This window comes from Gymnogyps californianus, chromosome Z (genome assembly GCF_018139145.2).
Source record: "Gymnogyps californianus isolate 813 chromosome Z, ASM1813914v2, whole genome shotgun sequence".
Taxonomy (NCBI): Eukaryota; Metazoa; Chordata; class Aves; order Accipitriformes; family Cathartidae; genus Gymnogyps; species Gymnogyps californianus.
Genome location: NC_059500.1, coordinates 68,806,566 through 68,950,744, shown reverse-complemented (window position 1 = coordinate 68,950,744; position 144,179 = coordinate 68,806,566). Strand labels below are relative to the sequence as shown.

The following is a 144,179-nucleotide window of genomic DNA, read 5'->3' as shown; positions in this document are numbered from 1 at the left end:
TGTGTTAATACTTTACTGAGGCTTTGCCTTAGCTTACAAAAGTGGTACCACTGCATCTGCTGTCCCTGAGCTGGCTCAGCAGACATTCTCATGGAAAACAGAGTAATTGCGTAGCAAAAAAATATTTTCAGTAATAATTCACTGTTAAAGTAGTTGCCAAAATTTGCCAAACTTCATTTGCCATTTCAAAGCTGTTTCCTCTTTGAAGTAAAGAGACTCTCATCGATGATTGTATGGTGTTGGCAAACACTGTGTTTCTAAATAACAACTGTAAAGCTAGTGAGGCTTGCCAAATGCAATCATGACAGATAGCACTATTTTCGTGAAAGAAATTACTGTTTTAGTTAAGGTGAAGTTCACTTTGGAAGCTGAGGTTTTGTGAGCAAAAGCTGCTGCTTATACATCAGTCTCTCTGAGCTAGTGCTTTTTAAGCGCTTTTCAGGTGCAGAGCTAACACCTGTGGGTTACAAAAAGCAAGCAAGCAAGCACTCCCTCGTGTCAAAATTTCATCCCCACCCCTAGTTTATTCTCACTGGAAATCCATAAAACCTCTGAAATACCAGTGTTCATTCCACTGCTGAAAACGCAGTGGTTTGTGTAGGAAGTGCTGGATCCTGTAACACTGAAATCAAGGAAGACCTGCTGAACAACAAGTGAGGATGGAGCGTGGAAATGCTGGGATCTCTCCAAGGGTCACCACCCGCTGGTGCTGGAACCAATGCACCCGTGTTTCACATCCCTAAGCACGTGCTGCCCATGCCAGGCATGATGCGGACGCAGAGCAGGTAGAGAGCATCTCCTCTCCCTGGACCTTCCCTGCCACGTCAGCATCAGGATGAACTTCTGCCCTGTGAAGAGGGTTTTCTTTCGGTGCTTTGCGAGATGGAAAACACCCCCAGGCCAGCGCCTCCCACCCGCGTAGCTTGGGTGCAACACCAGCATCTACAGCCTGGAAATACCAGTAAGCAGAGGGGAAAGACCACTAGACCATCCCTCATTTTTAGGGATCAGCTCTGAAATTGCAGCAACGGTGTGGGTGCATGAAGGTCTCCAGAGAGCCAGGTGGCTGGGGTCAGGTTTGTATCACTACTCCTGGCAGCACCGGTCAGAGTTTATCCCAGTCCGGCTAACCACAGTTAACCACAGTTCTTGCCTTTCTCAGGCAGGAATTCATTTACCATCATCTTTTAAGCTTTCAACTTTTCACTTCTTGGAGTGCTACCTAAGCGGCTGTACTCTGAAGCCAACCTGCCTAATTTCAGCACATTAGGCAATAGCCACCTTGCCTTGTACTTGCAAAAGCTTCTAGACTGCTTGGGTTTTTTTCACTTGCATAGGTTTGTGCTAAATGGTTTCCTCCTGGTTTTGAGGGTTTTTTGGGGGGTTTTTCTTTGGGCCTCATCTTTTTGGAAAAGTAACAATAGAGTCTCACTGCAGAGCATTTCCTACTTCTTAGGCCATCCCCCTTTACCTCATATTTTTGTCCTGATTTTAAAAGTTATCATTCTGTAGAGCTTCTCTAGGAGAGCTCTCACTTAAAACTTATTACGATAATCTACCAAAATTCTCATCAGCTGGCAGCTGTTCCTTAATTTTAAAAAAGCATAAAACTGTAAGGCATAATGTTGACTTTTTTTTTTAAAACAATTTGTCCCGAAGTGGTAAATTCTTGCAGTAGTATAAGCCTGGATTTATGCTAAATGTTGGATCAAAAAAACTTTAAGATTTGTTACCTGATTGCAGATATACACTCCTGTTGACACTGCTTCCATAGATCAGGTCTCACTGCAATTTTGAATATTTAAAAAGAAAATACAATTTGTCTTTGAGATCTAGCGCAGTACCAAAATCAGGCTTGTTCTCCCATTCCCCTTTTTTAACCCAGCATAAACAAACACAGATTTTTACATCAAACAGCAATCCCTCAGAGGTTCAAGAAATGCTAGCTGGCCCTATCACTACAAAATAGTTAAACGTGTCTAATTTCTTTTATGAGTGACAGAAGAACTTTAATCATGTGAATAGTACCACCAAATCCGTGGGACTAATTGCATGCCTGGTGCTATCAACAAGCTCAAATATCTTTTTCTTTAATTTGGGATGCAAATTCTGATTCAGTTTTATGGCATGTACCTGTCTTCTGCTCTCTGCAGAGAGGCACGCTGCTTCCCCCTGCGAAGTGGCACAAGGTGCTAAAGTCAAGAAGCTGATGCTCTTTAAAACACAAGGAAGGGCTGCCTGGGTCCTTCTTATCTGGGCAGCCAAAGGGTCTTTAGGTCCTTCTAGAAAAGTGAAAAACTCGAATGTCCCCCTTGTATATGTAAATACACAGATGTGAATAAGGTTTTTCTGGTATAAAACCTCTGCAAAAGGAGAACTAGACCTGTGTAATACAAACCCATTTCAGTTGTTTTAATGCTCACCTGCTTATTATTTGTATATGTATTTTTACAAATTTGTATATACTTTTAATACGAAGTTTGAAAGGATCACAATGGAAATAAACCTCTGTATTTTATGCTTTCCCTGCCTTGCAGCTTTTTATACTTGAAAGAGTAAAAAAAATGGTTCAAGGCACCCAATTTTCTTTTTTTTTGCTTTGATACCCCTTATAGGAGTATTTAAAGGATGAGCTAGAAGTGCCAAAAGTTTTATTATTCATCAGCATCCTATCCTTTTTATTAGCCATTATGCCTCATGTGCAGTTGTTTGCTTCTGGCAAGCTCATTTGAAATGGCACAACTTTGTTTCGGTTTGTTATTTTAATTAAAAGAAGCAGCCTGCAATTGTTAGAGAGAAGTTTTTTTCTTAATCTTTTACCCTTTAGCTTGTTCATAAATACTGATTTCTTCAGCACCCTAGTGAGGCTGCTCATGCTTTTTCAGTGTATGTTTAGTGCTGCACAGAGAAACAGACAGACTATGGGATAATAAAAGACTGTTTTCGACACTGCCTTGCATCAGTCCTAGTAAAACTAATTTAATTCAGAGGCGAAACAGGCTGTCAGTGGGTCTGCATGTTGTGGTTCCCTCAGAGGAGTTGGAGGCAGTCTTTTCCATCAATACTCTGCAATACCACCCCAGTTCTAGGAGTAAGTGGATGCAAAATAGTAATGACTAAATCCATCATCTGAGAAGCCTGAGAGGAAGATGAGTTTAAAGAAACCGAGACACAGCCATGGGGTCTCTACGGAAATTGTGGCATGTGGGGCTGTACAGCAGCACCTGAGGATCCAAACACCGGCCAGCAACTGCAGGTTGGTGGATGCCTGCTCCAAAAGTGCATGTTCTCCATATCCTTCCCTCTCCCCTCCTCAAAACTCCTGAAACAAACCTGAGGTCCACCAGACACCCTTCTCTACCCTCAAATCCACAAAGCTGCAGTTTGTCACGAGGGGAGAGGCCAAGAGAAGAGCACAGTCCTATGTCCCCTCTCTTCATTGGACCAGAAAGGTCAGATGGCATGATGGCAGACAAACGCTCTCCCTCCCGGAGTGACTCACTACACCTCAGGAAAGAAACAGTAAACAGGCTGTGCTTCTGGACCCTTCAAGGCAGCTCATCATTGGACTCTTTATGTCCTGAATTCTACACTTTCTGCTTTTCCTTCCTTTCTTATTGCCATAGAATTGGAAAAGCATCTGTGAAATGGCTATGCTTGACATTTCTGAGATGAGTTTCCAGCCCTGGTACACCTCTTCCAGCAGCAGTTCAGTACATATCTGGGGTGTTGTTAATTTTATTTTTTTTTCTTTTTCTTTGGCTCCCATTGAACTGTGTTGCAGATTTGCAAATTTCTTTCAATGACATACATGTTCTTTCCTGAACATTTTTGTCCAGCCTATGTGACTTGAAAAAGTGCCTAATGAAGTAGTCTTCTGTGCCTGTACTCTGCATCATAAACACACACGTTAGCCCTAGAGGTACCAATTCCCAATCGACATGCAAAACCCATCTGCGAGAAGTTCCTGCTTCTTTACTCACTATCTAGAAGAGTCATTTCTCATTCCCTGATGAAGCTTTAACCAGTAAAGGATCACAATGTCTCCATTTAAATTTTCCCTAAACAGCAATAAAATATTATTAATCCCTGCCTCCTCTCTGGTCCCAGATCACTAACAGCCATCATAAACACAGCAAACTGGGCTATTTATCTATGCTTCAGCTCATGCAGGAATAATTTTCTGTTTGATTCTTCAATCAGATCTGCAGACTTTCCATCAGCTGCCTCTTTTATTCTCAACCCACACAAGTCAGTAAAATTGTCATCTTCTAAAAGCAAATATTGTACCTTCCCAGTTACATTTTCATTTAAAAAATAAATCAATAGAGTTTGCCACTGATAACCAGATTATGATTGCTTTTAAGATTCTGGTATCTTTCCCGTGAGATAATCTGACAGCACAATAAAATACATCTATTTATTATGAAGAACACTCACATATTCAATCGGCCTGTTTTAAAAGAGACCATAAATGAGATTTAGGACTTTAAACAGCCTGGATGACTTTCCTTCCTCTTAATTTCCAGCTGCTTGATTTTTATAAGTGCTACTTCCCTGAGAAGAGTTTTTAAGAACGATTCAAGACTTTTATATATATAAACATATATACACATACTTATATACACATACACCCCTACCCTTATAACGAAGCAAGAAGCTTCTTTTTGTGCTTCTTTCACACAAATGAAAAGGTGAGCCACTTTGTTCTCTGCAAAGCTCATCTGAAGATGTTCCTCTCTGCATTGTCCCTGTCTCCTCTCTACAACCTTCACCCCCAGCCCTAACACAAGCACTGATCCCTGCCTCAAAAAACTGTTCTGCAATCCACCTGAAAGCAGAGGCAAAGAACATCACTAAAATAATTATAGCCAATAGTGCCCTAGCACTGTTTGTCTTGCAGTGTGGGGCTGTTGTATTTTCACAAAACAGGGAAATGTTCTTTTCACTTTGGGGCTGGAACTGAAAAGTGTGAGATTTGCCTCACCCCCCTGGGAAATACTGAGTGTTATTATGCTTCATGAGGAGCATGATTACTGCCCAGGTGACTCTCGGATTACACTTTACTACTAAGAACATGCACAAAAAAAGCAAAACAAAAAAATTACTGAACTACGAGTGGCGATGGGGGAAAAGCCAGCCGGGCTGTGACTGCGGGCTCGTGGGCAGCGCTGCCCTCGTGGGGATCATGGGCACGACCCCTCACGGGTGGGGAAAGCAGTCCCAGGGGAGAGGCGCTCCCTGGGTTGGTAATTTAAAATTTTTAATCTTAATTAACAATTACTCTGTTTGGTAATTTAAAATGGTTACCTTTAATGGTTAAAATCTCAACGTGATGGAGGCAAGCGTTAGGAATCGGGGAGGTGAGATCTCTGGCATCTGTGCCCTGGAGGCCCTGTGCGGAGACAGATGGTCTCTGCAGAGTGGTGGCAGCCCCACGGCCTGTCTCAAGCAAAGGTGCAGAAACTCACGTGCTGGTGGAGAGCAGCAGTACGCAGATTTTCTAGGTGTTTATGCTGCTCAGAGGGGGAAAAAGCAGCCAAAACCGAGCTTGAGTGCCTTTACCAGCACATAAGCAAACAGGCAGCAGGTGCTTGTGTGTACCTAAATGTGATATTTATTGTATGCCAGCATAAAAACATATGAAGCAAATATTACTTGTATTGCCACATTCAAATCGGTTGAGCATCCTTATTCCAAAAGGCCCCAATATTGTGGCTGTTGCGTTGCTGTTGCATTGGAAATCTGGACACAGAATGGAGGAAGGACACCATTGCTTTTCAGCAAGCTAAGCCACATTTTATTTCATTATGTTTTTCAATTTGTGAACTTGTAAGTGCTGTGAGATGAAATAAAGTAGTTGCACACAACCTTCTACTAATGCAACTGCAATGACAGCTTAAAAAGCTTCAATTCCTGTTCCACATAAACAAAACCTGATAGTGATGTTAATTTTCAGTTTTTCAGTTGATCCTGATTTTTAAGAAAATTTTAGGGCTTCTGAGATTGCCATCTAAAGCAACTGTTGGCCTTGCAGTCAGCACCAGGTTAGCAACTGCCTAATGCAAAGGAAAATGTCAAGAAACAGCAGCACGTTACCATCTAATATCCAGGTATTGCCCAAAGTCCCAGCCTTCACCCCGGTTTGGTGCATCCCTCAAGTGAGTCCAGGGGGGCTCTCAGCTTCTTCCTGCCCACACCTGGGCATCCTTCAGAGCCCTCCGAAAGGAGACAATCTGCTTGAGCGTATCCTCTCTCCTGGGCACTAGGTTGTGTGGCCAGCAGCCACCATCCTTCATCTTCCTCGGGGGGCTCCACCTTGCTGGGGCTACCAACCTTGTGGACTCATAAGGCGTGCATGACACTGGGACACAAATGCCACAGCAGAGCTTTGAAGGCAGGCAGATATTCCAGTAGAAAACCAAACTGGGCTGTTGGAGAGCCTGCTCATGGCCATGATCCCCCGAGCAGCACAGCTGGCAGGCTGCAGCCTCCTGTGAAACCAGCCATGGTATTTCGAGCTACCAGTCTGTTGTGTGTGAAGCCTAACTGTCAACATTTTTCATGAATATTTAGATACCATAACAGCATGAAAAGCAAGATGGCAGATGCATGCAAATATATTTTAAAAGTTTTCCTGTAACACTTTAAAACACTGTTTGTTCACTGGATGTTTCTGCTTGTCTTAAATCTAAGCAGATTTGCTGCAGATTTTTGTCATTAAAAAAGAGTTAAGTCTGATAGTGCATTGTTTTTAATGCTTTAATGCTACAACATTTCATTGACGGAGAGACTCAAGTGGTGACCTTATACCTGTGATTTTCTCCTGCTATGGCCACGGAGAGGCTGAGTGGGGGCATTCAGCATCCCACCAACATGTGGCCCATGATCCCCTGGTTCCTCAAGCTCCCTAGCAGGGACAAACAAGCTGGGTCACCGCACAGCGCTGAACTACGCCCCTGCACGGCACAGCATTTAGTGTTAGCAAACAAACCGAGTGCCGAACCCCTGCTTTCACCTACTAACCTTGCTGGAAAGATGTGGTGCTTTCAATTGATAAAGATAGGAAAAAATAAACGGTAGAAACTCTGAGAAGTTTTCTATCTTTTCCTTTCCTCCCCTACATTTTATTCTGTTTTCATGACTACAGATATTACTATAGGCACCTATAGTTTTAATGTCAGAAAAGGCGAGAAAGCTGCCCTTCTGGAAGCAGGAGATTTCCCTGGAGTGAGAGACAGCTTTAATGCCAGAGACCTTGTGACCCCAGAGTTAAGCCACTTACATCCAACTCCCCAGCTAGAACAGGAGTTGTCAGAGCACACTCTCTGTTGGTAAAAATTACTAGTTGTATGTATTAAAGCAATCCCAGTGCTGTTCCCTGGCCTAAGTCAGCCCCTGTGGTGTTAAAACTCAGGGTAAGGCAAAGGCAATATTGCTGCCGGCTCGACTCTGTGTTGCTGCCTGGCACTGCATGGACACTCGCCACATTGCAAGGTTAGAGCTACTTTTATATCCATACTTTCTCAGAACTGGTTTAATCAGAGATGAAGGTTAAAACTTCTTCAGTTTTGGTACTGCTTGTTTCTAGCAATTTTGTATCATTGTAGACTTGGACCTGCAATGGTTTCTAGCACAGTCATTAACCCAACACAGCCCATGGGCTGTGCACATCGGGCTGCAGCACGTCCAACTGTTGCACTCATTGCCACAAGCCCCATGCTTGCTGTGCCATGTGCTGGGAGAGGCAGCTCTCTGATGTGGGACATGTTGGTGAAAATGGACATGCACTCAAGCTCCATTAGCACCTTTCTTCCTGCAACTTCCAACACTTGTTTTTCCTGCTGCGTTGCCTTTCCGGCTCCTTAACAGTGTTAGGTGCATTTCACTGCTACTTAGGAAAGGCAAAGACGCGCCCCATCATGCCAGCTTTAGTGTATCATTTCATAATGCTCAAATTATGCCAGACTGACTCAAAAGCCTGATCTACACAGTATTTTCAGGATGAATTGATGTAAGATACCATACCAACACCACAGAAGAGGTCTTCATTCATGTTGTCATGCATTTTAATCTTATTCTCTTTTTATTTTCCTAAAGAAAAGTTCATTCATGTTGTGAAGCTATAATTATGTGTGAATTTTCAACTGCTATAGTTCTTTCAACTACTCTAGTTCTTTCACTAGATTTCGTAATTCTTGATAACACAAGGACACATACATCTTCACAAGATTAAATAAGACTGAATAACTGTGTTAAGCTACATAACCATTTACAATTCAATAGCTGCTTACATAAATGTAAATAGCGTATGCCCTGTCTCTAAGAAACTTTGTATTTGTGATATGTCAAAGCAACATTTAGATGGAAATTAGAAGTCAGCTAAATTACATGCAGCAGAATTTAAGAGTAGTTTTATACGTTAAATTCCCTTAATTTTGCTGGACACAAAAGAAAAAATAAGCTTATCAAATCACATTCTACATTAAAAACTGTTTTATTAAGAAGTACAATGAACTGAACAGATTGTTCCTGGTGTCTATGTCCTTCAAGATTTTAGAACCAATAAATTTCACTTCCACACTTCATTTGTATTCATAAACTGGAAAACAAGCTTGCCTACTTTTTCCATTCCCAACTGGCTTTTCATTTTTGAGGGAAATCATCTTTGGTAGAACTATTTGAAGAAAATGGACTAGTGTCTGCAGAGGCAAAACATGCTATTTCAGTCAAAAGTTGGTTCATCATTTCAAATAATTTTTTTTCAGATGCATAGCCAGTGCATAATACTTCAGGATTTTGACATGCTTTAAAATGTTGACAACAAACATGCACTGCTTGGCATTATTTTTCTTGGTGCAGCAGAGATGTAAGCGTATAACATATACCGAAGTAGAAGATAGGTGACCAAGAAATTCAAGAATCAGAGATGCCAACTCCCCTTGTCTATCTCTGAGGCTGCAGGGATAGCAAAAGGGGTTAAGATGCTGATAGTCCATTTAGACCTCAACATTTCATGAGATCAGCTTCAAAGTTAAGCCACAAAAATGTTCTTTGTTTTTAAAGGTGTGTTTTTCCTTGCTGATGCTGATGTGCTGGTTTCGTAACAAAAAGGCCGCTACCTCGTACTTCAGTGAGTTTGCAAGAAGCATCTGTATTGATACGGTCCTTTCATACCAGTGCAAATGTCCATACTAGAGGAAGGTGCAAAATTAGCTTCTTGATTCCAGTTAGTACAAAACTTAACATTACTTAGCCCAAACCATGGAGCTAGATTAAATGGCTGGTGCAAGACAACATGGTTAAATCAGAAATGTAAGAGTTAGGACCATAGAAAGATGATCTTTCATGATCGTAGCCTGAGCCTGTTCTTTGCTCTCTGGGGCTGCCCACAGCTTCCTTCTGCCCAGGTGAAAGCAAGAACTCAGCTGAGCTCTCTCACACTTCTCTCTTTGACCAGAATAAACTAATTATGTCCTTACAGTGCCATAAGGCAATTTACAGTAGTATAAAAGACATTGCCAACTCAGACTATTGTCCGTAAGACATTTTGATCATTACAGCTATTAGAAATAAAAGCTTCATTCCTGTACTCTTGACTCTGTCTACAATTGGAGATGAGATACTAGACCAGTTGGTAGGAACTACGGCCAAATCTCTGAGATACCAAATACTCAATTTCCTATTGAAATTAGAGGTAGATTAGGTGCCTTGTCACTGCTGTGGATCTCATCTGATCCCTAGCTTCCTTTAAAGATGTTGGCCTTGCCAGTGCAACACTGAATTATACATTCCTCTGTGTGGCATACATACACACATGTATGTATGAGTGTGCTATCAGGTTATCTATGCGGTGCTATCAGGGGACTAGTCCCACTCTGCCATTGGGAACGAGCTATATACATTCTTTATACTGAACATGAATTCAGGAGGCCAGTGCACAAGTGACTGTTGCAATCCATTATAATTCTGTTCCTTTTTGTATGATGTTGTTTCCCAACATATTACTGTACTGTCATATAGTATTCTTAAACAAAAAATACCAAACATGCCACTTGTAAACATACTGCATGCAACCTGATGTGCTGAACAGATATGTGCTCTTTCTAACACTGCTGTCTGTGCTCCAGCTGCAGCATTGACAGGGCTTTACCTCTGTCTCTGCAAGCAGTTACTATTCTGCCTTTTCCTCCTAGTTTTATCTTAGCCCATTTCAATTCTGTGAGTTACAGCTTTTCCATCTTCAAATTAGCTCTCTTGCTATTAAGTAACTTCCATTTAAGATGGTGAAGAGCCCACTGCAGATAACTGTGCATAGCACTCTTATTAGCCTGACCCCTCTGCAGCAGGAAGGCTTAGGTCAGACATTGGCCTTTTTCAGTCCAAATGTCATTTCCAAGAATAATTTCCCCTGGTTGCTTAGCAACTTCTCTTAATCTTTCCTTTCTCTCATTCATATCAATATCCAGGCCCTCGGCCACATCGCAAAGCCAAGGCATGCTGCCTCCGGCTTCCTGTTCACAGTGTCCCAGTAAAAACAGTCAGAAACACACTGGGACCCATTTTCATTGTTTTGCTCCCCAATATAGTTGCTTTTATGGTTGGTTTGCCCAAGGAAAACATAAGGCATAAGATCTGCAGGCAACCAGGAAACAGATTTACCGTTGCCTTTATGCACTGGGGCGCAGGGATGTGAGTCAGTTTAGCTTTGCAGTCCTTGAGGGACCCCAGGCTGGGCCGAGGCTGCCTCTTGCTCCGTTCGCAAGCAGACACCTGAGGAAATCTTCATACCAGCATGTAAGGATAAGCTTCAAGCTCCTAGAGAGTTCCTGTGCCTTTTTTTTTCATTTCTGAAAACCTTTGAGAACTTTGTCTGAAGCTGGCAGAACAGCAGCACGGCTCAGGAGGAAGATGCTCAGAGTTTAGATGCGTTACATCATCAGGTGTATGTACTCCCTTTCCCTGCGTGAAAGGGGACACAGGCTATCACTCAAAATACGCAGCAGTCTTGCACAGTTGAAATGTAACTTCATTTCTGCAGAGTAATTTTGGGCCCTTGCTGTTTTATACTCATTTATGCACAATTCTTTCCCTTTCTTTTCTATGCTGCTCAAGACCATGCCTCACAGATAGCGCTGCAATGTCACTATTTGCTTACAAAATAACCATGGGTCTAAGCTTTTCTCATACACCCAGGTGGAGCTCAGAATTCAATGAAGGTGGCATCGTATTAACTAAAACAAAAATTGCCCTGTGTATATCTTAAAAGCAGTTATTGAAGTCCCTTCCTCTGAAGGAAGTATTTTCTCTGAAGGGTATTTAGCAGTCATTGTCCAAATATAGGAACTTCCAACATTTCTCATCCCTATGATTGTGCTGGTTTATCCACTGGCAAGAACAAAATAGTAAGAACAAAACATCACTATAGCCTCATATGATTTGATTTTTAACTCTGCTAGCATCTCTGTGTTTGCTTATGCATAAATAACAAAGATGTGCTCTGCAGTTTTGTGTGGGGAACCCCACTGGCACCTTATGTTTCTCAAGCTGTAGGAAAAAATTGTGACCTTCTTGTCCTCAGCCATACCACTGAGGAAACTTCAGCTGAGACTATTAGTTTTAAAGTCTCCGCCACTCTACAAGGCTAGGCAGATACCAATATTGGTCCAGATCAAATGACCCTTTCAATAAATAACTAATTGAAATGTCAAAATAAAGTCACTTTAAGTTCTTGGTGATATTTAGGACTTTCTACAAGACTGGATAAAAGCCACTCTTTTCTTACATACCCCAGTACTCGTACTCATGTACAGTCCAGACTGGAGACTACTAGTCAAAGTTGAGAAATAGAAACAGTTTTCAACACAGCTGGAGACATCAGATGGTTACCAGGTTGTTGGCAAGTCAACTGCCAAGAAACCTGTCTGTGAAGAAGCAAAACTCAGCTAAAGAGGATGTAACCTGATAGGCATCCTTGTGGTATGAAGTAAGCATCAACCAAGAGAAGTTCCTCAGCTGTATCAGGATTATAGACAATCATTATCAATACCAAGATTATACACCATTCCTCTCAGTGGCACAAGAACAACAGGATAGTGCATGCTGTCTCTTTGGAGGAGAAAACCACAAATCCTGACTTTTTTACTTGAACTGCAGGAATTTGATAGGATTATGAAGACATCCAGAAAACTGCTGCTAATGATGATACACCGTGGGACCAATATGATATCAAACAAAACTAGACATATGAGAGAAAAAAAACTTGTCTCCATTTTTTCTGTCCCCAAGAGTGAGATGGGAAGAGGATAAAAATAATGGAGACACATCATTAGTCATATTACTAGAGTGAAATGGGTTTTTTGCAGAGCCTTAAACAGAAGAGTTTTTTTAAGGACTGGGTGACCAGTATCGCCTGTGTTGCAGCAATAATTATTGGAAAAGGAGGCAAGCAGAGCAGTAAGGAAGGTAGTACTTTAAAAATCTAAGGGAGTACGCAAAGGAGACAAAAGTAACACAGACATTAACTCAGCAAATCATGAACAAATTGACCTACAATGACAGAAAAAGTGAAAAGAAAGCATTCCAACTGCTAGAACTTGCAGTAAGAAGCAAAAAGAATTGGAAATTTCTCATTTACAAGAAGACATTTAATATAATTGGCATTACAGAAATCGAGTGGGAGGATTGCATGTCTGGAATATTAACAACATTGCTTTTAACCTAGTTAAGAGGAATAAAGCAGGTATAATGTAGGTGGAAGAATTACCCCACGTGTCCCAGGCGCCATTGCTCACCTTAGGGACTTGAAACTACAGTCCAGAACACAAATAATAATAATTTAAAAGAAAAAAAAAAAAAGACAGGACAGCAGCTTGAAAGCTGGTTATACCACCTACGAGTTGATTTGCTTTCCTTTTTTTAGCTCTTTTTTTGCACGTTTGACACATATGAGTAGATTGAACATGGTAAACCAATTAGAAGAGTATGTATGTAGACGATAAGACTGTTGTCTTAGCCAGGTTGCTATTCTGAAATTTGCATCTTTGACTTGGATGCTACCTGGCATGCTGCTGGATCCTGTCCTTATCTGATCATCCCTTCAGATTGCTAACTGATGTTTCTGTGGGGTTTTTTAAAGCTTTCTGTAAACGTTCATAAATTTTAATTTAGTGTTAAAAGATCATTGGACAAAGTTGGTTTCCTTCTCCCAGAAGTTTCATTGTTTACATTCCCACTTTGAAGTCTTTCAAGAGATAAAAGTTTTACTTGTTCCAGTTCTTTCTGAATCCTGTAAGGTAAGATTCATGGATTAGCGTCAGTATTGATAAAAAGGAGAGAGTTCTTTTCTTGTATATGAGGAAAGTTTTAGGCAACTTCATCTGAAAGAAAAGACCAGACAAATGAGAAGGAATAAGAACAAACATTGTAGTTCTTTAAGAAAAGTTTTAAATGGTCAAAAAGCTTCAGTCAAGGCAGAGAACTTATTTTGAGCAAAAGTTCCTATTGGATAAATGAAGAACAGATAGAAGCTAGACATATGATAAAGAAACAAGGAGGAATAGGTAAAATGAATACAATGTCTAGCTCACAGTATAGGAAGGTGTAATAAGAGAAGTTAACGATGTTAGATAAAAATCCATAGCAGGCAGGGCAAAGAACAAAGCAACTTCCATTTAAGTGTTTTAAGAAAAAAAAAAAAGAAAGCAAGATGGGCACCCGTTTACTGAACAGCTCTTTCTACTTCATCAGTAACAGCCTTTCTATAATCACTTACTGCTTTATATCTGGAAAAAGGCAAGATGAGGTACTAGATGAAGTTTTTTCATGAAAATGATAAAATGATTCCCAGGCCAGCAGTAACCAAAGAAGCACACCAAGCTACATATAGGGGATGAGTACTTGAGTCAACAGGGCCAGATAACTTTTTCACAAGTCATGAAATAAATTTTCTGAGGAAGATTCTAGACAGTTGATTTTCTATATAAAATAAATTTTAGGAGGGGCCAGAGAAAATACCTGATGACAGGAAGAGCTGCAACATTGTCCACATTTCAGCAGGAGCAAACAGAATGACAGATGGTGGCTTAATTTGATAGCCATCTCAGGCAAAATAGTGGGATATCAAATAATCAATTGTAGGAGATTCAGCCCACAGAAAATGAGCTATCTTGGATCTGCCATGGCAACACATTTGCCACTGCTGCTCTTTATTCTGCCCAAACATTTAGTGAAGGTTTTTGCTCTGCAGGCAAGAAGAAGATACAGCGAATCTCAAAGGTTAAGGCCTTTTTGGCCTTACGCCCCAGCTTTATGTCTTTTCTGTGCTCCTTGCCCTCCTTGTTCCTTTTTCCTGAGTCAATGCTCTTTAGTTGTAGCTGGAGAAACAGCTTATTCATTCAGCCTTCATTGGCTGCTATTAGGTAGAGTCTATCTAATCTATCATAGGGGTTTAATTGAGAAATAATTAGAGGAAGACAATAATTAACTTGAGTCAATGTGATTTTATGGAAAACAAGGCTTGCCAGACAGTTGATTTAATTTATTGAGTGGCTGAAGGTAACTGGCTTAAAGTCTTGAATGGTGGTAACGTGTACTTGACTTTGTTCTTTACAAAGTCATGATTGAAAAATGAGTGCTCTAAAATATCTTCAAAGCACATGAACTGGCTAATGAGTTGGAACGTTTCGTATAAAATAATAGGGAAAAATGTTGCCTGAAATTTGAAAAACCAACATCAGCTATAGTTTCTAGAGCTGCAGTGCACAGCAGCTTGCTCATAACCTAAGCAACAAGCTAAAACATGAAACAAAGTCAATTATACAAAAAGTTTGCATGGTAGCGGCAGAAGACGTAAATAAGGTACAGTGCATTTGAGAAATCAGCAGAGAGCAGATATGCACAGCAGAATCCTTACCGAGATAATCCCCAAGCTGAGCAAATTCAATCACAGAAGAAGAAACATTCACTTGACCTAACTACAAATGCAAATACAGACTGTACCAACCTTGCATATGCAGTATATGAGCTCTGCTGCACCCGGGGATCCAGTTGACTTTTAAAGACTGCTCAAACTGATGCACCTAAAGAAGGGAGAGTATGTTGGACAGACAGAGGTGTATAAAAGAATGACTGTTCGCAGTGTTCAATAAAACATCTTAAGTTGGCTTCTTAGCTTGTGAGAGAGAACCATTACTTAAAATGGTAAGTTTTGAGATATAGAAAAGTATGGCATGAGTGTGTCACAGCATGGGTAAGACATTGAGTGGAAAAAGGGCTAGCAAGGGTTTCAAGCTATAAACTTGGTTTAAAAAACAGATTGAACAAATAGATGAAACTCTTACGTGGATAGGACTGGAAGAGACTGCATGGCTTTTCAAATTCAGCCCACCACAATTTATTCAAACAGGCGTGGCACAGAGATGTCCCTGGACTCTCTTCTAAATGGCTTGGGTAACTCAGCCTGGAAGGGATGGCAGGAGGTCCCCGTGCAACCATCTGCTCAAAACAGCAGCAGCAAGAAGGTTAGACTGTGTGGCTTGGGGCTTTCTCCAGTCTGATCTTGAAAAGCTCCAAGAACACAGACCCCACTGCCTCTCTTGGCAACCTGCTCCATTCTGGACTGTCCCCATGGGGAAAAAGGTTTCCCTTTATATATAATGTGGGCTTCTCCTGTTTCAACTTAGACTCACAGTCTCTCATCCTGCTGCCTTGCACTGCTGTGGAGAGCCTGGCTCCATCTTCTCAGTGACCTACCCCTAGGCAGGAGAAAGCTGCTCTGAGGTGCCCCCAAAGCCTTCTCTTCTCCAGGCAGAAGCAGCCCTGCCCCTCAGGCTCCCCTTGCAGGGCAGGTGCTCCAGCCCCTGAGCATCCTGGTGGCCCTCCGCTGGGCTCACTCCACCTAATCAACCTCTTCTTTGGGTTTTGTTATACAATAAAAGGCTACAAAGGTGCTCCCCTGAATTTCTCAGCAGAGATTTGTAATTGAAATAGGCTACTGCTGATCTGATGGTATTAGGAGAGAGACGTTTTTGTTCATTGCCTATACGAACCCATAACAGCTCCATTGGTCAAGCAGTATCAGTAAGGTGGTCAGCGTTCCCATTTCAGGATGCTGACAATGGTATCTATCTTGAAAAAGACCCTTTTAATAATGAAGAAGATCAGGCTGCTACTGATCAGGGATTGAGACAATTTTCGCTGGATTTGATTCTCACTATATCTTCTGGAGCAGGACCTAAACTCATAAAACTTCCACAGAGGAATGGGAAGGATCTGTTTTCTAACTTGAGAAGTTGATCAATTAACCTGGGCCAAGTACTGCTGGGGAAAAAAAAAAACCATGAACACAAAACCCCTATCTGTGAATATTCATTTAAGATTTTACAATAATTTCACCTGACTACAGTGAGGTCTTTTTGTATTTGTTTCTGTGAATATTGTGTTCAATGAATTTACCCTATGATCTGACATGCAAAGCACTAATGTTAAGTTGTTTTGAGTTCCAAAACCTTTGGCTGGGCAACTTACACTTAAATGCCACGCAACATATGCATTAAATTAAAACAGCTCAAGATAATTCTTTTTGAAGACTAGCTACTCTTCAAAGCAGTTATTTCAAAAATACATTTAATAGTAAATAGTAATTTAATAGTAGATAGTAAATCAAATATCACTCCATTTCTGGACAACAGAAAGTGAAAATATTTGTTGTTCAGATTATATGTCGTCATCTCCAAGTCACACATGCAAATATCTCTCTCTGAAATACCAGTTTCCCTCCTTCACCTCTACTTCTTATACCCAACCCAAAACACTGTTCGCAATGTAAGTTGCTTCTTAAAAATTAGCTTCAGATTAAAATAATTATTAATCATCACCATCTTTTATTTTTGCAGTGTTGGAAACAACAGGAACATTACAAAAGAGATGTTAAGTTCCCAGAATACATCCTCTTAAATGAGAATCAGATTCATCCAGAATGAATAAACCACTACAGATGCAATGCACATTGTGCTCAGAGAAAGCGGTTCTTTGAAAGAGGCTTTATTAACTAATTACACAGTAATAATTAGAACATGCTGATCCCAGGGATTAATGACCAGAAGGGTGTGATTGTTTCTGTGCACACCTTGGGCCATTAGCTCCCAGCAAGCCCCTAGTTGTTCATCCTCAGGAAATTGCATTGTTCTTGTTGGCATATTAAACTGCATATGAAAGCAGACCCTTCAGGTTTATGGACAGCTTAATTTTATTGGCTAATGCAGAAATAGCTAGTGTGTACAGCAAGGGGAATGAATATCATGTATATCAAATTAATTGGGAATAATCCCTGAACTTTCTATTCACTTGATAATCACAACAGATTTTCAGGTAGTAACATGACTGATTTCATTTCACACCACTGTACTTACTACCGGCACCAACGTTTTCACGTTGCCACAATTTGTCTTCTTTTTTTTTTAAACAGTGATATATATGTAATTTGACAACTTTGGAGCTGACTGATTTCAAAATAGTAATTGCAGTCATTCACAAAATTACAAAAACTTTGAAGAAGGGAAGGAAAGGAATGAGTTGAATTTTTCCTACTGCCAGCAGAGCTTGCTTTCACACAAAGAAGTGACTCCCATTAATTAATAGCAGTGAGAACCGTGACCCCAAAGCTCCCGGAGAGCAGTGGAACAGCAAGTCCTTGCAGCCGACAGCCCTCTTTCCTGAGGAAGACAGCTATTAGGAAAGGGCACAGCCTCTTTCCTACTGAATGTGTTCTTCCTTCAACATAATTTTCCACAACATAAAATATAGAACTGCTTTATTAAATCCCAGCTAGACTAAGTAATTTCTTACAATATGATTTTCTAAGACAAAATAAAAGGAGCTGAACATCTCCCCTGTCTTGAGACACACTGCTAGTGCTGCTACATGTAAAACTAGATCTAACAGCTTTGTTTTGTGATAAGCAGTGTGAGGGGGTGGTTTCTTCAGCTCAGCAGCTTTTTCAGCATTGGCTATTATTTGAGGTTTAACCAGGGCATGGACTGCTACTGGCAGCAATGGCTTGGTCACGTTTGTAAGCACAGTGTGGCACCATCATGGTAACTTTTCAGGCAAGCACAAGTGGGACGTGTGCTCCGGACTTGTGCCATTTTGTAGAAACAATGGTCTTCTCATTTAAGCGAGAAACAGTATCAAAGCATCGAACATGCCTTCTAAAGAAAGCAAGGTGGAGTGAAAAAAATGGGAAAGCTGCTACTCTTTAGTCCAGTGTAGAAATATGGTAATGAGCAATTTTATGGTGACTTTCACCCAAGCTGCTCCAAGGGCTTTAATTAAACATATCTTGAATTTGTAATTTTAGAAAACAATCTTCGATATTTATGCATTAAGTTTGATTTTATCCAAGTAGGACCATAGATTCAAATGCAAATGGTATTTTTCCCATCATCATATTATCCCAGTCCCTTACAATCATTCATTAACATAATCTCATTTTATCTGGATAAAAGACAAAAGCAGTATTTCAAGCCATCATTTTACAGATGAGATATAGCAAGGTCCAGAAAGATTTAAAAATTGGGCAAGAGGAGCCTAGAGGTAAAGACTGGGGGCAACACCTTAATCACAAGTCACCCCATCTTCCTCCTTGCCTGGCCCATTCCCTTGCCCTTCTGCAGGGGGTGAAGTGCATATATACTGGAGGAGGTTAGCTGTCTTGTTCTTTTTTTTTAAGCATGCATTAGAATCATATAATGATTTAGGTTGGAAGGGACCTTAAAGAACATCTAGTTCCAACCCCCCTACTATGGTATTGGCTTTAGTACCAATCCCTCATCTTAAAGAAGAATGTGCTATACACTTCACAGTCAGGCTCATGCTCATTGCACTCTCCCCTCTTTCTACAGGGATACTCAACTGAAGATGCCCTGTGCATCTCAAGCAACCAAGAACCTGTCCCAGAAGTATTATCTTCCCTGGAGCACGGAGCTTTCTGGCAGATGGAGAAATCCCTAAAGAAGAGAGTTCATCATTATTCTAGCAATGACGTTGTAGATGATGAGGAGGATTTTGAACTCTGTTCTGAAATTGAGGAGGATGAAACATGGTTAGCAAAGCACAGATGTGAATTGCTCACGTTGGCTATCATTGTTTATGAGGCATGTAGCTGCATGCTGTACAATCTCAGGCTTCCTGTAGCGTTCATATTAAGACAAAGGAAAAAGGAGTTGTGAGAGTCTATACTGGACATGACAGGAATGTGGATCAGTAGAGATGTTTCCTTGCTGGAAAAAAGAGAAAGTTTCTGGACCGCCTGAAAACTTCCTGACCAAAACACAAAACATGAGCACAATGCTATACTCTACTTTGGTAGCCTGCTTCAAGGTGCTCAAAATACTGGTGAGACTAAAAGATGAAGTTGAACCTTAAAGTGTTTCCTAATACTGGTACAAAACTATTAATGCTCGTGTATGTCTTGGCTGGGTAAAACTTCCATCAACTGCTCTCTGCCCATCAGTATAGATATTCCAAGCTCTGGGGTTTCTGCAAAGAGAGGGAAAGGAAGGAAAACCATTGCCATCTCTGCATAAGTATGGCATAAATGTCTTGTCTCACAAACTCCCTAAGGATGAACAATGGGAGGGAGGGAACAAAGGGCAAGAAATAGAGCCTGGGTGACTCACTAATGTACAGACCTACATAGCCAGAAGTATCTGCCTAACCAGGATCCAAAAAGTGATACCTCTGTGCATGGAGGTCCACAAGTCCTCATATAAGGTCTTTAACACTCCTTGATATCAAAGTCCTCCCAGAAGCCTCTCAAAGCATCTGCTCTTGGTGCCTCCAGCTTAAGGCGAGCAGCAAGCTGCCTGTGACACCAGCAAACCCTCACCCAAAGGCAAGGGCTGGGACCCTGAAGATGAGCACTCCTTCACACCGGGCTGTCACCATGGCAGGGATGGCAGCCTGCCTCTGGGCAGTGGCAGGAGGTCATTGGCACCAGCTGTATATAGTGACAATTACAGGTTTGCAGATGGTGGGTCAGTTGCAGCTTTCCATGGAGGCGTTGGTACTCTTGGTCACGCGGGCCGTGTGGCCTCCATGCTATGGACAAACTGAGAATCACTAGACCACGAACAGCCTTCTGGGTTTCTGTTTGAGAGCACAGGTCTAAATTTCAATAAGGCCATTTCTTAGGGTTTGTTACCTCTAAGCAAAAATCACTCTAATTTTGCCTTAGAAACAAGAAGAGAACCCCTGAAAGCAGAACTGACAGCCAGGACTAATTACCTGTGTATCACATGGAGCTGTTACAGTAGTTAGGATTTGTCTGATGCAGTTGTGCCTGGGAGAGAGATTATTTATGTACCTGTTGTAACGACAACACAGAAAGACATCAAGAGTTTTCAGATGTGCTTAGTTTGAGTCTGAATGAGTTTTCTGCAGGGACACTGATCTCTGGTTTGGGGTTTTTTTTCCTACTTTTAATATACTCATCACAGAACAATGAAGAAATGTGAGGCCATTGAAGAAGTGCAGCTGGGTTTGATCTGACATGGTCAGAATTTGTAGTATTTCATCAGTGTATCAACATGCTAATCTCTCTGGTAGTGAATTTTCTTCTGTGTTATTTGGAAATGCTCAGATGATGTTTTTCCAGCAATATATTCTCTCAAGGCTTTCAAAGAAATGGTCAGTTATCTGAACTGTCCTTTATTAGGTGATAGTTCTTCTGTTTCTGAGGTTTAGTCCTCAGCCAAAGATAAGGGACCAACTTCTGATTGTGGCTAGATAGTCAGCATAATATATTAATTATTTTGTTGGATAAAAAAGTGTAGAGCTTCCTAGAACTGTAGGGCTCAGGAGGTGAATAAGGGCTCCTTTTGCCGCCTGCTGAAATACAACCATCGGTAAAGACAAGCCATCTCTGTCACAGACTAAGAATAACAAGAATGGATGGCAGACATCTCCACCTTAGAGATATGAGGACACAAAGTCTGGCAGGTGAGGATGCTGACAGCTGGAACAAAGCATCAAGAGACATTGATGTTCTGCTGTCACTTGGTCTCTCCAAATCAAGACTGGGTATCGTTCTGGAAAATAAATCATAGATCAATGGGCCAGGGTGAATCTTTATAGCACATGGCATATTGGTCGACTAAATAACTAGAGCTGTCTTCCAGCCTTAAGATCCATTAGTGAGCCAATCACAGCAGCGAATGAAAGATCATGCATTCAGTAAGAACCACAGGCAGGAACCGAGGTAGGCAAATCACTGCCCACTTCCAGTGGGCAAATCACTGCTCCTTAAATAAATAAAGCCACAAGGTATTCTATAGGAAGGTGCACAGGGTCTTGATTTCACCCCTACATGGTGGGGCTTTTTTCCCTAGGGAACTTTCTGTTTCTCTCCACGCTTTTTTTGTTGTTGTTGTTTTATTATGAGACAAAGGATAGGAACAGTACATGACTTTCTTTTGCCACTCATGATTTTATATCCTACATCTGAAAATGAAATGTAGCATGAAATTGACTTTTTGTCCTAATGTGAAATTGGATCAAGTAAAAGCAATTTCTGTATTCTTAGCAAGGAGAGCTCCTTAAAAATGGCTGAAAAGGCCTCCATTCAGTTTAAAAAAAAATAACCATCAGATTTGTACCTCAGCTCACAATGATTTTATTACTATCTGTTATAAGACTGATGATATTGAATTACAGATGGATCACCATATCAAGCAACAAAATTATGAGATTTTTCTTTTGCACTAATGTATTGTTCAAATCCTGGCTCTCTCTGACTCAATAAAAAGCACCAGGCTCTACACAGCTGCAGCTAAAAGAACTTCTGCCGTAAAACATTGACTGTGTTTGTAGCAACTAGGACAATAGTTTTTATTTTAATAACAGTGTTCAGTGACTCATGTTAATAAAAAATCCTCAAGAAATATAGGCCTGGAATGCTTGGTTGTTTTTTTTTTTTAAATTAATTATTCTCCCATTTGAATGTGACAGTACAGTTCAGAAATCTCTGGAAAAAAGTCATACTATTATTCATCCTCAGGCTAGCAGGACAGATCAGCTGCTGGGGAGGTTGCAGCAAAGTAGGGAGGAAGCACGAGGGCTCATAGCCTCTTCCCCAGTGGCTTCCCTGTGTGCTTGGTCCTGCTGTGGGAGCCAGGTGACAAACACAGGAGCTGCCACAGCACTGCCCAGCTCCCCCCACACAGCCGCCCTGCAGCACCGTGCAGCAGCATATGCTCTGCCACAGCCCCCGAGGTACAAAACAGCTCCAGAGTGGCAAGTGCCACCCATTTGGTGCAACGAGAGATGCTTTTGTAAGAGCTTCTGAGAAGAGATTCTTTACAGACCCCATCAAACAAAACAGACCTCATCAAGTAAAACAGCTCTGAGACCAAACTGGTCCTTAGAAGTCCTCCAAAATATGCTCCTCACAGTGAACATTAAATAGCTTTAATACACATAAGTTGGCAGAATAAGCAAAATGTGGGTACCTCCACACATCTGTAATGCTGGCAGCCCTGTGTGGGGGGAAAACAAGCGCTCACAGAGAGCAACTCTCTTCTCTGCATTTCACATTGCCTTGCAAAGTACCTAGAAATACTGCCAAACCACCATGGTTTGAGTAAATAAACAAACAGTCCTAGTTTGTAATTAGTATAAAGCAGAATGATAAAATATAATGAAAAATGAGACCTTCCCCAGGTCATAAATAATTGTTTCTGACACAGCGTTGAAGAGTGATTTCTCTGTGTACAAGAACAATGCAGGATGAACAGCAAACTGTGAGAGATTTTATACATCAATAAATTAAAACGATCTAGGTGGACATTACACACAGACACGCACACTCATATGCATACACAGAGATTTCACTGAGAAAATCAGCCTCAAGCTGTTCCTCTGAAGCCACAATGGTTGAATGACCAAACTCTCAAACAAGTACTCAGGTGCTTGGCTTCACTTGCTTGGGCAGCCCTAGTGCAGGAGAGGGATTAGCCACAAGTAACAGTTTAAGCAGGTGCAGGATGAGCTCCCAGACAGCAAAGCTGCTATTATTTTGAGGAAGACTGTTGCCATGGTTTCTACAAAAATATTCCAGGTAACACTGAACCACTTGCTCATCCTATTTCAGAGATATTCCCCCTGCTGATGGCGATGGTGCAATAAAAATCCTTGCCCTGGCATCCATGCCTTTCAACCGGAGAGTTTCCAGCCCGTGGCGGGCAGCTCTGCTATTTTGCACAAGAGATGACGGTGCCCAGGTCCCCATGGTTGGACTAGTGCCCATGAGCCAGGGGAATGGCTCAAGGTACAGGGCATCACTGGAGCCCCAGAACTACCAACTTGCCACTCCAGGATGCAGAGTCACCAGTTTAAACCCTGTGACTCCCTCCTCACCTGCCATGTTGGTTCATCAACACCCTGTGTCCCTTCTGTCCCCTGGAAAGACCCTGTGGACCCCAAGAGCCTGCCCAGATCCCCATAGCAAGGGTTTCCAGGAGGAAACCTCATCAAGAAGGTTCTGAGCCCACAGCACCTGCCCAAGTGCCCAAACCATCAACTATGGGCTCTCCTGGAGCAAAAGGCTGTGAGCACCACTTTGCAAGGTATAATGAAATACTCCTGAGGATAGAGAGGGGGTGAATGTGACCACACACAGAAGCGTGGTCAGAGCTCGCATCCACTAGGCTATGGGCTTACCTCATCCAGTGACTAATGTTAAACGATATTATTACAAAATATAGAAAATGAATTGCTAACATAATCTGATTTTTAAATGCAATGGCATACAATGAAAAGCCATTTGTCTGCAGTACGAATGAATGCAGACTAGAGCAGGCGCACACCAAGATGGGTAAAAGCAGCTGGCCAGTCCCTGCAAGGGCATGAAACATCCTGGAGCAGTTAGCTGTGGAAACCATTGGCAAGGAGTGGTGGGATTTTTCTCTTGAAATACAGTGTGGATAAACTAAACACCATAAAGAAGAATTATTAAGGCCACGAGGTGTGTTTGGCACTACAGCAAAAGGTACAGACTGCCACTAATAGTATCAGGCTGGAAGCAAGAGGAAAGTTCCCAGGCACCAGAGGCTCTGTCTCTCAGCCTGGACAATGGGCAAGACGACATGCTGAAGTGGGGCTTGGCAGACATGTGAATGGCAAAACATGAAGTGATGAACAGGGACAGTGGGAGACTAGACTTGATGGCTCAGGAAGTCTTGGCTTCTATTTGTATATCTGCAGGCAGAAAAAAATCAGTCTGAAATTTGCAGTTTTTTCATGGCACTGATGCCGGGTAGCATCAGTGAACAGTCCTTTCATCATTGCTGTCTCTGTAAGAGGTTAATTTCCATCCTCACACATGACCCAGCCTTTGTTTCACAGATTTTTATTATTGCCACCAGAACTGTAGCCATGTAACAATAATAGGACCTGAAATTCAAAAAGGTTCAAATCTAAACAAAGATATTTCTAAAGTAAAACGCTCTTCTACAACTACTTTTTTCCCTCTGAAGACGTATTACAGAATGGCCCATGCCTGACTGAAGTACCACGGAAACCTTCCGATACTGCAGTGATGGGGATTCTGTAAAAATCTGTATAAAATCTGTACAATACTGATTAGAAATGTGTACACAGAAAGGAGAAGTAAACACTGAGCATTAGAGTCTCTGCAGAGGCACACTGTGAACTGCTTTATGTGGTGCCTTCTAAAGTTTATTCTCTGTTGTAAATCTAAATGTGATAAAGGAAATAACAATCTCTGTTCAGATCGCCTGGGAAAAGATTGTTTAATGTCATTAATGTTGTATAAGAATGAATTACAAGCCCACTGTTTCTTGTATAAACCAGTCAAACTCTGTACAATCAAGGGCTTTTTGAAATATATTTGCAGCCGTATCATTTGGAGAGCCCATAGGCCTCTCACAGCACCATCCTCACAGCCTGCTTTGGCCCGGCACTGGGCGCTGTGTGGTTTTTGCTAAGTGGATATTCACAAAGAATCAGGGTGTTCAATGGGACCAGCAAAACCCGGGTATTTATAGTGAGAAAGCTGCTGTTCAGCCACTGTTTCTAAGGCTTATAAGCATAAGCGGCAGGGAGCATGTGCCTTCGTGCATGAGAGACTAAACAGCCATGAACAGCAGGTGATTTTGAAGAATAAGCAAGTAACATTGGGCTGCATGCACTGCCTGGATAGTCTAGAGAAGCCTTCATTTTACACTAGTGACTCCAAAGTCTTTGAGTGATAGCACTGATCTTGTTCTTCACAGTGCGACTGCTGCATGTTCCAAGTAGAAAGAGGGAATTACATTTTAAGGGTTACAAGCACACGCATCTTAGCTCCTATGTAATGAAAGGCTATCCTCAAAGGACAAGAAAATTATTCTTCTTGCAGGGAGTGAATGGGTAGGATTCCTGTAAACTGGGAAGAGTGACAAAAATATTGCTAACAATTCAGACTGATTTGATTTTGTTTATGCACAATGACAAAGCTGTCCAGAAAAACCTCACCTGGCACAGCAAGTTCTGCTGTTTTAAGACACAAGAGCCCCACGCACATGTGGAAGCGACTTCATGCCCCCGCAGAGGCCGCTGACGTTACAGACCCACACGCTTCTCATTTAGACAGGTGGCAGATTGTGAAATGGGTGGCTTTTAACAATTGTTGGTCACAATTGCTATGCAGACTCTACTTGTAAAGAGTCCCTAAATGATGTGCCAGGCTCCCATGGCTAGCATTAGGGATGGTCCTATGCACATCTATGATTGTAGATAATTATTAGCCATGGTTATGAACAATTTATTGACCTGTTGGATTTTTTTATTAAGGTATCCATGATTAATTCATTAGCTTGCCCATGGTAAAGTGCTTAAAATAAAAAACGTAATGCACAGCAAGGCTAAATATTTCCAAGCTGTGTTTTCCAAACAAAAAATTCTTCCCTACTGAAAGATAAAAACATCAGTAGGAGATATTGTTCTGAAAAAAGGACAACTACTGCCATTGACATACCACATCTACCTGCATGCACATACACAGACAGCACGTCTATACAGCTTCAGGCTTTGGAATAGTGGAATTGCCCAAAGACCGTCTTCCTCAGACTTGTCTCCTTGCTGGACCAGTCGTTCTCACTTTCTCTCTGACCCTGCTGGCATTTCCAAAAGAATTCTCCCTGACAGATGAGCTAGTCTGGTCTTTCATCTTCTATTACCCAAAACTGATCACTGGAATTTAATACTCCTGCTGTATCCTGCTCCAACAGAGGAGGAAAGAGCTAGGCAGCGAGGAGCTGAAGTGCTATTGACTGACCGGGGTGCAGATATTGAATCAGTGCTTTCACAATATTTTTGCTCACAGTCAAGCTTTTTTCCATCCTTCTGCCATGCACAAAAAAAAAAAAGATTGATTGGGAGTGTTAAGGGGCTAAGCGGGGTTGCGTGCTGGTGATGCCATGTGGGAAGCTTCACAGCTTTCCTGGGTGCAGAGGAGGAGTCTTCCACGCAGAGTGGGCAAAGCATATGCAACAGCAGCACGAGTAGTAGGAAAATGGACATACTGCCTGATTTACATTTCTTCATAGTCCTAGAAGTTGTAGGTGCTGCACCCTAGGCCAGATTTGGCTCTCAGTTTATGGTGGTTTATGTATGAAATTTCCAGAAGAGAAATTCCAACAGTGAGTGCAGAAAGATACAAAAAGAAAGAACCTGCTTTTTTAGGACAGGCCACACTCTCAGATAATGTCACATCACATTCTCACAGAAAACCTCAATTCTCCAAAAACTCAGTATTCACACTCAATTTCAGTGTGCACACTGTACTGTCAAAATTACCAGAATTTTGTCAAAACTGCTAGATTTGTCCATCCAATGGCATTTGCCTCCACTTTAAGAATATAACAGAAGAAGATAGCCAAAACTTGAGTTTTTTCTGCCCCCAAGAACAGAGCTTCAACAGTTAGTGCTACAAGTGCTGCACCCAGCAGGTCCTATGACTTACTATGGGAGAAGGCTCAACTCCACAATCATGTCTCAGGCAAAGACAACACACAGCTAATGGTCAGAGGGACACTGCACAGTTAAACAAGCAGCTTTTTTGCAAACAATTCCCACTCTGTGAATGTTGTATTTTGAGCTATCGTAGGCCTAGTTGATATAATTTAGGATTTTTAAAGAGAGAGTTTATTCTAAGCAAAAAATCTTCATTTAAATAGAACTTTGTGATTTCATGTATGAACACTGGAAAAAAGTGCACAGCAGATAGATACAGGAGGGTAATTTTAGTCACAAAAATACACCATTTGTAGAAATTCACCCTGGACTAAAAACCTTACAAAGCAGCATCTCTTCCATTCCAGAGCTATTTGCAGGGCAATGGACAGTGGTACTCTGTACATAAAGGAATGCCAGGCTAGGGGGACTGTCATGATCACAAGGTGCCAGGCAGCGACCATCAAGTGTAGAGGGACCCCAGGACATCCGTCCATCTGCCAGGACATGCTGTGGGCCACAGAGCATCCCCCTCTGCAACAAACTCAAAGTCTGTGATACTAAACCTAGATCCACCTACAGGAAGAGAACAGGAGAGATCAGGGACAACACTCACACCACTGGCTCTCCAATAACTGCAAATTGATGTGGTATTGCAAAAACCTAAAAAAAAAAATCCTAGCTGGACCAACAAAGCAGACCAGGATCACGCTACCAGAGCAGACATGAGAAGACCTCAGTTGTCCCTTCTGTCTAGACCAAGTTCTGGTGACGGGTTTAAGCAGAGCAGGAAAGAGGACGTACACTGACACTCCTTTGAAGTGAACGCCCCAGCAGCAACGGTGCGTGTTGCCACCACTCTGGTTCACCAGTGCCAGGGGAGGCCAAGGAGACATGTCCTCGCCAGCACCCCAGAGAGCTGAAACACAAGGTAATAACAGTGCAAGTACAGTGTTCGCAGAGGAATCCAGTGTCTCTTCAAAAACACTTTGGATTTAATTTGTTGCACCCAAGGTCTCACAGCACAAACCTCATCCCTATTCTCCAAGGATTCCTCCCTTCATCTGTTCTGCCCCTCGCGTGGGGCCATGAAGTTCCATCTTAAAACAAGCCCAAGTCCTCCATTTCCCTGACCGAATGAGCTGTTCAGAACTTGCCTCTTCAGGTGCCCAGAAATTGTCTTCTAGTTTACAGTATAAATTTATTCATGACCAATATGTAGCCGTTTGATCCTGAGCTAATATTATCCTTCAACTCAAAGAGCTCTTTCCTCTCCTCAGCATTTATCACCCAACATATTTATTAAGAGATATTACATCCCCTCTAACCTTTGTTCGACCTGGCTAAACAAGCTAAGCTCATCAGAGGAAATGTTATAATTATTTTAAAATACAATTACCCATTCTGCTAACAAGAGAGAATAGACACTACGAAGTCAGGAGGACTTCAGTAGTAACAATTAAAACATGAAGGTACCTGCCTTAGAGGTTTTAGCTGGAGACAATAATTAATTTCCCAAATATATATTTCCCCATGAGACACAGTAATGAACAAGTCTCCTACTAAACATAAGGGTAATTCACTTTACATTCCACAATATCAAACTTGCCCAGCATTCAGCCAGCCTCCACCTGGAACAGCTCTTTGCAGGTCTTCTGGTCTTTGCCAGCATGGGGCTCCAGAGGTCCCTCCAGCCGCGGCACAGGCTGTGAGTGCATTAGCTGCGGTGGGAGGCAGAAGACTGGCTGTGCTGAGGAGCGATCATTTCACAGGTTATTACTGAATCTGTTTTCCACTGACATAGACTAACCCACTTGGCTCCATTTCCAAGCAAGTCTTTTTCCAACCTTTTTTTAAGAAAAAAAAATCGCTTCTTTTCTTTGACCAAGTCGTGATTTTAAGACATTCATGTTTTTACTTTGACATGTCAGAGATTGAATGGCAGGTTATTGAACCGGGAAATTTGGCCCCATGTTGGGGAAGAGTCCTGTCATTAAACCAGAAGCACTCAATATGCCACTCAATCTCAGAAGGAATAGCAGAAAAACAAATCTCTGATTTTAATGACAGTCTTCCCCAAGAAGTCCGTGGCTGAACGGACATGAAGCTGTGACTGGGACATGACACCACTCACCCGTGCCTGAGAAGAGAGGCCCTGGGAGGGCACCCTCAAGGCATTTGTCTCCTTGTCTGAATTAGAGCCCTGCAGGGGTGAGGGGCACTTCATTGATACAAACCTACTCCAGCAAGAAGGATTAATCAGCTGTTGAACCCTCTGCCTGCTCTGGCTCACTGTGCTTAAACCCTGATGACTCTTACAGCATCTCTAAGTGTCCAGGAATTGTATTATATGTAGATAGATATATGCATCTGTATAAAAGATGCTTTCATAAATGCTAGAGGAAACTGCTTCCATTTGCATAGAGGAAGAAAAATGTTCTTGCCCTGCAGTCTGATAAAACTTGTAAAAGCTGTAGGAGATTATTTCTCTTCCTCATCCGTGGTTCATTTTTCCCAAACCGTTACATTTTCCTCCATGAGCAAAAACATGCTACAGCTGTTTGGTAGCAAACCACATGGTTTACATCCTGCATGTGGCCTTAGGGGTATTTGGTCCAGCCCTGGTGCACATCAGGGAGGTTCGAAGAGAGGACACAACTTGCAGCACTTGGCAGAAGCTGGAGGTGAGCAAATGGCACCAGATGACACCTGGGCTGTCTGCAGGAGGTGCTGAGACACTTGAATCATGCAGGAGCCTGGGGCATCTCTGCAGAGCTGCCTCATTTATTACCTGCCCCACTGCCCGCCTAGGCTGCACACCAGGAAAGGGAGATGAGGGCAAGGAAAAAAGTCTTATGCACCCATGGACACTGCCTGCACTCATCTGCATGGCAAGTGCTTTTGCCATTGCTCAGGCTGATTTAAGCCTGGTCTTTCCTAGCTTTCCAGAAAGCTGGCTTTGCAAAATGCTGTATAAACACAATTTTTTTGTTTTATAGTAGCTGATCTACAAAAGAGTTGCAGAGGTGCTCAGGAGTAGTGCCCTTTCCAGTGCTGGGGCTGCCAGACACATCCTTGGTGCCAGCCACAGCTGAGGACACAGGTTTGCTCTGAACACATGATGGAGAGCTTTACTGCATGGCATGGCATTGAGCAGTGTTCGAGGCAGGCTGCAGGGGTGGGACGCCCGTCCTCCTGGTATCAACTGCCTCCTTTGTTACAACTTCAAAAGACTCAGAAATTAAAACAGCTTCATTGTTACTTTGCTACACGGCTGAAGCAGGTAGGGACAGCCTTAATTAGGGTAGATAATGCCACAAGAATAAAATCCTGACATAACATAATGTCTCTTGGTGGTACATAAATGTCAAGACAGTCATGGAAGACAAGTGTTGCAGCAAAACAAATGCCTGTATTTTCATTATACTGAGTGACGGATGAAGATGCAAATGTCACCATATGGCTGAAGGGTGCTGTGCAGATGAGTGGAGGTGGCTCGCTTGCAGCGCACTGCCCAAGTTGCTGCACACCACCGCTCCTGGGGAGGGGTCACCCCGGGCAATTTGTGCTAGAGCTGCCCAGGAGGGCATGCCCACACGGGGCTTTGGTCATGTGTGTTGTAGGGTACATCCCCGCAGCTCTCTCCTCACTGGATTAATCCTGGCTCCACCTGATGTGATATCTGCCTTGCCCACAAAGCGTGCATAAGCAAGAGAAAAACAACTTCTTGGAGGAGGAGATGGGGAGAGAGAGGCAGAGAGGACCCTTTTCCATAAGCCCTTCATACAGTGAAGATTTGGGCTCTGAGACACATTGATGGTACAAGCAATAAATAGTAACAGGATGTAACCTGGACACAGGACTTCAGTTTGAAGATAATATGACTGTAAATAAAATTAGCCTTTATGTTCCGTTCAAATCATACTCTAATTTCACAGACATTTGCAGAAGTCTCCCACACTACATGCAGCAGAAGTAACACATTAAAAATGCAAATGGCAGGTGAACAATGAGCTAATACATGAAGAACAGAATTCCCTTGTTTTCTAAAAAGGAATAACTCCTTTCTTCCTTTTGCCTCATTTTTACTGTTGGTTTTGAATGATACTTTGCATTTCAGGGTTTTCAAACATGGACTCAAGTTTCACCAGCACATGTAGCTCCAACCTCTGAACACTGCAAGGCCCCCAGGTCCTTGGCATGGCCCCATGCAGTCTCCTGGCACCCTGCCACAACAGGAACAGTCCAGAGCCCCAGGCCCAAGTCTGCCAGACACAGCACACGAACACGAGCATGTGTGAAGAGGTTTGCATGCACCATTTACTGTTTGGCTGAGGCTGATTTTCCTCCCCTTCCCCTCCTGCTAAACAAGAGCCCAACAGGAGTATGAAGAGCCAACCAAGATCTTGCAGTTGGAAGACCTTGCAATTTTATACAGCTGCTGAATCCCTGAGGAAATATCCTGGAGTGGGAAAAAAAGGTATCTGCCTTTTCTTCAGCCACAAAGGGATTCACCTGAGAGGTGCTACAGCAGAGGAATACCCTCCTGATGATGCCAAGAAAAATGTTGAGAAATAACTTAAAGAAAACAGACTACAACCCCACATTATTCAAAGCCAATTCCTGTGAAAAGCAGTTTTCATGAGCAGTCAGCTTAGGCAATAAATGAATAATTAAAAACATCAGTTGATGGTTTTCTTCTATGACATGACAGATTAGACTGGAAAACACTGTAATTTAGACATGTTAAAACAGGCTCTAGAACAAATCAATTAAACCTTTTTTTACTACACATTAATGACATCCATTCCTTCAGCAAAGGATTTTTCCAGCAGTGCCCCATACTGTGGGGAAACTGCAATATATGAATCTATTTTCAAAGTAGGTGATTTAAAAGTGGCACTAAAGCAAGACAGAGCCAAATAGTTAAATTTCTTTCCTTTAAAGGACTGGAGGTCAATCTTCCTTACTGTCAATATTTTAGTCTTTAATGTATTTATTTTCTTAAGGTTTTTTTCTTTTTAAATCAGATAAACCTTTAGGTAGGATAGTCTGATTATTGCAGCTAATGCTGCTCCAGAAGGCAAGTCTTTTCTACCCTTTTCCCCTGTCTCTGTAGGTCTCCTGCAGCAAGCACACTCCCGCAGCACCTGCACATGAACATGCCTGTGAGCTGTGGGTGCAAGAGAGAAAAGTGATTAATGAAATAGTTTCAGTGCAGCCTGTGTGCAAAGGCACACACCCAGCCGGACAGGAATACAACTCCAGTTTTGCCCACTTCCAAGAACCCGAGTTTATCTGCAGACAGACCCATCCCATCCGCAGCAGAAATGGGTTTGTCAAGCTGATGATGTCCCATCAAAGAGAAGGGCAGGCCACATTTTGGGGATACGGCCATTGCTCACTCAGCAGCACAGGAGGTTGTGGGAAACAGGTAAAGCCACTACAGAGTGAGCAAAGCCTGAAAGAAAGGACCAGCCTGCAGGGTGCAGTAGGGAGCAAAGGGTATTTGATGGGGGGTTTTGTTGTTTGTTTGTTTTTTTAAACTCTTATTTCTATTCTGTCTCACTTATAGGTTTTTCTTCAATTTTCAGAGTTTGTTGCTCCACCTCTGGGGTTCAAAGCCCTTTGGTGTCCTTGGCAGCCATGGCAAGGGAGAGGTGCTGCAGCTGCCCTCAGAGCTGCTGCTGGCTGGAGGCCCACCACAGCCATGCACCAGAGGGAAAGGGGGACCAATCCATAGACCATTCCATTTTCACTCAAAGGCAATATGAAGGAGATTAAGAAATAGAAAGAATGCCAAAGCTTCTAAAAGCTCATCATTTGTAATATCACAGGCGGGGTCAGGTGGGAAGGCACCTCTGGAGGTCATCTTGTCCAACCCCCCTGCTCAAGCAGGTCACCCAGAGCAGGTTGCTCAGAGCAGCATCCAGTCAGGTTTTGAACCTGTCCAAGGATGGAGACTGCACACCCTCTCTGGGCTGCCCAAGGCATCAGGCATGACCTGATAGGCATGAAATCACCATCACAAGTATTTTAGTTTCAGCTTTTCTAAAATATGGCAACGTAAAAAGTAGCTTCTCTCCCTCTCTCTATGCCCATGCTTAGCACCACTATAAAAGTCAGTTTCCACCAACATTAGATGTGTCCAATCAAATATATTTCCCCCTAAATTAAGGCAAGAATCATAGAATCATTTAGGTTGGAAAAGACCTTTAAGATCTTCAAGTCCAACTGTAAGAGACATGGATGAAAGAATACAAAGAACTAGAAAGTGTCTGCTGCTGTGTGCAATCCATAATTCCTCTTGCATGAAAATACTTCCAGCAGCAGTCGACCCCCCTGCCAGGCCCTGGGGCAAGCAGGGCAGGCTGCCCTTTGCATGCACAGGCTCTGCAGTGCCCAAGCACATCACCGTGACCCGCTGAGATCCTACATGTGGGTTTATTAGCACAAGCAGACTACACACACCACATCTTGTCTTTTGCTCAGGCTTGCCCTGATTATGGGCAGGGCATAAGCTCAGGCTTATGCCCAAATATTAATCCCTCCATTATTCAGTGAATTAGCTTACAATGAGACTTGAAGGCCAGCAAACACTCTACATGGTACGAACCAGGGAGGACCAGCTATCCCCCACCACACAGTGCCTTTCCACCCCGGGGACAAGCAGGAACACTCGAGCACTGTCCCATCCCATTGCCCTCACTGGCAGCATGCTTGGTCGCTGCAACTTGCTGGCCTCCCCAGTAAATCTGTGCCTGCAGCAGACCAAAGCCTGTTGGCTTCCCTGCAGCACCCAGCCATCCCTGGTGCCACACAGAGCAGCCCCAGGGGGAACTACCAGCTGAGATTTCAGTTTGTTGCAGCAGCAGTCCCCCAAACACTGGGAAAGGCATTTAACACTGTTCCCGGCAGGTCCCCATTCCTGTGGCGCATCCCCACCAGTTCAGCCCAGCCCTCGGGAGCAGCTGCTTGGACAGAGCGGTGTGGGAGTTCTGCAGCCTGGATGTCAGTGCAGAGCCTGGGCATGGCCCTCGCAGTGGGCTAACACCCAGTAAATGCAAGGCCCTTGGTCCATGAGTTTAGGACAGTCTTTACTTCTCTTTTCCTTTGCTTTTTCATGGGAAGGGATGCTTGGAGGAAGCACAGCAGGGGCCAACCCATCCATCTTTCTACTCCTCTCCCTAGGGCCATTCCAACCACACCAGCCCTGATGCACCCAATCAGTGTCGTCACTACCCTTATATTATCTAATGCAGCTGGTCTGCTTAGAATCCCCTTTGGTGTTCACTTAATTCACTAATAACACTGTTTAAATTCCTGGGGCTTGCCTGTGAGTGCCTCTAGGTGAATACCAGGGGTGAGTACAACCTTCTCGGTGTTTCACTGCTCACCGGCAGATCCTTGCCACACCTGATGGATGTGCAGGAGTGTGTGACTCCTGATTTAGAAAATTAAAGTTGCTGAGGTTTAGGTTTAAGTTAAAAGAAGGATCTTTCTTCTGCCTGATGTGGAGGACAGGTACCCTCTGCGAGGGACGCCTGCAAGGCCTGGGTATTAATAAACATCAGTTTCCCTGGGGCAGCTCCTGCTATTTTGGCTTGCAGAACAGCCCCTTCCAGGGACTAGGGTGCAGAAGCTGGTGGGGAGCAGTAACATTCGGGACAGTTTGCCTTCCTCTTCACAGGCCACCGAGGCTGGAGCAGGATCACAGCACACTTCAGCCTCCAGCTGGTGCCTTAACCTTTGCTGTGGTTTTATTTGCCCCCCTGATCTTTCAGGGATCTTTTAACTTAGTATTTTTACAAGGTGGGGGGTAAACAAACAAACAACAGACACAGAAGAGAGTTACGCCCTTGCCTTCAAATTTGGACAAGGCAGTACCTGAGTCTCAAGTTATTCATGTACCTGTCCTGACTCCTGCTTCCCTGAGATGCTCGATGGCATCCCTTTGAAGAGGACTATTTGGACTTACTAAAATAACAGGAGCATCTGCCCACTCCCTCCTGCTCTAACACATCCAGCAATTACAGGCTCGCATCCAGGGCTGGGTTTGAGTTCCCCTAGGATCCAAAAATCATGGGTTTAGCTTCCACATTTGCAAAACCAGTGCCACAGCATTCTCTCACTGTGCAATAAGTCACCTTGTGGATGAGGTAGCCCATATTTCTGTGAAGAAAAATCAAGGTTTTTTTCTTACTGCATACAGCTATGCAACACCACAGTCTTAGCTTGCTTCTCCTAGAAACATTTCTGAGTACATAAAGGGAGTGAAAGAACAGGTAACCCTTCTGACTACTGACTTTTATGAGCCAAAAACCAAGTAGCAGAAGTCACCAGTTACCCCAGAGGGAAATGAAGAGGCAGGGTTTAAAGAAGAGGGACTGAAAATGCATCCCCTGGTCTTGTTCTTAATTGCATAGTGCACAGCTGAATTAAATAAAGAGGAACTTGTCTTGGACCTAAATAGCAGCAAGGAGCAGCAGGTAAGTGCATTGGGGCTCTGTGGTGGAGGTGAGTCTCCCTTAGCAAATATTCAGTGGGAAGCAGCCAGTTACCTTCACTAGGTGTCTGAGAGGTTGTACACATGGGGGCAGGATTAGTGCCCAGCTCATCACGTGCCTTGGAGCATCCTTACAACACCTCAGAGTTGAGCCTGACCTCTGGTGTAATTTTCAGAAGTGCAGAGCTCCCACAGCTATTGCTTCTCTGGAGGCTGCACTGTGTTTCAAGTTCAGGTGCTCACCTACACTCCTCAGCACAATCCCCATTGCAGCCGCCCCCTTTCCCATTTTAAGTACAATCACCATTTGAAAATGGATGTGCTTTGGTTGTTTAGTTGCATAGAGTGAACAAATCCAACCCTATTAAAAGTGTGCATAATGTTTTGAACTGAATTCCTTAGAAATCAAGGAATATTAAACAATAATGTTTTATATTTTAAAACAGTTCTGTGCATTCATTACTGTTATGTTAACTTTTGTAGCACAGCCAATAACATATTGGCTATATGTTGGCAGCCAATAACATATATAACATATATCTTAAAGTTCCACTTATAATTGAGTTTCAGTGAGTTTTTTAATCCTTTTTTTATCACACCACTTTTTTCTTATTATATTGTGGCCACAGTAACACTGCTCAGGAGATTTATATTCCACAAAGCCTGTTGTGAATTTCTCTTGCAGATTTGCATGGTTTCTAGGAAGATCCTTGACACAGTCTTCTTTTTTCTTTTTTTTTAAAAAAAACTTCAGCAAATCTTAATAACTGGGCAAAATTTTTTGTCATGCTGTTTCTCACTGGTTTTTCCTATTTTCTTTTAAAATATCTAAATTTGGATCATTGCATCTTAGAAATTTAATGGGAAATGCCAGTCCCACCAGCTTTGGATACACAGAAAATACATCTTAAAATCTAACAAAGAACAACTCTCCCAATTACTCAGACTAAATAGATGTCCTTCAGAAAATGAGAAAGAGCTATTGTGGAGCCAGAGGGAAGAGCAGCTGAAATTCAACAGTGAAAACTTGAAGGGAGTGAAACCAACACAGCAAAATTAGCGCAGTATGTCAGGGGATCACTTCATGCTAGGAAGGGGGCAGTTAAGAAAGCTATGAATCTTGCATAGAAATTTAATTTGCTTCCATTGGTCATCGCTAAAGCAGATACTGTCCTACACATCACCGGCACCTATGAGTTGAGATGGCAATTTTTGTGCACTGGCCATAGTGCACATCACTGCAGGACAGTGCCTGCCACCACGAGGTGCTGATAAGCTGTGCTGAACTCTGTCTACCTTCAAATGATAAACCAGGAGAGCAGGCATTCACTGTGTTTTGCAGAGCTTTACCCCAAGCACCGCAGCCTCCTCTATGGTGCCCGTCAGCGGGCACATCCCTCCCAAATTTCAGGTTTTCCTGAGTCCTAAGTCGTGCTAACTTGATCTTCTGAAAGTGCACCAAGCTTCCCTGGGCAACTATGTCTCTGCTCAAGTTATTTCACCGTCCTGTGATAAAAAGATTTCCCTCTTCTCCAAACACCACCCACAAATGAGGTATTCACAGGCACCGGTGTCTGCTCGGCTGCGGGCATGTCCTCTCTCCACCCTGGTGTTGGTTTCCAACAAAAGAGTTCAGTCTGTTGCTGTAAGCAGAGAGGTTGGGTCATGCCAGCCTTACCACTGGTTAATATGTTAAGAGATGGACAAACATGACTTCAGTGAAGAAACAGCGTATCTAGTGGGTTGCAATGGTTTCCTCATGCCAGCGAGCAAAAGGGTTGACAGCATATTCCCAAGTCCTTTTCCATCAGTTTCAGGTGATGACACTGCTCCCAGGAAGCAAAAACTTAGAGGGAAAATCAAGTGTGGAAGAGAAAGGCAAAAAACTGCCTGTGGAGTGTTTCCTGGTGACTAGAGAGCTGACGCTCAGTGTGGTTAGGAAAAACCCTGAAAAAGGCGAACAGTGAAGTGACGATGTTTGCAGTGACGCCAGTCGGTCATGGCCGAGGAGGTCACAGGGGCTGAGACCACCAAGGGGCTGGCCAAACTCTGCTGGCCGTGGGGATGCCTGTGCCTGGGACCCGCAGCTGCACCCGCGGCAGCTGTGCAGGAGGGAGATGTTCTGGACTGCCATGAGGCGCTCAGCAAAAAACTTTGTGGTGTGTGCAAGAGAGAATATGTCTCCTTAAATAATGTTTGTGTAGAAACTGTCCTGCTTTAGGGGAGATATCAGGCAGTGATTGAGGGAGGTTTAGGGAGTCTCTGGGCAGGTTATCACATGTTTATAGCCATGGAAATTTTGTGTATGTGGGAAGTGACACTATTTTAACAAAAACGAATTTCAAAAAGCAACTTAATTTAGTGCAAATCCCCAACAGGGGTGCTCTGATAGCAAATTAATCTAGATATATCAATTTAGCTGAAATGCACTCCTTACCAAACTAAGCAAGGGGTGTTACGTGTTTGATGCAGAAGTTATGGAAGAAACTGAATTTCAGGCAATGAGATGACATCAACCCCTTTGGGTCTCCAGAAACTATCCATGGTGTTTAAACCTGATTTTGGAGTGCTCAGTTGGGACCTCAAACCTCTGAACACATCACTTTTGAAAATGTTATACTGAGTGGGATGCACATTTGCAGAGAGGCCAGGCAAAGCATCGGCGTCTCGGGAGGGTGAGGGGCCAGGGGACAGCGGGGAGCCCAAGCAGTTTGTCTGTCCCACCGCCTCAGCACACTGTCCAGCATAGGCTGTCTGTCTAGAAAGCCCCTCTGTCCAAAACTAAGCTGTGATTTTCAGCTTCAAAACCTCAGCTACCAAATCATTACTTTAAAAAAGCCAAAAGGCTGGAGTTTTGTCAATGTGGAAAGAAACTTAAAAAAAGCATTTGTTGCCCTACCTTTTGGGAGTTGATCAAAATCTCTCCAGCACTGGGGAGGGAGAACTTCAGCACTTTTTGCTCGAGTGTCCGCAACTATTTCCTACCTGCCTTTGCCCTCTGGTTTGCCTGTGGAGAAAGCCTGCAAGAAGGCTCCAGGAATTTGGCTGGGGAGAAGGCAGCTCGAAAGCTGCTGCCCGGTCAGCCTGTGAAAACAAAACTTTCTAGAGAATACCTAGAAGCTGCTTATTTCATTTTGCAAATACATTGAAAATAAATGTTGCAGTTGCACTGAGAAGGAACATCTTGATATTTTTTATTCTTAAGTGGCTTTTCATTCTGAAGAGTTTTATTTTGTATTGCACCTTACTGAAGATAGAAAAATCTATTCCATTGAAACAAAATGTTCTAAATGGTTGATTTGAAATTAATTGCTTTTTATCTCATTTTGTAAAGGAAACTTTGATGCTTTGGGCTTTCCTTTTCATTTTGCTACGAAAACAAATAGCAACATTTTGGAGCTTTCCCAGGAAAAGGAATATTGGATTTCAACCAGATCTTGTTAAAAATCTCAATTGTTATATTCACAAGCATATGAATTGCAGAGTTTTGTCTGTATCTTTGCAAACAATGATTTTTTGTTCCATTTTTCCTGGAGTTAACAAAGATTTGTGAGCTAGGGGAAGAGGCTGGGGAAGAATCTAATTTGTTGCTTCTTAATGGTACAGATGTAAAACATTATCTACATTCCTATTTACAGCTAATAGCAAGATAACATACCCGAGAGACAAATCATAGGCTCTTTGAAGTGCTTGTTAGCTCAGAAACACAGTACCCCACAGCATTCAGCAAATAACAAAGGCTTGCAAAGGCATTGTTAAGTTCATTGTTAGAGAGTAAAGATGATGCGAATGGACACGGGACTATAAATAATATAATTCCATAAAAGGCCACCAAGAGAAAAAATTGAAACCAGCACCTTTGTGGCACGACCACAGAAGCAAACAGGGGTGAAGCCCTGCAGAGGGTGATGGAGGAGGGTCCTGGACCAGCTGCTCTGAAAGCCGGTGGGAGGGTGCTCAACTGCTCCAGTGACCCTCACTAAAAGGAAAAAAACAGTCTGAAATCCCATTCGTTTGCCTTCAATACTTGTTCCCAGGCTTTTACCAGGGTTGCAGTTTCCCTGGGGAGTATTTCTTTGTTGCTGAAGTGTGTGCTGGAGAGGGACGACACTCCAGGGTCGAAGGGCTCCAGGCATGGCTGAGGCGGGTTGGTGTCCGAAATCGAGTGGCACAGCTGCGGCAGCGCTGAAGGCTTTTGGCTTTGATAAGGGAAAAAAAATCAGGAATTTTTTACATTTCCTGCTGAGAGCAGTCTCGGTTTGCCAGACTAGAGCACTTCCCTCTCATGTTATCTTGCGGCAGAGCAGGTCCCTTCTCTGCGAGAAACTGCCCTTGTTGATAATTCAGGCACACACACCTCTCCCCATGTTTCATGCAGCACTTCCCTCTGGCCCTGCAATGCTCTGCGCAGCCTAACAAGTCCCAAGAAATAGTCATGCAATATCCTCATCTTTTTCTAGGGTTACTTGCAGACTTCCATCATGAGCAGCCTGGGAAATTGTCTCGAACGCTATCCTCTAAGTTCCTTTTGCCATAAACATCAGAGAAACGAGCCCGTTGTAGGGACAAGGGCGAAGGCTGCACCGTCCCTTGCAGCTACTCTCTTGGAGCAGGTTTACTCTCATCAAAAGAATGGTTGCATTGGAATAAACTGTTACTGTGCCAGACTTACCACCCCTGGGAGAGTTACTGTATAATTTATTATGAAAAGAGCATTTAATAGGGGGAATATACTGATGGTCAAACTTACATTACACTCATTAAGAGCTAAAGCGGACATTAAGTGACAGAATGAACTCTTAATGATGCTGTCAGATGGGAGGTAAAAAAAAAAACCAAAACTTTTCTGGTTATTCTACCACCATTGGCCAAAAATGTCCTTTAAAACAAGTTTCACAAGACTTCTTCCAGCCACGGGCAATGAACAAACCATTCTCCTGGCCTTGGGAGTATGGGAACCACTCATCTCAAAAACTTCATCTGAATTTTAAAATTGGCTGGTTCTCCTGGATATTCTCACATTTTCCTTTGTTTTTTATTGTACCAAGATCCTCTGGGGACTATTCCAGAGCCTGACTAAAAGCCAAAGCCCTGACCGAGTGCACACAGAGCATCCTCGCCCCAAGCCCCAGCCCCCCAGCAGGTCCCTGCCTGCAGGCTCAGCTGCCCCAACAGCAGCAGTGGCTTCAGGCTCACCTCAGTACCCCAGCCCTGGCATCACACACATTCCCCATTTTGTAATCAGAAATAATTACTTTCACCTGTCAAAAAATAATCCATGGGAAGTAATGCACATATCCACTACTGAAACCAGATCTTGCCCTGCCAGCACTTCATGTGCTCTGTCAGCTGTAGCATTGTCCAAAATACTAACTGGCAAACTTTATGCTCTTTGGCTATCTAAAAAGCTCTGAGACTCTGAAAGTTGAACATTTGCCTGCTGCCTCACTGTTCCCTCATTTTAAGTGGCTTCAACAGCAAACCACAGGATGTTCAGGCACTATGGCTCATAATAAGATGTGCAGTCCCTTTTCCAGGACTGGTAACAAGACAGTGATCTGACCAAAGAGATTTTAAATTATCCTTAAACTGCAGCATTTCTACCCCATGCCACTTACTATCGCTGTAATGTTTGACTGCCATCTTCTCCTCCCTTATCTTACACTCATACAGATGCACACATGCAGAGGATCCTGAGACTACCCTGTTAGCATCTGTGGAAGAAAAGGCACACAAAAAAAAAATGTATCATCTCTTATTCCAAGAAAAAATTTGAATTTATTTTTTTCCCCACACAGGGCAAAGGGTGAAAAACAATATTGTGTTTGTACATGACTGAGAGGGAAGGAAAACTGTGGGGGAACAGCGTGGGAGAGCCAACTCTGCTTTCTGGAGATGGTTCTCAGCTGCAGGGATTTTTTGTTTACTGGGATTAGCAAATATCTCTGCAATCTTACTTTGAACCACTCAAATAGAAGTAAGAGCCCTCTGCTTTGAATAATATCTCTGCCACAGCTCTATTTCATGCTTAAAGACATCCACTGTTTTGTGATACCTTAAAAAATAGTAATGGCAACAAAACTGGCAGAAAGGTGCTGGTGGGAGTGGGCTGGCTCCCTGCCACCGAGACCCTCACAGCCAGGGGCAGCGACAAAACCCCGGGGCACACACCACCCCAGCAAACCATGCTTTGGAGAGAAAGTAACGCTCATTTTAGACCGCCAATTTAATTCATCTAGGAGGACATAACAGCTTTCCTCCTCTGTGGTCCTGGGCTTTTGTGGCAGAAACCAGCTAAGAATTGACCTTCTGTCATTTCAGCCCGTTTGGATATTACCCTTCTGTGGGTGAGGATGTGCTGAGTGCACCATTTCCAGCCATCTTTGCAGCCCTCCCGTCGCTCACCCGGGTGACTGCACAGTGCCTGGGCACGGGGCACCAACCTCCTCCTCCTGCCGTAGTACAGGTAAGCAGCACATTCCCCACCAGAGATAACGGTGCCGATTTATTCAGCAAACCCAGTTATCTTTTTTTCATTTTTCACTTTAAATGTTCGACATAACTAGTGAGACTCAAGCTGTATTCTTTTTTTATTGTCGAAGGCTTCACCTGCAAATAGGGGTGGTGCAATTAGAGCTTGTTTCCTCTTATCTGGCCCCCAGTAATTATGCAGATGAATGGCTGCTGCTGGGTTTGATTTGCCCAAATCCTCTTAATCTGTGAAGCACTGTGTGAATGTATGAAGTTTTGAGTGCTAAGTGGCAAGAAAGTCACAGGAAAGCCCTTCTTCTCCTCCACTCTTTCCTTACTAGATTTTTACAGAACCTCTCAAATTAAATATAGTTGTTACATTATATTATTATTAGATTTATTTCTAGATTTTAGTGCAACGCATCTCAATACTTGAAAGCCACAGGCTTAAAATATTTACTGTGACTCAATGGTGAGAGCCCACACCTGGGAGGAGTAATCCTGGGATCCTTGGGACACAATCTCACTAAGTTAATACACATTTAGTAGTTAATGCTCAACTAGCTAAAACTGCACTGGGCAACCTCCACCCCCACCCCCGACACCTGCCCCAGCCGGAGCATCGTGCTGTGCATAGGATTGCCAAAATTTGTTGTGTTAGAAGAACTGTTCTGAATATGGTAGCCTTCAGATGTGCCCCATCCAAGCCAGGATTCATCCCAGGGAAAAGATGCAAAATCTCTGCAAAACAGGCTGAAGTGCCTCCCCTTTTCACACAGCTCTGCACAGCATCGATCAGACCTTGAAATGGGGATTAACAGCATGGGGCAACTGTTGCACCAGCAGCGGCATTGCATAGCACTTCTCAGTTCTCCCATCCCACCGTCACTTGCTCTGCCCTCAGGATAGCAGTATGTCCTGCGCACAAATGCCTCGGCCTCTGGCAGGTCCTGCCTGGCCACGCTCTGCTGGAGCCAAAAAGCCCTTTCAGGTCAGGATGCCTGTCGTCTGCCTTCCTCTGGCCTTTGCCTCTAAGCACATGCTCCCAGAGGTCCCCAAGCACGTGCTTAAATCTGATCAGATCTGAAGATATGCTTAAACTAAACGTGCGCTTGTAGAGATCACCCAAACGAGGATCCCATCCAAATCAATAGCCACGAGCAGTGACCTCCAGTGGGTGGGTTTACTGCCCCAGGACCAGCGGTGCCATGATGCGATGCGTGGGGCCATTTGCCTGCGAGCTCCCTGCCTGCTGCACCCGGCTTACATTTGCTGCTTCTGCCGCACAATTAAAATCCCCATAGAAACAAGCTCTCAGCTTGATACATTCTCAGAGGGATTGTTTTGCAAGGGGTCAAACAGCTTGTTAGGTAGAGACAGCAGTGATTTGGATAATTAATTACCAGCCATGACGTCTCCCACTTTTGAAGTGAAACTATCAGTGATTCTCACCATTTCCCAGTTTCTCTGTGACAATATCGGTTACCTCTAGGTTTTTGTCCTTGTTAACATATGGAGATTTTTTTCAGATTGGACGAGTATTGCAGCTCCACACTCAAATTGGTCTGTGATGCTTTCTTTGTAACTATTGACCCGCCGACGTACTGACAATGACTTTCTGCACGACTGAGGGAAAGTACTTTGGAAATTATAAATGGGGTTTTGCAAGGCTGTTGTTTATTTTATATTGATCTGCAGCCTCTTCTCCTTACTGCAGCAGTTAACGTCCTAAAAATGCTGAATTGCTCTTAATGAGAACATGGATATGCTCTTGCAGACTAATTTCACCATCCTTCAGTTTTATAGCTAGCAGATTTATGCAGTTGGCTTTTTTTTTTCCTTTCCAGGCTGTAGGTTGCCTGAAGAAGAGAAGAATCTGAAAATGTCTGTATTAATCGATACAGCAGCAGAGAATCAGCAAATACCAGCCTGTAAGCCCAAAGAAGAAGGAGGTATCAGCAATACTACGAGAAGCATCTCTTCATGGAACTGAAAGTTTCAGCACTGGTTCTGCTGCGCAGCACATAGAAGTGGTTTTGTGCCATTTCAGTCCCAGATCTCAGCCCTGCCTTTTGCTCCAAAGAAGTCCTGAGCCATTCTCAGCCAAGGCAGACAGACGTGGTGGTACAACCCTGTCCCCCGCCGCTGTAAGCACACCCCGTGCAAGTATCTAGGATCTGAGGAGAGCTGTGTCCAAGCCTGATGTCTTCCTCCTCGCCCTGGCAGGCGTTGCAGCCAGGAGTTTGCCCAGGGCTTGGGCTAGCCAGCCCCAGGCTGTTCATGGAATCATAGAATCATTTAGGTTGGAAAAGACCCTTTAAGATCATCAAGTCCAACCATAAACCTAACACTGCCAAGTCCACCACTAAACCATGTCCCTATGTGCCACATCTATGCATCTTTTAAATACCTCCAGGGATGGTGACTCAACCACTTCCCTGGGCAGCCTGTTCCAATGCTTGATAAGAAATTTTTCCTAATATCCAATCTAAACCTCCCCTGGAGCAACTTGAGGCTGTTTCCTCTAATCCTATCAGTTGCTACTTGGGAAAAGAGACTGACACCCACCTCGCTACCAACTCCTTCGCTAAGATGCATCCACTTCACAGGAGTGCATTATTTTCATTTTTCAAACACAAGCATCCATGTGATCTCCAAGTTGAAATGAAATGAAAAAGAGAGAGAACATACCACGCATCTTTTTTTTTGTTCCAGCAGGAGGTGCACGAGTAGCAGTGCATTAGAAACAGGCCAGCAAACCAGATATGCTGAGGCTCAGCGGTAGCTCTGTAACGCCGTTCCCCAGCACCACCTCTGCCCACGCCGTCCGTCGCAGCCGCGTTTCGGCTGAGAACAGCCAGAGCGAGCAGTGCCCCCCTGCAGCCATTCAGCCGAGCACAGCGCACACCAGCTCTGCTCTTCTGGCCTTGGCTCCCCCACTGCCACGGCTCGGCGTACACATGTACACACGCGTCTACTTTCTCGCCTTCACCTGAGAACGAGCTCAGGCAAGCAGGAAGACTGCTGATATTTGAGCAGTCTTCCTTGGGCAAAGGGAGCTACTGCTTTCGGATTAGAAGAGTGCCAGAAGGAGGAAAGCACAGGTGATGGGTTTTACTGGACAAATGCAAGATGGAACCAGACAGAAATGACTGGCAAGCCAGAGTGCCTGACTATAGCTTCAAAGTTTGTATTTTCAGGGATATTTATTGGACAAGACAACTCTGCCTGCTATAGCCTCGCACAGCTTGCTTTATTCTTGGACCGATCTGAGAGAAAGTGTTAATTGCTCACACAGCCAGATTTTCCAAAGGGGTTGGAGCAGCACTATTTTGCAGGATATGGTCATCAGATCCAATTTATAGTCTTTATTCACTCACTGCCTGAAGAGATGAGACTGAATTTGTCCTAGAATTAATGTATGCTTTCTGTAGGTGGTACCAATGTGCTGCTTCTGTGGCTTGCTTTTATTTTTTGGGGGTAACATATAAGTTTGCTTTTCACGTTGCTTTTGCTCAGTTTATGCAAACTAATTCTCCTCCTGGCTGCAGTTTTTTTGCTTCTTGTAACATGTCTTCCCTGCATTTACAAAAGTTTTCAATTCCCTTTTCTACCTGTGTATTATGTAGTTTCCAGCTGACAGAAACAAAGGTAATATTTGGGAACTTACCCAAAAAATAAAAGTAATTGACATAGGCACCTACGAGAGAATTCGATTAATTTAGGCAATCTAATCTTAAAAGGGAAAATCTTGCTCTGTACCGTGCTGAGGTGCCAGGGCATCTCACTGCTTGACCTGCCAGTTCTGTAGATGCCTTCATGTTCTCTTCTGAGCTTGCCCAGAAACACCTGGCTTAATACAGGTAGGTGCCTACACGCAGGGGAGCCAGAAAGGAGGGGAAGTGAGTTGCTTACATAGGTTAAAGTCTGTTAATAAAACAAAAGCCATTCTTTAAAGCATAATTCAGGCCTTGCCACTGCTGGGCGAATGACTTACATGCTAGATGACCATCTCCTGCTCCTTCTTGACTTCTCTATTAACAGCCTTGTAGCCTTTGAAATCCTTTCTGCAAAGTAAACCAGTTTCCCCTGAAGCAGCAGTCTTTACCCAGCTCACCCCCCAGTGTGGCGCGTTAGGTGCTTTCCTGGGACAAGTAAGATGTGCTTTGAATCTTCCTGAACAGAGTTAGAAACTGAACCTTCACCAACACTCTCCTTGCCAAGTTAATACAGGGAAAGAAGCATCATCGCCATTTTTTAAAGGAGCTGTGACTGTGCCACTTCTATATTGAAAACTGCACAAACCTACATACCTGGCGAGACCCTTCAGCAGTCGGGCAGATTGACACCAGCTTGCGAATCTCATACAGGCACAGACTTGTGACAAACTGATGATTTGCACTGCACCGAGGGCAGCACTTCTCACCTTGCGCAACAGCAGCAGTGGCAGTGCCCGACAGCATTGCAGCAGCTGCAGTCTCAGCATCTATCACAGCTTTACATGAATTTAAGTTTTTCTCTGGATTGCATGCTCAGGGGACAGCTTTAAGAGCATGGAAATAGAAATTCTAGTCACAGGTTCTACTGCTCCCACAAATAAGTAATGTCTTACTTGGTTTTGCAAGCCATTACAGTAATAAAATACAATAAATAAAATGTAAGTACCACGGGAGGCAGACAGAGAACCCATTGGCCTTGAAGGCAAGAATTTCTTCCATGCTCTCACTTCGTCTAAATATGTACGTATATGTGAACCAGGCACAGCAAGTTTCTGCAATACAAACACAATAGCTACTTTTACCTTTGCTGGAAAAGAATTTCTTCCCCCCACCCCTCCAGGGTGTCCCTTGAAGTTGTTCCATTAAAAACTGCCACATATACCGCGGTGTAGGTATATTCAGAGCTAAGACCGTGGTCTATAGCAGCAGATGGATATAGGCAGAAGAGGGGCTCAGAGTACTGCAGTGCATCAGAGAAATGATGGGATATTGTAAAATAAGCAACAGAAGATATACAAGATACTGCTCAGATATGCCTGTAACCAACTGGTTTCTTTCTCCGCTTGTCAGAGGAAAACTTTACCTTCTACATTTGTACGGGTGGATTTTAGAGCTGCAAGACTGGTGTATTACCTCAGTGGTTTTGGCATTTACCTTGTACCCCCCTTCACAGGGGTGACAGACTGTTGGATTTTGACAATGCATATAAATTACTGAAGAGTTTCATTTCACAGCGAATCATCAAGGTTTTTTTCTGAGCCTAAACATTTTTCTTCACAGTTATCAACCTGCTTTCCGATGATACTGAAGATAAAATGATACTATGACATATTTACTCATGACCTTATGACATGTATGGAAGGATGACCCCACTATCCACAGACAAGCATTTTCATCACTTTGCAATCATCTACTTTATCATTCACCAGGTGGTTAATGGAATTCATCTTCATGTGTCATCTAGTACTATTTTCGGAGTGAAGCCACAACTAACATCAATGATTAACATCTCAAATGCTATCATTTCTACAGCAGTTTTAATCAAAAGGTAAAAAATCACTTCTCTAAGGAATACATACGTAGTCCATTATTTGACTTGACTAAAAACCAAGTAATTACAAAAATGAATGTGATAATTATGTTTGAGATTGACCCAACAGAGACATCAGTGAGAAGAGAGAACATGGAGAATCCAGCTATTAGCTGAGTTTCGAGCTTCATTATTTCTGTTTATCAAGTCCCTCCACCTTCAGCCAAGACCTTGAGGTTTTTGCCTGTGCTGAGGTGTGACATGCTGGTGTGAACACGAGCTAATCTTTTACTGCCCCTAATGGCAGGACAGAACACCATGAAAAATGGTAACAATAGATGAAACTTGGGATTTTTAACCTTTATTTTATTGATTGTTTTGCAAATACATAGAAGGACTTTGACATTTAGTTTAGTACAACTACATTTTCTATAATATTTCATTTTTTTGCTTTTTCAGGGACAAAAAGTCAATAAAATATAAAATGAATGTGATAATATAGTAGAATCATCATCTTCAGAACAAAGAGTATCAACTGTCCTTGTCTTGTGAAATGCTGTCAAGCAGGGGATGATCTCAGTGATGTCCCAATAAACCTTCATGCATACCATCCACCACGAAAGAGGAACAAGAAGCTCTCATCCCTGTAATACCGATCATTGCAATGACTGCTCAGAGTGTACCTTACCTATGAATCACACTTGCGTCCACAGAGAGGGAGATACTTAGGAGTGCTTTAATTTCTAATCCTACTTTACAAATCAATTAAAAAAATGGAGTCACAGCTTGTTGCAATTAGCTCGTGCAGACACATGACGTTTTCATAACAATACCAATATTCGACTACAATATAATGTCCTCAAGATAAAAAAATGCAAGTGCGACATGCAGATATTTGCACCACTGTTGTATATGGAGAGAGCCTGTTCTCCTTTCTTCCCCAGTTTTCAGCACCATATTGCTTTTGCTCTCTTGTATTAACACTGATACAAATAAGAGAAGACACAGAACTCAAATATCCAGCAAGTATGACAGTCCTCAAGTACGCTTCCACACTCTTGATCAAGTGTGATCTCCAAGCTGAAGAGAAAAAATAATCTGTTGCACAGACCTTAGCTGGTTATTCCTCACAACATCCCTGTGAGGCAGGAAGAATAAAATCTCCTTTTCCAGCTGCAGGAGACAAGGCAAAAAGCACAGATAACATTTCTCAAGGCAGTAAGTGGAGAAGTGGGAAAGCTGAAACTCAGGAGTTCTTGGCTCCTAATTCTTTGCTTCAGAAACCAAGGTGCTGAACTCCCAGACATTATCAGGTCATTAGTCTTTTTATAGCAGTATATTAATGACAACTGTGGCTTCTGTGCGTATGCCAGCAAAGCATAGTTCTATGGCAGCAGCAGCATACACCTGATGCTGCCCTCAGACACTTCTCCTGTACTTTATATATGTCAATAAATGTTCGCTGTAATTAACTAATCAGCCCTACAACTAATGTAGCATAGGTAATTGCAATAGATCAACATTTCATTTATAGATTTATTTAAGACTTCACCAGTCATTTAAATATATATTTTTTCTCTGGATAAGTTAATAGTAACTCCCTTCCCCTGTACAATAGCTTTTATACTCCTCTCCTAAAACCAGCCTCCATTCTGGGTACTCTCTCCGAGAGCTTTGAGTGACAATGAACAAGACACCTTCAGGGATCACACCCATCCGCTCAGAGCAGCTCTTCACCCATCCCTGGCCCTGAAGGCAAAGATAGGCACCTTTTGCTGTGTACAGCACCACAAGGGTCAGAATTGTCACTGAAGTGTCTTTATGTATTGGGGAAGAGGCCTCTGGGTTGCTCTATCCAAAACCAAAACTGTTTCATATTGAGCTAAAATAGAGCCACCTTTTGTTATATAAAGACTTTTAATCTGCAAAACCTCTGTGAGGAGAACTTCAGTCCACCTCTGCAGCAATAGAAATGGCCAAACTTTAAGAAAGTAACTTGTTTGGAATGAGTGAATAACATAGGAAATACACCTAAATAGAGGAAACAGGTGAAAACTAAAGCTAGGTAAAAACTTACTTGTGCTAACCTCGGGTTAAGATATTCTGGAGCACTTTGATCAATGTAGTTTCAAGTCTTGCAGGCAAATTACCTGTCAACCAAATCACTTGTGTATGTTTAATCATGAAATCAGCACTAGTCTTTGTACAACACATTTCTTTCCCATGGGCTCAGCATCAGGTCTTGCCTACACATTCAGGCTATACACGGCCTACCACCCATTAGCACCCATAGGTTCAAGTTATACAATTTAGGATTATGGGAGTACTTTTGTACTAGCATAAAGGTGCTTAAAAAGGCATTTTGTTTATTCCTTTGTGGGAAGAAGGATAACCCATTCTGGTATTGACAAGAGATTATCAAAGAATTGTTTAGAGTAAGTGCAACTAAACAAAATAATCTCTCTAATCAAAACAGTTTTACTGCTATAAAATCCCTGTGTGGATCAGGACAAATTTTATAACTGCCTCATGAAAGTGAAGCATTTCTTATTTTAGAATAGAAAAATGCAGTACAAAGGCTAGTACAGGAGCTAAATATTGCAGGATTTTGTTGTGGAAGGAATGTAACACATTTCTACCGAACCAGACAGGAAACCAGTTATTTCCACTGGTATAAACAGTTTTGTCACAGACTCATTAAAAGGTTCAGGAAAAGGGAAGTCCATATTCCTGATGTCTCTCTACAGCTGCATGCATTTGCTACAGACCACTCCAGAAAAAAACCCTACACCTTTACAGGAGAATGGACATGGTAAGTGCTGTAGTTCCAGAGCAATGGAGTGATTTGTAAGTTTAATATCAGGAAAAGCAGAGGCAATCATAAGTTTTGCATGGTTATTTTCTGAATCTGTGTAAAAAATGAAGTATTTGGCAGAGAGACTACAAGGCATTTTTTTGACAAAGTTCATTAACATTTTAGTATAACATTATTCAAAATTTAGGGAATAAATTCACTCTTCCATTAAAGTCGGTAATGTCATGAAAGTAAAATACAATTTAGGCTGATAGTCATAGCCTGAGTTTAACTATCTGGAAACTACTTAAAAGCCCTTAAAAAAAAAAAAAAAAAAAGAAGTAACATTGCAAAACAGTCATCAATTTCTCTTCACTGAGCTCCCATTTGGAAACAAGCCTTCTGGCAAGTTAAGCCCAGTCTGTATTTCACGTTTAAATCTGCCTCATTGGTATTAGTTTTGGCGAAACCTAGCAAAAAGGAGGGAAAAAAACACAACAGTTGGCATACAGATATAGCAGTACAACCCACCATTCACTTCCACCCCTATCAACTATGTGCCACTGAAGACTAGAGACGCTGTATTTATTTAAACTGATATATTTGCAGTATTTCAGAGATAAACACTCCCACAACTAAATTTTCTGATGCAGGAATACAAGATATGTGTGGTGCTAGTATCCAGCCTCTAAACTTCATTTATTTTGAGCTGGTTATTGATTTAAGAATGCAAGTAGATTAAACTTGGACAGCCGAACCTGTACTTGCCCCTGCTAACTGCACGGTCTTCTTGGATGGCTTCCAATGTCAGCAGAAGCGAAAGCTGAACTCAAGTGAAGCAGCTTCTCAATTATACACCGAACAAGATGGCACATGAATGTAACTCAAAAATAGGCCATGGCTTAGTTAATACACTGGCCCATAAATGGTCATAGCTTGTGTACAGTGGGACTGCGCTTGCCATGAACAGCAATAGGAGAGACAGCTGCCGATGGGCAAAGGCTTCAGCCATCACCTTCTAATCCACTTGCATTCACACATCAATACAGTGAATAATGTAGAGTCACCAAAACAGACTATATTCAATACATGATTGAATTGCCACTGCAGTATTAAAACAAGCATGCCAAGGAATCTTAAACTGATGATTTCCCTTCTTTGGTCAATAGTCAAGTTCATTCTGCTTTTCCTCCCCACCCACCGGCAGATAGGATGCTGTCTGTCAATGCTGGGCCTGGGCAGAAGTAGTCAACTGAGTTTTGGAACGTGCATATTAGCTGGGGATATACAATCAAATATATTTGTACACATACTGTACCTATAGTATATGTATACATTTGATTTGATGACTTGTTTGATGATGATAATTAAATACTTCTAATTTTATCTGTATTTTTTAAATTTGTCTTCTTCCATTCACATTCATTTGATTTGTTTGATGATGATATAGTCCAATACTTCTAATTTTACCTTTTTTTATTTAAACTTGCCTTTTTCCATTCACGTTCATTTTTGTGTGAGGACACACTTATGTATTCTATTGTTTTAATTCCATATACTCATAAAAATCAATTAGTGATATTATAAGATATCCAGCAGACCAAAAATAAAACACAGTAAGCCTAAATAGGAAACTAGATGAGGAAAGAAGGTGTAAAAGGGAACAATACAGAGAAGACTTTGAAAAGTAGCAATGGTTAACACTTGGTTGAACCCTGACTGCAGGTCTACACAAATATCCTGAGGAAAAGCTCTCCACAAAAGATCCAAGCCTCTTTAAATATCTCCTGTTCCCAGGCCTATTTAAATAGGTGCCCCAGGATGAAGATCAAAAATAACTCATGTGATCTTACTTGTTCAGGATGAAAAACAGTTCCACAGATAATCTGGCTCCAAGTTGATTAATGTGTCCCACTGAAACATTACTGCATTCCTTCTGCCTCCTTATCCCATCTTTTTCACTTAACGGTACTGAACAAGCTAACTCATTGCCGTGGTTTAACCCCAGCCAGTAACTAAGCACTAGGCAGCTGCTCCCCCCTCCCCGCTCCCGGTGGGATGGGGAGGAGGATTGGGGAAAAAAAGGAAAACTCATGGGTTGAGATAAGAGCAGTTTAATAAGTAAAATAAAATATAATACTACTACTAGTAATATAATTATAATAGTAATGAAAAGGAATATAACAAAAAAAAAAAAGAGAGAGAGAGAAATAAAACCCAAGAAAAGACAAGTGATGCACAATGCAATTGCTCACCACCTGCTGACCGATGCCCAAGGAGCAATCTGCCCCTCCCGGCCAACTCCCCCCTGTTTATATACTGGGCATGACATTCCATGGTATGGAATACCCCTTTGGCTAGTTCAGGTCAACTGTGCTGGCTACGCTCCCTCCCAGTTTCTTGCACACCTGCTTGCTGGCAGAGCATGGGAAACCGAAAAATCCTTAACTTAAGTGCTACTTAGCAACAACTAAAACATCAGTGTGTTATCAACATTATTCTCACACCAAATCCAAAACACAGCACTGTACCAGCTACTAAGAAGACAATTAACTCTATCCCAGCCAAAACCACGACACTCATGAAAGAATGATATATAAGCATTAAAGCCTCTTTCTTTTAGAGGTACAGGGCTATATTTCCTCTACCAGTTAGATTTCTACGTTATCCTTCCTCCAGCCACTATATATCATCATTTATAACCTTATAAGAACAGCCACAGAGGAAAGTGGCTTAGTTCATGAAGAATGTGTTTACTGTATCAAATGCTAATGAAATGTATTCAGTGGATGGAAACTGTTCATTGATTTTTCAAACTTGTGTGTGAACTAGGATAATAAACAGATGTAATAGGTGCAAGTGTAGAGGAGCTGGAGAAACTCCCTGAGTGCACCAGCATTCCTGGACTAGTTTCAGAAATGTTTCAACATTTCTGATTCCAAGTGCCTATGTGCCTCACTTAATTTGGGTCTATTTCTGCCTCACCCAGGGATGGTTCCACTGAAGTAAAGGAAAAAATTGGAGGACAAAGATAGCACTGTTAAATTTTGTATTCTGCAAATAATGACAAAAGGCAATTACTGCAGGAGATCATTGTTTTTTTGCTGTGGTAGACTGTGGTGCCATTAAAACTTCAAGTGTTTTACATTTGAATGAGCAAATTATGTTAAATGTAATGTCTGCACATCTGATGCTAACAGCTGTCATTTGTGTGTACCACTATACGCTTCAGAAAGGGTGTGATCCCCATGAGTGCTGAAGTGCCACAATGTCTGCTGAAGATAACAGAGGTGGCGAGGGCCCAGCACCACTCAGAACTGGACCCAAATACAACTGTTTGCTCTAAATAAAATGTGATTAAATAAGCAGAAAAATGCTAATGTAACAAAAGGGATAGTTTGTGCTTGGAAAACAAGGAATAATCAAGTCCGAAATGCAGGAAGCCCCCCAGGTCCACTGCTTTAAATCCCAGTAGAGTCAGTCAATTCAGTATCACCCTGTGCTAAGAGCACAGCATTTGATAAGGGCTGAATGTGCTTAATGAAGACTATTTTACAGTACACAGCCGCAGAGTTGCTACTTTCTTACAGTACCTCCTAAGCGACACATTCATAATATTATTTCACTTAGAGGAAGAACAGCTTATCCTGGAAGCTTCAAAATACTTTGCTAATGTTGAACAAGTAGGTGTACTGGAAGGGTTTTCCCAGGGCAGTTCTGTATGCAGCCTCCAAACTGGTAAGAGGACACACGGCCTCAGGGACTCCCTGCAATTCAAGCTTGTTGACTCTCTGATTTCCAACCCCAAACTACCCTTTTTGGCTACACAAACAAACCTATCCTTATTTCATTATGTTTCTTTATAGCAAGCTGTTCTTTCAAGGCCTGATTTTGAATTATGTGGAGTCCTAATAACTTCTAATGACCTTATCAAGTGTACAAAAGCAAGTCATTGTTCAAAAATGTAAAAACAGCCCCTCAATAAAAAAAAGACGACCAGTGTTAGCATATTTGTTAAAATAATAAAAGTTGTTTATCCCTTATTAATTCCTAATTCTTTGAAATTGCAGATAAAAGCAAACCATAATTCCAACATCAGCTTTTGTACAAAAATCTGTTCCAAATGTGACTTTTGCAGGGGGGTGATTGATCAGGAAAAAACACAACATCCATTTAAAAATGGATGCAATCCTGCAATAGCCTGTTTCCTCAAAGGAAAACGTACTTTCAGAAAATAAAACCATATCCTCTATTATTCTGTACTCACTGGCTCAAATTTGGACAGTCGATTTCTTTTTAGACATACACTAGTCAACTGCTATTCAACTACTTAATGTTTCCTTGGCAGATGTTTTTTCCTAAACTCCATGTTATCTTTTAAGATCATTTTGTAAAACTCAGCTTTTAGATTAAGGAAAAAAAGGGGGGGAGAGGGAGTTTCTACCCAGACAGACTTATCCTGATTATTTTTATAATGAAATACATCTGCAAAACTATGGTTCTCAGTCTGTTCTCTCATGGTCTCATCAACGGTGTAAGCCAGTACAAACCCAAACAGATTACCTGCCAAGGTGATCTATATGCCAGGCAGCAGTAAATCTGATTTAAGCGTGCAAGATAAGCCAACACTTTGTCTTCACAGCACAGTAAAATCGAGGGCAAATTGTTTATTTCTTATATGATGCCAGTCTACAATGAAGATTGTTGATTCTAAATCACGTTTTCTTTGACATTTTGTTGTTGCAAATGTCCTTCAGGAGATGTTTTTTCAAATAAGTAAGCAGACTGTGAAAATGGGATTGTATAGCCAAATGTGTCTCAAAGAAAGCCATATAGGCTATAAAGTCCTCCTCTCTAAAAAGGAGTAGTCTGCATGGGGAGAGATAGTTATATGTAAAGGTACAGCCATCCCTTAAAATCTCACTTGTAATGAACCTAGAGAGATGTTTGTTTTAGTTCAGATCATTCACTGCATCCACTGAAAAAAGCTGCTAGAAAAGGGTCAACTCTTCATTTTCCACCCATTAGTTCTGTTTCAAACTAGCAAAACATATGATCCAAAATAACTGCTTTTACTGTAGCAATACAGTATCACTAAAATTCCTGTCACTGATATAAACAAGAACAAGATGTCTCATTCAGTGAACATAAATAATCAGAAGCACAACTGTTATTCTTGCAAGGAAGCCTGAGGCAGAGTCTTGAAATGTGGAAAAAAGGACCAAGGATGCTGCTTTCTGAACAAATGCCTATCGCAATGCTCAAATCTCTATTTTCTGAACTCCAAAACTAAGCGAAGGAGCGGTAGGTGTTCACTGTATATGAAGATCAGGCCATCAGGGGTCCAGTACTATGCAACAGTGTACCACTTTTGCTGTCACAGATGTCATTAGAAGTTTTGGTAAGGATTTCAGTGAGAGGAGGACTGGGTCACTGTGGGCTGGAAACATTCGGGGGGGGGGGGGGGAGAAAAAGAAAGGAAGAGCTAGTGCTCTTTCATGCCACAGCTTTAATAAACAAATCATTGTGGTTCATGCTTTTCACCTGCAGCGCTATAGAGATTTCAGGCACTTGTGGAACTACCAATCAGTTGGTAACGCTGACCCTCGCGCGTACCTTGGCAGAGGTACATGCTTTACAAACTAGCATTCCTTTGCAAGCATTTATGCAAGCCACATGCTTTCAAGATAGGGATATGAAAGTGCATAAACCAAGCAGCATCTACGTTTTTCATGGGCACAGCTCCTTTAGTACAGCTCGTTGATTTCATGCATGACCACAGCAGCCGTACAAAGCAGACTGTGCTGGAGTTTGCCTTCAGGAGAACTAGGAAATGGTGCCTGTGAAGTGTCCCTTCCTGATCCCAGTGAGACAGATCCCAGGGACCTAGACAGCAGATTGTTGCAGTATCTCTCATCAACTGGTCTAACTTCAGGCTATCCTAAAGATTCAAAATTTATATCACTCCTTTGTAACATTTCAAGGAAAGCACTGAGGAACAGTGGAGTGGTGCTAATCTTTTCTTTGGTCCTAATAGTCTTGCCCTATCATATCCACCATGCTGCTGTAAAGCTTAATCTCATAGCCCATCATTTTAAGCTTATAACTTCTTTCTCTAAATTCTTTGGTTGCTTCTGCTTCATTGCCTTGAGCATAGGCTGCTGGACTTTAGGTAACACATGCTCAACTAAATACCTATATATTGGTCACCTGAACCAAAAAGAAACCAACTCCTTCCAAACAAGCAGGTTTGGAACATGTAAGGACTGGTGTCTTTTGACGAAAAAAGTCCTTTCCTGTAGTTTCAGTCTATTTAAATGCTTACTAAACATGGCACCTTCAAATTCATCATGAAGTTAATCCCCAAATTAAATATGCAAGAACAAAACAAAGTGACTGACTGCAATAGATACAAACCTACAAGGTAATTTTTATGTTTTAATTTTGGATGCTAGCTGTTTGACACGATGATCAGCCAAAGAAAAAGAAGTTCTGACATTATCAAAGTTTTAAAAAATTGTTCATTTTTTCCTAAATCACAGTCAGAAGCTGAATGAATAATTTCTTTTGCACATAGAATTGCTGCATATGGAAGGTTGCTTCCACTGTAAATTAAAAAATGACTTCCATAAAATGTTACATGGAAAGTTAATAATGGAGCAAAGAAATTTTGTAGCAGTTTCCTGCACTCACCAGTTGCAGGTCACTCATCTTTAACTGAACAATTTTTCTCAGATAAACGAATGTATTTTCAGAAGTGAACAGCTCTTTACTTAAAATATGTAAAACTCCACAAGAAAAACATACACTATCATATTTAGTTATCAGAAATGCTCTTATGGACACAGGAAATGAATGAAATTCCACAGCCTCATTGCTCAGAAAGTTTTACTTACTGCCAATAGTATGCTCAAAGCCCTTCACACACTAACTGCTCTGCAATCTTTCAATTATGTGCCCTAGCCCTGCCATGGCACTCTGCAAAAAGGAAGAGTATTGCACTTCATTACCAAATATTCCCCAACTATTTTTACAGCACAATTGGTATACTGTCATACTCACTGTCCTCACCAAAGGAGGACTGACCTGCCCCAAAAGAATTCACAACACAGAAGAAAAAATTTCGTAATGTGCATGTAGGAGAAGGCCATGAAGAAACTAGATGTTATCAACCACACATATGCAATCAGTTACAATCTACGGCGCTACAGCTTTCCATTAATAAGCCAGTTTTCTGTTAGCATTACGTGAGACTTAAGAATGAACATGAAGGTCAAAAGGCAGTGGCTTTCTGGATTAATGCAGAGCATAAATTTCATCCATATAAGGCAATAGGAGAGAAAAAGCAAAGATATCAACAGTAGAGCATTTAATTGATTGGCACTAGTAGCACAGAGTGGACACGTGTAGTCACCTCTGTTGAGAAGACTCAGAACCCCACCTAAAGATAGCATGAAAACTTAGCAACAGAGAGTTAGGTAAACTAATTTATACAGTGGAAAAATAAATATTCATTCACCTCTCAGATATGAATCAGCTCCCCTCTTCAAAGCATCATAAAACTTCCCTTTTCAAATTGTCCTTTTACTCTTAGTCATTTCTCCGTCTCTTCTGTTTTTCCTAGCTTCTAACGCTTCCAATATAATCATACTAGTTTAGCCCTAAATTATCTTCTTATTTTCATTGTAAATCCCCCACGTAATCTACCCAGCCCTAACCTATAAGGGGGAAACTTACTGCGTCTACAAGTCTTCATGTGGTGAGTATTTGTGGAGAATACTTGTTCTGACACCAGACTAACTATATTTGTTTGTAAAATGACTTACTGTGAAGTCACAGCCAGTGCTTTTCTTGATATCATCCACTGTCAGTCCTTCCCAGATTTCCACAAGGGTCAATCCCTTCTTCTTGTCCACATCAAACACAGCCTGTCAGGTTCAAATAGCACACAATTTTTTTATTATCAAAGCAGAAAATGAGGATGTAAGTAGTAATATTGTACAAAATGGTGTAAAGTAGGTAGCATTCCCTCAGTAACAAAAGATGCCATTATCAATTGGTTTCACTTTTCACTTTTCTGACTGACCAATAAAGATTTTTGCTATATTTATTTGTACCTGAAATAATCTAAAATATGAGATGTGTTAGTTTTGTGGGAAAAACATGCAACTGTTCTTCATTGCATGAAATGAGGACCATGCCTCCTGCTCCAATCTGGTGAGAATTGGGAGGTCCAAAGGAAAGGGCTGAGACGTTCTTTGCTGCAAGACAATGCTCACGAGATCGTGAAGGAAAACAGAAAAAGACAATGTCTCCTTCATTCTTCTATTTCGTTTTAAGGCCAGCAGAGAGGTACAGAGCAGCTGACCACCTTCGTCAGATTATAAGCTTCTCCAACAGCTATTGCATACTCATTGCAAATTTTAGTATTTTCAGAAGCTAGCAATGAAAGACAAGATTTCTTGTTCTGTTTTTAATAGAAAGCCTGGGAGGAAGTGTCTGAAGGATCAAAGGCTGTTCTTTCCGATGTCTTCATAAGATGTGCTTTCCACTTCCAAGCCTCACAAGTGCATCAAATAAAAACACCTGCAAAACGATGTGCACTTTAATGGTGCCTACATCTTACAACGTAGGAGATACACAGGTTGCAAGCTAGTTGCCAGGGAAACCTTAAGGTCTATAGTCATTTTCCTTAATTTAAAAAAAAAAAAAAAAAAAGTCAGTAGCAAAAGACCAGTGAAGACTGAACTTGAAATGAAAGTGAAGTCTTAAGCTCACCACAGAAGTGTACTAAAGTTCAACTGTCCTCTGGACACATGAGACTGATTTATGGGACTGAAAAATGATAGCTCCTCTAAGTCTTAAAAAAGAAGCTGGGCATAAGGAAAATATACACTAGGAAGCTAGTGTGGAAACAGAATTTGCAACACTATCTAAGTACTGTTGGACATTTGTGTCATCTCCTAACAAAGCAACCAGATCTGACAAGTGGTGACTCTTAGAGAAATTTCTGCTTCTTGTTTATTTTCTGTCAGTCCTTGTTCACTCTCATTTTTTTGCACCTTACATTTGTATGTGTCCAGTTAGAAGAAGACTGGAAAAACTTCCACATTTTCATTTATTTTCCCTTACTTTGTGGAGGAAAAAATCTTTAAATTACAGTAGCAATATACCACCGGGAGAAAGCAAATTCTACATCAGCACCTTTGATGCATTCTACTTAGTATGATAGATGGCTCACAGAGGGACTAGTCTAAGCCCCTAAAAATGTAAACACTGATAATAAAAGGAGTATGATTACAGCAAAAACCTTAAGTCACTTATCCTTTGCTGAAAAGATCCACTAATGTACTTTGAGCAGCAGCAGCAATATCAGTTGCTCACATGTACTTGCACTGAAAGTAAATTGCTTCACAAATGGAATCAAGTAAGGACAAAAGAATTAAAGCCCTGCTACAGCTACAGGTAGTGTTTCTCTGAAAGAGTCTGTAGTATACATCAAGGAAGATGCCAATTGTCTGACATATACATGCTACACAGTTATTGCTCTGCTGGAAAAAACCTGAGCTGTGATTACAGCTATATTTGAGGATTTGCATCTCACATGGCAAATTTTCAGGAATACTTTGGGAAAAATAAGGAGATACACACTTTGCATACTTCTCATGTGTGATATCTTTGTTCTGAAGGTGTCTAAGAGTACAGTCCAGTATGCTAGATGTCAATGGTTAAAGCTTTAAAAGGAAAAATATGAGCCCTCAGACCTCTGGAATTGAACTCCAAGGGAATTGTTGCCCTTCATTGGCAACAGATACCAAATATATTCTTCATTTTTACTAAGCGTTACTACTTTTTCTGAGTGTCCCTTCTTAGGGATAGAGGAGCAAAGTATTGACAAGGATTCAAGAAAAGTACTTTACCTTCTCCGTAATGATGCGGTTTACACATTGTTTCCCAGTAAGTGGTAAATTGCACTTTTCCAAGATTTTATGGACATTGCCCTGTGTTTAACAATATACAGAAAAACATTAATTTTCAAAAACAACACAACTTACTCAGAATTCAAATGTGTACACGAAAATCACAGCTGTAGCCATTCAGTGTTATTGAAACATTCACTGTACTCAGAACACTCTTTGAATTCACTTCTGTGGCAGATTACATCTCTGGCAATTTGGGACAGTTATTACTTAAATCCCACATATAGCGAGATGACTAATAAGAATCTCACTGTACCACTGAGTGGGCTCCTGAATTTAGAAGTTCTGCATACTTCTGCTTAATAATCTGTCTTTCCTGCTGCAATGTGAGGATAAGAGATACATGGGACCTCACTGATGACACATAAAGGACAAAAATTAGGGAAAGACATTGCGGGCATGACATTTCTCGGTCTTATACTTTATCATAAACAGTATGTGCAGGATCAGCCATACACACAGGCATTTCAAATCCCCAGGGCTCAAGTGCATAGTCATGCTCTGAAAATAGTAAATCCAGTTTCTTTACCCACACTGAATTCCCATTCCCTCCATCTCTCCAGGAAAGCCCAAAAGCAGGCTAAGAGATGAGTGCAATATGCTCATCTTCCAAGTGCTACACAGAAGTTACATTATGTCTGTTTTAGACAGAACAAATTAGCATGCAAATATAGTAGAAAAGAATGTATATATAGAAAACAGGATTTACTTTAAGGCGTTTCCTTTTCTGGAGTATCAAATGCCAGCTACTCTAAATCCTGGGAAAAATATTAGCTAATGAGAAAACATAGCTTCTGACATGAAGCTGGGCAGGTAAGGTTTGGGTGGTGAGTTTTTGGGGGTTTTTCCTTCTCTTCTTCCCCCCCCCCCCCCCCCCTTCTTTTTTCTTCAATTTTTTTAATAGGAGTTCACAAATGGCTTTAGATCCTGCTAAATGAATGTAGGCTGCAAGAGCTCTGAATGAATACAAAAGAGATGGATCACTACATTTTTAGTCAGTATTTGTAGGCGTTTTACAGAGGTAATATTAAGTGCACATTTCTCCCATTATCACATGCTTTTATTTTTTCTCTAATTATCAATTTTCAGTTATGCATTTCAAAACTCTCAGAGTATTACATGTCTCATATTTAACCATCTGAACGCAATACTTTTTAAATTTACAATCATCAGTTTGCCCTAAGGCTTAATATAAACTCAGGAACCATCTCTCAGCCAGTTTGACTCCTGAGTGATAACAAAATGAGCAATCCATGTGCTTTTGAATTTATCTTTTTCTGTGAAGAACTATTTCTTCATTCTAATTATACTGGCAAGATCCACATCTGGCATCAAGGCAACTACTCTGATGAAACTCAATGAAAATAATGACTTGCAACAGTGTTACTTTGAATTGATCTACTTATATCCTGTCCACCTCGAAGACCTTCCTGCGCACTTTGCCTAAGAGCCAAGATTAAGCTGTGCTATTTGTAATATCTTCAGTAACATAGCAGGTATACTTCTCAGCCATATGAAATGAAGTGCCTCTTCCTGGTACCCAACTGAGATTGAAATGCATGGACTTGCAGAGGTGACAGCTTGAACGGCTCCTGTGACCCTAAGAACTGATACATTCCAGCTTCTTAACACTTGAGCTGAAGATTATTGTATTACCAGTTAGCATTAAATGCGACTTTTGGAAGACATCCATCAGGGCACTATCAGAATAGGAGTCCAAATGGAACTGCATGAATTTTTACCGTCTGAGTTTATACAGGATTTGTTCAAATAAAGGAAAAGATCGTTGTGTAGATACATAAAACCTTAAGGTGTTTCAGTCTGCTTTAAGTAAAAAATTCTGTTGTTGAAGAACAAAAATGTCCTTAATCTTGCACAACACATTAAAATCAAAACTATTCACAATGATAGAAAGTAGTTTTCAATTCCGTGCTCCATGTTTCAGTCATGTCCAAATCAAGTGCTTAAAACTAGCTTCCATTCTATTTTTCTGATGGTGTAGACAACTCATTTCACAACATGGAACAATTACCAGCCACTACTTTCCTATGTTTTGCAAAACATGTCAATGATAGTATGGGGGTAAGAACTTGACTTTTATTTCTCATAGCAGATTAGGTACAGATGCACAGTCTGTACCTAAAACAGTCGTTTAGAGATTAAATAACAATCTTACATTCTATTATTTTTCTTCATGGTTATAAACAGAAAAGTAATTTAGCAAAAAATACATTAAGAAATACCATAACGAATTAGACTTAAGGTCTATTAGCCAAGTGTCTCACAGTGGCCTAAGCACATGGAGCAAAAATTGAGCCACCCTTCCACAGACATGCCCTCCTGGTTCCTGACATGCTGTGATGTATAGATTTCCTGAGCTAGAGACTGCTTCTGGGCAATGCTATTTAATTGTCACTGATGAACTTAACCTCATAAAATGGTTTAGTCCCTTTCATATAGACTTAATTCTTTGAGCTCCTGCATCATCCTGCCGATCATCCACAACTTCATTAGCTGGCTGTGAAAAATGTTTCTTGTTGTTTTAAACCTGCTAGTTGCTAATTTCAGTTGGCTTCCCCTACTTCTTTTCTAAGGCAGTGACTAGCCATTCTGCATCTATCTTCTCCCTGCTCTTACTATTTTGTGTATTTCTATGTTACCCTTCCTCAATAGCATTTCTTAAGCTGAACAGTCTTCTACAAAACTCATTTCATGTTCTGCCATCTTCCTTCTGTACCTTTTGGTCTTCATTACATGTGAAAATTTAAGTAATTAAATATATAAATAATTTGGGGCAGAGCGTATTTAGTTTTATTTGCAAAATACTGCATATCAGAGTTTAAAAAGAGGGAAATTCTTTGAGTATTTATTTGAGTGTTAAGACAGATACTACTTTCACCCTCATAATTAAGTGTAAATTATTTTTGTCTGCACTGCAAGGACTTCAGCCTATTGCTGTGTTTAAAAATAGCAACATGTGTACTGAAAGAATGCACTTTTAAAATCTTAGAAAACTTATTTAAATGTTTAACAAGCCGTTACTATTATACAAAAAAACTTGAAAAGGATTAAAAGATCCTTCACAACATCACAAATCAGACAAAACTGACTGCAAGAACTACCTCTTACAGCAACTCTTGAACATGTCCATTGAAGGTACTGCATATATCCCATGCCTTCCACCGTATTTCCATCCATCAGATCTTGACTGCTGTTTATTTACAGGAGACTTTGGCATCTAATAATAGTTTTCTTATTATTTATTTGGAGAATAAGATGACAAAAATGTCCCTATACTAAAAAGCCAGCAGACACAACAGACTGTCACAGTACATGCAGACATTTCTTTCACTCAGTAGCACACTGGGCTTTGAGCAGGACAAAAGATTGCTCCTCTGATGCATAGATACAGATGCAGTAAGTTTGTGAGAAAATCTTTGGTGTAAAGAATTAAAAAGCCGTGAATATAAAATCAGCTCTATAAGAAGCAGTCACCCCAATAAAAGGCTGCTGACTTTCAGAGCTGGTCTTACAGGTGCTAGAGTTGCCTATTTAAAAAAAAAAAAGAAAAAAAAAAAAGAAAAAAAAAAAGAGGAGCACTTGAAAACCGTAACAGCAGCTTTTGATTTCCAAACATTAGATTTCCACATTTCATCATCTTCACTTTTGAGCAAACAAGCAGCAGCACTATGAAGACCCCAAAAAGAGGCTAGGTAAGAGGAAAGAGTACCAAGAATACCCTCCATTTTAAAATAAGAATAAAATGAAAAATCATGCACATAGTTTAGTTTTGCAGTGCCTTCTCACAAAAGCAGAAGAAATAATTTATGAAAGCCTGTAACTGGCTCTCTAGAAGTACACACCAGGCATACCATGTACATAAGAGCCCAAGTTATGTATACGTATGCCGAAATAAGTAAGTCTATGCCTGGACTGTTTGTAACAGTGAACCTATCTGTGTTTCCACCTTTTTCAGGTTTCAGTACTCCTACTGACAAAAAAAAACCAACATGCAAACAACTTCCAAACACTGTACTGAAAAAAGATTTTGGTAATAGTACTTTTAAGAGAAAAACTGTCATGAATAATTACACTGTGTGTGGACTCTGAGCCTTAACCAAATTCCACTAGTAACTAGAAATTTAGCATAAATATTTATTCAGATCACATTAATACCTGAAGTATGTGTCTGAGCAAATGGATAATTACATGTCCAGTTTTTGGGAGACTGTGATAGGGATGCGAGTCATATAGATGAATTTGCTTTGTACTTTCGTTTACTTATTTGCACATATGCACGCGAAAACTATTGGGTCAGACTCAGCCCTATTAGTGAAAATGTGCTCCTTGAGATCACAGCTTAGTATAAATTGTGAAACTACTATATTTTTCAACAATTTTTTTTTTACGTGAAAATTCATATCACATTTAAAAAACACACAACTGTTAATATATTTAGCTTTCATATTTACATATTTACTATAGCTTACCATGCAAATTCCTTATGCTTGCCCTTATGCATTCTGACAGGAATATTATCTTGAACAATATACAACTAATTCTTATTGCAGACATACAACAAATTTGGAATAACAGAAACACAGAAATTAAACAAAAAGTTCATTTTCAAACATTTGGTATAGTTCCCTGAAAATAGAGATTTTTGTCCTTCAGGACATTTTTCTCATAGTTTGGACAGTCCCGTTTTAGAAGTTTCAAATGACAAGTTTCCTATGACCTTCTGTGGGAGACTGTTCATATCTATAAAACTCCCCCTACGAAGTCTCTAGATTAACCTCTGTCACATAATGATGTAAGGCAGCTTGCATCTCATCATGCCCAAAAGATCTATTCTGTTAAGCTGTCAGTACCAATTTGACTGGCAACTTCAAAGGTAAATATCTTTCCCTTATAACAAGTACTTAACCACGGGGAACCTAATTTTTCAAATTATTCTAAGGCGAAGAGTAAAACCTCTGGGGTAGCATCTACTGTAGCTCTGGCAATTGCCACTCTCATTAAATTTGCATGAAGTAACTAAAAAATGTGTGCAGCTTTTAAATATCAAGTTAATATTTCATTTTTTTCCATGGTGAATGATTCACTTACAAGAGGAAAGGAACCATACTAACCTAGCCCCCTGTTGCATCTCCATAATAACTAACAGCAAAACTGTCAAATCCTCACAAAGTAGCAGAATAAATGTAATATGTCTTTTCTTTTTTTTTTCTTCTTTTTTTGGTACAGCGCAAAACACTTACTTAGAAAGAAGCGGCAGAGCCTTACCTTGGCTGAGTGCTCCATGGTGACAACCACTTTGGTCTGCGCACTGGATACCAGGTCCATGGCACCCCCCATTCCTTTCACCATCTTACCCTAAAATTAAATTTTTAATGGAAATGTAACATTTTTATTATTAAAAAAAAAAAAAAGATAGAATATATTGGCTGCAATGACAGCACAAGATATTCACCTTTTCCTGCACAGAAAACCCACCTATTTCATCACCACTGTATTCAAACACTAACAGAGCTTCACCAGAGCGAAAACAGCTGTCTCATTCTACGCTCTATACAATGCAAATAGGAGAAGAATGATTAGTAGAATAAGGAACCACTGCCACAGCTGGTGCCCTGGGGTGTAACTTAAATCTGAATAGTACCATTGGCTTAATGGAAGCCCTGACACTCAGGAATGATTAATTTAGTTCCAATGGTTCTGACATTAGAAAAACAAAGTGTTCGTTGTCATGTGGATAGAAATGTCACTACTTCCTCAAAAGAAATCTTTGCTTATGAAATGTAGCAACAAGAACATCTGAGCACTCTCCACTTGCCAGTTTAGAAAGCCATGGCTCATATCACTATATCAGCACAAACCGATTTTTTTGTTCTATTCCAGATGTCTTTGGATGTCATTTCAGAACATGGGCAAATAAATGAATGTGGATCAGTACTCGCTTCTGTTTGTCCCTCAAACCAAGCAATGCTTTCTGCCTCTGTGACTCATTCTTCTCTTAGAGAGTTTCAGAATTGCACCTGTTATCACAGCAGCTGTATCATGGCTTGGCGTTCAGCTACCTCTGTTTTTCCTTTCCGTAATGCTACAGCATTCAACCCCTGCCTGCTTCCACCACCTTAAGCTGAACACATCTGATCTTGGAAGGTAAGAGGTCCAGACTTGGCACACTTCTGACTGGAAATGACCATAAGTACAAAGTTCTATCAGTATGAGCAGAGCAGTCATTTTTGGACAACAAGCACCAGACCCCAAAAACCAAACAGGGCACTCAACCTCATATGCCACCCCAGAGTTGCTGAGGAGGGCAGAAAGGGGAGTGGAACATCAAGGCACCTGCATGATAGGGGAGGTCAGTAACAAATAAGAGGCAAGGAATTTTACACATTAAAATAAATTAATTTCTGTCTCAAGTGTTTTGTATTTGCTCTCTTTTGACTGGTTATTATCCGTAATTAAAATAAATTATGGACAGTAATACCATGTATGCTGTTTTATACATAAAACCGAAAAGTATATGATTAAACGACTGGAAAACTTCCTAGTATAAAGGTTTTCTCTTATGCTTCCTTTTATTAGCTATGTGATTCAGTACCTTACTAGTATCAGTACCTATGGTCCATGATATAAAACACAGGGAAGAGACTTATCTCATTAAGCTGCCAGGCCAGCAGCTTATCGGTGTCTTGATCATTATAGTCTCTTGATCATAATGAAGGGAATATACATCCCCCCCAATCATATTTCCTTACTGTTTGCACAGTGAAGAATAAATCACATCTTCCTATATCTATAAACAACCCCTTTGGAATTTCTCATGTCAGATTAATATTTAATATTAATCACATTAATTAACATTACTACTAAATATTTCTTTGCAAATACAAACCTAAAAGGGATGAGAAGATTCATCTCTGTCCTTAACTTCCTGGCACTGCTCAGATCATTCTCCATCCTACCTGGAAATACAGAGCTCTTACAGAGACTGCAGTGACCTCTCATCTGCCTGCCAGAGGCTCACTGACAAGATAATGCAGAGAAGCTGAAGATGATAGATTATCTCCCCAGTAACTCAGAATAGGTTTGCATTGAGGATTATGCTATCAATACACCTCTCCTGACAATGCCATTAGTTCTTTTTCCAAGCCTTTTAGTTCTATTAACTAGTAAAGAGCTACAGGAACTAGGAAATATCTGAAGAAATAAGTAGCAATGAAGGACAATGACAAATCTAGTGCTGGAGAAGCTGTCATACAGGACTGAGAGAAGACTTCATCCCTTTGTGTACACAGAAGCAGGAAAATGCATGTCAAGTTGAAGACAAGGACTTACGGACCTTTAAATTGCTACATCTGCTCCTCCTCTTTAGGCAAACATACTAATTACTGCAGGGTGCCTGGTAAAGCAAATCAATTAAGCATTAACTCCAACTAGCCAAGTAATTACATGCTTTTATTTTGAGGAATATCCAAAGCACAGGGGCCTTACATTGCTCTCAGTCCATCTACCAAACTCCCACAACTTGCACTTTCCCCCACACCATACTGGCACAGGGGACAGCTGTATCCTAAATTTGAATTAAAATGCTCGAGACTAAAAGGTGATTCCCAAAAGACATTTTGTTCCTTTTCGCCTAGGATAAGCATGCAGACCAAAACAGTTCTGATATTTATAAACACTGCACATTTACAAGCAACAAGCAATTTCTGTTTCTTTTAAATTTTAATAGCATATTTAATTGCATCTGACATAAGTCAGACTGTTTTATTTGAATACTTTGCATGTAATATGCAGTCTGTCATAAAAATAAACATTTTCTCCTCCTGAAGACCGCTTGCAACAACTACCTCTGCTGTGAAATGTCTAAAAAAACCTGAACTGTGTTTATAATGCTGGATACTAGCTGAAGGGGGAACTATACATTCCATTTCAATAAAATGTTAATTTTTATTTATTTTTGATTGAACAGGGCAAACTGCAGACAGTAAAACTGTTCACTCTTGGTTACTTGATACGGCATTTAAGTGTAATGTAACAACCTGTACAAAGCTCAATTGTTTTAAATAATTCATTAAAAAAAAAAAGGTATTTCGAATAAGCAACTGCTAAAGTACATTTGCAGGTTTCCTGCTCGTTCTTACCACGTTGGTAAGGTCCAGGGTTTGCATGCCCCCTGCCCATTTATTTATTTAAGATTATTTTTGTTAGTTCCCAATTACATTGGTGCTGCTAGCTTAAGAAACCAGAAGGAAAGACTTAGTTCAGTGGTAGAGCACTGGTAATTTGAAGCACTGTTATAAAGCCCACGTCATCAGCAAGAGCTTGAAGTGAGAAGAAGAGTTTTTTGAATTAGCCATCCGCTTCCTGGGAGGTCCAACGTTGGCAACATTTATACAGCGGGTTAGGCAGAGGACAGAAACAAGCTGACAGTTTCCTCGTAGCTCTTTTGTTCAGTTACCATAAAAGGTCCATATTGCAAGGAGGAATTCTGCCTTTCCCATTGTGCTTCATCAGCAGTTCTTGCTAAGTCTCAGTCCAAATAATCTTGGGATGCAAGAAGTGGAAAGTTATGGTCCTGATGGATTTTTTTTTTTTTTTTTAAGATATTCAGCTCTTGTGCTTCTTCACAGCCATAAAGCCACACAAAATTAGTGGAATTTCTTATAATGCCTACTTATTGCAAAATAAATTATTTTGTTATTGTGATGATGCGGCATCTTTAAGAAAATATGAGAGAAGGGTACATATTTTCTCATCTGTTGTCTTCATACATGAACATCATTAGAGTGGTCAAAATACAACATTAAAGAGCCTGAGAAAGTAATTTAGCCTAATCGTAATTCCTAAACAGAAACCTTCCTGTTGGTTTGGTCACTTGCGGCATCAAAGACAATCTCTGGCATTCCAGCAGAAGCTTGTGAGTACTCCAAGGTGGGTGAGACAATCAAGATACTTTCAAGAGAATTTGAAGTTTTTCCACAATGATATTGCAAGCTAGAAAGATACTATAGCAGGCAGGAAACAATTTAGAAGAAAATCCAAACAGACTAAAAAGAGGTGGCTGAGAGAAAAGAGGAAAACTCAGGAGCCTTCAAACACTATTAAGGTCTTGAATCCATGCTGGTGTCTTACACCATTCCTCTGTATTCCCAGGGGGAAGGACTTTTCTTCCATAGCTGAATTTTATAGCTACTCCCAGCATCATAGGATAAAATGCATCTGAACTGATCTGGTTATGTTAAAAGAACATCTGTCTTCTGAGACAAACACGTATCACATCAACAGTACAGCAAAGCAGATGCTAATGACATGTTCAAGAAACAGTGAAAACTTATCAGTGGTAAATGCAGAGTTTTAAGGATTAGAACGCAGATGGAAACACAAGCTTGAATAATTCAATTTAAAATTGAATATCAAAGGACAGCCAAGGTGAAAACGTATACCCGTTTGAAAAGGAACTGAGCTACTTCCCTGTTAAGAGTCCTTGCCCCTGTTGCCCACTGCCCTAATACTGTATTAAATAAATACCATTTAGTCTGAAATTTCTCTTTCCTTCCATTAAATAGGAGAAAGAATACACATGCCTCACACTATGCTAAAAGTTAGTACAAGTACTATTTCAAAAACTCTTAGAGAAAATAAGTAATGCTTCTAGTTAAAACTGCAGTCCTCATGCAGGCTTCCCATTCAATCTGAATTTTCAGGCACCCCTCTGGAAGACCTTGAACAAGCTACCTAGGATGAGAGAGTAAAGATTTTAAGAATGTCAATATGGTCTCTGACGGCCACAGACACAGACTAGGTGGCAGGTACAGAATCCATCACCAGTCTCAGCTTCCTTATGAAAGGAAATAATTATATCGTGCCGGGGACAGCTACTAAAATTCAGAGCAACTGGAACAGTAGGAACTCCACAGAGAAAAGCAGAACTGAAGGTAATGCAGTGGATACAAGACACCTTCCTCGCCACCATCAGTGGTGCTAATGCTGCAGTCAAAAGGATAAACTTACGACCCCTTCAAAGTTTTCTGCTCTGCCCCTCTCTGCGGTGGTATGTATGCACTACTAACATACATTAGTCACACAGGTCTCCCTATCCGTATAGGTACTGTCTGTCTTCACAGATGTGCCAGCTTCAAATGACACGCACAGCACAAGGAAGGAGGTCATCAGAGCCATATGTAATTATTCAACAAAAACATCTCACTGTTGTTGTGGGGTTAGATGCGGTTGGTTTGGGGTTTTTTCATTTGTTTGGGGGGGTGCGTATTATCACAGACCTTAGCTTTGTACAAAAAAGATACCAATCAGAAGGTACTATTAAAAAAATGCATACACATAGATATACTCTAACTACATAAAAATGTAGATGACAATCCTTTGCCAATTGCTAACAGTCCTGTCCAGTGTTTATAGGAAAGGTACATTTAAGTTGATTCTAAAACGAAAGCCACAACTCTTCCAGATTTCACTTTCCATTTCTTCAGTGAAAAAGACTGGATGAAGACTGTATCAAAAAAGATGGATAAAGCTGAAGATTAAGTGTTCTGAAATATACTTCCTTGTCCTATTTTCCACTGATTTTATGTCCTTATATGGCACAATTACAGACTTATTGTAATTATGCTGTCAACTATGACAGCTAGATCAGATTTTACTCTGAGACTATGACTGAATAAACACTACCAAGAAACACTGGGGAAATCATTAATGGGATTTTTGAATCAGTAGAGTTGATAATGTAACAACACAACAAAGAGTTAATACTGGCTGAATGCAACAAAGCTGAGCACACTCTACATACACAACAGGGTGAAGATATTTTTTAAAGGATGTCCAAAATAAAGATTTAGTTGTATGGCTTAGCCATAGAGAAAATGACCTGATTTTCAAGAATGCTAACCAGGTATCTCCTAACACACACATAATGAAAAGCAAAATTAAAAAGTAAGTATAATTTTGAAAGAATGGAAGATAAATTCTTGAGGGACTGGTACTTCTTGGCAAAATTTATTAATAGCTCTTCCCTAAAATGTAGCATGTACAAATATGTGCACTAACTATATTTCTATATTTAGTTTCCATAACCTGAAAATTAAGGCAGCATAAAATATGTGCAAAGAAAGTTGGTCAAATTTTATTCCTTTATTCTCCCATAAAACTAACTTGAAATAACCATTGGCAACAGATTCGAATGACTGAGTGAAATTCAAATGAATACATTGAGAAACTGCATCTCAGAGGCAACTCAAAACAGCCTGTGACGCGCTTTAGTGAAATGGATTTGCTTTATAGTGATGAATGTTATTTCAGTGTAATGGGATAGGTAAGCCTTCCATTTACCTTTGCATACCGTTTCCAGAACACACAGCATTGCATGCAATAATTAAATATTACTGCCAACATAATGCTAGTCTCATTTGAAAGTGACAGTTCCATATCATAGTCACAATTGTTACCGCTAACCCACAGACCAGGAGTCTTCTGACATATGCTTGTATTTTTGAGACAGGCAGAATTTCTTCAGCTGCTTTCATTATACAGATGCCTAATGCGTAGCTGACACTTCCCACATTGAAAATTTAAGAGAGTATGAATAAAATACCAACAGCGAGCTCCTACATTCCTTCCATGCAGTCTGAAGAGAAATAAACACAAACAAAATTGATAGCAAAAGCCCTCAAAAAGGTGGAAGAAGTAGAGCTAACACAATACACTCCCTTTCTCCTTTGAGGTTTCAGGACTCTTCCAATGGTGGTAATTATGTGCTGCAAGGGCTCTGCAGGGCTTCCGGGCACGTGTTTGTTAGGAGAGAAGCACTAAGCTGATATACTACTGTAGGCTTCATTCCAAGACATGTGTCCGCAAAAAACTAGTATCTCTTCATATTAAAATAATATCCCATTGAAATGTAGATTTCCAAGGAGAATCTAGGTAACTGCAGGTGCTGTCCTTCTCCTTTGTTCAACTACTGCTGTATAAGCCCTACTCAGTCATGTCCTAGACATCAGACAACTTTACATTTCTGCTAAGAGAAACTCAGTCTTTGAGCCTAATTAACCTGTATATTTTCTATTCATACAGAATTTAGCTAATTTATAGTGCTTAATTCATTTTACGGTTAATAGTTAAAATATGTTTCTCAATTTCTTGCAATGCTGTACAACTTGAAACAAAACATGGACAGTTTGATGCACTCAGTGCAACAGAAATACTAGAAGAAAAGAGTTACTAGACAGTGTGTTTGGATTCAAAATGAAAATAAGCCTTGTGCAAAGATACTCCTATTCAAGCAAAGTGGCAAATAGCCTGCAAAAGGGCTCCTTGGAGAAGACCTACAGTGCTCTCAGGCATTCAGGGATACATGTGCTTTCTCCCATCATTAAAAATTATAATTTCAAGTCAGAAAAGCTCTTGCTGTGGAGCCCTCTCCTCTCAGGCTTGGCATTACAAATAATAATTAAAAACAAAAACAAAAACAAAACACCCTCCTGCAGTCACATACTTAGCTGGCCTCTGCCAGTTTACTTTCATTTTAAAAATGTCTCTACCAACGAACATGCAGTTCACCTCATGGGCAAGTGTCCAAAACGGTGCAAAAGATGTACTTCGAAGCTCTGTAGAAAAACTACCAATAACGTATAAAATTATATTCCTAATGCCTTAGGCTATACTGACCTCTACAGATAGTAAATTAAAAGATTACTAAATTTGAATTAGGTTTCGTCATGTCTTCTTTTCAGATAATCTTCTTTGATAAGGCTTAGAATTTTTGTATCATTTTCTTTCAATTTATTTCATTATTAACACTTTAATCCTTTAGATTTGGCTACTCCAAGACAGAGCATTAAAAATTAAGGCTGCTGCTTCCAAAATTCAAGGATTATTTATTTATTTTTTCCAAGAATGCTCCAGATTTATGTACCCAAACTGCATCACCCTGCACAAATTATATCACCCTCTTCCTCAGCCCCCTAACTGCATTACCTTAGCTATCAAAAGATGAATTTTATACTCCAGCAGAAGAATATACAAAACTAGAGTTCATTTTCTTGCTCAAAATTGTATTTTGTTTATATTGTTTGTAGGGAATAGAGATGTTAAATAGTATCAGTCCTGGTATCATCCCTGAGGCTGCTGCTTGTTAATTGAACTGCTGGCCACTAGGCTTTGAGCCTGGTGGTTTAGGAAATTGCCAGCTTCCTTGGCACCTTTGGATGTCTACTGTCTGCCATCGTGGACTTACACATGTCCAGTTCACTTAATCAGTCCTCTACAGTGGGTACGACCCACCCTTCCCCAAATTCTACCCCTAGCCATAGAGACCATACCACTAAAGTCTGAGGCAAAGATGTTGGTTATCTCAGTCTTCATCCAGAATCATGGAATCATTTAGACTGGAAAAGAACTTTAAGATCATTGAGTCCAACCATAAACCTAACAGTGCCAAGTCCACCACTAAACCATATCCATAAGCACCACAGCTACACATCTTTTAAATACCTCCAGGGATGGTGACTCAACCACTTCCCTGGGCAGCCTGTTCGAACGCTTAATAACCCTTTCGGTGAAGAAATTGTTCCTAATATCCAATCTAAACCTCCCCTGGCACAACTCGAGGCCGTTTCCTCTCCTCCTATCACTTGTTACCTGGGAAAAGAGACCGACACCCACCTCACTACAACCTTCTTTCAGGTAGTTGTAGAGAGTGATAAGGTCTCCCCTCAGCCTCCTTTTCTCCAGGCTAAACAGCTCCCTCAGCCACTCCTCATGCAACTTGTTCTCTAGACCCTTCACCAGCTTCATTGCTCTTCTTTGGACACACTCCAGCACCTCAATGTCTTTCTTGGAGTGAGGGGCCCAAAACTGAACACAGCATTCAAGGTGCGGCCTCACCAGAATGCCATTGGCCTTCTTGGCCACCTGGGCACACTGCTGGCTCATATTCAGTCGGCTGTCGACCAACACCCCCAGGTCCTTTTCTGCCAGTCAGCTTTCCAGCCACTCTTCCCCAAGCCTGTAGCGTTGCATGGGGTTGTTGTGACCCAAGTGCAGGACCCGGCACTTGGCCTTGTTGAAACTCATACAGCTGGCCTCAGCCCATCGCTCCAGCCTGTCCAGATCCCTCTGTAGAGCCTTCCTACCCCCAAGCAGATCAACACTCCTGCCCAACTTGCTGTCGTCTGCAAACTTACTGAGGGTGCACTCGATCCCCTCATCCAGATCGTTGATAAAGATATTAAACAGAACTGGCCCCAATACTGAGCCCTGGGGAACACCACTTGTGACTGGCCACCAACTGGATTTAACTCCATTCACCACCACTCTCTGGGCTCAGCCATCCAGCCAGTTTTTTACCCAGCAAAGAGTACACCCGTCCAAGCCATGAGCAGCCAGTTTCTCCAGGAGAATGCTGTGGGAAACGGTGTCAAAGGCTTTACTAAAGTCCAGGTAGACAACACCCACAGCCTTTCCCTCATCCACTAAGTGGGTCATCTTGTCATAGAAGGAGATCAGGTGAGTCAAGCAGGACCTGCCTTTCATCAACCCATGCTGACTGGGCCTGATCACCTGGTTGTCCTGTACATGCCACATGATGGCACTTAGGATGATCTGTTCCATAACCTTCCCTGGCACCTGGGTCAGGCTGACAGGCCTGTAGTTGCCTAGATCCTCCTTCTGGCCCTTCTTGTAGACAGGCATCACATTTGCTAACCTCCAGTCAACTGGGACCTCCCCGGTTAGCCAGGACTGCTGATAAATGATTGAAAGTGGCTTTGTGAGAACTTCTGCCAGCTCTCTCAGTACCCTTGGGTGGATCCCATCCGGCCCCATAGACTTGTGTGTGTCTAAGTGGTGTAGCAGGTTGCTAACCATTTCCCCTTGGATTATGGGGGCTTCATTCTGCTCCCTGTCCCTGTCTTCCAGCTCAGGGGGCTGGGTACCGTGAGAACAACTGGTCTTACTATTAAAGACAGAGGCAAAGGAGGCATTAAGTACCTCAGCCTTTTCCTCATCCTTTGTCACTATGTTTCCCCCTGCATCCAATAAAGGATGGAGTTTCTCCTTAGCCCTCTTTTTGTTGCTAATGTATTTATAGAAACATTTTTTATTGTCTTTTATGGCAGTAGCCAGAATAAGTTCTAGTTGGGCTTTGGCGCTTCTAATTTTCTCCCTACGTAATCTCACAACATCCTGGTAGTCCTCCTGAGTATGTTACCCTCTAATTAATTATATGCTTCACAGTTATACTTTTCACCTGTACTAAGTTTCTGCCTACTGAAATGTCATATCACAGACATTTCATCCATTTTGCTCTTTCAGATTCATCAACTTCCAGCTGCAGGGCTCCTCCACCATTCAATGGTTTTTCTGCCAGTACAGCATGTCAGCTATATCAGCAGTTATATTATTAGCATTTTTTAATGGCTAAGGAATGTTCAGAAATGCATATTAAGAAGACAGAGGCCCTGGTGTCACAGGGGAGCATTTCAGAAGTTCTGGTGTTTTGTTTTGACCTATGCCCAGCCTCCGACACATGTCACAACGGCAACCAGAGTCATGCAGGCTGTAGAAAATAAAGCAGTACTTGGTAGTAAGGTGTAGCCACCAGAAGGGCAGCACAAACTGTTTCATAAAATGCTTCTACTCTGACGGTCTCAAAAAGTCACCGATAGAAAGGAACTACAAACAAAGCAAGTACAGGCAGAGAGATGTGCAGTCAATCGTACAACTTTTAAAATCCAAAGTGAGACAATTTAAAGTGCCACAGGAGCCAGGACCACCGCGACAGGGCATGCTCATGCTGCTGCTCTGTAGATGCAATGAAGCTGCCCTGCTAGCAGCAATTTCTGACAGTAGTTTGAGAGACACAGATAGGTCAGACACTGTGTCCTTCACTCACAAAAGTGAAATGTGGCTCCATCCAGTAGCTCCCAGCAGCCATAGGCTGCCATCTTCTCTGGCCTGTCCGCCCTACTTCATGGCCATGTTCTCAGTGTTTCTCTTCCACCTCTCTTGGCCACCTTCTCCCAGCTGCACTCTGTTCCCAGGGGCTCCACAGAAATTTGCCACCTCCTTCTCCTTTCCCTCCTCAGAAACCCTCTTGTTAGTTGAAGAAATACCAAAGGAAGTGTCCTGGTTTCAGCTGGCATAGAGTTAATTTTCTTCCTAGTAGCTGGTATAGTGCTGTGTTTTGGTTTTAGTATGAGAACAATGTTGATAACACACTGATGTTTTAGTTGTTGGTAAGTAGTGCTTACACTAAGTCAAGGACTTGTCAGCTTCTCATGCCCTGCCAGCGAGAAAGAAGGCTGGAGGTGCACGAGAAGCTGTGAGAGGACACAGCCAGGACAGCTGACCCAAACTGGCCAAAAGGATATTCCATACCATATGACATCATGCTCAGCATATAAACAGCGCAAGTTGGCTGGCGGGCGGCGATTGCTGCTTGGGAACAGGCTGGGCATCGGTCAGCAGGTGGTGAGCAATACCATTGTGCATCACTTGTTTTGTATATTCTTTTATCATTATTATTATTACTATTATTATTATTATTTTCTCTTCCTTTGCTGTCCTATTAAATTGTCTTTATCTCAACCCACCAGGTTTACTTTTTTTCCTGATTCTCTTCCCCATCCCACTGGGGGCAGGGAGGAGTGAGAGAACGGCTGTGTGGTACTTAGTCGCTGGCTGGGGTTAAACCATGACAAGGAGGAAGACAAAAAGCCATTAAGTAGTAGCGCTTAATGGAATAAAACTACCAATAAATGCCACTGTTTAGGAAGTAACTTCTGCCCAAGCAAACAGCATTGTTTACTGCATGTGCTTAAAATAGTCTCAACTTCTTCTTCCTTTACTCACGGGACTTTCCTCTCCATTAGAAATTAGCAGATAAGAGCGAAGAAAGGCCTGTAATTATTGCAATGAGCCTTCCTTAGCTCAGTTCCTAATAATAAGTGCAAGTGAATACACACATGCACGCACTAGGGCTCAAGTGTTATCAAGCTCTTATGGGACAGAAAGGATAGCTTCATGATGGTACTTAGTCAAAACACAAAATTTAGAGTTATTACTTGCTTCTGAAATAATGGTGAGCACCATCAATCCAAGTACCCAAAAGGTACAGCGTGTAAGAAATATTTAAACCAAACCTAAATGCAAAGCTAAGTGAAAAATGTTGCAATAAAATACAGCTTAAAGTTTCCTTACACTATGAGCTTTCAGCAAAGCTGATCTTTGTATCACCCCACACAAATCTTGTAACTAAAAAAAGACGCATCTCACTCATAGTTCAACTTAACTGACGATAACATATCATCTTATTTACAGGAAAAGCAGGAAGATCTGAATGCCTACATGCTGGTTAATCCCATTTTTAAAATCTGTACTGTAGAATAGTAATAACACATCAGTAAAGCAGATTAAGAATCATCTGACCAATGGATCTCAAAACAAAGTAACCAAAGGGAAATGATTGCTGACTGGAAAGGCTCCTGGCTGGATTTACGGAGTGTCATCAGGCATATTTACTCACAAGTAAATACAAACTCACTGCAAAAGAAATTTACAGATAGCCAAAGGTTAGTAAAAGTGGCAAATGAGGATAGCGAAAAGTCACAGGGACCCATGTGGTGTATGCTAGCAAAAAGGTACACCTCAAAGGTAACAAAAAGACACATAAAAGCCACCCGAAGTTGTATTTTATACTTTACTGTTTTGAAAACATACCTGTTATTCATAAATTTGGGGCTAAAGAGAATGGAGAGGCATCTTCACAAGCAAAATAAGCAATTCCAGATATGGAAAATAATGCGCTTGATATGGATACAAAACTAAAATCAGCATCTTCTAGAGAACATAAAGCACTGTAGGAAGGAATATGTAAGTCTGCACAGTTTTGAGAAAAAACTTAGAATACAATCTAAGCTGCAATGTTTCAAGAAATATGTTTGTAAATTAATCTGTTTTATTAATGCAAAATGCTGGCTTCATCTTTTGATAGTTCAGATCTTGAAAGACAAGTCACAAAAACTGTCAGTGAAAGAACTTGTGTGAGGAAAGAACAGTGTGAGGTGTCTTTCCCCTGACGAGGAAGGAGCTGCAGAGACAACGTGTGATGAACTGACCGCAACCCCCATTCCCTGTCCCCCTGTGCCGCTGGGAGGGAGGAGGTAGAAAATTTGGGAGTAAAGTTAAGTCCGGGAAGAAGGGAGGGGTGAGGGGAAGATGTTTTTAAGATTTGGTTTTATTTCTTATTATCGTACTCTGATTTCACTGGTAATAAATTAAATTAATTTATTTCCCCCCCAAGTCGAGTCTGTTTTGGCCGTGATGGCAATTGCTGAGTGATCTCCCTGTCCTTATCTCGACCCATGAGCCTTTTGCTATATTTTCCCTCCACTGTCCAGCCGAGGAGGGGAGCGATAGAGCAGCTTTGGTGGGCACCTGGCGTCCAGCCAGGGTCAACCCACCACAAACATCATGATCAGAAAAATGAGTTTAACTTCTATATGGCAAAAAGTATTCTGAAAGGAAGTAAAAAGTGCACAAAGGTACTGGAAAAGCGATTATCACTTAGTCCCTGAAAGCATTGTGTGGTATTGTAAGTATCATTTGTGCCTGCAGTGTCTGTGAATGCTGTGCTTTTGTTCAGTCTAAGTCTAGGAAAAAAGCTAAAGTTGAGTTTTTAGAAGCAGTTTAGACTGTTAAATGTTTTGCTTCAACACAGACGTTACTAGCAAGTTGAAAATACCACAAAAATAATTCTGATAGTCTCCAATTGTGACGTATCTTTGGAAACTGATGCTAACAGGAATCAAACAAGCTCTGGACAGTCAAGTAAATATATTGGGAAAATATCTGTGGAAAACATCTTGATTTTGAAGTTTATCTAAATACAGCAAAAGTTGAATCTTCACCTCTTTCTCTAAAGATAACTGTATATGTACCCTGAGCAAAAATTTAATTTTTGATTCAATACTTAAACAACATCAAAACATACTTTGTTGTATGAAATATAAATACATGTAGTTTATCAAGTTTAGAAAATGCTTGTTAAGCATGACTGATTTTGTCAAACATAGAAAAGACAGAACTATGAAAAACAACAAAAGTTGGCATGAGAAAATGGCAATACATGTTGATTTTAAGTGCAAGTTTTAATTTAAAAAGAAAAAATCCTGCAACTCTATTTACAAATACTACAATGAATAACAACCCCAAACACTACTTGCTAAAAAGCTTTAGAACATAGCAGGAAAGTCCTAGGAAAAGCCAATGGGAGTGGAGGTCAAAGTAAAAATAAAACTGGAAATATAGCACAACGGGGTTTTTTTAAAAAAAAGAAAACAAAAAAACCCACCCCAAGGAAAATGAAACCAAGCAAGAAAACAAGTGGTGAATTGTTCTGGCTCATGACATTGCTTTTCAAGAACGCATGCTCTAGTGAATAGCTTTTAGATTCAGCACAGATGCAACAGCATGAAATTTTATATCCTGAGATACCAATACGGTCAGCTGAAATTACTGGGATTTTTTGGCATTAAAATCTATCCACTGATGATTCAGGAATGCCTTTTTTCAAACATTTCAGCTTCGTGAGCTATCACCAGAGGTGTACTTTTGCTGGTTTACTAGGAATACTTTGCGCAGGAATCTTTATTTATTGCTTGTTCACTTGCCTGTTTTGAAGAATACTTCTCTTGCCACTTCAATTTACAAAGGCAATGAAAAAGCAAACAAAGCAATTATTTCTACCTAAAATACAACCCACCCTCTTCTACTTTCTAAAAGGCCTTTCAGAAACAGCTTGAGTAAACAGAAGGCTTTACCAGGTGCAGGAACATTTAACACTGCTTTTGCAGGACCAAAGGATTGTCAAAGAAGAAAATCTCAGGAGTTAAGTAATCTTGAATATAAAGGATAGTCTAGGGACACGTTTATATAGTGAATTTCATTTTGCAAAAATATAAAGAGAATGTCAGTCTAAGGCAATCCAGCTAAACAAAACCTAGAATTTATCCGACAATTGAAATAAAAAGATGTCTCGATTAAAATAATCTTGAACTGTGCCTATAAGAAAATCTCTAAATATTATTTACAAAAAAATTTGAGTTTATACTATAACAACTTACGTTCAAATATTTTTTCTAGTCTATCTTCAAAATTTTGACAGAGAATGGAATAATTCAGAATCATTTTTAAAAGCCACTATGTAAGCAAGTAATTTCTACTTGTATAAGACATCACAGCCACCACAAGCTAACATGAAGGAAGTGCTTTCACAAAACCAGAGCTACTTCATCCAGTAAAAGAAAAGAATAGTTCTTAGACTGACATGAAGGAAAAAATATCCCACTCAGCGTCTCAGTGACATATACCTGCAGTACTGGACTGACAGTGTAGATTACTTACATTTATTTACGTCAATGATCTGAAAAAAATACAGTTTACTAAATGTAAGTTTTTTTAAGTTAGCTATTTCAAATACATAATTACAGTTTGGATGACTTATACCTTTGAGATATAGAGCCATGGATAAATCAGGTGAACTCCAATTTTTGTTACCTGAGGTTTCAACTCCTTGAAAACTTACACTATCATACTTTTGTCTTGGCTCAAACAGCAAACCTAGGGTTAAAAATGTTATTTGATTTATCCCTTATATTTCAAAGTGTGGGTCCTCCATAGAGGCTGGTTTCATTATTTTGGATTCTAGTGACAAGTTCTTGTAACTCAAGACAAAAAAAGAAACTGGAATTGTACTATGCCAAGCAAACCACTATTACCTTAATGCACATCATACTTGGACTCCTACAGTATATCTGACCATCATATTATGTTTAAAACACAGAGTTCTATCAAAAGAAATAAAACAGCAATAGAAGAACACACACAGGATCCCAGTGATGCTCTAAGAGCAGCATTAACTTTCAGACCCCATTTTTCACAGTATTAACTGGATGACACTGAAAGTAGAAAAGAGTCTTGAAAAAGCTAGCACTTGTATCAGTGGGGTCTGAAAAGATCTAGCCAGCACTAGTCCATCTGTTCTCAGTTGTGTGACCATAAAACCAGGTTGTTGTTAGAACATCTAAGGAAGACTGTTTTCTTACGGATTTATCTCCTATGTGCCATATTCCAGCCTAGCCATAACCCCTTCACATCCCCCACAATCGCTCACACCTGAAATAGCCCTTCAGATAACCCTTTCTCCCACATCTGCCTGTACAGACCCTGTCTTTGTCCCCTCTCACTAAAAGCAGCTTATGCTCCAGCCACCGCTTCATGACTTGTGCGCTCACAGGCCTGCTGGAGAAGTCACACAGACTGCTGGGCTCAACTAACGCTTCTCCAAGAGACAGGACATTCATTTGGGTTTTTTCCTCCTCTACCCACCTTTCAGTTTTCAAAGACTTTCCTGAGACCTTTAGCACTGCTCAGACAGATGGAAATATGCCTTATTACCTTAAACCAGGCTAAAAACAAAATTTGTTTCTAGACATCTCTGATACAAACCCTATCAGAAAGTACCATATTGAAAGCCATCAAAAATATCAAACTTGTAAACCATGTGAAAAATGGTATGTTGTTTAATGTTAAAACATAAACTGTGTTGAAAGAATGGCTTAATGTCATCAGCTGCTTAAATAATACTGGGATTAGCTTATATTTCTATGGTTGAAACCTGTAGGACTATTTGGGTAAATACAATAGTATTGCTTCCTTCTAGATGTATTCAAAACGGCAATGCTGTGATCCCTTGACAAGAACACTGAGAAAAATAATGCAGACTTTTTTTATAATTTTATGATGAGCTACACGCTATTTTACACCTTCCTTCAAGTTCTTGCTCCAGGTACAGCTATACAAGAGTTGTCACTCCCAAGAAAAAGCACCAGTTCTCAGCAAAAAGTGACATTTGAAAGGCATAGACCCAGGAGGAAAGAAAAAGGCTTACATAAATCATGTTTAGCTTTTCACAATGCTCAGCACAAGCATAATTTTAGAGGGCTGACTCCTTATAATTGATTGCGTGGTGCCAGCAGTACGCAAGAAAACCTGTTAACCTTAAAGCTCCACATATCCTCTATTTTAACACTTTGAGCTTCACAACCCCCATTCTGCTTCAGCCCTTTTCTTCTTTGCCTGACTCTCTGCTACATTTATATTATCCTAAATACAGTGCATTGACAGTAGTACAAACACCTACTTACAGGAATCATCCAGTTGGCCAGGTCACCGTACTTAGACACCTGCATAGCTCCAAGCATTGTCAAATCAACGTGGCCTCTGGCAACAGAAAGTGTGTAATTAGCATATCATATTCAAGTAACAGCCCAGAAATCTTAACAAGCTTTTGTTCACATTTTCATTACATCAATATAAGAACGGTGCCATACCACAGAGGTAGCAACCATTTTGTCACACATGTAGTTGTTTTTTCCTCCCCTCTAGATGTATCGCAGATGCAAATTTTTCTGTCTGCCTACTGAGCCTCAAAAATTGTATGACTTTTGTCTGGTTTTGGTTAATTGCATGCATAGTCAATCAGCTCTGAACTCATACTTTTAAGTGCACTCTTCACATATTTACATGCACTCATTAACTTTTCAGAGCCATTAGGATTTAGCGTTTGTTTGCATCCAACCTCCTTCCCAAAAAACAAATAAAAAACAGGTGCAGACAGTGAATTTCCATTAGGGAGGTGGAATGAGGATCACAGTTGCAAGCTGAGCAAAGAGAATATACTGAGTGCAAGTACAGATTAGATACTTGGAAATGACCAAAAAGTAGTTGTTAAAACATAGTTATAAATGTGTTTATATATGGCCAGGTGGTGGTAGACATGAACATCACTATGGTATCTATTAGTTACAGTGTTTTTCTATTTCCAATAGCTAGACCTAATCCTCTGTAAACCATCACTGATTAAGTCCATGATCATTTTACAGGTTGTTAAATGCTAACCACATTTCAAAGAACTACTAATGAGTTCAGTCACTGACTCAGTTTATTCTTTTCATGTTTCAAAAGATCAGGGTTTGTGTTGTTACGTACCCTCTTATCATTGCAAATGATTCATCGCTAGAGAAATAGGAAGAACCTGGAAGAACAGTGACTGTCTCCTTACCTGTAAAAGAAATAAACTATAGTATGTATGTATTTTGTCTCTTTGACAAATGAAGTCACAGCTATTAACCAAGAAATAAGGGGGTTTTATCGAATTCCTTTGGATTCTGTACAGCTATGGACCTGATTACACTTACTATGTCACATGTAAACCTAATCAATCATAATGAATTGTGAGGCAGTTTTTGTTACAGTTTTTAATGACAGGATTGCCCGCTCTTTGACCACTAGCAGTTCCAGGCAAGGCATCACTGACACCAGAGGCTAAGAAATCTGTGGACTTCAGCTTTCTGCTCTATCCACAGAAAAAGTGAGAGGTACCTCTCTTTTGAAACAGAGAAAGAGCATCTTCAGGAGACAGGGAGGTTGCAAGGAAGAGCAAGCAGACCAGACTGAACAGTCTAGAGTGATAATGATGCAGAATACAGAAAAACAAATGACAGATCTAGTCTACTCCTGCTTTGTTACAGTGCACAAGAAAATGCGCTTCTGTGTGCTGTACTGTTCTCTGCACAGTGCTTGGGTCAAGCAATGGAACACACGTGGAAGTGTCTTACTTTGACTCTGTCCAGAGCCCTCTCTTTCCTCTCCTGGCAGCACTGTGAATCAGTCTAAGCAACAACCATGTGCACAGAGTGCCTCTGGAAAGGCATAAGAAACACAGCCAAAGGTGAAATTATACACCAAGCATGGGAAACTTGAGAGAAAAAAAACCCAAAAGACTTTAGCACCAGATGACATTGTGAAGAAAAAGCTAGTGTAACAACAAAGGGAAAGAGGAATGAGACATCATTAAACAGTTTCCAGAAAACAGGGAAAAAGAGACAATAAGATTAACTAAGAAGATGGGAAAAGGGTAGGAAACACTGTAGGGAAGTTAAAATAGAGACCTAAGTTACCTGCTTTAATTTATTGAGTTCACTTGATGTATATTATATGCCAAGACATTGTATGGAAACTAAATTTTGACACACAAAATAGGACAGAATTAAGGTCATACACGTGGTCTTGCTGTCAGACCACAAGAATTCACCATGCTAACATCCAGACCTGCTGAGACCGCCTGAATTGTCTTTCCCTACCAGCCATCCACCCAAGGCAGCGGGAGAGAGAGCACAGCCTGCAAGCAGCAACATGGAGTGAGAACCCTGGGACAAAGTGACAAGCTAAGGCAATGCTGAGAAGAAAGAGACACAGGCTGAGGACTACAGAATAACGTAACAAGAGCATCGTATTACCCACTTCTTGAAAATGCTCTCAGGAAGTCAGCACTTGTAAATATTTCTGCTGTAAGACAGAAGTCTACCATTCAATTACAGTGAAGCTAAACTTCACGTGAGACATTCAGAAAATGGGACACACAAAAAAACCCATACATATTTCAGAGAAATACAATTACATTTGCAGATAAAAATTTGGCAAAAGCCCAAACCAGGAATGTATTTTGAAAAGGTGGTCTTTGGGGGCTGATACTGGACCATTCCAGTCAATGAATGCGAACAGAATTAAATCCTATTCCTTTGCCATTTAGCTTCTGTTTTCTTCACATGGTTTTATAAATTTGGCTGGAAAGCACCTAGAATGGTCTTAATTCAACTAAGTGTCAGTGGGATTTAGCAGCTTCTGAATGTTTCAGCAATGATAACAATAATAATTTTGTTGGTAGAGCTGAGGTTCACCTATCCTGTGTCCTGTCTACTGCAGCTTCAGAGGAAGATGTGAAGGTACTTAAGACTGAATTACCAATACTAGAATAATCTGATTTCCATGTTGCGTTCTGACCTCTTATGTTAGCTTCATCCCTGCAAGATTATCTCTTCAAAAGTGTTTATCAACCGTAAATAACAATTCAAGATCATCTTGACATCCATATAAAAGCACAATGATTTTTCAGAGTATTTATCACATTCTTGGATATTTTTTCCATCGTCATTCTGTTAACGTGTTCATTTCTAATGCACCCATGTTAGTATTTAAGTTCTAATGTGTGTGCATATAATTTCACCTTTTATAGTAAACGTTTTTTATTCTAAATAATTTTTTCCTTCCAGTGACACCTTCAATAATTTATTTAAAAAAAAAAAAAAAACACCTCAATTTCAGTTGAAGTATTAACACAGCTCTCATGTGCCTCTGACATTTTCCTTCCTACAGCGTATCACAACAGTTATCTAGCTACTGGTGAAATTCTGGACTTAATTCCTTAATAATTTCTTATTTCAAATCAGAAGATAGCCTTAAATAACTCCTTATTTAAAACGTAATACTGAAACAGGGGCAATAACATAGCAGTACGATAATGGTATCAATCAGTTAAGCCAGGTAGCAAACGTTTCAAGTCAGAGAACAATTGCTGGACTGCACCCTGATACTAAATTAAAAGCTTGCTTGATGTCAGTGGTTTATCTCCTTTGACTTTTCAGAGTTTAATTGTACTTGCTAACAGCCACTGAGAAAGGTACTGTCTATATAGATACATACGTACACACCCATACATACATGTATATCTATGTACACATACACATAAATAAAAAATATAAAATGCATAGGTTTTCCGTATGAAAAAACAACTCTAATACGTCAGCTATGAGTCTATAACCTATACCATTAACATCAATGAGAATTTATAAGGTGCCAAGGCCTACTTCTGTTTGTCACAATGCAATACATAGGTATAATTTTACATGGAAACAGAGAACAGACACAGGCACAACTTTCCATGAAGAAAACAGAAATCAGACAGATGCACTAAACCGTAAAAAGCTTAAGTTTTTACATTGCATGGCTGCTTCTGAGGTGAAATGCCCCAAAACAGCTGAGCAAAAACAGTACGTGAGGACTGGCATTCCCCCCATCAGGTGGCAAAAGCAGCCACCTGCAGCAGAGCCCTCCAGCGTGCCAGGTCCTACTTGGTGAGCTCTTTCCCTCTGTCCTGGCTACCGCTCCCTCTTCAAATGCAAATGAGTTGCATTCCTGACAACTCATTAGCCAGGAATAAACCAGGCCATTATACACAGGACGTTTTAAAACATTTCCCAAACATAAATCATTGAAAACCATTTTCTAGAGGACACAAAGTGAAAAGTAGCAGGAAAACAAATCCATAGTCCCATACAGGCTTCACAAAACAATTCCACTTCTGAAAAGGAAGATTTGACCCTTCACTGCCTGGCCTGGAAGAGAGTTTCCTTCAGTAGCTACTAAAATGCATCGAAGCATAAGCTCTCTAACTAGCATATTAAACATCTCCATTGATCAAAACCAACCTTCACTTGAAAGAAGACAAATACATTCATATTTATAAGTAAATGAAACAGGAGTCTGGGTTCAAATACTGAATCAAAAGAAAATTTTTAGATTAACAATTAATAATAGTTTTCTATAAATTAAATTAATTTAAAAGATTTTACCTGCATTAATCAGGTCTGGATCTACTTCATTTTCAAGTGGATAAGGACCCTGACAACAACACAGACATATGTCAGCTTTATATTAAAATACCTTTGAGATACAATTCATAACTGCTTTATTATTTCTAATGCTTATTACTGAAAACAGATCATCACAGACATGCATTTTTTTTTTATCTTTAGCAGAACAACACCCCTGACAATACAAGCCACAATTTACATCAACTAACATATCAGGACTGATAGACATATTGTTAGAGGCTGTTAGAATTACTAAATAACCACGAAGTGGGGGTTTTGTTTGGTTTGGTTTTTTGGTGGGGTTTTTTGTTGTTTTTAACCAAAGTGACAGACATTTTTCAGCAAAAGGTATGTAGGTGCAACTTCATAAAGCCATATGACAGTGAAAATAATATTCACTTTAAGCTTCATTTAAAATTATGTTTGATAAGGCTTACAAGGCTTGGTCTTGCAAATTACTGAAGGTTCTGACTCCTTCCAGCAAAACACATACTTAAGAACATACTTAGCAAAATAGCACTACAATCCTGAAATGAGCATTTCCTTAAAAACTTCCCTGGACTACCAGGAGTATTTTATGATCATGCAATATGGCATATATTTGAATATGATTTTTAGTAAAATTATAATCAAGTTGGGGGTGGGCAGGGAATAAAACCCAGCCATTGCAAGGTAAGTACACTGCAACAAGTGACCAAGACATATTCTTACCAAACCCAGGACTCCATTTTCACTCTGTAAGTGAACAGTTATGTCTGGACTGATGAAATTACTGGCCAACAGTGGGATTCCAATACCCAGATTAGCTGAAGAAGAATTCGTTAAGGCACAAACCAGGAACACACTTACTGCAAAGTAACAAATGAAAAAAAGTTATCATTGTACTATGATTAGATTGGAACTGTTCACAAACACTTTCATTTTTAGTTAGATGTCTCATATTTGTGATGAATTATTTTGCCATTTGGACTGTCTAATTGCATTCTGTCAAATGCTTTACATGATAAAAAACGCACAGTGCAAGCTTCATTTCCAACATAAGTAACTTTTTCAAGAAATTCTTGCAAAACATTCAACTGCTAACAAACTCTCCAGATATGCCTGGATAAAACCACCAGGTACCCTATGTCTTAACATCCTATCTATTTCAATAGGGTGTTAATAAAATGAGAGAATCCCAGGCTCTGGGAAAGACAATGAGCATGGTAATTAACCTGTCTTAAACAAAACAGCTGCAGTTGTTATTCTAGTGAGTCGTCACTTTAACCTATAGTACAGTTGAAGGATACCATACATGCCATCCTCAAACTCTAAAGCAGCCCGTCTGATGATCCTCTCCCTCACATTGTCTCCTTGTTTTTGTTTGGCTTTAGAATCTTCAGGCTTTCGGATTGATAAACGCTGCAAAAGAAGAAGTAATCATAAGTAAAGATTAGAATCCAGATTCTTGCTTCTCAAGACACAAAAGCATGATTTGTGATTGCACTGAGATACTTGGTGTAAGAATAACATTATTTATCCGTCTTCAACAAAAAACGACCCTTTATTCTATCATTTCAAGCTTATCTAAGCCAATAGAGTCATCAAATACCCCCAATGATAGCCTTAAAGCAAAATATTATTTATTTGTCTGTATTGCCAGGGCTGAGAGAGTATGTGATACATAAAGACAACTGGTTAAGAAGGCACCAAGCATTAGTGTAAATACTAGCAAGTTTGAGATTCATTACCCCAGAGATACCTAAATAGATTTGTAAAATGTCAGCCTAAAATACAAATACTGCTCTCTTTCTGCATTCATTCAATTCAATGGTGATATTCTAGATTTATATGCATGAGATAGACAAACGCCAGTCATCTAAAGATACTGGGAGCTAAGCAACTAAGTTTTCCAACATAAATCTGTATAATCTTGCATAAATCTGCCTGAAGTTGTTTCCTGAGTTTTCCTGGCGTTAAGTTGATGCTTTCTAAATCACATGTAGGAGAAAATGCCATGACATTCAAGAAGTTTGTAAGACCTTTTTTGTAAATTATTGTTTACGTAGATTATGTTCTTTCCACATCTCTCCCATGCATATAAAACTGCTCTGGGCAACATCATGTCCTGCACTCCAGTATGTCTTCACATCCTCTCCTAATTCAGGCCGTAATGAATAGATCAGGCAAAATTATCCCCTGTTCCTTTTCACCACCACAAAAGAATTTTTGCAGTGTCTTTTTCCTCATGTTGGGAGTCACTTTCTTCTTACACAGTCAGAAACAGTCGGTATCAATCCTCCTGAATCTCCCAGCAACCTTCTTTTTATGCTTTGGCTATTTTCCCTAGAATTGCTTCACTTGTGAGTTATGGAAAAAGTAAGAACAATCACAGAGGGTTTCTCTGCAGCAAAGAGAAGGTTGGATAGAAAGTATGACTTGCACTGGAGGGACCATGTCTGAGCCAAATTACGCAGGAACTGCTATTTAAAGCCAGTAAGAATCATGACAGACTAGCTTCTCTTTATTCTCTGTGTTCCTCATCTCTCCTCTTACCACTCGTCATACTCAACACTTTCATATGTTCAGCCACTTCCTTCATATATAATCTTTTATAGAAGAGTAAATAAATCTGCCATTTCCTTCCTATACTTCTATTAACGAGAGGCGTCACTGCCAGAATTACAAAATTACACAAAGAAAATTAATCTCTGTTACAACTTTGCTGTGTACTATAGTAGCTTCCCAACTTCCTTTTTTTCTTAAGCATATAGGGAAGGGAGCAGTTGACTAGGCAGGTGTATTCACTTATGCAGCCAAGCCAAAGAAAATCAGGTGTTTGTATAAAGGTCTTCCCTGGACAGAGAGTCACCTCTTCATCCACTGCCAAACTGCAATAAGAACAGCAGTTTAAATAAATGCAAAATGGATTTCTCTCATGAAAGGTAAAAGCTTTTCTGTGAGATATTGCATCCATTCAGAAGAAGGAAACAGGCCATTAATTGCAGTCTAACATAACATGCCCAGAGAAAGAAAAAAGAAAAGGGGGGGGGGGGATCCAGTCAAATACTGAACAACATGCAATATGCTTTTGCAGAATGAACAGATGGAACAAAAAAAAAAAAAAAAGCTTTTTAATTTTAACATTCATGAAAGAGTTTACTCAGAGGAAAGGCCTTGTAGGACTTTCTAGGACTTTGTAACTTGATTTTAATAATGAAAGTTTAATTATTGGAATTTCTTTCTGCACTTTCTTTTTCAAGATTTTTTTTTTTCCTTGTGTCATATATCTCCCCCTCCAGCAGCTCTTCTGATGACATTTTGAATAATTCCCACCTCCAGAGTATGGAGACACAGGAGAAATACAGAATTTTCAACTGCACTTTAAGAGCATTGTCACATCACCAAAATGAATATAGGGACATAGCCTGAGTGAGGCAAAGCCACAGAAACAAAGAAGAACAATTACATAATCATAATTTTCTTGGGTGTTTTCAGTAATGGAATATTATTGCTGCAATTTTTTAATAGCTATTAACTTCTTTTATTCAGACCAGAAATGCCACTGGCTAAAAAAGTTCCTGATTAAAGAAAAGGAAAGAAAGGTTCCAGCACCTTTGCAATGCAACGTAATTCAATACATGGCACAAAAGGGGCTGAGACTGGCCCTACCTGCCCATGTCAAAAGCTCTCCAGTAGAAAAGAAAGTATCTAATTGTCAAAGTCAGCTCTTAGTCTAGGTTGTGTCCACAGAAGGCGAACTGAGAGAAGGAATGAGAATGAAGTAGCATTTCAATCAAATTTTCAACTGCGCTAAAGCCATCCAAGGCCTACAGGCAGTTGCTCTAAACTATTCAGGGACTGAACCAGAGAGGATGAGGTATAAGAAACAAGGCTCAATTCTCAGGCCCCCACCTAACTACTAACTACCTAAATACCTACCTAAGCTCCAGTACTTAGCAAAACTTGACAGGTCTTTTTCACACTATTTTCTCAGTGCTAAGACTTGGTGGCTAGAGTAAAAACCCTGTAAACTCTAAAATACACCCCAAGCTTAAATATGTTGTGACAAAGAAGCTCAGCTAGTTACTTCAATTCTCTTCTCAAACTTCTCTCCTTGTATCAGACGATCAACATAGATTTTGGGAACATGAATGTCTTCTGGGGCGAAGGCTCCTACATCAACAATTTCTTCCACCTACAGAGAGAAAAGGGAAAGTGAAAATACTTAGAAAAAAGTATTCAGTGAGAGAGTTTATTAGCAATGAAGTTTCAAATCTTAAATATACAGTGGATCAAATCAAGAAAACTAAGGAATAGGATGAAATAGATACACCCTTTAAAACAGGCTATTTTAGATGCTTATCTTTCCTCTTCTTTCAAAGGATATTTCTACATACAAATTGAAAGTAGTTTATGTTTTAACAGCCCAATTTGTACGACCACTTTGAAGAAATATACCATGTACAGTTACATCAGAGTTGTTTGTACCTACAAACAATTTCCATCCAAACAGAAGGAAACAATATGCTGGTAACAAAATGTCAAGAGTACAAAGCAGAAGTATGAATTTTAAGGATACAAACACAGAAGCTGGCTTGAAGTTTTTCCATAGTGTACTCAAAAATCAAAACTGAAAACATTCGAACCATAATAATTGATTGCAAGAAAGATGTGCAGATCTAGAAGTCCCTACAGTTAGTGAAACAGTCAGTCAGCACAAAATGGCACTGATCCACAGTTAGTGAAACAGAGATTCAGCACAAAATGGCACTGATCCACACACAGTACATTTGAAATGTCACCTATTTGGAGCACCACAGACAACAGGGTTTTCCTTCCTTCTACATCTGAGTTCAGGGTGGTCTAGCTGGAGGCGCCGGTATGGCCTGCAGCACAGACCCTCAGCCATGCCTGGTGCTTTCCCTGACAAGTCTCAGGTGCAGAGAGCACATCTCACTCTGCCACAAAACAGACACTCCTGTTAGGGCTGTACTTGCATCCAACCACAGAGAAAATGTATAATGTTAAAGCAACAGGTCAAAGACAACATCTGAAACAATCTACTGAAAAATAAATTACATAAGTTTCCAAACTGCTTTATCCCCAGGAACTAGTTAAACTTTCAGGAATGTCCAAAGTCTAAGAACCCCAAAACAAGACCCAGGGTATGACATATCAGTAGGGGTACTTCACTTAGCAGTCATCACCAGTGAAGCAACATTAAAGAGCTTAAAATTCAGTCTGACATCCTACTGTTACTGCACAATGTGATCAATAATAAAATCTATAGTACATCTGATAGACAATTACCTTCCTACTGTGCCTTGCAGTGTGACAACAAACAAACAAACAAATCCACCCTAGAAGCAGCAGAGGGAGCAGAAAAATTCACAAAGTAAAGACCATGGGATCAGTTTCAGATGATCCCTAAAAAAAGCCCTGGGGTAAACAGACAGGAAGAGACAAGTTGTGAAATCTGTAAGGTAAAGGTGGTAACAGCCACAGCGACACCAACCTCAGTGTTCATGGTAAGCAGAATCACACATCCAGAAGTCCTTATCCACAAAATGAGGAGAGACATTCAAATCAATAGTTTAAAAATTCAGACTACTGTATTCATGAACAAATAAATGGTGCAATTGCATCAATGTCCTATCTCACCTGAAGTTTATTATTTTATACATGAATTTTAAAATTAATGTGGAGTCCAAGTCAAACACAGTGTAAAATGAAAAAATCCTGAAGCACACAGCTGAAGCCCATTGCGCTCTCAGTGCAGCGACTACTGTCAGAATATGCTCAAAAGGGAGGAGAAGCAGGAGATGACTTTTCAATGAAGCCATACGCAAGCAGATGACCTGCTACCAGCAGAATTCCCAAATTCACCTTTTCTAATTAAATTTGTCTTCACTTATCAGGTGGAAAATTAGGTCTGGGGAATACTAATTGCTACCGATTTGAACTTTCTCATAAAATAACTGAATTTATTTGCTGCAGTAGATGAGATTATAAAACCAAAATCTTTGCTTGCACAATTCAACCAACTTCAACAGAATTATGCTACCAGAAAACTTGACACACTGTTATCTCTCCCCCCATAGAATACACAGAATAAATAATTTATCCAACAATAAATTGCTGGATTTTGTTATTAGCCACCCCATTCCCTTAATTGGTTAGTATTTTGTCTCTTTGGAAACAGCAGTCAGCATGATAGCTTTTCCTCACAAGGACCATCAACATAATTATTTATTATTTCCATATATTATCCTAAATGAACATAACACAGACAAACTGTATTTTGTCCTAGGGATTTCAAATGAGCCTAAGGATCCCTGCACACTGGAACACCTTTGTGTTCACAGGCAGCCCCCCACTATTCTTACTGGTGTTTCGCAATTTGCATGTTCTACTATTACGTAAAATAAGCATCAAATGTAATTAAAATTAGGTAGGTTAAAATATCCACACAGCAATGAAATAGAATTTTGAAAAGAGATTAAAAATTTGCATGTAAAGTCTGCAAGAATAGATATCATCCAGTTCTGCACGTGAAATTGATCAGCATGTTTATATGAAAAAGAAAGAATTTGCACAGGGGAAGTACAAATGTCATCTGATTGCTCCGACTCTCTCTCCCAACTCTGCTCACAGGAAACTAGATGATACTCCAGCTGAGACACTGTAGATGGGCTGCCAGCAGCCTCCATCGGTATTGCCAGCACTGCTACCACAAATGAAGCTGTGCTAACGAAAATGAAACCGGGAAATCTGATGGCTATGGGAATCAGCAACTTAACTTTCTGTGACCACTGCAAGATATAACCCAAGCATCTTTCTAGATAAGAATGATAATGCAAAAATAAATAGTTCCATAGCTGGGCACATTCACTTCCCTTTCAGGTTTCATATTCCGTCGAGTCTTTTCTGTAACACATCCACAGCCTGAGCCTCAATGAGATGTGCAGGAGAGCATCCATATTAATAATTAAAAGGACGTGTGTGAGTTTTCTTCCTGTTCTGCTCTCCATCTTATCTATCCTTCTGTTCTTTCTTTTCTCTACTTACCTTGCCTCAGGCTTTATTTTGTCATGTACAGAAGAATCCCTGTAAACATCAGAAATCATTATATGGCATCCCACCCAAGAGACACAAAGTCTGGCAAAGCATAAAGAGGAAACTAACCAGGGCAGACCACCTCCTGCACTTTTTTTCATTAGCAAATCAAAATACTCTGGTACCATTTAGATTGCCTTGATCACATGTGTTCATTTTAAATCTTAACTTCATCAACATGCTAGAAGATAGAAAATGTTTACATCTTTGCTACACAAGTAAAGCTAAAGAGTAACTTCAAGTGACCATATGGGCTAAGTTCCCTCTTCTGCTAAGGCTCTGATGCGTGATGCAAAAATCCTTTCATTGTTTCAAGTGTTTCACAGTATTGGGTTTCTTCCTGGGTATAAATGTTCTTGCAAATCTTGTCTGATTGCTGACAATGGGAGCAGAATGAATAAATTCAATCATTTCTGAATACTGGTTTATCCACAAGTACACCCAGAACATAAAAGCTGTTCTCTGCTATGATTCACAAGAGCCTTCTGCCGTTACTTTTGGTATCAGCACTTATAGAATCAGTGGTCATTTGTTTCACAATATCACTTCCTTCTGTAATTTACATCTACTTTTCCCTTTTTAAAGTAGTTTGATTTATTTTTGCTTACGGAAATTCAGCTACTCTTCTACAGTTTTACCTCAGAATTTCTGAAGGCTTCCAGAGAGAGAAAGGGAACATCAAAGGTAATGGACTTCCAGTAAGAAAGATAAAGAACTCCAGTTCTTGACCAAAAATTGGCAAGGAAATTACAATGACACAGCTATTCATGACAAAACACTTGAAAATAAACAGGCCTTTCCTTTGAGTATGTACCTTTTAACCTATTTCTGCAGTCTAATTAGGTCCTTTATGATACGTGAAATGTTTTCAGCTGTTTTAGTTTTAAATCTCATTTTCATAGAACTAAGCTATAACCAGGAATGACAATATAATTCCTTATTATGGGGAAAAAATTAAAAACGTGTGTGGGTGGGTGGGTGAGAAAGAGAAAGAGACTCGGGGGGAGAGAGAGCTTAACAAAACCTATGAATTTTTAAGTAGCTTATTTTTACACTGGCTTTACTAAATCTCTCTATCACTATCTTCATTATCCTAGCACGCTTCAGTTCTTCAAACTGGAATAACAAAAATACCCAGCAGAACATAAGTAGAATAAAACATTACAACTGGTCAAATGTCCAAAACAACAGAAGAATGAAATCAAATTTAGCCCGCTAGATGCTCAAGACAAACTCACTAGAGCACTTCTTCAGTTCACTACTGGAAGAGTCAAGATGTCACTGCAAAATTCACTGTAACATTTATAAAATCATAAGAAGTTAAAAAAAAAATTAAAAACCACAACAAGGGCTATGAGGAAAAGTTGTATGTGTCTGGTTCACTTAAGATCACAGAAACTGTGATCAACCATTCCCCATGGTTAATGACAAACAAGAAAAAAAATAAGTCAGTCTTAATTTTAATTGTTTAGACTCAATTTCACAAAAGGCTTTGATATTGTAAAACAGTGGAATACACTCTGAAAACAGGTCACTGGAAATTAAGAACACACTATACAAACTTATTGGGCTACAAGGAAGAGCAAAGCAGGTTAATATTTACTCAGTTCTGCCTGCAAGCAGGGAGATGAAACAGGATCTTCTGAATTCAGTTCTGTCCTTTTCTCACTCTAAGATTAGCCAGACCATGAAACTTCTACTCCTGCCAAACTCCTATGGTAATGGAATGACAGTCAGTCAATAGCCATCCTGAAGAAGAGACTTTTACAACACCTTTAAAAAGCAACCAGCTACCAAGTAGTCTGATAAAGGCACATCTTGGTCAATAATCACCACGTTATGCTCACATCAGACTTGGAATAAATGTCGTCTTAAGCATGCTGAGGGGCAGGGGAACAGTAAAAATCTGTGAAGTTCAGATTTATTAGAGAACCTTTAACCTAATGAGACTAATCTGGGTCACACTGAAGGTCCATTTAGTCCAGTAACCCTTCTTCTTGGCAAAGAACAGGAGCTTAAAAGACAGCGTGGTACTTCTTGTTATATTATTCCAGCTTCTAGCAATGTGCAGTTTAAGGACGTCCTCAGTCAGAGGCTGGACATAGACCACCTTGCTTCATAGCTTCTGATGGAGCATGAACTTGTCTAGCAGTTTTCTTGGAACCCAAAAGACTCTATCATTGCATTTCTACAATTTAACTAGTATGAAAAACATTTCTCATTATCTCTTGTAATTTCACTGTGTGCTTCCTTCCCTTTGCAATACAGGAATAGCACACAGCTGTTCTTTATTTGCCTGTTCCATACCAACGAAGATCCTATGTACCTTTATATTTTTTCCTGGTTTCTAGTAGACTGTTATCCTCTGTGAACACCACAGAGAAAACAGTGAGGTGTGTTGCCAGTATGTAATATCTGATCATTAGGGAATCAAAGCTGACATAAATTTCCTAGGTTTGTCTCCAGGTTTTTTATCATGTGGCTACAGATCCTCCTAAGTTAGGAGCCCCTGCCAGATTATACTCATTTCACCTTTGTCTTCTCTGTTCTAAATCTCCTTAATTACCTCCATTTCTAGTTGCCTCAGGCCTAATCTCTTCTCTCACACTTCTCCACACCTGCTGCCTGTTTCCTCCAACCAGCCCTTTCCGTTCCACACATTTAACCTCTTCCTCCATGCTGTACTGCTGACAGGAAAGAAAACAGATGGCACTAAAATTACCTGCTCTAGGTACTCATGCATAGCAGTTCTGGGATAACAACCGCAAAGAAAAGAGGAAGCATACTTGATTATCTGTGAAAGCTATCTATATGTAAAGCTGTGTGCATGCATGACAGAATATGAAAAATTTAACCACCAGCTTCTGAAAAAGTTCTACCATATACATAGAACTACACCTCTTCAGAAATTTTTAAGCTAGTCACATTTTAGCATGGCCAGGATACACGGTATTCTTAAGTTTCAAGAACATGTTCAAAGTCAGAAGATACTGAAATTTCTCAAAGGAATAATCCTAAGAAAATAACATTCTCAAAACAATGTATTTTCACCTTTTTTTTTCCCTTATAACTGGGCAGTTTTACCCAAAATAAAAACTCTCTTAGGCAGACTCACTTAAATCACAATAGAAGTGATTTTATAAAAGAGTAGCTACTTCAACAATAAATGCCTGCTATCAACCATGCCTATAAATATGTACTGTAAAAATTTATTCTGTAAGTATAAACTGAAACTTGCAGGTTTTTCCTCAAGATGTTTGCAAAGTAGATAATGAAGAAAAAAGCAAAGTCTGCTAACTATTATTGGTTACTGAAGTTACTCCATTAAATTGATGGAATTGCTTGTTTGATGAATTGCACAAGTAGGTCTATATAATTCTGTATGCATCAAAAAGTGAAAGTTATAAATGACAGCTGTTTTCCTGCTTCCTTAAATTCATTCATTTGGATTTTACACTATTTTTCTACTGTAAAATTACCTGAATTAAAAGCGTGAGAGATTACTTTAAGATCCAGCAATCTACCAGTTCCAGTATTACCAACCACCCCAGCCTACTGCAGCAGGCACCCCTAAGGAGTGATTCCTTCCTAAGCCTTTCTTAAAATCTGGTTGTTTTGATATAAGCCATCAATGAACTCATACTGGCTGTGATCATGTTTTGTGATTTGTGCTTTCTTGAAGAAATGAGGTGATTTCATAGTGCTCAGTGCTTATTTTTACTATATGCAACTGGATGATAGTAGTGACAACAAAAACAGGAATATAATTATGTTCTGACCTTTTAATCATAAAGTGCCCAATTTGTAGTCAGTACCTAAGTTCTTAACACAAAATGAAACGTAACCATCCACATGGAATACATATAAAATTGCCTTCTCAGATCTCGAAAATGCAATTTTGGAAAATATTTTTTTAGATTACATTATGTAATTATTTTTCAATCAAATAATTAAAATAATGGGAGAAGAGCCAGAAGAAAACAAACAAAAACCCCACAACCGGTGAACATAGTCTTCGCTTGTTAAGGGCTAGCTAATGGCAAAAGAACTTGCTTAACCTGTACTAGGTGCCTCTGCTGAATAAGGTAACTGACCACATCCCAAATCCTTCCACTCCAGAACAGAATAGCTGCTAACAATATTAACTCTACTGGAATTATATCATTTAACATTTTTGCAAATAAAATGTACGTTGCTTTAAATACATTATTCCTGTACTTCACTGCTGATTTTCAAAATACATTAGATTGAAAGCCTTTGAACTGATTAGAAGGTAAAAATAAGTAACTGACATTTTTTATTAAAATTATTCACACATTATCAAGAAGAATCAAAACCTAAAAAAAAAAAAAATTAGCTTTAAACTCAACAAAAGATTTTATTTTCTTACTTGTATCAGAGAAATGACACATGAAGAGAGATTGAAAGAGATCTCATCTACGCATTCAAAGAAATGTAACTCAAAGCTCAGGAGATAAATTTAAGTTTTACTTTCAAAAATTAACTAAGAGACATTTAAGTACTGCAGGGAGAGGTAGAAAAGTAAAAAAAAAATTAAAAAATTTAAAAAAAAAATCAGGTATTTAATTGCACCACTGAAGAAGGAATTCTTTGTATTTTCCAGGCTATGCAAGTCCAACTAAACCACCCTCAAATTCAAGGAATACCTCTAACTAAGGATCAGACCAGAGCATGCTAAGCAGGAGACACATAGGAAGGTAATCAGGGTAAAACGATATATTAGCAGCTATTTTGCAACAAATGATGTCGTTGGTTCTCTCTGGTAAGAAAAAGAAACTCCACAGGAATTTCAATACAGGCAACAAAAAGACACATCATCTCAAAATGGCACTTTATGTGCACACGTGTATTAGTTATCCTCCTTATTTCAGACATTCATTATAGACAGTGGTAGTTTACAAAGATTTCTGAAAACTAGTTTACATGCTACCACTTTCTTTCTCAACGAAGGATCAGTGTGGTCCATTTCACCTTCAAAATCATAGCAGATATCCCAAAACCCCAAAATATTCGAGATCAATAAAGCTTTTCTGCAGTGTTAAGGAAGAAGGTAGTCCAAGAGTATTTTTGAAGGAAAGGACTGGAAGAAAGAAAACAATTGATGGTAGTATGTCATATGGCTTAGACACTTTCAACAGATTAATCAGAAACCACAGGAATATGGGTACAAAGAGATTGTAATTAACAAATTTTAAGAAAAATAAAACTTTTCTTACGCTTAATCATTATCCTTCCTGAAAGTTGCCTGGAAAGGAGAGCACTAGACATGCATGGAAATAAAAAACAAGAATAAAGAAGTGCTTCACAGAACCAAAAATATTATTTGATGCTGAAGCTGACAGAAACATGTTAAATCAGCCTTTCACACCATAAAAAAAAAAAGTTTTTGCTGATCATAGCCTAATGAGAAAATGCTGATTTCTTTCCCTCTAGCAACAGTGAAAAATTGTCTTTAGCACATCTGATATTCAAAGTCATAACAAGTATGACCTCTAATCTCCTGATCATACCAAGTTTTCTATTCTGTCTCTGTATTTATTAATCAGGTGGAATAACCACTGAAGCACATCAAGCCAATACCAATTGGCTTAAAATTCCCAATAGAACTCTTACACAACATATTTAAACTCGTTTTTATATAAACTGTTTGTTTGGGTTTTTAACCCTTCCCTCCTCAGCCCCCTCAAAATAGAAATACATTAATGACAGGTTTCTTTCTTGTCTCCGATTCCTCTGAATTGTTGAAAGAAAAATTCAGCGTTCTCAGAAAACTTCACATTCATTTAGCAATTTTTGTTCTTCTTGTGTCTGAAAGTCTAGATGATGTCTTGAAGTGGGTGGTTGGGTGGCCAGCTTAATATAACTCATCTGCTTCTCCCCCTTCCCATAAGCCTCCTGGCAGACGTCTATATCGGATACGTTTGGTTAGCGTATGTTCAACCTTGATGGAATCTGATGGAATCCATCACAAACAGCAATTCATTTCTACTTGTATGATGGCTCAATTTAGTCCCTTAAATCTGGAGTTTCTTAAAATCCCAAATTAGTTCTAATTTTGAATGAATGAAGCACATCTACTATCACATTTCTGTAAAATTTAAGACCAGAAACATGTACAAATAACTTTTCTCAATGCATGAACACCAGGAGAAACTGGGTGCATACATAGCTCAGTAAAATCAAGGGATAGTCTACTTCGGTGTGCACGGGTGGGGGGGACACAGAAGTCTTTTGTAATTGCTGGTGGCAAAGGCAAACACAAAGCACATAACCCCTCCTAAATGCCTGACAGGAGGTGACCAAATACCACAGCATCAAGAATGTGCTGCTGTCCAAGCCAGGAAGCCTGTTTCTCAGCTGGCCTCACCCCAAGATGTTACAAAAGCTACAAGAGTTTTCAAAATACACAATTTAAAAAAAAAAAAACAAACCAAAAACCAACCCAACAGTGCAAAGCAACAGAAACAAAGATGTATAAGAACTCACCTAATTCACTTAAAAGAACAAGGGAGAACCATGAGACATCAGTATAACTTCCATCAGCCTGGAATTCAAATAGGCAAAATTTTGGTATAAAAATGCAAGTGTCTATTTTGAAGGTACTGTGGAAAAAAATTGGTACCTGCAACTACTTTTATTGAGAAATTTAGTTTACCTAAAAGACTAATTGCTAGATGTGTTTGTACCTTCATTTGCAGCTCTTGATGCTCAGAGTGTTTGAGAAATTCAGCACTTTGAGAGCCTGGGGGGCACAAGTGCTCCTTAGAGCATTGCTTACACAGTCAATTGGCTACATACCTCCCCTGTTTTGATCAGGAATACATGCCAGCTCTCCTCTTTTCTTTTCCTCGCTTCTTTCAACAAGAAGAAAAAACGTGATACAATACATTTGACTTATTCCAAAGGTTAACAAAAAAGATAAATGTGCCTGTTTTCTATAATAAAAAAACCAAAACACTTGTTTAAACATGAAGTTGTTTTGAGATTTGTTTAGCTATTGTCTTCTCCAGCTTAATCACAAGTGGCAAACTAAGGAACTTAGTATCTAATTCATGGGAACATCAATGGGAATGCATTTCCACACACTGGACTTCAGGAGTGTAGGTTTTCTATAGAGCAATTTAACACCGTTTTGGAAAAAAACCAGAAGACTAGGTGACTTTCAAATAAACACCAGGAAACTGTTTGGGAGACAGAAATAAAAAAATACTCTGTGGTCCTCATCCATTCTTTTATCATCTTCTGCAGCCTGAAAAATCAGCATGATTTGAAGCCAAGACAGTCTTGGTATTTCTTGGTTATCTCCTTTACTTCTCTTTAAATCCTCACTTTCTTTACTGAATAATTCTGTTCCACAGCATTTGCAGGGAAGGATGCTGCAAGAGAAGACTAAAATCTGAGCTACTGATTCAAACGATTACTCCAAAATTCTCACTGCAGCAATAGTTACAAGGCTGCAGCTTTTCAAATCTCAATATTTTGACCACCTGAAAAAATGCATTTTTTTCATGTCAGTAGGCAATTACTCACTTTGTGAACTTTTTGTAATATTTTCAGTTTGAATGTCAAATCTTTCTCATTTTGTACTAGAAATCTCCATCAGAGATGTTAATAGCACAGAAAACAAATTATTGCTTTAAGACACATAAATAAAAGTATATATGCATATAAATTCCTTGAATCATGCCTAAAATTCTCTCTGCACCATCTTTTCAGTGATATAATCAGGTGTGATTTAAAATGTAGACTGATAAATCATTGATCGATTAACACATCTTACACACAAAGCAGGGCATAAGAATTATCATTAATTTATTGTACACATTAGTACATACAATGAAAAGTTAAATCTAGAGTATTTTAAATCCTACTGATTTGCAAATTCTCATGACACAGGACATGAGCACTGTTAATGAAATATACTTCAAATGCACAGTATATCGGACTTTCTACAAATTGTTGCAGAAAAAAACCCAAATTTAGCTTTAGGAGCAAACAGAGGCTTTCCATCAGTTTTCCCAGCACACTGACTTCCTGGCAATCTGCAGTATCTACTGATCAACCATGGACTTGCTTTAGCTTGTTCTTCTTGAATGTCATATTTGTTCTTAACATATGTGACAAGGATAAAAGGATTTTTTTTCATTGAAGATTATATTTACATCTGCGATGAATTTCTGAAGCTGAATGCTGAGAAAGCTTATGATACTCGTTCAAGAAAGTATCAATTTAGAAAGGAATAAAATCTAAGAGACAGATAAAAGAAAAACAAATTCAAATCTTCCAGCACAATGTTGGGTATAGGTAAAACTGTCTGAACAGCAGTCAGCAATAATTTGATCTGCTATGAGTTTTAACCACTTAACATTCACTACTCCAGCAATGAAGTGCCAAATCTGAACCCACATAATTAGAGGTTATATATAAAAGAAAAGCAACCATAGGAAAAAAAAAAAACAAAACCACATAGCTAAATTAACTATTAAAAAAGTTTATTCCCCTGAAAATCAGAAGCATGTTAACTAAATGTAAGAGGAACTACCTTATGAACTCCCTTCTAGTCCAGTCTATTCCAGTGCTTCTCAAATCATTGTAAGATGGTCTGCACAACAGCTGTATAAATGTTTTGTTTTTCTGTTCTGTCTTTTAATAAACACAGGCACACACAGAAGCAAGGAATCAAGTACAATGAAGGGAAATAAAAACAACAAAAGACCAATGAAGTCCGAGGGTGGCCTTCTTTTTGGCAAACTAAAATTACTGTGGCAATGGTGTGCAAATGTTTCTAGGAGCTGCTTTTCCAAATCAGTACTAGTAGTCCCTGGATTTCAATACCAATCCGTCTCTGACTTGTTCTTTAACCTTCTATGACTGGCGTCATAATAGCCACCAAAGGGCTTTTTAACATTGCTGAATACTGAAGCAGAAAAGGCATTAAACACTTCAGCCTTCTTTGTAGTCTGCATTGGTAATTTTACTCTCTTCATTGAGCAGTGAAGTACCAACGTCCTTGGTCCCCCAGCCCACTATGTAGGTACTCTTAGAAAGATTTCTTGCTATTTTCAGGTCTTCTTTATTTTGTACTGGGCTGCAGATTTCTGAGTTTGTTCTTATGTGCTTACGCTTTTTTGTTTGTTTGGGTTTTATAATGCTTAGCCTCAGACATCTGACCTTGGTCTCACTTTCTGTCATTTTTCTTTTCTGTGTTTGAGATTGCAATGATTGTGATCAAGGTCAAACTCCTACTGCTCTTCCAATGCTTTCTCCACGCTGGAAAAGTTTATTCTCAAGCTCTTAACACAGTCTTTCCCTAACTTCATTTCTTCATAGCTATACCTTCCAGAAGCCTTCATCTACCAAGTCTTTCAGCTCAGGAAATCAGTATTCCTAAAAAGCATTCCAGATATTTTGCGGTTTTCCCTTCTATGTTTTCTAAAGATCATGAGCTTGCATTTCATATTTAGTCTCCCACATGTGTTCACTCAAATCTTTCATCTAAGGTTCCTTTGGGAAAGGATATTGTTATGTCTATACTCTATAATTGGGTTATCTAAATTCAGATCCACAAGCATCTCTGATTCAGGATTTAGCCAAAACCTAGACATGTAAATCCAATCATGCAGTCAAAAGCCCTGACTAACCACCTAGATGTTTAAGATGCAAAGACTTACGTACTTATACTATCTATTTATATATATAACAAATATTTTGCATATATTATACTAACATATTATATACATATTGCCATCCAGAGGGACCTTGACAGGCTTGAGAGGTGGGCCCGTGTGAACCTCATGAAGTTCAACAAGGCCAAGTGCAAGGTCCTGCACCTGGGTCGGGGCAGTCCCAAGCACAAATACAGGCTGGGCGATGATGAGTGGATTGAGAGCAGCCCTGAGGAGAAGGATTTGGGGGTGTTGGTTGATGAGAAGCTCAACATGACTCAGCAATGTGCGCTTGCAGCCCAGAAAGCCAACTGTATCCTGGGCTGCATCAAAAGAAGCGTGACCAGCAGGTCAAGGGAGGTGATTCTCCCCCTCTACTCTGCTCTCGTGAGATCCCACCTGGAGTACTGCGTTCAGCTCTGAGGCCCCCAGCATAAGAAGGACATGGACCTGTTGGAGCAAGTCTAGAGGAGGGCCACAAAGATGATGAGGGGGCTAGAGCACCCCTCCTATGAAGACAGGCTGAGAGAGTTGGGGTTGTTCAGCCTGGAGAAGAGCAGGCTCCGGGGACACCTTATAGCAGTCTTCCAGTACCTAAAGGGGGCCTACAAGAAAGCCGGAGAGGGACTTTTTACAAGGGCATGTAGTGATAGGACAAGGGGTAATGGCTTTAAACTGAAAGAGGGTAGATTTAGATTAGATGTAAGGAAGAAGTTCTTCACTGTGAGTGTGGCGAGGCACTGGAACAGGTTGCCTAGAGAGGCTGTGGATACCCCCATCCCTGGAAGTGTTCAAGGCCAGGCTGGATGGGGCTTTAAGCAACCTGGTCTAGTGGAAGGTGTCTCTGCCCATGGCAGGGGGGTTGGAACTAGATGATCTTTAAGGTCCCTTCCAACCCAAACCATTCTATGATTCTATGATATTATGGCAGCTAGAATTCTACTGTCACTTATGCCAAAAGCTTCTGGTAAGGTGGCAGGACTAAGCAGCTCAGTGTCCATCCTGTGCCAAAGGGGATTCTCAAACTAAACACTCCCCCACTGCAGATCCCTGGGACAGCCCCTCAGCAACCATCCCCGGAGTGCACACGGAGTCATCACTGAGCAATTAAACAGTATCGAAAAAGGCTATAGCAACACAACACCTCAGTGGTTACACCATTTGCACAGAAGGACCTCAGTTCTGTATCCTTTTTGGCCTCAAATCCTGATCTGTGCTTTCCCAGAAACACATCCTAATGAAAAGTCTGTGCCCAGCCCAAATCCAGAACCGCTTCCTGTACAAGGGTTCAGTTTAGAGTTCCATGGCTGGGGCACCAGGCCCAGGCGGGCCTGGTTACCTTCCAGGTAAGGAAAAAGATTCTTTTAGATTATTTTTCCACTTTAAAATAGTACTTACAGGCTTTTTACAGTAAACTGTCACTGTGCAAAAACCTTGAAGAATTCCTCAGAGCAGAGCTATGCATCTGAGGAAAGTTTTGCTGTTCTTAAAGCACTTGGAGGAATAGACACCAAAAAAAAAAAAGGTTCATTTTCCAGTTTCCTCAATAAAACACAGTGCCATGATTTAGCACAGATAACAGGATACAAATAGCTTATTTCAGTCTGCTTCTGTCCCTTAGTGCAGCGCAGTTCATTGTACCTGAGATAATGGTGCTCGCTGACGTCGCTATGTTGTTACTAGGCAACCAGAGATAAAATGCAGCATTTAATGATTTTTATTTAATGCACTTTTATGAGAAAGTACACTCTCCTTTTTCCTCCCCTGATATTATTTGAGGTAGAAATGCTGTTTACACAGGGAGATATATTTAGCCATCCTCTGCAATCTGAATAAGAAAATTATTCAAACTGGATATTCAAACAGCCAGTCAATAAATAATTCTAAACATATTGACTATTACCACTATCAAACACTTATATCATGGCAGTGGCTGAGATCTCAAACCACTTCACCAGGGACAAGTATTCAGTAGGTCTTACAGCAGAGAATAACAATGGCAAGAAAACAGACAACAGCTTAGGGATGTTTGGGGCTGTTACGGATGTTTATGTACTCCTCCATCACAGAGAGCAAGAGCCCAAGCCTATATCATCCTTCACGTCTCCTGTGCTGTCATGACACCCACACCTGGCAAGGTCACACCATTTTTTTTCCTGTGGCTTTGGGTTGCCTCGATTCTCTCCAAAAAAGAGGCACCATCACCAAAAGCTGTCCCTCCTGGTGGGGCTCTGCTCACAGGAGCCTCTACAGGAAGATGCACATCTTAGGAAGTGTCCTAATATCACAGCCCTTGCCCTAGCAGTCTAGGCACGCATCCAGGAGACCTCTATGTAACTCAGAGCTGCTGCGCATTTCATTTCCCTTCACACAATTCAACGGGTCTGTTGAGGGGCTTGACAGCAGTGCCGCCTGCTGAATTCAGCAGACATGTCCTTCATTCAACAGAGAGTGTTGGAAATGTTACCACATATGTAAGACCACACAAGCCCTCAAGTTTCTTCACATGCCAAGCCCTCCCACTGCACCTTTACAAGGGCTGGTGGCTCATATATAACTTGTGACCGCTGAGTTCCTTTTAGATCAGCTGATTTCCCAACTCTCCTGTCTTTGCAATAGGAGCAGGAAAGTGTTTATAGACATGAAAATCAACCGAAAGCCTCAGGCTGAGTGCATGCGTGAGGGCTCAGGTCCAAACAAAGCTACAGCTCTGACTGCATACTTAATTCCTGCAAGTTCTGCAAGATGAAGTGAGAAGCAGATGAACAGAGAACTTTTTTTAAATGCAACACTGTAGAAGAACTAAAAAACAAACAAACTCCTGCATCATTTTGCTTTCACATATAGATAAAGCCAAACTAACTAATGCTGCCAATATTGGATTATTTAACATTTTTCTCTTCAAAGGTTACCTTCCAAATAACAGGAATCATGCAATTCAGCTGAAAACTTCTTTTTGACCCTTTATACTGGTCATCTTTAAATTAAAGTAGAAATTTCACTGGACTCTGCAGTTGGATCTTTATAGACAGTTATCTGTGCCTCCGCATACATCCTTATTATCATGAATGTTAGCAGGTTCTACTTCCTGTCACTGAGATAAACAAAAGAAATACATGTAACAGTCCAAAATATTTGTGCAGGTCAGTAAACATCTCTTGCATTTCATTAGAAGTTTACAATCAATGTATTTCTGATCCCAAAAAGGGTACTGAACAGCTACTCTGACCATTCGCCTAGCCAAAATAAACAAGGCTGAGGATCAGACACTTTAACGTGAAATTTGTTCTAGGGGAATTTTAAAAATCAGTAACTTTCCACTGTGCACCACAGACATAACTGGTAACAGTACAGCCTGACTTCCTCCTCCTTCAGAAGCCTCTCCACGCACAGCCAGCCTCGCTCCTCACAACACGGGAGAGTTTTTAAGCAAGCAATAGCTACCAGTTTGTGGGTTTCTGAGGTGGGGTTTTTTTGTCTCTACTCTTATCCTCCACATCCGCAAATGCTGCCAAGTTCTCCCACCTCTGAATTGTTACAAAAATTAAGTGTCTGTCCATACTTCAGCTAAGAGAGTGTAAAATGCCACACTGACTTAAAGTAGAGAACAGCAGCTTAATACATTAAAGAAAAAAGTGTCTTTTACTGTGTATGCATGTCAGGAGATTTCACAGCTCCACGGTATAACTTCAAAGGACAGGTTAACAAATGCAATTGATTCCCAGTGCACTACCCACTTTCACCAAGTTCACAGATACCTTGAGATTGGTTTTCCAGAAGTTTATATTTCCCTTGGTATGGATCTTACCATGCCAAGTGCCATTCCATATTTTCATCAATGATCAGAAACTAAAATAAATCTGGGGGAAGATTGGTGAAATAATAAATCCTAAAAAGGAAGCAGCAGTACCAGACACAACAGGTAAACTGGGTCTATTCAAACATAACATGTTTCATAACAAAACACAAAGTTAAGACATCTGTGATCAAGAAATACCTGCCATACTTACAGCATGCATGTTGGAAAACACTGAATACACTTTTCCTGAAGTATGCCGGAAACAGATCAACAAGGTGTAAGCAACTAACACTGTAGGACCCCCCATATAATGATCAGCAAAGAGTACAGGTATGCAAACAAGGAACCAGCAGGACTAAAGAGTAACTCTACTTTTCAGGTGACATTAGTGGCAGCAGTGTTACAATGCTGAAGACACTCCAGATGGTCACATTTGTAAAGTTTCAGAAAAAAACAGAGCAAGAAGGAGATGGACATAAAAAGGATAGGAAAGCTGAAGAAAATGTTTTACAGTCAGAATCATCCAGACCTCAATCTGTTCATCACATCAACAGCTCTGAGAAGTCACTCAGTGGGAAGGAAATGCCAGCTTCAGAAAGGTTTTTAATCTAGCAGAAAAGAGTAAAAGCACTCGATGGAACCTAAAGCCAAACTAATTACAGTAAAAAGACATATTTATACCCGTGAGGATGATTAACCACTGGAACAAGCACAAACAGAAGGATGGGTTTTCCATCTCTTGTTTTGTTTGCATCAAGGCAGGATAACTTTCTGATTAAACCTATCTTCCAAAATTCAAGTTATACTATGACTGAATGTACTTACTGACTTAATAGTGACATAAGTGAATGGTGTAGCATCCATCCTTCTAACGTGAAGTTTAACAAATTAAGTTCTGTTCCTGAAAAAGAGGTTGCTTCTAAAGGACTGGATAAAACTAGATGTATACAAATAAGCAGAAAAGGGAAATAAATAACCCATCAGAGTAGCTACAATGAACAATAACTCTCCTTTTCTGTGCATTCATAACATTCATTTTAAAGGAAAAATTTCAGCAACTCAAAAATCAGAAACACAGAGCCTCTAATTTTTGCTAGTTACCTGCCTCAGCTTGGTGCTTCGTGCTAGACAAGCAGATGTTGGCAGCGTAAGTCTGGTTGCATAACAGGTACAAAGCTCCACGTTCAAAATCGCGATGGGAGTGCCAGACTGAGAAACTACAATCCTGCAAATCCCAATCGATCACTGCATGACTCTGAAGACAAGTCTGACCTGTAGCTAGTTTGACGGGAAGGAGCAGGGATGGCTTCAAATCTCTACTTCTAGAACTGTCTGCTTAAATTAAGTTAAATGGTCAGTGGGTTAAAAACAGAAACAGAGCTGGGAACAGATACCAGAATTCAGAAATCCCTGCTGCCAAGAGAGTATCCAAATTACCACCCTACACAAACTTTTCTCTTCTCCCTGTAAGTGGGATTGAGAATTTCACCATTCAGCCTTGAACAACACTAACTAAGGAGTCAGGCAAAGCTCTTCTCAGTTGCCTCAGTTCCCTAGTGATTAGCTCTAGACAGCTGCAGTCTGACAATGCTCAGTACTGACTATGTACTAAATGCCATATTGAGATATCGCCTTCCAATTCCCTGGATTTGAACTCTTAAATCCAAACACAACATTCTGAATTCCACTTTGGAAGAAAGACACTTAAAAGTTAAGCCAATGAGGCATTGCATTTGGCTCAAAATATCTATTTGTCCTAAATCTCTAGTTATACCTCTTCACTCATTAATTTGCCCATAAAAAACTAGAGTTGTAAAGTAATATTAGTATGCCATCTTGCAAAAAGCTTGTCAGTTTTTAAATGGTATTGAAAATGCAACAAGACTCATGGTGGACACAGTTCACAGCAGATCTACTAAAGACTGTTAAGTAGAATTATAGCAAGAAGGATGTCACATAATTGCTGCTCACTGACAAGAAAATTCTACCTTATCACACATGCATAGAAGAGCAGAAAGAGAGAATGAGATGGAATGTAGGTGGAAGGCTTTGATCTACTTAAATTCTCTAAACGCCAGACTGAACAAAGTATGAAGGGCAAGTGACTAGAAGGAAAGGGAATGATGAAAGATTCGTTATTTCATTTTTAAATGGAAAAACATTTTAAACCTTTCTTGAAAACCAACTGTGAAAATTCATGTACTGTTGCTGAATTGTCACTGTAAGTCGTGTGACAAATTCTACGGTATTTTTTGCCATAGTTCTGTAAAACACAAAGAAATAACTCAAGTTCCCAAATGTATTATCCAGAGACGTTTATATAACAAATATATTTTCCAGATAAGATTTTACCAAAAAAGAACCAAACCCCAAAACAAAGCCCAACCCCCAAACAAAAAACCAAACCAAAACAAAAACCCTGAAGAAACACAAGCCTCTTCCATTTAGAATTTACTAGAAATAGTCTAGAAGAGTTTGTCCTGATCTCACTGTCAAACCATATTTACCTTTTATTAGGCATATAAAAAAAACTTACCAGAGTGATGAAAAAGCTAATAGAGCAGTTTATCTTTTAGATATTGCTATGCCTTAGCAACTCTCCAGTCACCAATATATTTCCAGTGTAGGCTGCTCCATGTTTTTAAACATTACCGTTTTGGACAACAAGGAAAAAGGACAAAAAGATTGGAAGAAAATTCTAGATCATCTAGTCCATCCTCTTTTTCAAGGCATAACCAAATGTCTGTATCTCATTCTGGACTGACATTTATGTAATTTATTAAATTTTACAGACCGCAACTATGATAGCTCCATGATTTGCCCAATCTATGCTGCTATGTACTTATCCTTATTATCAGGAAGTTTTGCATAAGGTCTTACGTGAATCTTCTCAAGCACAGCCTACGCCTACTGTTTCTTCTTTCACCCACATATTATTTTATTTAACAAATTTGAAGGTTGTTGCCGTGTTTCCCTTTCAAAGGCTGATCACAACAAACATGAAGTCCTGGCCAGGATCAGATGAACAGTAATAAACTGAGGAACCATGGTGAACTAATCACTAAAACAGAGCATAGTGTAAGGAGTAGGCAACCCAAGGAGACAGGTTAGACCACCATCCCTGCTATGAAATCCCCCAATGAGTCAAGAAAAGAACTCTGTCCCTAGAATATCATGCAAAACAAAGGGATTTGTTGACTACAGGGTTATAGGGCTTACTATATTTCAATTCCCTACCTCTACCACAGTTGTCTTGGCAGCTTTGCACATAGGTTGGTTGAAGTTTCTTGCAGTTTTCCTGCAAAAGAAAGGAAAATAAGTACATATTAAAAGCTGTAATAGTACGAGGAAAGACTTTTCAGAGATAAGCTACTACAAGTATCTCTGTAATATGAACATCACAAATCTTTTCACCAAATAGCTAGAGGACTAATAAAAAAATAGGAGGGAGGAAAAAGTATTATGGAATTGTGTAAGACGCATATGAAATTAAATCATATTTTGCTACATTAGACTTTACATTTATTACAGCTCTTTTGACTTTTAATCAGCACATTATTCAATTGAAATTGGATATGCTACTGATATCTTCATTTATTAGATCCAAGAGCAGCAGAAAGATGGCCTTTGTACAATGTACCTTCCCATTATTTCACTGCACAAACAATGAAATTAATCTCCACAGGGGGGCCAGCACAGGGCCTAAAAACCTCTCAAGTCCCACATATGCCTTCATAATTCAGACTAGGACTTGGAATAGCACTTTGCACAGTAGTAAATTTAATCCAATTCTCTTGATTAAAAAAGCTGTGCCAGTTTCAGCACTCTCTGCAAGACTCTGGCATTCATCCTAAGTATTCCCATGCAGTATTTCTGTAACAAGGAAAAAGAACCTCTGTGGAATAAAAGTAACACATGACATGTATAACTGTGCTGGGATCTGCACCGAGATCCTAGTAGGCACAAGGAAAAACAAGTGACCTGTGTCAGCCCCCCTCTGTATTTTTCAGAAAGCAAACAAAACTGTGTGTCATATTTAAGGATAATGATGTATATTTTAGTGGGGTTCCACTGATAGCTTCTCAGCATTTTTCTCTTTTAAAAAGTAGAATTCTTGAAAATTTTTCATCAAAATGCATGAAACTAGGGTTCAAAACAAGTCAAAACCTCCTTTCCCCCGTCCCCTTTCCACAGAAGCATTTATTTTTCTGACCATCCTTATTTCCCAATGCCTTCTCCTCCTTTCTTCACCCTTTTGTGTGATGACCATGCCTAGTGCTATAGCCATGCTGAACTTCGGGATGCTGCTGCCACCTCGTGGCTTTGGGGGAGGGTAGGGAACTGAAACGGCCAAATCCTGAGACTACCATGAAGTTTTAACAGGATTTCTAGTCCAGAGACCTACAGAATCAAAGCTATACCCAAAGCTATACGTATCTTGGGGAAATCCTGTTTTATTGGCAATACACAGCAGCTGTGAAGCCTCTAACAGAGGCTACAGAAGGGACAATATCTTTTGTCCGTGGGTCTTCTCTGTGGCTGCGTAAACACAAAAGCATGCAAGAAGAGGAAACCATAAAAAAAAAATGACCTGAATTTATGTTCTTCTCTTAGTGCACGAATACAATACTAGGTAGTAGTGATTTAGGGAAAACTACCCTAAACTAGGCAGAGTAGAAAATGAGAAGAAAAATAGAGTTACAAAAGCTGAATTAAAATAGCAGGGGAATGGATACAGATGGGGGAAAGCAGATGTGGAAACAAAGAATTCAGTATTTCATCCCAAGTGACTACTTTTCTGCACCAAAGACTTTCTCAAGATTGTAGTGGCTGGTCTGCCAGTTAAAGAAACTGATATAAAATTATTTTTACATAGAGGAAAAAGTTACAAGAAAACATTTCAATGTCAAATTAAGGAGAGTTAATGGGCTTGATTCTGACCCTATTTATAAAAGCTTATGCAATTTAGAATGTTCTTGCGTTAGTAAAGTTGTTTCAGAAGCAGCAGTCTTTTAGAAGATCAAAGGTCTTATTTCTAAAGAACACATCATCAGAAGAAGAAAAAACAGAAACACTATACTTATTTTCCAACACAGAATAATGTTTAGGTTTTTGGAGTATGAAATCCAGAAACTAGCTAGCTAAGTTTGTCTTTTTATTTTAAGATAGCTTTCTGGACATCTAGACTCAGCAATGTCTACAAAGTCCATTGTTCCAGCAATGGATTCCTAAGCTGACCCAAAGGCATGACAACAGCTTTTCTCCCAAAGGCAAAAGATAGCAAACTAGTTCATAGTAGACTAAACCAACAAACTACATCCACTACGTACCTAATGGTGCAGAGATGAAGGGATACCTCAGATATGAGCTGAATTTACGTATTGCAGAACCACTTGAAATACGAAGAGATGACCTGACATGACTGTCTGTGACAGCAGGGGCCCTGACTCAGGTTATCCCTTCAATGTCTCTGTTCTTTTGTGAAGAGTGTACTTTCACCAGCACCAAACCACACCTCAACTTGTAAAGTGGAAGTATACTGGGCTAGAACAACTCCAAAGAATGGTACCAGGTGAAAAGGGAGGGGAGCCAAAGGAGGTAGAATATCCACAAAAGCAGTGGCACTCCCTGCTGTTGTCCCTAACAAGCAAAGCTCCAAGGAGACACTCTGTTCTGCTAAGTAGAACTAGTACATGCATCAGACTAACAAAGCGAAATGCCCATATATGCATCCCTTCAGCTAGCACAGGAAAAAAGTGGGATTATTTCATTATGTTTGAGAGAGTCTTGGATTATTTGTCTTGGTAATGGTGGACTATACCTAAGAATTATTATCTACTGGGCCAGATACAGGTCTTGTTAGGCAAAAGCTGTGGTGCAGAATAGTACACTCAGCTTAAAGATGCCTGGAAGGAAAGCAGCCACAGCATGTTGTATGGAACAAAAGAGCTAGGGGACACAAAATACCATGTAGAAAACCTTGTTTAAAAAACTGCTTTCTAAAGGAGCTGGTGCCACTCCAGATCCCCAAGAAAACAGTTTAGCTTCATGTATGAGAATAGACAAAAAAACTCATGCTGGCCTGGGGTCCAAATAAGTCTACCTAAAGTACATCCTTTAGATTTAAAAAAGCGCTTAGCTTGAGGGTGATTAAGTTTGGCAGACACCTACTCCATTCCTATTGGCTCCACAGATTATCAGAGTTACGGGAAACACACTATAAATAGTACCACACTGCTGTGAAAGCAGTGGCAGATGTGAGTAAACACAGAGCCTATGTCTATCTAGGCATACATCAGCAAACAAAAACAGAAGTCACATAATAAAAAAAGTATGGAAGGGTCCCACTGGCAGTGGTGAATACATACTCAATATGTAGCATGATGCCAAAAATACATTTTCATTCTGTAAATCACAGAAATATTGCTGTCATATTCTACTCTATTACAATTTCCTTCTCTGTTGTCTCCCGCAGGCTATGAGATGAGCCTATCTTTCTCTGTTCTAGGCCATCAGGTAATCTGTGTCTCATCCAAAAACAGAATGGGTCACTGGTTATTATAAGCAAATTGTTTTAAGCTAGCAATACTCTACACGGAATAAGACACTGGATGATGATGTTTCCATCTTTGATTAGTTACAGTTGAAAGAAGGAATCAAGATTTTTAGGTCTCCACTCCAGATGGAAGTAGTATCTGGTATCAACTGTATCGTGTGAATGTGGGAGACATATGAAGACTTCTGAAAGGAACAGGAGGGAGAGGGAAAGGCATAAAGAAAGACCAACAGGACATAAAGGAACGGAGGGAAAAAGGGAGAACACAACCAGTCTGTTTCTGTGGAGAATGAAAGAATTTTTCAGAGGTAAGTAAGCATCAGTAGACAGATATGGGGTAAAAGCTCAGACAGTAGAGGCTCAAGATCAAAGAGAAGCCCAAGGGGAAAGACTGTTTCCTGTATTCCATGTCCCAGAGCCTAAGGAAAGTAGTTTAGCAGCCATTAAATTCATGTGCACACACACAAGAAAGTTCAGTTTTCAATCAGAAACCATCCTGTCTCGCCAGTGGGCAAGGCAGGATGTCAAGAGTTGGGTAAAATAAAAAATTCTCTTAGTTTTCAAGCATTTTAATTTAATCTTATTATTACATCTGTAAGATATCTAGATAAAAATTTATGTGAATATATGCGTATATATACATATATACACAAAGAAAAGCATTACTTTATCGGTATTATTTTATCCATATATTTTTCAGTTGCTTTTTCAACTCCTCGTTTGTTTTAATACATACAAAGACAGACTGCATCACTCAGCATCTTCTTGTAGTAAACTGCAACTGATTACCATAACACTTACCTTTTCATCTGATAGCCATAAAACAAACAAATAAAAACCAGATGTTAAACATAAGCAAACCTCTCCTGCTTCAGTTCAGGACAAACCAGAGCACAAATATAGCAACTCAAATAAATGATGTTATCACTAGTGCAACACCCAAACTTTTCACTACAAAAGATGTTTAAATTCATATGTTGCCTCTCCCTACACCACTGAGATCAGATTGACTTTAAACACACTTTCCTGGGGACAGAATCAAGTTTTCCGATCACTGACTGCCAAGGAGACTGACTCAGCTCCCTTCTCTTCTGACATACACGAACCTGCACTTCTTCGGTCAGCCTTCAATTGCACAAGGAAAAGGACCCAAACTAACATGAAAATTGAAATGAACAGAATGTCACCACATTTCTCCACAGTCATCACAATGACTTTGGTCTGCTATGTCTCATTTTTAACTACCAATATGTTATTTCACAGCTATGTTCGAATTCTCAAAAGTCATTAGAACAAGTAATTATATTTTGGTGTTTATAGCAGTATAATTTGACAGTAGGGAAAGGCAATATGAAAGAAAGTGAAATCAGTAAAACATTATTTTGTCATCACACAAGAGACAGGATTCTCCTTCTCTTTCATTATCTAAACCATTAAAGGATCTCTTCCCACTGGTAAACAAGTCATACCTGAAAATGATGTTTCCTGCACGATCAGCCTTCCATGCCTTCACAAGAGCAAAATCTCCTGTAATCGACTTCTCCAGAATAAAGTGACGGCCATCAAACTCTCGCACCTACAGAGAAAAGTACACTATTGAGACGTAGGTTTCTTCAAACAGATCTCCCATGTAAGACTTATTTATGGGGTTAATTTTACAGACTATTATATTCAGACTTCTTCTTGTACTACATGAAGTTTTATCTGAAAAACTGTAGCTCAACTGTATAATAAGAGAAGCACGGAAAGGCTGTAAACCCCAGTTTTATTATAGTGTCTCTGTTTAGTGAAACAGAACGAGAATCAGATCCATATTCCTGCTGCTCCATCTACTGGAATTAGACATGCTTCTTCCTGCACATCTACCACCTAACCAAAAACTGAAGTGCTAAAGCAGAACTGTTGAAAAAGTTCATAATCACTGCCTACTACCAGAAACCTCAAATCTAAAATGAAGTTGATTTGAGACAGAGCACTCAAATCACATCATCTGACATTTCATTTGGTTTTCTCTGCATTTATGATCAATATTTGTAATGATATTGTGCCTGAAGCCAGAATATGTAACTGACAAACAGCTAGTATTTTAATCCTATATAGAAACATGAAACAGCATTTCTCTTAACAATGTAGAAGGTTAGAGTATAGACAAATACTACTTGAGAGCTATTTAAAATTTCTGAGAGGAGGAGGAAGTATGACAAAAGTGTATCAGAAATCAGTTTTTCGGTCCTGTAAAAGGAGATCTGAGCTTTTCTAAAATGACACTTGCATTCGAAATGGATTTGGAGAATGGATCAAATCATGCTAGTCATGTTATTAGCCCCCAAAAGACTGAGGAGAGTAAGAGAGACTTTTCCACAAATGTTAAAAGTAGAAGAAAAATGTTATCAAAATTATAAGCTATTTAATAAACAAAACATTCCTTCAAATGGTAAAACATCATAATGACATATTCAGTAAGAAAATTAAGGAAAAAAATTACTAAGTTAATGATTAGATACTGAAAATAGCCATGTATAAAATACACAAAAACCACAGGGGGGTGGTGAAATTACCTTTACCCCAGAGACATTCTTTAGGTAGAATTTAATGCCATTTGCAGCTTAATTGGAACACACAGCGTTAGCCCCATCCATTTCTTCAACTACAGTTATGGCACTGAGAAATCTCTTCCCTCCTCCAAATTCTACATCCAATTTCAATACAAAGCCCTTGCTTCTCACTTGGAAGCCACACTCTTTTTATTTCTTTGAAATTTCAAATACTCAAAACTAAATTGCATTTCAACTGTTGGCAAATGCGTTTCCTGAAAGTTTGTGTCAACTGAGCTCTTTCCTGTTTAACAGGAAAATGTCCCATCTCTTCTAATGCTAAAGCTTCATGTACAGCTGCAGGGCTGCTTACTCCATACCACAGTATTTAAGGAGAACCTGCTCCACTAATAGGAGGTTGTTCTCAATCCGTACTGTGCACTCCAGTGGCCCGGTACAAGATTTTGTTTGAATACACAGTGAACCTGGTCAGAGAACTGTCGAGTGAAGAGTAACTCAGCAAGGTGGGTTTTCACTTGGACCAGTTCTTGATGCTAAGTCACCCTAGAGTTGTAAAAACTTTTCTAACACATCACAGAGGACAGAAGTAAGCAGTGGCAGGAAAACTGATGTGTCTGGTACCACAGACATCCTGTTAATCCAATATACCAAAGTTAAATTTGGCCAGGAGGTACTTATATTACTGTTTATCTTGGAAATATATAAGAAATTCAGTTTTCAAAGCAGATGGCTTCCTAATAACAAATTGACATCTTACCTCTCTTGGCTGGCTGGCAATGGCAATGGTGCCATCTGTGTTGTATTTGATAGGTGCACCCCCTTCCTGCACCAGTGTCCCATAGCCGGTACTGGTGTAAAATGCTGGGATTCCTGCTCCTCCTGCTCTAATACGTTCAGCGAGTGTACCCTATAAGAAAACATATTTAAGAACCAGTCATTTGAGAACAAATCAAACTTCGATGAATGGCTTGCTTGAACTTATTTTTATATCCTGTCATTTGCAGCTTTTCCTTCTGAACTCAGAAGATGATCACATCTATTTCTTCCTCTCATTTCAGCTCTCCTTTGTGGGATTGGTACTGGATATGGCAAGAAATGCTTCACACACGGCCATAAATTGCCCAAGAGCACACCGTCACACAACTCCCTGTCAACTCCCAAGCCCCAGCACTTTGCTGTGCCTCCTCTCCTTTGGCTTGTTTCCCAATCTATTACTCTGAGTACAGAGTTCTTTTTCTCTTTCCCACCTGGCTACATACGCTAGAAGGTTCTTCTTTTATAACAGTCCTACATATTTATGTTTCATTCTCCAACATCTTAAGAAAAACTTCATACATCACTCCAAGTTGAAACAGCCACGTACAGCAGATCGAGAAAAGAGGAGGGAGTCCAGTGATCTGGGTCGCCCGTGCTAAGAATACCAAGAAGCTGACAGAACAGTATTTCTACTCCATTTGACCACCCCATCTGCATTCTGCTCTATGTCCAGCTGTACCACAGATATTAACAGCCCAAATTCCTCATCAGCCTTAATTATGGACTTATGGCCAAAGATTCGTCTGCCTGCTTTTCATTAGTGTCCTTTCCCAATTTTTTTGGACATTTTTCTGGATTCAAAGCAAGACAAGACCATCATGGTCAATTATCTAGCTTGATGGCCTCCAAAACATAGGTTGTGTTTTCCCCAGCGTCCTGGTTTCGGCTGGAATAGAGTTAATTTTCATCTTAGTAGCTGGTATAGTGCTGTGTTTTGGATTTAGTGTGAGAATACTATTGATAACACTCTGATGTTTTAGTTGTTGCTAAGTAGTGCTTATCTTAAGAAGTCAAGGATTTTTCAGTTTCCCATGCTCTGCCAGCAAGCAGGTGTGCAAGAAGCTGGGAGGGAGCATAGCTGGGGCAGCTGACCCAAAGGGGTATTCCATACCATGGAACGTCATGCCCAGTATATAAACAGGGGGGAGTTGGCCGGGAGGCGCGGATCGCTGCTCAGGCATCGGTCAGCGGGTGGTGAGCAACTGCATTGTGCATCACTTGTCTTTTCTTGGGTGTTATTTCTTTTTTTTTTTGTTGTATTCCTTTTCATTACAATTATTATAGTAGTAGTAGTAGTAGTATATTTTATTTTACTTTAGTTACTAAACTGTTCTTATCTCAATCCACGAGTTTTACTTTTTTTCCTTTCCTCCTCCCTACCCCACTGGGAGGGGGGAGGGGGAAGCAGCTGCGTGCTGCTTAGTTGCTGACTGGGGTTAAACCACGACACCCAGTTATCCTGCAAGAAACACAATGACTTCTGGTAGGTTTACAAAATGGTGGCAAGAGGCAGATGCAAACCATGCAATGATACAAAGTCCTGTGTTCCAAGAAGCCTTAGCATTTCAAGATCTCACCATGACTTCTCTCTTACTGTGTAACAAGGACAGAACAGTCCCCCATTTTGCCTAAAGTCATACCAAACTTGAAGAGCATTTTCCAAAATGCTATTTTGTCTTGACACAAATATTTCAAATCCCTGCATGTCCTAGCAAGCTATTAATTCACCTTACTGTTTACCATTGCACACTGTAGACACAGTATTTTCATGCTGGATCTATATAGCTTGTCTGTGCAGTCCACAAAGCAAATTAAATGTCTAAGGAGTTCAAGGTCTTCTAGATGAAAGCATTGAACATGAAATAGGAAGAAGAAAAAAACAAATTGTGAGATTTGCGACTTTTGAAACATGAGAAGTGACAAGTGCCTGGTTATTTCCATGTCAGCTGACTGGGTATAAAAGGACCTTTTCTGCCCATCTCTGGGATTCTAAGAGACATTCCCAAGAGATGAAGCCCAAGACTCTCTTCTCCATAAAAACTTAAGACTTTTTTCCAGAGACTTAAATCTATAGCTATTTAAAGCCCAAAGGTTATGTGTGTGGCATTTCCAAATAACGTCTATACTAACACTAACACCCTATAGGCTTTAAAGTTAGAGTACTAATTTCACAAAACTAGATCTTAATAGAATGTGAGGATACTCATGATTTTAGGATCTCATTGAATTCAGGCTATTTGGATAGCTTGGCAGTGTTAAAATAATTAAAACTACGGTGCTAAAAAGTAAAGTTGTAAATACTGGCTCGTAACATTATGCAGAGATTAATTTAGTTAAGATCTAATGAACAAGCCCAAAAGAGTTGTCTCACAATGAACTGAAATCTCCTAATTTGATTCCTACCCACTAGATGGCAGACACTGCACACGCAACAATCCCAAAAGCACACACAAGCTACCACCTACACGGGAATTCAGCACTCCTTGACTTTTTTCTCCTTAAATGGGCCACAGTAGTGAGCATACTTTGTCTGTTTTTCTACAATCTAGGAGGAACTACCAAAAATCAAACATTGTACAATAAAATATACATATCTGTGTGTATATATATACTTGAAATGAATATAATGTAACAAGCCATAAAAAGAATTTACACAATACAACCAGTCAGTTCTTAACAGACCAGTTGCAGCCTACAGCCCATGATCCTAAGATGGTGTATTGGGTTTGCGTGGCAAGGTTTTGGTAGCAGGGGGGCTACAGGGGTGGCTTCTGTGAGAACCTGCTAGCAGCTTCCCCTGTGTCTGATGGAGCCAATGCCAGCTGACTACAAGACAGACCCGCCGCTGGCCAAGGCCGAGCCCATCAGTGACAGTGGCAGCACCTCTGGGATAACAGATTCAAGAAGGGCAAAAAAAGTTACTGTGCAGCAGCAATTGCAGCTGCAGAGAGGAGTGAGAACATGTGAGAGAAACAACTCTGCTGACACCAAGGTCAGTGAAGAAGGAGGGGGAGGAGGTGCTCCAGGCACTGGAGCAGAGATCCCCCTGCAGCCGGTGGTGAAGACCATGGCGAGGCAGGCTGTCCCCCTGCAGCCCATGGAGGTCCACGGTGGAGCAGATATCCACCTGCAGCCCGTGGAGGACCCCCCGCCAGAGCAGGGGGATGCCCAAAGGAGGCTGTGACCCTGTGGGAAGCCTGCGCTGGAGCAGGCTCCTGGCAGGACCTGTGAACCTGTGGAGAGAGAGGAGCCCACGCTGGAGCAGGTTTGCTGGCAGGGCTTGTGACCCCGTGGGGGACCCACGCTGGAGCAGTCTGTTCCTGAAGGACTGCACCCCACGGAAGGGACCCATGCTGGAGCAGTTTGTGAAGAACTGCAGCCTGTGGGAAGGACTCGTGTTGGAGAAGTTCATGGAGGACTGTCTCCCATGGGAGGGACCCCACGCTGGAGCAGGGGAAGAGTGTGAGGAGAGTGTGAGGAGTCCTCCCCCCTGAGGAGGAAGGAGCGGCAGAAACAACGTGTGATGAACTGACCACAACCCCCATTCCCCATCTCCCTGCACCGCTGGCAGGGGAGGACGTAGAGAATTCGGGAGTGAAGTTAAGCCCGGGAAGAAGGGAGGGGTGAGGGGAAGGTGGTTTTTTTAAGATTTGATTTTATTTCTCATTATCCTACTCTGATTTGATTGGTAATAAATTAAACTAATTTCCCCAAGTTGAGTCTCTTTTGCCCATGAGGGTAATTGGTGAATGATCTCTCCCTGTCCTTATCTCAACCCATAAGCCTGTCGTTATATTTTCTCTCCCCTGTCCAGCTGAGGAGGGGAGTGATAGAGCAGCTTTGGTGGGCACCTGGCATCCAGCCAGGGTCAACCCACCACAGATGGCAAGTGCCATCTGTCTTTACTGCATATCTGCACACAGGCAAAACATCTGGATTGCAAAATAATTTTATAAGAGCATTTAAGCATTATTCTATTCAGTATTTTAGATGAAATGAAATCACCAGTCTCCTAGAGACACTCCTTACCTGAGGTGTAAGCTCAACTTCAAGCTCACCAGACAAATACTGACGTTCAAATTCAGCGTTCTCTCCAACATATGATGACACCATGCGTTTTATCTGCTTAGTCTGAAGCAGAAGACCAAGTCCAAAATTGTCAACACTGTGTAGAAAAAGCCAGACAATACTCAGCATTTATAACAGAGTTTTGTTGTATTCAAAGCACTTAATAAACTTTAATGACTTAATAAGATAGAACAAAAGTTATCTCCCCCTACTTCAGGCATAAGGAACTGGAGACAAAAATCAAATTCCAGCTTTTAGGGGGAAAATATCAAAACTACAATTAAAATTTAGGAGTCCAGTGCTCAGACCTCATCTCTTCTAAGGCACTGAATACATCCAAAACTTCCTTTTAAAGATGTTTCACATGTAATAGCTACAAATACCAGCTTAACAAATGGTGTTACCTTACATACCTGCTCCTTTAAAAAGCCTTATTAATTAATAAAAAGTCACACATGGCACAGCCTGGCTTTGAGTCAACACCAATTTATTTTTTGTTTAAACTCTTGCTCCCCAGGCAAAAGGCAAGTGATTACTTAGCAGCTCAAGGAGAAAGGCACATTCACATTTATAGTGATAGTTTGTATATAAGGTATGAGAATATTTGTATTTAAATTTTCTTATTACAGTAAATAATTCAATTTCTTATTAAGAAATTGCCTTCTCCAGCAAAAGATACTAACACTGCATTCAAGATTTTCTTGTCTGTGTCATAGTATCAACTTAAACCGAATGCCAAAGGTAACATAAAACATTTTTCTTGTGCCACTGCTTCAAAATTCTGATATCCTAAAGACATTACTCTCTATTAGTCTTTAGCATTTTTGTGATGTTTGTCACCCTATATTGTGTACTGATGGGACAAGAACATATTTCAAGAGTCCCTGTGACCAAGGCGCTCTGTAAAAAAAGCTATTTCAATTTGAAAAAACATGAGGTTAAAATCTAAAAATGGAAATAAACAGAGATGATATTACAAAGGCATGTTTCTTTCACATTTGCAACACATTATGCAGAACGTTGGCAGACTGGTACATGTATGCGAAGCTCCTCTACTTTTATGTTGGTCTCTGCAACGTATGAGTGGAGAACTCAGACCTTCCACTCCTACTACTGGAAAGATGCCATGATCCAGAAGCACCTCACAAAAAGTGAGGTGTATCTGCCACTAGTTGTCTCAATTCAGTACGACTTAATTATCCACACAATGACTTGAGATTTCAGGATAAGAAATATTGAAAAATATTAAAAGAATCCTTTAAGAAACCAAACCCAGTATCCAGCACGCTGTAATTAACATGCACATGTGCTTACAATATATATGCATCCTATTGAAAACACCACTCCTGAAGAAGAGCTCCAAAAAGGTTTTCTATATTTTCTAATTCTATTAATTGCTTTAATGAAATATATTCCTTTCCTGTACAAATCTCACCCTTTTGGTATTCTTACACCATCATGTCTACAATATTGCTTCCTCCTCTAGGTACTGTCAGAAATGAACTGTCTTTCCACTAATGATCAGATGGAGAAAGTAATGCATCAGACTGCTTTCCCTCTATTCTCCCTCCTTATACATACTCCTTATACGTTACCCACATTAAGTATATCCCTTAACCCTGACTTTATAAGCTATGGTGACAGGGGAAAAAAGAATGTAAAGAAGACATGTATAAGTACTGTAATACAAATCTATACTCCCCACACAAAAAATACGATCTTACTCAAAAAAGGGGAAAAAAACCAACTTAAAAATGAAGATGCGATGCTGAGTGAGCTGAGAGGTATTTGTTTTGCACAATAGATCAGTGTAGATCAGATGAAAGAACCCACTGAGCCACAACCAAACCTCACTTAATGTACATTAATACTCCACCACTTCAGGATCCACGTCAGACATCTCAGCTGCGACCTCCTGGCATCCTTTCAAAAGGCCAAATTCAAAAAGTTTACTATTATACAGTATTCATTTTCAAATATAAAAGTGGTAATGATGAACCCACTTTTATAACAGCACCGCTATCCTCTCACTTGCCAGCGCCAATGTCCCACAGCATGCGCTGCAGTGCCGCATGCAAAGGGACAGGGGCTGAGCAGAGCAGTACCACCACCAGCTTTTTGCCTCCTACCACAATACTCACAATAGCTGCATGGACAGATGTACAGAGAAGACTTGAGAAAGACTTCTCAACTGCACGCATAATGAGGACTATTTCAAGGTTAGGACTATTTTAAGAAGATAGCCCACTTCCATGCATACTCAGGCGTTTTGGAAACTGCATGACAGGAAGTGAAACAAGCTTCTCTGATCTGGTTCTCTGAATTTATTCTCTGTTCTAGATGTAAAGAACTTGACTTACTATAAAAGCTTGCTCCACTTTCCAACTCTGACCTATTAAAAAAAATTTTTTAAATCTAGCTCTATTGCAATGTTGAAAGTGTTGCAGTGCCAAAGCCTTGAGAATAAAACGTGTGCTGCCTGGAAACAACCTATATTTCTAACTCCCCACAGGAAAAAATTCCAGCAGTTTGAAACTAAAAGAGCTGGGAATAGAGTAGAAAGAGAAGTCTTATGGATAAAGAAAGGGATTAAAAAAAAGAATAAAAATACAAATGTCAGAATTTCCTGTATAGGATCACTCAAAGCAGGACAATCCCTCTCACAAGAAAACCATCAAACCCTGACCTCTCATTATAAAAGGTAGTAAGCAAATGTAACAGACCAGCCAATATCTGATGGTAGTTTAATGGGCTTGTATAACTAGAGTACTGTGTAGCAAAAGTACAGAAGTTAAACAAAACTGTGCGGTGCTTTGTAGTGCGAGAACAAGCAGGGGCAGCTTAAACTGCTTACAAACTAGAGTTTGCTACTTCTGTGTATCATTCAGGTGGTTAACACTACTCTTACCATTGCAAAACTTGCAAGCTATCAAATAGAAACAGGCAGACATGAGATTTCTGCATGCAGACAACAAAATTCTGAGTGGGCATTCACATGAGAAAGGGATGGCAACAGAGGATCAACAGCATATTTGTAATGGTTAAAGAAATTTCTGCCTCATTTCACTAAGGTCTACAACCCTTCCTCCTACAGTCTCCGCAGCAGCTACCGGAGCGTATTGTCCTGAACAGGATTTTGCATATTGTGCTGCAGGATCCCATGCAGGATCCCAGATGGATACACTTGACTCCCTCATCTACTACAGGCAGCTATGTTCTCTCAAACAAAACCTAGTAATTACAAAGTTGCCTATAGAAATTAAATAGAAAGTCGCACAAAAGTTACTGTCACACTCAGCCCAAGTTGTTCTTCACTTCTTAAGTCACTCTTTCTCCTCACCTCAAGGGCAGTCAATTTATTCAAAAATAAAATTGCAGTGAGGATCAGTCACTGAGCACACAGGTCATACAACCTTATTTCCCTAGCACAACGAGAAGAGGAATTTTACCATCATAAAGTCATGCACCAAGAGGCTCTGCCTGCCTGATAATACAAAATTACTTTAATTCCCAGGTGCTTTTCATCTTCAGAGCAGCATCACAAAATCCAATTGCTGTTACGCATATGTTTATTTTAGATGGAAATTTCTTAAAAGAAATATAGTGCTATCCATCTTTTTTAAGGATGCAATCTGCATTCAAGTTTCCAGCTAAAATAAACCTTTTGCTTTCCATGCACATCAGTTTTCCTTTCATCTCCCTCCAAAAACTAATTTTGAGCACTTCAGCCTATTTTACGTTTCCTACGTTTTGTTCTTATTTTTGAAAGTCCTAAGAAACCAACATTTCACACAGCAATGAAAATGCTGTTCTTACTCCTGTTCTCCCTACCCTTTGCTCTTTACTTGACATCTCTATCCCAGAATAAAAATAAAAAACAATCTCTGGTTTACGGAAATTTCTTTCAATATAACATTTTTTTATTGCAATTGTTAGTTACTTGTTCTCCCTTTCCATATCTTGCTGCTTTCTTGGTTGTTTTGTTTGAGGCGCCAAAGTTTCTTTGAACTTCTCAGCTTAAATTATGTTTATGCTGAAAATGTTACCCCTAAAATATCTGTCTTGCAGGCAATGCCCTTCCTATCAAATAGTAAACATAAAAAGAAAAAAAGATCCTTTACTGAGTGCATGGAAAGAATACATCCTGTATATCTATTTTAAAAGCTGGATTCAGTCCTTTAAAAATTTAAACAAAGGTGAGTGCAATAAAAATGCGTTGCCCTAGATAGGAAGGAAAAACGCGTGGTAGAAGCCAATCTACTTATGTGTGCTGTCGGAAGAGAGAAAGTACACATTAGTGCTAGACAGAGAATGCCCTCAAAATTGTTAAGATTTCTAGAAGTTTCCCCGTTCTGTATTAGGATGAAATCTGAATCAACAGAATACATGAAATACATATAGGAAAAGAGATCTAACCTGGCACTCATCAAGAACATAGGTGACCCAAGTTTCCCATTCTACTAACACGGACAAGAAAAACTAAGGAGGTCTGGTTGTTCAGCAACACATTCCTTCCTATTGTTTTGTCCCTCTCAAGACCTACAAAACCTTCCTGTCAAAAACTAATGTCTGCCTTTTCTAATTAAAAAATTAGCCAAAGATGACTCCCAGCCAGATCTAGCCCACATATCTCAAGTATACTGGAAGCAGTCAAAGGCAACATGCCCATGTTGCACTCCAGATAAACAGTAATTTGCAGCTCTCAGACCTTTTTCTTTGGTGGCTCAAGCAAAACACATTCTACAGCATCACAGGGAAGAAGAGGTTACCTAAGTTTCCAAGCTGATAAAAGCTTCACACACCAAAAAGTCCTACACAGCTTGATGAAGCAGGGAATAGAAATCTGCATTCTTATGCAGAAAAAAGGAGACTTGGAATGTCACACTACTCTGACAAGAGACAGAAGATTGCTTTGGGGGTTTTTTTGAGTAAAAGTAGATAATTACACTCTCCTCCCTCTCTGCCTTTGTAAAGACATTTATAGGTGTCTAAGAAAAGCGGGGGTGGTCAGGCTGCCCTTACTGGTAACACTGGAAACTGATGGTGAGCAGCGTCTATTAGCATGAGGGCTTCATTCTACATCTCTTAAAGAGAAGTCTTCCTCTATACTCATTGTTCAAAGATTCTCCAGGACGTGTGGTACATATTCCTAGGAGATCCCACCAAGACCAGAAGTCACTAGTTATGAAAGATTAACATGAATATTTGAGTTTTGGACAATTAAAACATGTTGGCCAAAGAGGAGCTAACACAATGCCCTACCCGACCCTTCTCCTCTCATAATCTGGGGATTGGAAGGATGGGAGGGTAACTCCATCACCCCTGGAGACCATAGACTGAGAAAGAAAAGCATGTAAGTAAGAATCCTGGGCCAAGGCTCCACCTCAGGCAGAAACCAGAGTTTCCTGCAACTTGCTGTTGCTGCAAAAAGCATATTTATGGCTGCTCCTACTCCTGGAGAATGCTTTATGTAAAGACACTAGTCAGTTTCTGGAGATACATGAGCAGTCTCTCTAGGCATGCAGCAGGTCCGAGTGTTGCATAACTACACATGAAACTTGATAACAGAGGGACCTGTTCCAGACCTAGAAATTTTCCTGGCAAGAGTCTAGGAGTGGGAGAGGGAAACAATTTCCTCTATCATTCTCCACTTAAAAGAGGCTTCATCTCGTCTGTTTTACTTTGTAACATCAGCTTTTCAGTCTTCAAAACGATCTGCTCCAAGTTACATGCAATTACATCTCCCAGTAGGTCCACACTTCCTAGGGAAGTCCAGATATGCTCCCCAACTAAAAGGAACACATCAGTCACTACCTGTTTGGCATCCCTTAGTAACACAGCCTTAAGCTTTCAGGCTCACAGGGGTGCCTGACCATAGCATGAAACTTCACCAACATGAAAGACGGTATGTGGCTGAAGATAGCATCCAAGTTCTTAGTGATGCACATTCACAGGTCCACAAAAATAATCATAAAGTATAATCCTGGCAGCACCAGAAAGTGATCCTTTATAGCCTTCGTGCAGAAAATAAGTAGATGCCTACCAGATGGCATCTGCCAGAGGACACCGAACAGAAGCGCAGGCACACCAAGGGTAAAATAAATGTGGACAATCACCCGCACAACAGTTCTTGATGACTCGTCTTCCCCAGTCTTCTAGCTGGCTGTTAACAATAAGACTATGTGCCTCAATAACCCCCCACGCGTTACACTGGAATATTACTAAGGAGCCAGCTCAGATGATACTCTGTTTCTCCTCCTTTTCTGTCCGCCACTTCCAGCATGGTACATAGAATGAGGGCAAGAGGAGGAATAGGAGTTAACTAACAGGGAGAGGAAAAAAGATTCAGCTCATAGAAAGGTAAATTAGACAGAGGCATAATGTTTACTTGCCCTGTTGATTCTTGAGACACTGTCTTCAGCCACCTTTTTTCTTTCCTTTTTCCTAGGACATTTTCTCATCTGTCCTAATGAGAACTGCTTAAAGGAAAGCGGAAAAGAGAGGTAGAAGCTCTCTGAGGGAAAGTGACCAAGAAAAGAGGAGGAGGAGGAGAGAAGTATGGGTCCTGCCATATGCTAAGGCAGTCCTGGTCAGGAGAAGGAAGAGGTAGGACAGAAAACAGGGCAGTGGGTCACAGCTCCCAGAAACCACAGAAACTGCCTCACCACCTTCTCAGCCAATGGCGAACAAAATAAACAGTGCACTGAACCTCTCTCAGCTTAGCAGCCTGGGACATCTTTCACTTTGAGGGGAGAAAGAAGAAAGAAAATAAGGGAGCCCATGGTTGCTGGGAATTATGAAGCCCTGTGTGCAAGTTGGCATGACTGAGCCTTAAACTCCCTCTGCTCCTTCTTTGCAGTGTTTGCACTGCACTCTTCTCCCTCTGCTACTAAAGCCTTCTTAGGCGAACTCTGTCCTCTACTTCAATAACTTCATCACAGCTCCAGCCACACAGCAAAATGGCAGTATTCTTCCTCCACCATCCTCCTCCAAAACGATGCTCCAATCCTGGAAGAATGATGGGGCCAGGCATATAGGCCAAGTCCATCGAAAGGTTGCAAAGGTAGATAATTTTTGAAGAGGACAAGTACTGTACATCGCATGGTTACGTCAGCAGCAAGGTCTCCTCTTTCTACATTCTTTTCTGCTATGAAATGGCATATGTGTTTTTATTACAACAAATAAAGCAACTCTATTCAGAACTTTTAAAATTTACCATATTTTTACTTCACAGTTGTCGTGGTTTAACCCCAGCCAGCAACTAAGCACCACGCAGCCGCTTCTCCCTCCCCCCTCCCAGTGGGGTGGGGAGGAGGGAAAAAAAAACACCATGTGAAAAACAGTGAAGTTACATGGTATAGACTTAATCCAATAAATATTTCAATTTCATCATGAATGCATCATACTTCAAAAGTCTCCTGGCTGAAACCTAGGTTTAACTTTTATTGTCACTTCCTAAAACCAAACTGACGCAGTTCCTCGACTACGCTGAGTTCTATACCTATTTTGTCTTCATTTGTAATCACAACCAGAAAGTCATCTGTACAGCTGATTTCTCAATAGTTCCATGTAGTGCAAAGTTTAGTACAATTCACCCTGCCAAAATCCTAAATAACCTCCACACTAAAATTAGCAAGATGACCTGGTCAGATTTTCAGGGATTTGCAGTTCACACAGTGTCACTAATTTAACAGCTGTAATAAAGCATCTGATTAGATTCTTTACAAAGAATGGCGATGATAAAAAAAAAAAGTAAACTGCTTCAAATAATCAACGTAACACTGAAAATATCTTACATACCTTGCCTCATTAGTTTGGCAACTTCTCATGCACAGGATTTTACCTCACTCCACTCTTATCTCTCCACCGAGAGAGACAAGAGTCATTGGTGACCTTGTATTTCACTTCTGAAAGTATATGTAATTTGGGATGTTTAAAGAATTTCTTATGCATATACAAAAACGACACACACAATGTAAGATACTCTGAGCATCACCTTGATCATACCTTTGTATACATACAAGCTTTCTTCCCAGTCCCTCATAGACTTTTTCAGTTACATTTTAGGTCTCTGAATCCAGGGATTGTCAAATTCATGCCATTAAAACCACTTGACACCTTATACTATGTGAAAAAACTTCTCAACTTTCTGTGAATTTGGAATGCTACTTCCACATGATGGTATTTTTTAAAATATATTCTTTAATATATTTTTAATATATATAAGTAATAGAAATATATATAACACATATATACAAAAAAGCAATAACAAGGATGGAATTAAGCCATAGAAGTTACATACGCAAGAACAAACAGGGAGTCTGTGGCACAGCTGGTAGACAATTTTGATTTTAACAGAAACATACAATTCAAAGCAATGACTGAAAAATGAGATCACCTTAAACTTTGACATACATAACATTTATCAATCATGCCTTAAATTCAAAATATTTAATTGCTAAGAACATAAAAATACCTTTTGTGCTTTAGAATATGGGGTGCAGTAAGTCTACCATTGAATCTGATGCCATAGAGTAGTGCCTTATGTGGAGATTTGGCAACCGCAGATAGTCCATTAGGAAAACAAGGTTATTATGTTCAACAGAACTAAATAACAGTGCACTCAGGCATCATGACCAACAGTTCAAATGTTTATCTCAAAGCTATTGTCTCCGTACTAACGCATAACATTGTAACATAAAAAGAACTTCTTCAAAAAGAGCACAGAGACCAAAGGTTCAAAAAGCTGGTAATGCCTTTTAAGCAGGCAATCTGAATCTGTGATAATCTGACAGCATGCTGTTCATCTCCTTTTAGATGATCACCCAGGTGATTAGTAATTAAAATATTAACTGTGACTTCTCTATTTTTACTGTAAGTGAAACCCTACTGTTCAACACTACTGCATTCAAAAAGAATGCATATTTAAATCTCAAAAGCAGACAAAGCCCAGAGGGAAGCAGCTCATTTGATACAACAGTCGACCACATGTGCACCTCCTACAAGTAATGGACTTCATTATTACCAAGTACAAATTCAGTCTATTGAGGTGGTAGAGACAGAATGGAAGTGTTGATCTCAGATTGTGATTATAGCCAAAATCAGTTATCCGTTTCATTAAGCAAAATTAATTAAAAATAATAATTTGGCGCCAATTTCTTAAACTTTCATTTTAAATATTTGGCTATGTTGATGAGAAAATAGGTTTTTTTGCAACACAGATCCTGAAACAATAGGTCTGACAGCCTGCATTAGGGAAGTCTTAGCATAAGTTGACCTGAAACGTCCAAATCCACTGTAACTTGAAATCAAACAAGTCACAAGCAGATGAAAAAACAGCCATGTGCAAGAAGGTACTGTACTCTAATCACAACTATGTTGGGAATTTACTGAATCAAGGTTTAAAATAAGGACCTACTGACATACATGGAGCGAAAGAAATTTAAACAATAATGCAGCAAAAATTTAATAAAATGCATTTTAGTAGCTTACTGAGAACCCTCTAAATTTAAAGGGCTTATAATAACATAGTGTAAAGGAAGTATTTAAAATATGAACAACATAGGCAAAGCAAGTTATAAGGGAAGGTGTGAGAGGTGGTATTTCAGAAGCACACCCACCCACCATGTTATCTTTCACTACCTCCCTGGTTCACAAGCTCCAGTTTCCCCTGCAGCAAGTTGTGTAAATACCAGAGATACTGGGTATTTGTACTGCTTCCCTTTCAAACACTTTGCCTTGTTTGGCTTGGCAAAAGAGTAACTACTCTTAAAGGTGCCATTTCACTAGCTAGCACACAGCATACGCACTAGCATAATGCACAGCAACAGACATTAAGTTTAGCAGTATGATGTTTCTAACCAGGGTGCCTAAGAGCACCCCATACACTACTGTACAACCGGTCCTTGGCAAGCCTTTCAAAGGCCAAAACAACGACTTTACCTGCCAGCAACTACTTGATTTGGTGATCTGAACAAGAATTTGCAGGAGGAATCTCCTCCCTATTATGCTGCAGCACAAAACAGTACGGTGTGAACTTGTGAACATCCTACTCCTTTACAGTTGTTTCCAGACACTGCCAAGCATTTCTAGGCTTTGCTGAACCTTCTTTCCAGCTAAAAGAGAGTTGGTAAGAGCACTTCAGGACTTCCTAAATACTGCTTCCCTCTAGATGTAAGTGAAGCCCTGTCTCCATTGCTGCTATTTTAGTTATAAACAGCTCTGTAACACATTTTGTGGTTCACGCATATAGAAAGACATGTGACTTAATCCATGCAGCTGCACTTTCTCCAGAATAGGTTGTCTGTCTATGTCTCCTTCCCTGCTCCAATTACAAGTTGCCTGCTAACCCCACAGCCAGATGAGAAAACCTAACCACAACCAAATACCTCCAGTTTGTTGGAAGAGCTGGAGAAAAGAGCTGCAGTCAGGAATATGAAACACAGCAGGGCATCAACTGTAGCACAACAGCGTCAAAGCAAAACACACTGAATCCTGAGGCATCTTGGAAAGTGGCAAACCACTCATCTCAAAGTACCTGGCATCTTGAGATTGCAGGAACAATTCACCCTTTGAATGTTATTGCTGCAGGATATATGATTGCTGTGCTACTTCAGTTTTAAAATCCCTTTATTAATATTGCAATACTTGATAATACCACTATACTTTTTGACATGGTATTAGAAGACGCTTAAATAGTATCAATCGCTGTGATAAGGATTCTGACTTTATTAATGATGACGTATGTGCTTTAGCCTGGTTCCCAAGCCCTACCGAACTATAGCAAGCTAAGTTCCACATAATAGTAATACAATAAATAAAAACTACTGATGAGACTATATTTTATTATGAATTTAATTTCAAAATAAATGATACTGTTCAACATGAGAGCAAAACTAGGATTTTTACAAACTAGACTTTATGAAAAGTCTAGATGCTCTTGGGTATTTTCAAATCATTACACTGTTCTGTGAAGAGCTTACCAGACTTCCATGAATGTTCATGGAAAACTAGCTTCAAGAAAAAAGGAATTACATTTTGCTTTCCCACCAGCAACCAAACTTTTTACAGGAATCACTCCAGCCTCAAAGTCCAAAGAATTTTCAGGAAAGTTAGCATTATTTCAAGCAAAATTAATTCTAACCTACACCACCAACAACTATATGCAGAATACAATACAAAATGTCATCTTCTCCATTCTATTCCACAATGCTTCTCTTTTTACTTTTCCTCACATTCAAACCCTTACCTCCCTCCCAGGAGCATCTGTGCAATCTCTCTATCTACATATATGTGTGTCATTCAGAAATAAGAGTATGAGGAAAGTGAATGATCTTTACTCTAAGTGATTGATCTTTCCACTCAAAATTATTTATGTCTCTTTCTCTCTCCTTTTTATCACCCAGCAGAAATTGTTTTCCACAAGAGTCTAAGGAGGTTGAGTTTGACTGTGTATGTGCCAAATACCAATACAAATCATATCTGTTATCCAATGAATGTGCAATGGCAAGCATGAAGCACCGAAAAAAAATGAAGATCAACATATTGTGAACTTCAGCCTCAGAAGCCTGCACTATATATATATATATATATATAAACTAAATCCGTGGTTTTTGAATGGTATTCTGGTTTTAACTTATGTTAAATACAGTCGGGTTAAAAACAAAACACATTGGGGTGCAAATCTATGGACAAAGTACACAGGAGATGTAATGATGCGGCTGAAAATAGCACAAAGCGTTATTAGATAAATCCCATGTAATTCACTTCTTTGGCAAGGCTGGAGGAATTGAAGGAGCACGGCATGACATCTATTTTCATTCTGCATGAAGAACAAAGTTCTTTATACCCAAACAACCTTTCTGGCTCACATAAACCTGTCTCTCTTTTATTCTAATGTAGGTACAGAAGAAAACAGTTTCCCAGTGATTTTTTTTCCCCTCTACAGCCCTTGTTATGCAACTGGATAAAGGCTGAGCTTCTACAGAACACATGGGAGACTTCCAACCCAAGGAAAGGGCTCATAATTGCAAAAAAATTCGCATTATTATTTCACCACAAATACAACATTCAAAAGTTAAAGGTTCACAGAAAATGTAATAACACAGATATTACCATTTGCTGAAATTAAGCAACATTATAAAGTATTTAAAAAAATACAAAGGAAAGAATGCTCACAAACTATCTTCCTTACCAAGTGGGGTGTGTAACCCCAGTACATCTAGCTGTGAGAAGACTCTTATTTCACAAGACAATAGAGTTTAGGATGAGCTCCCTAATCAAAGAAAATTTGCTAAAGAAAGTACAATGCCACTAGGAGATATCAGTCTTCCAATATTCTTTAAATCTACAATGAACTAAATTACCCTGGAATTATTATGTTGCTGAAGGTGACATTGAACAGGATAAATCACTGAACCAAGGTTAGGGCCACCTGCAGATGCTAATCATCCAACAACACTGCAAGGAACAGAATATCAGTCTTATTGACCACGCTGATTTCAAATACAAGTCATTATATTCTGCATATCAATATTCTTATTTAATTTCATTTCTATTTTATCCATGCACTTCAACAGAAGTGGCTGTAGTTATTTCTCTATATGAAGATCAATAGGTATTGCAGAGTCTGCTACAATGAACGGCTTGTGTAAAAATTAGCCCTAATGAGAAGCTGAGAAATTATATGTAAAAGAATTATTCTCACTGTCAACCCCACATGAATTTCTTAATGGGCAAACATTAAAAAAAATAAATCAAAAATTCCAAGACCCGTTAAAGAGGTTCTCCTTTCTTTCATCATATTCTCCACTGTTGTTGTGTTGTTTGGGTTTTTTTTAAAGTAACAGAATTACAATAAAAAGGTCAGAAAGCACCAAACTGTAGTTACAAAAAATATCCCTATTTAGAACTTCACACACACACAAAAAAAATCACTGATACTACATTTAAAGCATCTAAGTCAGAATTTTCAGTTACAGTCAATCAGTTAAGTATATATAAATATACATAATTGCAACTGTCTACACAGTGACAATTGCTCCCTGACAAAGCTGAGTATACATACAGTACTGTACTTTCTGGGCTGATTCAAAAAATGACACTTTCAAACAAAGCTGTGTAGTTAATGTGAAAATTCTTATGATGAAAAGTAAGACTATTTCATACATATCAGCATTTTCACATGAGCAGAATATTTAGTCTGTACTTATTAAACCACAGACATATGAATACCTACCCTGCATTATTACTGACTGCTGTTATTCCTTTTACTCCAGTCTTCAGTAAACCGCCAATGAGGTTTTCAGGAATCCCACACAATCCAAAACCTGTGTAAAACAAAAGAAAATTGAATATGTAACAAGTGTTTGAAAGAACACAGATTAATCAGAAGCCTGAGAATGTGCACTGTTTAATTAAAAATCTTTTCTGAGTAGAACAAGCTCCTTAATTGACTAAATAAACCAACACTTCTGGAAAGAGTTGCACCCTAGTACTGGAATCTCCCAGTTACTAGATGCTTCCCAGTTTGGATGAAAGCCATTCAACCATCAGAGGTCTGCTCACACACAAATGGCCTTTGTAGAAGGGCTCCAGGACCCTGGCTTTCCTGATGTGTGTCCTAACCACTGTACTCATTATTCCTCCTTCTCTTTCCACCCAACTAACCTTCAGTTCTTTGCTGCACATAACAATGTCAAACAGGAGGAGTGAGGAGCTCTCCCACAGAGTTTAGCCTATAATTAGGTGATAAAAATCTGGGAAGCTTAACGCTCTCAGGAAGGTGTGTAACTGGAAGCACAGTAACCCAGACCCCCACCCAGGCTGAGGTGACTCACACTCCTACCTATTATGGAAGAACCCAGTATGAATGGTAATAATATGGTAACTTCATAAAATGAAATACCATGCCACATTTGAGGCGCCTAAGTCTTAGGCCAGGCTCTAACACTACAACTACTACCACTTCCTTCCCTACTTAGCCTCAGATCTTCTTTTGTTCCAACAACAACAAAAAAATACAATAATTCTTCCTAGAAGGCATTTTGCCTCATTACACATCTCCAGTGAGGTTTCCCATGTTTTACAACATTACATTCATTACTTCTTCAATACTAAAAATCGCTTCTAACCTACTAGAGGGATTGCTTTTCTTTCAGTACATTGAACAGCATGAAATTGTGGAAATCACCCAGAATATTCAAAAGCTCAAGTGACAGTGAAAGTCAGTATGACACAACTTCTTGACTCTTCTGGAAATGCTACACATAACCATTTAGTGTAACGTAGATAAGTATTATCTTCACTTCCTACAGCCAGAAACAGGCTAGGCGAATTGTTCAAGGTCGCAGAGACCCAGTGACTAGGCAGATACAGAATATAGAAAATGCTACCATAAAAATAATCAAACCAAATTTTATTTCTTCACCATCTGAAAAACCCCACGTTGATTTTCTGCATTCAAACTGGCACAAGTGAAGTCCAACACTTCACTAGTGGGGAAAAAAACCTAATGATTTTTCTGAGGCTTTTTTCCTCCCCTAAGAAACAAACTGGGATTTTCTCATTGAAAGAGTTTGCCTCTCATTAGCAGAGTAGGAAATCACTTGTTTAAAATACCCATACAAATATATGGATTCTGTAAAAAGTATCTCATTAATAGAACATGTGATTGCATCCATAAAGAATTTAAATACTTACCACCAACAAGTATAGTTGCCCCATTGGGTATATCTTTTACAGCTTCAACAGGATCAGTATAAAATTTGGTGTTGCGATGACAGCTAGTAGAAAAATAGCATCCACAAATCTGGAACAACATTAAAAGAAACAAGTGAATGAATAAAAAGCATTATACAGTAGCTTTATAATGATGATATACCTCTGGCTAGATAATGGGGAAAATATATAAAAAAAGATATTGCTACTGTAAACACTAAACATTGGATGGAGGTGGGGGGGAGAGAAGGGTTCAGGTCTCCAAAACAAGGACTCTGTTGTCTCAGTATCCCCCACATCACCCATATTTTACGACATTCATATGTATTATGAAGGCTTTAGGCTTAATATGAGCTGCACCAATTTGACAATATCCAAACAGATTTTAAATATCTGAATTCCATCCTAAACTGCTGACAAATTGTGACTTATTGTGAACAGATTTACAAATGCAATTCCTCAGCACGAGTTAGAGCAACCCAAAGACTGCTCTAACCTATATATTGTTACTTGTAGTTTCAAAGATACCCAGACACTAAACATAACCAGAAATTGCTGAAGCAGAGGCCAACACCACCACAAAATTTGAGTGGAGGCCAAGAAACAATATGAAGTACAGCGCTGTGCTGGCCGTATAGTAAGCAGGGACTCTTCAACAGAGTGAACCTTCCCCCAGCTTCCTAACACAGTCTTAGTGCTCTTTGTGTTGTTGAAGAACAGCCCAGAATCAGGGAGACTCCAACAAACTGATGAAATAGGGAGGTCAAGAGGGAAAGCAATACAAATCCCACCCCCAAAACTAGACTTCACAGTGCATTACACATTAACCATCATAACTCATCTATCATGTTCTTAGGTCACGGTTACCCTTTTTTTTTTTCCCTTCAGTATTTCCCACTAATACTACCATGCATTAACATTAATCAAGTACTGTCAAGGCATCAGGAGTAACTGACATTTAAGTCACTACATTGACACAGTCTCCATAAATTGAGAGTATTTGGAAGTTAAAATACTAACTACTGGTGTTTCCACTTCTAATCTGATAGCAGAAGTGAGAAATTTTAAACTGGGAAAGAGGGAAAAGAATGAGTAAATAAATAATAAGCAAGCTAATCTACACACGTTTTAAAGACAATAACCTAATTCTTCCCTGAAGAGTTGCCTTAAGATCCAATTACAACCAGGGCAATAATTTTTGGCTCAGTTTCAAGATTACACAAACTGCCTTCTTTAAAAAATTAAGGCTGCAAGAGTTTATACTGAATATTAAGAAAACCCTTCTGAATGGAGGCTTATCTCCTTCCCAACGGAAACACTGATGTTCCTCTGCTTTGATGGGCTCAAAAAAAAAAATCAGTATGTGGGTCACAAGGAACAGTGCCAGATGAGAAAAAGACCCTTCCCCATGCTCAATTATACCATGACTATTTCTTTCAGAAACATTTTTTCATAATGACAGTAAGACTGCAAAGAGCATCTCTTCTGGTCACATTCAGCAGGCAAGTGACAAAATGAGTATTAAGTGCTGGCAGCCTTGGGAGCCCTGGTACAACAGGGCTGCAAGCAGGCATGAGGGCCAGGGCTGGAGGGAGGCCAGGCCACTGCCATGTCCCTGTACCCACATATAGGAAAATATTTTAAAAAGACCACGTGGTACCTTTTCTTTAATCTTCCCAACTGCCTGTAACAGTGGGGAACAACAGAGCAGCATGTGTTACGTAAGCGTGCATTCCCAGGTTGGATGTCTCTAATGAGGGCACCTGCCCTTTTATACTAAATATGTTATTTTCAGTTCCTTTCCCACACATTCTGCCATCTGAGAGCAACGGGCTTTCAGTGAGCTGAGGTGCCAGGGATCACCCATGCTCCCCTGCACACCGGGGCAGCAAGCTAAGACCTCAGGAGCTGGCTGCAATTCTGGCAGCCCAGATTTAAGAGAGAAGTAACATGGGGACAGATAAACTCCTAGAACGATCAACAAAATCGAAGTAAATTTTACAGAAGAATAAAATATAACTTAGGAAAACAAAGACTGAAAGAGCTATGATTATTTGTCCATAAAGACATCAGGAAGAGTAAACACAGGCATGAGAAGGAGTGTAGATGAGCCGCTTCAACTAAAATAAAATAAGAACAGCCACAGAAACAATTCTGGCTGAAGAGACAAAAAATTAACTTGGCTATGGTTACACATGGGCTGGAAACCATTAGATCTGTGAGGTTTGGCAGAAGCTTCCCCCAGGAAGAGCAAAGCAAGCAAGCAAGCTTGCTGCACAGCTGAACTCCACACATTTATGAATGGCAATATATGGCAGGGCTGCCAAAGAGCTGTGCACACAGACCTGGACCCTCCCTGCCTACACCTGCAACCTACCTCTAGGAAAGACCAATGTGGTAAGAGCACGATTGCAATATACAGTAACATACTGTAATCGCGCTGCGATTTCAAATGCAGGGGAAACAAAATTAAACCTCAAAGCCAAACCTCCGGGCCTGGTCCCTCAAGGTCACCACATCCCAACCCGCCGCCAGGGCCAGGCCTGCCCCGGGGCCGCGCTCTGCCCTCCTCCCCGCCGCCCGCCTTCCGCAGCGCCCGCGGGCCTCCTTCGGGCCAAAACCGTCACGTTAATAGGAAAAAAAAAAAAAAACAAACAAAACAAAGCCCATCACTTCCCCGGGGGGGCGGCCGCCCGGCCCCGTCCGGCTCGCCCGCCCGCGGAAGACGTCGACCCCCGGCGGAGGCGGCCCCGAGCGCGGCCCCGTCGCGGCGGGTACCCTACCAAGGTCACCGCCGCCCGGGCAAGGGCGGCGGCGGCGGCAAAGGCCTGGCGGGTAGGGGGACGCGGAGGGGTGCACGGGCCGCCGGTGGGGCCGGCCGCTGTAGGGTAGCGCGGCCGAGCGGCGGTCCGGGGCTCTGGGTGCCCCCGCCGCCTCGCCTTACCTCAGCCCCGGCGCCCCGCGCCCGCGCGGCGGGAAGGAGGATGCGGCGGCTGAGCGGCTGCAGGAGGAATTTGTACGCCGCCATCTTCGCGCTGCGCGGCTCTCGGGGAGGGAAGCGGACGGGCGGCGGGCTGGGCCGAGGCGGCGGCTGCTGCTGTCCAACGCCGGGCGAAGGGAGCGGGAGCGGGCGGGACTGCGGATCCCACGGGCGGAGGGAGGGTGGGGGGCTCGGCCCTGACGCGCACTGACGTCGGCTGCGCCCGAGGCGGGGCCGCCGCCTGAGGGGAGCCGGCAGCCGCCGGGGCCCCGGCGGCTGCCGGCTCCCCTCAGGCGGCGGCCCAGGCCGAAGCGCGGGAGAGCTGTCCAGCCGCCCCGCGGCTGCCGAGCCCAGGGAGCCCGGCCCGGGCGCTGTCCCACTGGGGGCCGGCGGCACAGGCCAGGGCAAGGGGGAGCAGCCCCCACTCCTGGAGCCTCGGGGAGCAGATGTAGCCTCGACATGCTACAGCCCACTGATAGCCCCGACCCAGCAGTCAGCAGTTTTGTTCTTAAAAACCCTCAGACCCACGGAAAACACAGGTGGACAAACCCATCAACATTACAGTCACTTCAGGTGTCAAGGGTGGGGGTTCTCCTGTTTTCCTTCTGATGCTCCACTGTTTCCACAGGTGCGCCATCGGAGATGTCTCCCTGTGAAGTTAAGGTGGCTTAAATTTCTGTCCTGTCACTTTGTGACCGAGGACTAACATCACGAGAATTAAGGATGGTTAAGAGAGGCTTTGAATGGTTAAGTTTCCAGTGCGTTGCCCTTAGGGTGAGCCAGGCTCCAGTAAGCACATGGTCTCCACAGGGCACTTGGATGCTATGTTTGGGTGGGAAAATGTTACTAGAATAGAAGTGTATTTGTTTAACCAGCCGCGTGATGTGAACTACTGGCATTTCTGCTGCTGCTAGAAGGGAAATTCAAAGCATGCCTCCACCATTATTTACACTTTCTAAAAATAGCCCAAATGATCAGTGCATGCCCTAACGATGCCCGATGGAACAGAAGGATTCACAGAAAAATGTGAGAAGCTGTTTAGATGCAGGAAAAGAGAAATTCCACTCGCGCACATGACAAGAGGTCACACTTCTTGCAGGTCATGCTGCTCCTTATCTTGTTTCCAGGCTGTCTCCAACGCAGCTGCCGGCCTCACTGTGCTTAGCCATCGCGGTATGAACACGCAGCAGGATAACTTACAACGAGGAAGCCAAGGTTTTAAGAGGGTGCTGCCAGTCTCCAAAGTGTTTGCGCACACCCAGTCCATTTTATTCAGAGTGCTCGTCCAGCCTTGCAGGTGCTGGTCCGTGGCCCCTACAATGCCACTCGCTTATGCATTTTAAAGGGTGGTGGTACCTGTAGTTACAGTTCACATAACAGACAAACCTTGCAGATGCCAGTGAAGCATGGTGGAGGCACCTTCACTGTCGGGAAGGTTTGGGGTTTTTTTTTTTTCTAGGTACTCACCGTATTTAGCTAGTCAGTTAAGTCTGGGACAGTTCCAGGTGTAAAGAGCTACAAATTACAGGGGCTTAGTGAACTGAAAAACAAAGTAACAGCACAGCTTGTACTCTTCCAGCGCTAAGCATCAGCAGAAAAGTTTTACGGTACTGGATTTCTGAATCTCGGTTCTACCTAAATTTCATAGAGGCATGTAAATTCCTTAAGTCACGTTTCCTTTCATGAAAAAAATTCCCTAAGCATTGAAAAACTTGTCTAAAAGAAGTTTATTCTCTTCAGTTCAGTAACTATCTTCCTTTAAACCAACAGTGTGCATTCTCAAACTTATCAAAGTGTTCACTCTTGAGTACTTGTTACATACCCAGCTAGCATTTATTTTGCATGGGATTTGGACTATTTGCGACTCCAACAGCATTCCTCCTTGCAGGCTGGAGGAAGGGGGCTAACTGCATGCCGTAGGTATAGTGCATGAGTATTAATACCTCCTTGGAACATCTACTCTGCAAAGCTGGTAATTCTACTTATATAAATCACAATTTCTGAAGTAGGAAATTAGGGGGATATAACTTCTCCTTATCAGGTGCTATGGATTATCTAAAATCAAAATTATTAAAAAGAAATTGTGCAAAATCCACATGCTTTGGACTGCAAGCCTCTTATTTTGGCTCAGAAAATCTCCAAACATAACTGAATGAGTAGATAAAAGAATTTATTCTGGAGTAGTTTATAAAGGATAGTAGATCATCTACTTTGTCTTAATTTTTAAAATGTCTTAAAGCTCTTCACACAACAAGGACTACAACTAAGCAGCCAATGTGAAACAAGTCTCTAAAATGATCAAGAATATTTTTAATATGATCTTATTTTATTCATTGTAGTAAATCACGTAACAGTGGTAGCATGCAAGTCAAACACTTTTCAAGTTCAACAGCATTTACAAATGAGTAGCCGGAGAGTTTTGAGCCCTTGGTGCCAAAAACAAGTCAGCAGGTAGGCATTCTGGAGCTACCACGGGTTAATCATTATATACACCATATAACACCAGCTTACTTATACTACCACCAAGCATAATAAGACATGAAAGTCAGCACTCCAGTACAGTGAAATAATATTTTCCAGCAAAGCCACCAAAGAGTTAGCAGATAGACAGGCTATTTTTATGTTTGATTTACCTGTACAGGGGGAAGAACCAGAACTCTGAGATGAACAAATTTGTTTCTAGACAAATTTCTTAAAATTTGTTTATACTTGACCCAGATTTTAGCTAATTAAAATTTAGCCATTTACCTTTCTTTCCAATCCATTGGAATTTGGCAACAAAATTCAGTTATTGAGGCATGAAAATCACATACGGAGCCACACAGAAGGGAAAGCTCATTAAACTATGCAGCAACTAGAACACACACAGAACACCTAAACTTACCTCCAACATGTTAATAGGTCCCAGTTCTGAAACAAGAAGCTGGTGTTTAAGTACTTTTGAGTATTACTCAAAATACTAAAATATTTTTTTATATTAATCATTTAAGAGCACTTGAAACTCATCTTTGGATAAAGTGGAATGAACCTGATTCCCTTGATACAGGATGGAAAGTGAAAGAAAATTCAAAGATTATTTCATAGCATCTACATCTTCCTGCAAGAATGGAGTACTACAGGGAACACAAATAAAGGAAGGATATAAAACTTACGATACAGACCTAAAAGCATTAGATAATTATAAATATATTCCAGCTGAGAACATAAAAATAATTACAAGCTCCTGTGCAATATATTCAACAATTTTAAGATCAACTCATAGTGTTTACAGGAAACATATTTAACTAGGGGAAGACAAAAGGGCTGCTACCTGCATCACCAATGATTACACTAGTAAGCCATGCGAACTTAAAAATTCAACTTATTAACACGGTTCCAGTGAAAGGAAGGTCATTACAAAGAAAAATAGATATTTACAGGTCTAGTGAAAACTATATGTGTTAAAAATCAGCAGGGATTTGTCAAATGAAAGTTCATACATAATTAAACATAAATACCAAAGGCAAAATTAAATCGGAAAACAAAAAAAAAAAAACAAAAAGCCATCTTCTAGACAGTTATGGAAATGTAAAGCAAATGAGAGAACCACAGAGCCAAGATTTTTGAAGGAAACAACCTGTGGAGCTGTTGAGGAATCCCTTTGCCGACTAACACTGGCAACATTTTCTCTTCACAGTCCTAAGCTTAAGATCAAAGGGGATACCCAACTATGAAAGGCTCCTGAAGCTACATAATAAGGAAGAATCAACAACCGTTTGACAAGAGCAGTTCTTTATCCCTGAAGGACCTCTTGAGCAGAGAATAGAAAGTCAACAAATATTTTTGTTACAATGAATATCATAGTAGAATACAGCTCACCTAAATAAGAAAATTAAAAAACCTAATTGGATGAGGAGATCCATATTGCGAAAAACAATCTGGGGGGATTTTTTTTGTTTGTTTCATACTAGTCCAGTTTCCATTACAGCAGTCTCATATTTTAGGCAGGATGCCCTACTTTCATATAAATGATACAGAAGTTTCTACATCATGTCAGACTATCACATCATTATTACAAGCCAAGATAAGCAAATATGCAGAACTTCTTAGAAGCCACTGAACATTTTATACTTGGTCAAAATTGGAGAATTAAAGTTACCGCAGCAAGTTATTCACTTATTAACCTCGACAGCACTGAGAAATAGCCACTGAAATATCAGCAGTTAAATCAACAGCTAAGTAGTTACTTCAAATTGGTAGTCTTAAAAATACAAAACTTCAAACTTTGACCACTGCAAATGCTGCATCACAATTCAAAACCACAGTACTTACAAGGTGTAATTAAAATTAAGGTGTCATTTTTGTTTAAATAGAACCACAAAGTCTGTTACTCAGCATGATCCTTGGCACTTCTATTCATGTTCATATATTGCATATATAGTAACTGTCATCAACACTGTCTAAATTAGTTAAGCGTAATAACCTTCAACAGTGACAGTCAGCATGTCTACTAGTTCTGGAGAAAGGATAAGTGACTCAACATTCCTTTACAGCAGGAGTGAGGAAAAACCAAAATGCCTATTCAGCAGATATTTGCAGACATCAGCTGCACAAGTTCCATGTGTTTGTGTATTGATATATTTATGGAGGCTGGTTTAAATTCTTATTCAGAATACCCTACTAATCTCTTACTCCTCATTTTTGCCAGGAATTTTTTTGCTGCAAGAATGCAACAGAACAGGAAAGTCTTTTTTTTTCCCTACTCTGGCCAAGCTGAAAGAATGGGGTTATTTTACGCTCCATACCGATAGTGTTGTAAAAGAGTAAAGGTAAACATAACAAAAGGGACTACAGAAACAATAAACAGGAATCCTGAGCAGCTGTCACACTGCAAGTCAGTTCATGTTTGGTACCACTACTGTAACAGGCTTTTCCGGATTCTGCAAGGCAATGTTACATTAATAAGCTGCATGAGGTACTTTCAAACAAACCTCATCAGCAACAGAATGTACTTTAAACTCAGAACCTAGGAGGAGTGTGTAAAACTACT

General features: G+C 40.3%; 1 protein-coding gene across 1 annotated transcript; it reads right to left on the bottom strand.

Annotated features, from left to right (window-relative positions):
* Positions 1–50,663: 50,663 nt before the first annotated feature.
* OXCT1 (3-oxoacid CoA-transferase 1) lies at positions 50,664–139,248 on the bottom strand. Its single transcript, XM_050912916.1, has 17 exons — positions 139,115–139,248; positions 136,153–136,261; positions 134,690–134,780; positions 121,414–121,549; positions 117,326–117,475; positions 115,483–115,589; positions 110,695–110,755; positions 90,944–91,051; positions 88,164–88,275; positions 87,586–87,680; positions 86,854–86,902; positions 83,372–83,444; positions 82,528–82,603; positions 65,579–65,668; positions 60,233–60,313; positions 58,139–58,240; positions 50,664–50,782 (listed from the first exon to the last, which is right to left on the bottom strand). Exons 1-17 carry the CDS (start codon positions 139,196–139,198, stop codon positions 50,747–50,749), a joined length of 1,560 nt encoding a protein of 519 aa, XP_050768873.1. The 5' UTR covers positions 139,199–139,248; the 3' UTR covers positions 50,664–50,746.
* Between the last annotated feature and the right edge of the window lie 4,931 nt (positions 139,249–144,179).

Bases quoted from the DNA above. Each gene is read 5' to 3' on its own strand.
- OXCT1 (XM_050912916.1), bottom strand. From the start codon at position 139,198: ATGGCGGCGTACAAATTCCTCCTGCAGCCGCTCAGCCGCCGCATCCTC. The intron at 82,604-83,371 runs GTACGTAACAAC...TTCTGTTGCCAG, and splicing joins TCATTTGCAATGATAAGAGG to AGGCCACGTTGATTTGACAA. The intron at 50,783-58,138 runs GTAAGTCATTTT...CCTTTTTGCTAG, and splicing joins GCACTGGCTGTGACTTCACA to GTTTCGCCAAAACTAATACC.